Genomic DNA, 136276 nt, shown 5'->3' with positions numbered 1-136276 from the left:
GCTCCCCCACTCCCACCCACCCTAGAGAGCAAGGGAGGACCAACCATGCCTTCTAGAACCTAAGTCTCTCGAGTCGCATGGTTATTTCCATTTTTTACTGTCTTCTAGAAGCAAGTCATTTGGTACAGCCCAGACTGAAGGGGAGGATCATTAGGTTTCCTTTGAAGGGAGAGTTGAAGAATCTGTGGACCAGTTGGCTTTTTTTTAGTGGAGACTTTTTTAAAAAATTGAAGTATAGTTGATTTGCAGTGCTGTATTAATTTCTGTTGTATAGTAAAGTGATTCAGTTATACAGATATATATATATGCATACTTTTTCATATTCTTTTCCATTATGGTTTATTACAGGATACTGAATCTAGTTCCTTGTGCTATGCAGGAGGACTTTGTTGCTTATCTATTTCATAGGTAGTAGTTTGTATCTTGGAGAAGGAAATGGCAACCCACTCCAGTATTCTCGCCTGGAAAATCCCAGGGATGGCAGAGCCTGATGGGCTGCCGTCTATGGGGTCGCACAGAGTCGGACACGACTGAAGCAACTTAGCAGCAGTAACAGCAGCAGTTTGTATCTGCTAATCCCAAATTCCTCCTGTACTCCTCTCCCACCCCTTTGCCCCTTTAGTAACCTTAGGTTTGCTCTCTATGTCTGTGAGTCTCTTTCTGTTTCATAAATAAGTTCATGTCATATTTCAGATTCCACATGTAAGTGGGGCTTCCCAGGTGGCTTAGTGGTAAAGAATCTGCCTGCCAATGCAGGAGACTCAGGAGACACAGTTCGATCTCTTGGGTCAGGAAGATCTTCTGGAGGAGGAACCAGCAACCTACCCAGTATTCTCGCCTGGATACTATACAGAGGAGCCTGGAAGGCTACAGTCCACGGGGTGGCAAAGAGTCAGACACAACTGAGCACACACACACGTCAGAGATGTCATATGGTGTTTGTCTCTTTCTGATTTACTTCACTTTGTATGATAATCTTCAGGTCCATCAACCCTGAATATTCATTAGAAGGACCAGTGCTGAAGCTCAAGCTCCAACACTTTGGCCACCTGATGCAAAGAGCTGACTCATTAGGAAAGACGCTGATGCTGGGAAAGATTGAGGGCAGGAGGAGAAGGGGACAACAGAGGATGCGATGGTTGGATGGCATCACCGACTCAATGAACATGAGTTTGAGCAAGCTCCGGGAGGGGTGAAGGACAGGGAGGCCTGGCGTGCTGCAGTCCATGGGGTCACAAAGAGTCGGACATGACCGAGCAACTGAACGGCAACAACAACGTTGCTGCAAATGGCTTTCTTTCATCGTTTTTATGGCTGAGTGTATCCTATCATATACATGCACCACACCTTCTCTACCCGTTCATCTGTCAATGGACATTCACGTTGTCTCCATGTCTTGGCTGTTGTAAATAGTGCTGCTATGAACACTGGGGTGTGTGTATCTTTTTGAATTATAGTTTTGCTTACATATGTGCCAGGGAGTGTGGGAAATCTATTTATAGTGTTTTAAGGAGCCTTCGTAGCATTGACCGTAGTGGCTGTGCCGATGTACATTCCCACCGACAGCGTAGGCGGGGTCCCTTTTCTACGGACTGCTTTTAACCCACCACTGTAGTGATGCCACTTGAGCTGCTCAATCAAGCGCACACCTGAGGATCCACCCCTGATGCGTGAGTTAGGCCATTCTCCTTGTTGTTGTTGTTTTTTAGGGAGGGGGTGCTGCTCTGAGCCTTCCTTGCTGTGTGCAGCTTCTCTCTAGTTGCGGTGAATAGGGGCTATTCTTCGTTGGGGTGCATTGCTCACTGCGGTGGCTTCTCTTGTTGTAGAGCAGACTCCGGGTGCGGGGTCTTCCGTAGTTGAGGCGCACAGACTTAGTTGCCCTGCAGCATGTAGAATATTCCCAGACCAGGGATCCAGTCTGTGTCCCCTGCATTGGCAGGTGGATTCTTAACCACTGGACCATCAGGGAAGTCCTCAAGTTCTCCTTGTTGTTGAAGCCAGTTTGGGCTGGGTTTTATGATCCCAGCAAATCAAAGAGCCCTGGTTAGTACCTCTGGTGCCTCATGGGAAGAGCTTTCGTCTGCCTCGTCTCCTCCAGACCTGTCTTTTCTGACCGTGTCCTTCTTAAGTGCGGCGATAAGAGCTGGGCCCAGGCTCCAGGAGAAGTCCTTTATTCTGAAACAAAGTACATGCCGCAGTTCCATGGCCACTGGTGAAGATGGATGTGGGAAAACGCATTGCTCTGTTGACTCATGATCCTTCGGATTCATTTCTCCACCAGTGGCTCCTGCTAAAACATGCCTTTTCCATCCACAACCTGCCCTTAGATATTTGGCAACAGTTTCCGAGTCTTTCTGAGTCAGGCCCCTTTGGGAGGAGAGAGACAGAGGAGTCCGTCCCATGGAGACTGTCGGTTTCCAAGGGGAACAAGCTCTGTGTCCACCTTCACCCTGCCTTGCCATGTGAACGTGAGCAGGTGCCTGCATCTCTCTGGTTCTCAGTGTCCTCCCTTAAAAAAGGAGGTGAAGGTTACACCAACATGTCACAACCTGCTCCAGGATGTTCTTGGCTCCCTTCTGTCCAGAGGAGACATGAAATTTAAGAAGCAGCCTCACTCAGACAATCTGAGTCTTGTGCAGTCAGTGGTATCCTAGCAGAGATAAAGGCATACACTCTATGCCCTTTGCCATCTGCCATCTCATTTGATCCTCCCAGAAGCCAGTGAGGAGACAGGACCAGACAGACCTGCAGGACAGATATGGTCTCACCTCCAGGGCCTGGGATAAAATAGCCGCTGTGGGTTATTGAGTACTTTCTGCTGACTGTGTGCCAAGTACTTCATGTATGATCATTTTGTTTCACTCTCACGTCAACCCTGCTGGGTGGTTACTATTATTAGTCCCTTTTCCAGATAAGGACCCTGAAACTCAGAGGGGTGACGTAACTGTCAAAGGAAAAGGAAGCAAAAGGAAGCGGTGGAGCTGAGATTCAGAGGCGGCTCCAGCGTCTCGGAGGCTGCCTGTGTTTTCCATCACACAGCACTCCCTCTTGGTGTTGACAGGAGCACAAGGGTGGGAGTGGGGTGGGGCAGAACTCGGAATGCAGACTTGGGATGGCAAGAAACTCTGAACACTCACTAGTTCTTCACAGTGGAAACTGACACAACATGGCAAAGCAACTAGACTCCAATAAAAGTTAATAAAAAAATAAATAAATTAGCTATCAGTTCAGTGTAGTTCATTTCAGTTGCTCAGTCGTGTCCACCTCCTTGTGACCCGATGGACTGCAGCACGCCAGGCCTCCTCACCCATCAGCAACTCCTGGAGTCCACCCAAACCCATGTCCACTGAGTCAGCAATGCCATCCAATTATCCCGTCCTCTGTCGTCCCCTTCTCCCCCTGCCCCCAATCCCCACCCCTAGCATCAGGGTCTTTTCCAGTGAGTCAGCTGTTCCCATCAGGAGGCCAAAGTATTGGAACTTCAGCTTCAGCATCATTCCTTCCTGTGAATATTCAGGGTTGATTTCCTTTAGGATTTACGGGTTTGATCTCCTTGCAGCCCAAGGGACTCTTCAAGAGTCTTCTCCAACACCACAGTTCAAAAACATCAATTCCTCAGTGCTCAGCCTTCTCTATAGTCCAACTCTCACATCCATACATGACCACTGGAAAAACCACAACCCTGACTAGAGATATATTATACAGCATAAAGAATACAGCCAATAGTCTAAACTAACTTTACACAGCGTATAAGCTATACAAATTCGGAATCACTATGTTGTACACCTGGAACTAATATTAGACTGCAAATTGACTATACCTCACTAGAAAAAAGGGTTTCCCTTGTAGCTCAGTTGGTAAAGAATCTGCCTACAATGCAGGAGACCTGGGTTCGATTCCTGAGTTGGGAAGATCCCGTGGAGAAGGAAATGGCAACCCACTCCAGTATTCTTGCCTGGAGAATCCCATGGATGTAGCCTGCCAGGCTCCTCTGTCCATGGGGTCGCAAGAGTCAGACACGACTTAGCAACTAAACCACCAGCACCCCTAAAAAAGGGCTTCCCAGGTGGCACTAGTGATAAACAACCCGCCTGCCAATGCAGGAGACCTAAGGTATGTGGGTTCGATCCCTGGGTCGGGAAGATCCCCTGGAGAAGGAAATGGCAACCCACTTCAATATTCTTGTCTGAAGAATCCCATGGGATAGTGGAGCCTGGCAGGCTACAGTCCATGGGGTCGCAAGGAGTTGGATCTGACTGAAGCAACTTAGCACACACTGGGTATGTGCGCGTACACACACAAAAAAGTTAGGGGAAAAAAAAAGAAAACAACTCTATACACTTACTAGTTCTGTGGCCAGGGCAAAAATCTCCCATCTCACTGAGCCTCAGTTTCCTTTTCTTTAAAATGGGGCTAATGGTTCTCATCTGAATCGTGAGGACTTGGGAGGGGTGGGAGGGGGAAATATTCGTAGCAAGGGTGTGTAAGCGAGCATCTCTTTTGTACTTCAGAGCGGTCTAAATGAAGAGACTGTTGTTTTTCTTAATCCCGGAGCAGGGGCTGGGCCAGGAAGTAGGCAGGCCGATCAGGACGGGCCAAGTGTCCCAGAGTGGCTGTTTCCACGCTTGGCGTCCACCAAGTCCTCTGGAAAGAAAGAGACAGGGCAAGAGGCAAGGCCCAAGCCCTGGATTCTTATCTAGAACTTCCCTCCACCCCGGGCCCTCCAGGGGAAGAGCAACTCCAAACTGTCACCACCGAGTTCCAGGCATTCCAAAGGGCTCATCGGGGAGGAAGGCTGTCATCGCCGAGCCAGCAGCAGCCAGAGAGAGGCCTGGAAGGGCTGGCGGAAATCCAGGCCTCGCAGCCTCCGTCCTCGCCCTGCCCTGGTCTCACTGTCCTACCCGAGGCCCAGCCAGAGCCCGATCCTCCCAAGAGGAGCCACGGACCGCAGACCCCAGCGGTGATGGCCCGGCGCCCAACCCTCCCGAGCGGCAGCTTTAAGGGCGACTGGGATTTGGACTCAGGACGCCCAGCCTCTGTTGTGGCTCAGGCCTCTCCCCTCTCTGGACCTCAGTGTCCCCGCCGTGGACCAGGAGTGTCAGGGAAGGGCACCGCAGTCCTGGGGTGAAGTCGGAGCCCCTGCTACCCTGTCACAAAGTGCCCCTCCCATCCTTCTTCCCAGGCTGCCCGCAGGGTCACCGTCACAGTCCTCCAGCCCAGGGATTCCACTTGCATGCCATCTTTATGATTCTGTATCTCTGATGCTTCCTGAATTCTAGGTCTTTCTTGCTCCCAGTTAGGCTGAGAGGTCCTTCAGGCTGAGTATGGAGGCCTGCTCGCTTCTCTGCGTCCCTCAGAGCCCAGCCCAGCACAGAGTGAACCTCGCGCCTCTTCACTGATTGTGCTGCTGGGCCATCCTGGGGACCCCTGACAGACATTCAGTCCACTCCCAGGGCCTGTGGGAAAGAGTTCTGGCCACACAGATGGGGCAATCCTGCCTTCTGACTGCAGCTGCCCCCTGCTCAGACTGCGTGATTTTGTTCAGGGCCCTTCCCCTCTCCCAGAAGCATCCGTGGCTCTTTGAAACGTGCTCAGTGGAGACCAATGGCACCCCACTCCAGCACTCTTGCCTGGAGAATCCCATGGATGGAGGAGCCTGTTAGGCTGCAATCCATGGGGTCGCTAAGAGTCGGACACGACTGAGCGACTTCACTTTCACTTTTCACTTTCATGCACTGGAGAAGGAAATGGCAACCCACTCCAGTGTTCTTGCCTGGAGAATCCCAGGGATGGCGGAGCCTGGTGGGCTGCCGTCTATGGGGTCGCACAGAGTCGGACACAACTGAAGCGACTTAGCAGCAGCAGCAGTGGAGACCCAGGGAACATTGTGGCTCCAAGGAGAGTGAGCAGTGGGTATTCCTGGGTGGTGGGGTGAGGCCCAGGGCAGGAGCTGGTACTTCAGACCTCAACACCACCCTGCCCCCAGAGCTGCTCTGCCCTTCACTTTTAACTTGTATGCATTGGGCAAACCTGGCATTTGTGTTGTGTGTGTGTTTAAGGCTTTCCCAGGGCTTAACTCATTCACAATAAACTGCCATATTTAATACGTATACACTTTTGGATTTCTCTGATGGTCCAGTGGATAAGAAAGTGAAAGTGAAAATCGCTCAGTTGTGTCTGACTCTTTGTGACCCCATGGACTATACAGTCCATGGAATTCTCCAGGCCAGAACACTAGAGTGGAAAGACTTTCCCTTCTCCAGGGGAATCTTCCCAACCCAGGGATCGAGCCCAGGTCTCCCACATTGCAGGCAGATTATTTCCCAGTTGAGCCACAAGGGAAGTCCAAGAATACTGGAGTGGGTAGCCTATCCCTTCTCCAGCAGATCTTCCTGATCCAGGAATTGAATCAGGTCTTCTGCGTTGCAGGCAGAGTCTTTCCCAGCTGAGCTCTCAGGGAATCCGCCTGCCAGTGCAGGTTGGGTCCCTGGTCTGGGAAGACCCTGCGTGCTGTGGGGCAGCTAAGCCCATGTGCCACAAGTGTGGAGCCTGTGCTCTCGAGCCAGCGCTCTGCAACAAGAGAAGTCATCAAAATGGGAAGCTGGTGTACTGTAACAAAGACCCAGAGAAACCAAAAACAATTTTTTTAAAAAAGACTTAAAAAAAGAAAGTGTACGCTTTGATAAGTTTTGACATATATGTACACGCAGGAAACCATCTACAATCATGAGGGCGGAGGTATCCATCCCCCTCAAAACTTGCCCCGTGCCCCTTTCCAATTCCCCCCATTACCCAAGAACCACCAATCTGCTTTCTATCACCGCACACCAGTGGTCATTTTCGACATTTGTTTATGTAAATGGACTCACCCAGTACGGTCTCCTTTTTGTCTGGTTTCTTTCACTCAGCATAATTCCTCTCCATCTATGTAGGCACATGTAGCAGTGGCCCATTCCTTTTTAGTGCTGCCTGCTGTTCTGTTGTATTGGAGGCACCACAGTTGTTAACCCACTGACCTGTTGATGGGCATTTGGGTTTGTTTCCAGTTTTTAGGTATTACAAATGCATGTTCCTGCTATGAGTGTTCCAGTTCACATGATTTTATCTGAAAAAGTTGCACTATTAAAAGAAACAAAAAAGCTAGGGGATTTCCCTGGTGATCCAGTGGTTAAGAATCTGCCTTGCAATGCAGAGGATGCAAGTTAGACCCCTGGTCCAGAAACAAACATTTCACATGCTGTGGAGCAGCTAAGCCCACAGCACAACTACAGAGCCCCTGTGCCACAACCAGAGAGTCCCTGCCACAATGAAAGATCCACAGGATGCAGCAAAAATCCCTCATGCAGCAATTGAGACCTGATGCAGCCAAATACATAAATGAATGAATAAATAAATGTTTTAATAGGTATTGCTGTTGTTCAGTCGCTAAGTCATGTTTGATTCTTTGCAACCTCATGGACTGCAGCATGCCAAGCTTCCCTGTCCTTCCCCATCTCCCAGAGTTTGCTCATACTCGTGTCCTCTGAGTCCATGATTCCATCCGACCATCTCATCCTCTGTCGTCCCCTTCTGCTCCTGCCCTCACTTTCCCAGCATCAGGGTCTTTTCCAATGAGTCAGCTCTTCCCATCAGGTGGCCAAAGTATTGGAACTTCAGCTTTGGCATCATTCCTTCCAATGAATATTCAAGGTTGATCTCCTTACTGCCCAAGGGACTCTCAAGAGTCTTCTCCAGCACCACAATTCAAAAGCATCAATTCTTCGGTGCTCAGCCTTCTTTGTGGTCCAACTCTCACACCCGTACATGACTACTGGAAAAATGACAATTTTGACTATACTGACCTTTGTGTGTAAAGTAATGTCTCTGTTTTTTAATATTCGATCTAGGGTTGTCATAGCTTTTCTTCCAAGGATTAATCGTCTTTTAATTTCATGGCTGCAGTCACTATCCATAGTGATTTTCCACAGTGATTTTGGCACCCAAGAAAATAAAATCTACCACTGTTTCCCCTTTTCCCCCATCTATTTGCCATGAAGTGATGGGATGGGATGCCAAGATCTTAGTTTTTCAATGTTGAGTTTTAAGCTAGCTTTTGCACTCTCTTTTTCCACCCTCATCAAGAGGCTCTTTAGTTCGTCTTCACTTTCTGCCATTAGAGTGGTATCATCTGCATATCTGAGGTTACTAGTATTTCTCCTGGCAATCTTGATTCTAGCTTGTGATTCATCTAGCCCAGCACTTCACATGATGTAGTCTACATATAAGTTAAATAAGCAGGGTGACAGTATAAAGTCTTGACAAACTCTTCTCTCAATTTTGAGCCAGTTCATTGCTCCATGTCTGGTTCTAACTTTTGCTTCCTGGTCTGCATACAGGTTTCTCAAGAGGCAGGTAAAAATGTACACATGTGTACATATTTTTTTAAAAAGCTAGATAATGTGATTCCCCTAAAACTGAAGGCTCTTAAGGACCAGAAAGCCGTCATGGAGAGTCAAGGACTAAGGGAGCTGGTGTTTTGAGCTCCTACTCATGCCAAGAACCTGACCACATCTGCTCATTTAATGATAGCACATCTGGGAAGCAGGTGCCATTGTTATTTTACAGATGAAATAGCTGAGACATAGAGGCATGGATGCGGCTGGCTGACACACATATAGGCTGGGGCAGAGCCATGACTCAGTCCCAAGGTCTAGCTGCCTCTCGCCCGTGAAGAGAACCAGCACTGGTTCCTTCTTGCTTTGACTCATTGTGAGACTGGGGATGACGTTTGTATTGACTTTGTCATACTGGGCCCGCTGGGGATAACCACTCAAGCCTGGGAGGCACAGCGGGGAGCTGGGGCCAGAGCAGGGGCAGGAAGTGAGTCAGCCGCAGTCGTGAGGGCCACCGGGTCGGGGGCCTGGCAGAGGAAGACGGGAGGGAGCCCCTTGAGTGACCTCACACAGAGGTCACTAGGCTTTCCACACAGGTTCTCTCCTATAACTTTCACCGTAATTCTGAGACGCGAGAATGACCATCTCCAGCTTACAGATGGGAAAACTGAGGCTCAGGAGCGTCTATCAGTCAGGACTCTGTCAGCTTCCAGTAACAGAAAAGCCAGCTGAAAGTGGCTTAGGGGATTCCCTGGCAGTCCAGTGGTTAGGACTCCGTGCTTTCACTGCTGGGGCCCGGGTTCAATATCTGGTTGAGGAACTAAGATCCCATGCAAAAAAAAAAAAATGTGGCTTAAACCATAAATACATTGAGTTGATAAAACCTCCAAAGCTGTAGGTTCAGCAAGGGCCAGGTTTTATCCAGAGGCCCACGGGCCCTTAGGACCTGGGCTCTTCCGCTCATGGGGGGCGCCCCCAGCACACTCCCCCTCATTCACCATCAGCTGTGCATCTGTGCTCTCGCTTCAGTCGGGTCTGACTCTCTGTGACCTATGGACTGTAATCAGCCAGGCTCCTCTGTCCAAGGGGTTCTCCAGGCAAGAATACTGCAGTGGGTTGCCATGCCCTCCTCCAGGGGATCTTCCTGACCCAGGGATCGAACCCATGTCTCTTATGTCTCCGGCATTGCTGGTGGGTTCTTTACCACTAGCGCCACCTGGGAAACCCCTACCATCAGCCGGAATTGCCTAAAACCATCACTGGGTTAGGGACCAGACCTCACTTGTGGCCCAGACCCATCCGGCCCCACCTCCAGGGTGGGATCCCTCTGGAGACTGGATGCTGAGAAGGGGGTCTTGTTTGAGAGGAAGAAGGGGTCTGCCATGGGAGCAGGAGAGGCCTGCACAAGGTCATCTAGCTGGCCAAGGAGAAAATTGTGGCTCCTGTTACGGAAACCAGGAGTTTCCTTAGGCAGCCCTACTGCTCCATGAACACTGTGCCAGCTGTGTATCATCCCATCACGGTGAGGTGAGATGCTAATATTATACCCACTTTATAGAGGGAGACATGGAAGCTCAGAGAACAAGAAGTTTGTCTGAGATCACACCGCCAGAAAGTGATGGCCCTGGTACTTGAACTCTGTCTGGAATTCCAGCTTGTGCTTCCTCCAGCCCAGTGTTTCTCATGATGTACTCTGCATAGAAGTTAAATAAGCAGGGTGACGATATACAGCCTTGATGTACTCCTTTTCCTATTTGGAACAGTCTGTTGTTCCCTGTCCAGTTCTAACTGTTGCTTCCTGGCCTGCATATAGGTTTCTCAAAAGGCAGGTCAGGTGGTCTGGTATTTCCATCTCTTTCAGAATTTTCCACAGTTTCTTGTGATCCACAGAGTCAAAGGCTTTGGCATAGTCAATAAAGCAGAAATAGATGTTTTTCTGGAACTCTCTTGCTTTTTCCATGATCCAGCAGATGTTGGCAATTTGATCTCTGGTTCCTCTGCCTTTTCTAAAACCAGCTTGAACATCTGGAAGTTCACAGTTCATGTTCTGTTGAAGCCTGGCTTGGAGAATTGTAAGCATTACTTTACTAGAGTGTGAGATGAGTGCAATTGTGTGGTAGTTTGAGCATTCTTTGGCATTACCTTTCTTTGGGATTGGAATGAAAACTGATCTTTTCCAGTCCTGTGGCCACTGCTGAGTTTTCCAAATTTGCTGGCATATTGAGTGCAGCACTTTCACAGCATCATCTTTCAGGATTTGAAATAGGTCAACTGGAATTCCATCACCTCCACTAGCTTTGTTCGTAGTGATGCTTCCTAAGGCCCACTTGACCTCACATTCCAGGATGTCTGGCTCTAGATGAGTGATCACACCATCATGATTATCTGGGCCGTGGAGTTCTTTTTTGTACAGTTCTTCTGTGTATTCTTGCCACCTCTTCTTAATATCTTCTGCTTCTGTTAGGTCCATACCATTTCTGTCCTTTATTGAGCCCATCTTTGCATGAAATGTTCCCTTGGGATTTCTAATTTTCTTGAAGAGATCTCTAGTCTTTCCCATTCTATTGTTTTCCTCTATTTCTTTGCATTGATCACTGAGGAAGGCTTTCTTATCTCTCCTTGCTGTTCTTTGGAACACTGCATTCAGATGCTTATATTTTTCCTTTTCTCCTTTGCTTTTTGCTTCTCTTCTTTTCACAGCTATTTGTAAGGCCTCCTCAGACAGCCATTTTGCTTTTTTGCATTTCTTTTTCTTGGGGATGGTCTTGATTCCTGTCTCCTGTACAATGTCATGAACCTACATCCATAGTTCATCAGGCACGGTGTTTATCAGATCTAGTTCCTTAAATCTATTTTTCACTTCCACTGTATAGTCAAGTCATAAGGGATTTGATTTAGGTCATACCTGAATGGTCTAGTGGTTTTCCCTACTTTCTTCAATTTAAGTCTGAATTTGGCAATAAGGAATTCATGATCTGAGCCACAGTCAGCTCCTGGTCTTGTTTTTGCTGACTGTATAGAGCCTCTCCATCTTTGGCTGCAAAGAATAAAATCAATCTGATTTCGGTGTTGACCATCTGGTGATGTCCATGTGTAGAGTCTTCTCTTGGATTGTTGGAAGAGGGTGTTTGCTATGACCAGCATGTTCTCTTGGCAGAACTCTATTAGCCTTTGCCCTGCTTCATTCTGTACTCCAAGGCCAAATTTGCCTGTAACTCCAGGTGTTTCTTGACATCCTACTTTTGCATTCCAGTCCCCTATAATGAAAAGGACATCTTTTTTGGGTGTTAGTTCTAGAAGGTCTTGTAGGTCTTCATAGAACCATTCAACTTCAGCTTCTTCAGCGTTACTGAAGGCATAGACTTAGATTACCATGATATTGAATGGTTTGCCTTGGAAATGAACACAGATCATTCTGTCATTTTTGAGATTGCATCCAAGTACTGCATTTCAAACTCTTTTGTTGACTATGATGGCTACTCCATTTCTTCTAAGGGATTCCTGCCCACCTACTGGAAGCACAGGCTGGAATCAAGATTGCCGGGAGAAATGTCAATAACCTCAGATATGCAGATGACACCACCCTTAAGGCAGAAAGTGAAGACGAACTAAAGGGCTTCTTGATGAAAGTGAAAGAGGAGAGAGAAAAAGTTGGCTTAAAGCTCAACATTCAGAAAACTAAGATCATAGCATCCGGTCCCATCACTTCATGGCAAATAGATGGGGAAACAGTGGAAACAGTGGCCGACTTTATTTTTCTGGGCTCCAAAATCACTGCAGATGGTGATTGCGGACATGAAATTAAAAGACACTTACTCCTTGGAAGGAAAGTTATGACCAACCTAGACAGCATATTAAAAAGCAGAGATATTACTTTGTCAACAAAGGTCTGTCTAGTCAAGGCTATGGTTTTTCCAATGGTCATGTATGGATGTGAGAGTTGAACTATAAAGAAAGTTGAGCACCAAAGAACTGATGCTTTTGAACTGTGGTGTTGGAGAAGACGCTTGAGAGTCCCTTGGACAGCAAGGAGATCAGTCCTGGGTGTTCATTGGAAAGACTGATGTTGAAGCTGAAACTCCAATACTTTGACTAACTGATGCGAAGAGCTGACTGATTTGAAAAGACCATGATGCTGGGAAAGATTGAGGGAAGGAGGAGAAGGGGATGACAGAGGATGAGATGGTTGGATGGCATCACCGACTCAATGGACATGGGTTTGGGTGAACTCCTTGAGTTGGTGATGGACAGGGAGGCCTGGCGTGCTGTGGTTCATTGGGTTGCAGAGAGTCGGACATGACTGAGCAACTGAACTGAACTGAACTGGTATTCCAGGATCCTACCACACACAAAGATTAAGGGAAGGGCTTAGAGAAGGCCCAGGTGGGTGAATCAGAGGACACGTGGGGCAGCCCCCAGGCCAAATAGAGATGGCTGAGCAGTGACAGGTAAGGGTCAGCTGCTTGGGAAGTCCAGTAGCCAGGAATAGGTCTGAGGCCAGGCTGGCCGGCAAGCCCAGCCCAGCCTGTAACACAAGCCAAGGAGGCGACCCCAGCCACCCACCTTGCCTGCTTCTCAAGTTCCAAGTCTCTTGCCTGAGGGCCCTGATCCACGTTCCAGATGGAAAAACTGAGGCTGACCTTGCATAAAAGTCTGGTTTATCTGTTTCATTCACTGCCTCATCCTTTTGCCTAGAACAGTGCCTAGCCCGTTGTAGGCATTCAATAAATATTTTCAGAATGACTGACTTGTTGAATGAAGGTGGTTTTCTGGAGGCACTTAGAATTGCAACAGAAAGCTGACTATCAGAACCAAGTCTCGGGACGTCTCTCTGGTGGTTCAGTGGCTAGGACTCTGCTCCCAATGCGGGGGCCAGGGTTCAATCCCTGGTCTGGGAACTAGGTCCCACATGCCACCATTAAAAAATCCTGAAGGCCACAACCAAGATCTGGTGCAAGCAAATAAATAATTTTTTTTTTTTTTTTTTAAAAGAACAGCCTCTTCTTCAGCCCCTGACGTCACACACGGGAAGACTACTGGGGGTATCCCTCACAAGGCACGCAGCCTCTCACAGACACAACATTTAATACATCTCTCCCAAAGCGCACACACACACACCTTACTTTAGTTCCAAGGACAGACTCCCCTCAGCCTACTTATGCATAAACAGGGTGGTGGGAGGTAGAGAGGGTCACTGGCAGGACCCTTGTGTAAGGGCAAGGTCAGGAAAAGCAGCCTGAACATGACGTCACCCACCACCAACCCCGCCCATCTGGGCTGAACGCCTCCTCTTGTCTCCCCTTCTCTGAACACTCACTTTCTCAGGACTCCTGGCTACCTCAGCCCCAGGGGTGCAGGTCCTCTCAGTTCCAACACCCAACTGAGACTGGTGTCTAGGTTTCAATTTCAAATTCTTTGAGAGTGAATCTGACTCGCTAGCTGGGGTTGGAAGCCACTTCCAGCTCAGCGGCCACCGCCCAGGACCCATGATGGTGGGAGCAGACCCTGAAAATGCCAGTGCGCACGCCTTCTCTAACAGGAATGTGGGGGGTAGAGGAAGTGATGCCTTCACAGCCCCCATCCTTCAAGATATTCAAGAAGTCGAGTATCTCCTGTGATGACGCTCTTCTCACCCATACGGCACAGTGCTATCCCTTGTCCCTTGTTATTCAGTGCCTCGGTCACGTCTGACTCTGTGACCCATGGACTGCAGCACGCCAGGCTTCCTGTGTTTCACCGTCTCATGGAGCTTACTCAAACTCATGCCCATTGAGTTGGTGATGCGATCCAAACATCTCATCCACTGTCGTCCCTTTTTCTTCAGCCTTCAATCTTTCCGAGCATCAGGTCTTTTCCAATAAGTCGGCTCTTCCCATCAGGTGGCCAATGTATTGGAGCTTCAGCTTCAGCATCAGTCCTTCCAATGTATATTCAGGGTTGATTTCCTTTAGGATTGACTCATTGGATCTCCTTGCTGTCCAAAGGACTCACAAGAGTCTTCTCCAGCACCACATTTTGAAAGCATCAACTCTTCTGCAATCAGCCTTCTTTGTGGTCTGACTCTCACATCCATACATGACTACTGGAAAAACCATAGCTTTGATTATACTGACCTTTGTCAGTAAAGTGATGTCTCTGTTTTTTAATATGCTGTCTAGGTTTGTCATGGTTTTTCTTCCAAGGAAAATTATCTCTTAATTTCATGGCTACAATCACCATCCACAGTGATTTTGGAGCCCAAGAAAATAAAATCTATCACTGTTTCTACCTCTTCCCATCTATTTGCCATGAAGTGATGGGACCAGATGCCATGATCTTAGTTTTTCAATGTTGAGTTTTAAGCCAGCTTTTGCACTCTTCTCTTTCACCCTCATCAAGAGGCTCTTTAGTTCCTCTTCACTTTCTGCCATTGGAGTGGTGTCATCTGCATATCTGAGGCAGTTGATATTGCTCCTAGCAATCTTGATTCCAGCTTGTGATTCAACCAGCCCAGCATTTCACATGATGCACTCTGCATGTAAGTTAAATAAACAGGGTGACAATTTACAGCCTTGTTGTACTCCTTTCCCAATTTTGAATCAATCTGTTGTTTCATGTCTGGTTTGAACTGTTGCTTCTTGACCTGCATAAAGTTTCTCAGGAGGCAGATAAGGTGGTCTGGTATTCTCATCTCTTCAAAAATTTTCCAGTTTGTTGTGATCCACACTGTCAAATGCTTAGCATAATCAAGGAAGCAGAAGTAGATGTTTTCCCGGAATTCCTTTGCTTTTTCTATGATCCAATGGATGTTGGCAATTAGGTCTCTGTTTCCTCTGCCTTTTCTAAATCCAGCTTACACATCCTGAAGTTCTCAGTTCATATGCGGTTGAAGCCTAATTGAAGGATTTTGAGCATTACTTTGGTAGCATGTGAAATGAGCACAGTTGTACAGTAGTTTGAGCATTCTTTGGCATTGCCTTTCTTTGGGACTGGAATGAAAACTGACCTTTTCCAGTCCCGTGGCCACTGCTGAATTTTCCAAATTTGCTGGCATATTGACTGTGTAGCATTTTCACAGCATCATCTTTTAGGATTTGAAATAGCTCAGCTGCAATTCCATCACCTCCACTAGCTTTGTTCATAGTAATGTTTCTTAAGGCCCACTTGACTTTACATTCCAGGGTCTCTGGCTATTGGTGAGTGACCACACCATCGTGGTTATCTGGGTCATTAAGACCTTTTTTGTATAGTTCTTCTGGGCATTCTTGCCACCTCTTCATAATCCCTTCTGCTTCCATTAGGTCCTTGTTGTTTCTGTCCTGTATCGAGCCCATCTCTGCATGAAATGTTCCTTTGGTATCTCCAATTTTCTTGAAGATCTCTAGTCTTTCCCACTCTATTGCTTTCCTCTGTTTCTTTGCATTGTTCACTTAAGAAGGCTTTCTTATCTCTCCTTGCTATTCTCTGGAACTCTGCATTCAGTTGGGTATATCTTTCCCTTTCTCCTTTGCCTTTCACTTCTCTTCTTTTCTCAGCTATTTGTAAGACCTCTTCAGACAACCACTTTGCTTCCTGGTATTTCTTTTTCTTTGAGATGGTTTTGGCCGCTACCTCCTGTACAGTGTTATGATCTTCTATCCATAGTTCTTCAAGCACTCTGTCTACTAGATCTAATCCTTTAAATGCATTTGAGAGATGTATACCACCTCCACTGTATGATCATAAGGGATTTGATTTAGGTCATACCTAAATGGTCTAGTGGTTTTCCCTAGCTTCTTCAATTTAAGCCTGAATTTTTTGATAAGGAATTCATGATCTGAGCCCTAGTCGGCTCCCAGTCTAATTTTTGCTAACTGTGTAGAGTTTCTCCATCTTCGGCTGCAAAGAATTTAATCTGTCTTATTTCAGTATTGAAAATACTAATGTATTGAAAATAATCTGGTGATGTCCATGTGTAGTTATCTCCTGTGTTGTTGGAAGAGAATGTTTGGTGTGACCAGTGTGCTCTCTTGGCAAAATTCTCTTAGCTTTTTCCCTGCTTCATTTTGTATTCCAAGGCCAAACTCGCCTGTTATTCCAGTTTATCTCTTGACTTTCTGCTTTTGCATTCCTATCCCCTATGATGAAAAGGACATCTTTTTTTGGCGTTAATTCTGGAAGGTCTTATAGGTCTTCACAGAACCTTCAACTTCAGCTTCTTTGGCTTTAGTGTTTGGGGCATAGATTCAGATTACTGTGATGTTGAATGGTTTGCCTTGGAAACAAACCAAGATCATTCTGTCTTGAGATTACACCCAAGTACTGCATTTTGGATTCTTCTGTTGATTGTGGGGGAGTACTCCATTTCTTCTAAGCGATTCTTCCCCACAGTAGTAGATATAATGGCTGACCCAGGGATAAAACCCAGGTCTCCTGCATTGAGGCAGATTCTTTACCAACTGAGTCACTAGGGAAGCCCTAGATAAAATGGCCATCTGAATTAAATTCACCCACTCCTGTCCATTTTAGTTCACTAATTCCTAAAATGTCGATATTCACTCTCACCATCTCTTGCTTGATCGTGTCCAATTTACCTTGATTCATGGACCTAACATTCCAAGTTCCTATGCAATTGTTCTTTAGGGCATTGGACCATTGTCCCTTATTACTCATTACTGGTTGAGAGCTCTTAAGTAATCCCTTCTTCTGAACTCACCATTGCTCATATGCTCACATCTGTGGCTGCAGCACTTACGTAGTTTTAAGTTAAGGCAACAACCTGTTTCCTCGTTCTGCTTCTTTCTAAATAATTTTTACACCTTGTAGAGCCAAATCTCATGTAAGAGAGGATGTGATTGGTTCTCTTATCGTTAGCTTGCCAGTACTTCCCTTGCTGGCCAAAGCATTCATGCCAGCTTGCCTGTTGGTTGCTAGCCAACCTATAGATGGCTGTCCAAAGACCAGAGCCCCGCCCACTTCTGGACAGAGATGTTTGGGGTCATTTTTTAGCTTTGGCTTTTGCAAGTGTTTTCTCCTCTTATCCTGATTTTCCTGTGGGTCTGGGCCAGTTCCCCCACCAGAATTCTTAGCTCATTGTTTACAGAGGCTTATTCTTCTCCTTCCTAGTGTTTCTCCACCTTTTCCCTGCCGATTGTGTGTTTTGGACACAGCTCTGATCATTTCAACCAACAGTCACATGTATCGCTGTGAGCAAGTCTCTCACCTGCTTTGAACCTCAGTTTTTCTGCGTGTATGTTGGGGCTGCGTGTGTGTGTGTGTGCTCAGCTGCTCAGTCACGTCCTACCCCATGGGCTGTAGTCCACCAGGCTCCTCTGTCTGTGGAATTCTCCAAGCAAGAATATGGAGTGGGTTGCCATTTCCTCCTCCAGTGGATCTTCCCAACACAGGGATAGAACCCGCATCTCTTGCATCTCCTGCACTAGCAGCAGATTCTTTATCACTGAGCCAACTGGGAAGTCAGTGCTGGGGTCACTAATTCTCATCTCACAGGGTTACTGAGAAGATGAAAGGAGTCCATGTGGGCAAGCTCCACAGAACTGAATCCTAAACAAACTCAGTGTTGGTCTTTCCTTTTGGCATCAGCCCTTAGTTAAATTGATCAAAAGCTGGACCAGGAGTGAAAAGAGGCTTGAGTTCAAGCCTCAGCTGGGCATCTAATTTTCTGTGTTTGGGAAACTCCCTTCCCCTCTCTGGGATCAGTTTTCCTATCTGTATACTGCTTCACTGAAAGGCAACTCCCCTTACCTATCACCCATGGATCAGTGAAAGTCTACCACGTCCTCACACATGACCTTGGAGAAAGTTTTTACAAAGTGGGTGGGCTGTGTTCAACCTTTGGGTTACCAGTGGAGTGGAAAGGGCCTTTACGGGAGTGGAGAACTGAAGGCGATCAAGAATTCAGCAGGAGTAGGTTTTATGAAAGGAGGAAGTGAAGAGGCTGACTAGGAGAAATGGACCCCCTTCCCAAGAACCCCCATAGAGATTAGGAGGCGTGGTGGTCCTAAAACATTGTGCCCAAATGCTTTCTGCCCCTCCCATAAAAACAAGGGTTTTTGTACGCCTTCCCCTTGAACATGGATTTTGTGACTGACCAATAGAATATAGGAAATGACCCAAATCTTGAGACTGGAAGGTCACTTCCTATTTCCAGGAATACTTATTCTTGGAATCCAGCTGCCATACTGTGCACAGGGAACCTTAAGAGGCCACGTGTGAATGTTCTGCCAGACAGCCCCGGCTGACATACCAGCCAACAAACAGTATCAACTGCCAGACATGTGAGCGGAGGAAGCCTCTCAGTTCAGTTCAGTCCAGTTCAGTCGCTCAGACTCTTTGTGACCCCATGAATCGCAGCACGCCAGGCCTCCCTGTCCATCACCAACTCGCGGAGTTCACTCAGACTCACGTCCATCGAGTCAGTGATGCCATCCAGCCATCTCATCCTCTGTCGTCCCCTTCTCCTCCTGCCCCCAAAGTACTGGAGTTAACCTCTAGAACACTCCAATTCCACTATCTACACGTGATCTCAGCCAAAGGCCGAGAAGCATTCCATCCACCCTCTGATCGCAACCACGTGGAGAACCGTGAGACAGAACCCAGCCTAGCTAAGCACAGTTGACCCAGAGATCTGTGAGAAATAATAACAAATGATATTGTTTTAAGCGACGAAGTTTTTCGGTTGATTCATTTTACAGCAACAGTTTAACTGGAATAGGAGACTAGTTATGAATCCTTTCACAGTGGGATAGGATAGGAAAGCCCATTTTTCATGAGATCTTAAAGCACAGGGGTGGGGGATGCCCAGCAAGCTGTTAAACTTGAAGGTCGAAAGCAGTGACATCTGGAGGAACTTGGCATGAGATAGAAAGTTTCTGCTGTGACCTTTAGGAGTTGGCCAGAGACTCACCAGGTGAGTAAAAGTGTGACTTGGAAGTTTCTATCTTGAGCAACTGCCCTCAGTGATAGCAGGAGATGAGCAGGTTTGGGTGAGATGATGAGATCAGTTCTGGACACAATGTTGCATTTGCCAAGTGTCTTCTATAAATACAAGAGCCTGCCCATAGACTGACAAAAACAGAGGAAATCTTTCTGGAAGCTTCAGCTTAGAACCCCAGTCCTCATTCATCAATGCCCATGCTAATTCACTCATTCATTCATTTATTCATCCACTCATTCACTCATTTTGTAACCCATTCAGACAGAAAGGTATATTTAAGAACCCAGACTCTAGAGACTGCCTGGGTTCAAAGCCCAATTCTCCCTCTTCCTTCCCACATCCCCCATGGCCTTGGGCAAGTAACATAATCTCTTGGTACCTCAGCTTCCTTATCTCTAAACAGGAATGATAATAACAGTAGTTATATTATTATAAAGATTAAAAGAGCACATACTTGGAAACCCTGAGAATAGTACTTGGAACATAAATACATATTACATGTTAGCTATTAATAGTTCAACAGAATCTTTATGCTGGACCCCTTACTGCACTGAGGGTGCAGCTGAGAACTGGGCAGACACAAGCCCTGCCACAAGGCTTACACTTTTGTCTTTACCCCGCACCTGGGCCCTAGGCTTCCTCAAATTTTCTTTCATGTGTATTGTCCCATTTGATCCTCAGGAAGAGACTATTAAAAAGAAAAAACAGAAAGAGCCCATGAGGCTGGCATGATACTGACCTTCTCCCCATTTGACAGAGGTGGAAACTGAGGCCCAGAGAGGAGCATGGATGTCCTCTTTGCACAGTGCCTCTGTCTAGGCACAAATCGATGTGTCCCTTTAACAAAGGCACACTGGGGACTTCCCTGGCAGTCCAGTGGTTAGGACTCTGCCTTCCAATGTAGAGTGTGTGGGTTTGATCCCTGGTCAGGGAACTAGGATCCCACACGCAGTGGGGTGCAGCCAAATAGTTAAACAAACAAGCAAACATAAAAACAAAGACACTCCAACATGAGTGGGCCTTTCTCCTGTCAGGTAACCATGCTTCCTCTGTCCATAAATCCTTCAGCAAACGAAATCTCAACCATGATTAACTTGTGACCTCTGAGCAGGGATCTCCACAACCCTTTGAAGGCAGAGTTTCTGGAGGGACGAGGTCAGGACCCTGTGCTCACACTGCCCCTCTTCTTACTTGGTCTTCTAAGTGAACTGGGTGTTTTTCCGCTTGGTGGGACCACACCAAACCCCACCCAATCCATATTATCTTCATGGATGCCTGAAATTCTAGCGCTCATGATTCATTCTTTCAAGTTGAGCAATGGCTCCCAGAAACATCCTATAATATCCCCAAATCCCTCTGAAGCGGGTCACCAACACCTTATTGAGCTAAAAGCGGGCCTTGAAGACGATCGCCTTCCTCCTACAAATGAAGAAACTCTGGTCCAGAAGGAACTTGCCTGCAGAAGCGGTCAGTGGCAGAGCAGGAGTGGGAGACGGCCCTGTTTCCTCTAGGTCCATGGGTCTCCTGCTCATTTCAGTTCAGTTCAGTTCAGCCACTCAGTCGTGTCCGATTCTTTGCGACACCATGGACTGCAGCACACCAGGCCTCCCTGTCCGTCACCAACTCCCAGAGTCTACCCAAAATCATGTCCATTGAGTCGGTGATGCCATCCAACCATCTCATCTCCCTGCTCATCTCATCTCCCTGCTCGTGTACAGCCTGCAAAGAGCTTCCCCATCGGAGCTAACCTGATGGAGGCCATGCCTACGAGCAGACCGTCTTCCTTCGAGGTGCACGCGGGCTGCCTGAGGCTACACAACAATCACGCCCTCTTCTGATAACAGGGCCTGGTCGATCCTTTAGGGAATCAGCTCAAAGGTACTGTTCATTGGTCCTGGCCCAGGTCCCCCGAGTGGCCCTGGTTGCTGGCCTTTCCAAGGCCTTGTTCAGCTCCTCCTCCCATTCTTTCTGGGCAGACCCAGACCCTTCCAAGGCATTCCATTTGCTGTCATTTAGGGAAAGCCAAGTTGCTTTCTGTCGTGGTTTCTTAAGAACTCTAATTGACATACCCACTTTACAGGTAAGAGGGATGAGGTGTGGAGAGGAAATGTGAACGATAAGAGATAAGGCCAGGGGACTTCCCTGATGATCCAGTGGTAAAGAACTTGCCTGCTACTGCAGGAGATGTGGGTTCAATCCCTGGTTTGGGAAGATCCCCTGGGGAAGGAAATGGCAACCCATGCCTGTATTCTCGCCTGGGAAACCCCATGGACAGAGGAGCCTCGCAGGTTACGGTTCACAGGGTCACAAAAGTGTCAGACACAACTGAGTGACTAAAACAGCAGAAGCACCTCCCCTGTGCAGTCAACAACTACACACAACAGCCCTAGAGACAGATTGTTGTTGTTTCGTTGCTAAGTTGTGTCTGAGTCTTTTCTGCAACCCCATGGACTGTAGCCCTCCAGGCTCCTCTGTCCATGGAATTTTCCAGGCAAGAATACTGGAGTGGCTTGCCATTTCCTTCTCCAGGGGATTCTCCCCACCCAGGGATCAAAACCAAGTCTCCTACATTGGCAGGTGGATTCTTTATCACTGAGCCATTTGCCTTATATGGTATAAGGACTAAATGACATAAAGTCTTTGGCACTGTGCCCAACACTTGGTAAGTGCTCAATAAATAGTAGCTAAATATGACACCCTCATCACAGGCTCTGTCTGGAAGGTGTCTGGCAGTCTGTGGTGAAACTGCAAGTCTTAGGTGCCTCCCTTTCTCACCGCCCACTCCCAAACCTCCCAACCTTTCCTGGATGGCCTCCATGCCTGGTTTCTTCCTCCAGGGCCCTGCAGGCTTGGCTGGACTGTTGAGGAACAGGGTTCTGGCCTTGTCAAGCACACCGTGGCTTTCAGTTTGCCGAAGGCCCCAGATATACCAGGGCTCAGCTGTCATGTTGTTCCTGCTCCAAGGTTCAGAAGGTTCCAGCAGGGTGTTCTACCCTCCAGCCTCCTTCAGCCCCCAGGCAGATAGAAATCAGAACGCAGCATTTCTTCAGGGCCTACCTACAGCAGGCCCAGTAGCCTCCATAGCTGCCCAAGCCTCCTCACACCTCCTCCGCCCTCCCACGCAGCCAGAGACAGGCATGGCTGGACCCAGGGCCTTTGGGAGAGCCACGTGTGCCAGCCCAGCGCCTGCCAGCTCTCAGGCTGATCTCACAATGGCCCCTTTCACCAGGGAGAGGAGCTGGCTACCCTGGAGCCCCAGGGGTGATGTCCCAGCCCCAGAGGCAGGGAGGAGGAGGTCAGAAACTCAGGAAGGGGCGGCCGAGGCTGGGAGAGGGCAAGGTGCTCAGTCCCTGCCGCCGCCACCACCGCATGACAGCGAGGTGACCACCACACAGCCAACACCACAGAGATCAGACTCCCTGGGGCCCGGGTGTGGGGGAACAAATAAGTGTGGGAGCAGATGGAGGGAAGGAGTTAGTCATGGGGTTCTGGGGGAAGGGAGGCTGGGCCCTCAGCCCACACTCTGGCTGGCATCTCCAGGCCCATAGCAAAAGGGTGACGTGGTCTTGGTCCTTGAAACAGCCCTTCCCGTAACAATCCGGGCATTGCAGCCAGGCACCTTTTGCCCCTCCCCTTTGTCCCCATGCCTTCTGCCGCAGGACTCCAGGAGCTCTTAAAGGAACTTGCATCTTCCTACAAGTTTCTCTGTCCCTGTTCAGTTCAGTTCAGTTCAGTTCAGTCGCCTCTGACTCTTTGTGACCCCATGGACTACAGCGCACCAGGCCTCCCTGTCCATCACCAACTCCCGGAGTTTACTCAAACTCATGTCCATTGAGTTGGTGATGCCATCCAACCATCTCATCCTCTGTCGGCCCCTTCTCCTCCTACCTTCAAGCTTTCCCAGCATCAGAGTCTTTTCAAATGAGTCAGCTCTTCGCATCGGGTGGCCAAAGTATTGGCGTCTCAGCTTCAACATCAGTCCTTCCAATGAATATTCAGGACTGATTTCCTTTAGGATGGACTGGTTGAATCTCCTTGCAGTCCAAGGGACTCTCAAGAGTCTTCTCCAACACCACAGTTCAAAAGCATCAGTTCTTCAGCACTCTGTCCCTGTTACCTGCCCCCTTCTCTACTCCTAGTGCCTAAATTTAATCTAAGGCACTCAATCCCCAAATTAAAGCCTTCACTGGCTCCCCACTGCCCAAAGGACCATGACCTCAAAGTCTGGACTTTCGCCACCTTTTCCTTAATATCTCTAAATTCCTTTATTCCAGGGAAGCCATCCCTCCCTCACTCTGTCCATGCAATTTGGATGAGGCTCAGGGCTAGGGAAAGGCTGCTGTTGCTGCTGCTAAGTTGCTTCAGTCGTGTCCAACTCTATGTGACCCCATAGACGGAAGCCCACCAGGCTCCACCGTCCCTGGGATTCTCCAGCCAAGAACTCTGGAGTGGGTTGCCACAGGTGACCCCAACTTGGCCAATCAGAGTAGCTCAGCCCCGCCCCCAAACAGTGATTGGTTCAGGCGTAGTCAGGCGTAGACCCAAACCAGTCCAGGGAGAGTCAACTGCAGAACCTGTGTTTAACCACTGGGAGACATTGATTTTTTCCTTCCACTGGGCTGGAAATTGGGATGGGTTCAGTCTGGAGCTGCCTTCATTTGGAAAGGAACTGCTCCAGAAGGAAGGCAACACAGGGAGAAGCAGAAAGATGGGGACTAAGTCCTCGTGGCAGCATTTCAATCCCTAGCTACAGCTCTTTCCTGAAGCAGGGAAAAGGAAATTTTTATTTTTGGTGGGGGCAAATTTCCGTCTCATTTAAGCCTCTTGGGATTGTGTTTTCTGTGTCTTGCAACCCAGGAGTTCTGACCGATTCAGAGACCCTCCCTAGTCCAGTGGAGCACCGCAGCTGCCGTTTTGTCTGCCTTCGTCTGGGTATACCAAACTCGCTGCTCTCCCAAACACCCCATGTACCCGATGACTCTACTGGGCTCTCTGCCTGTGATGAACTCACTTTTCCCTTTTGCTTTTGCTCAGCTCTTAAAAGGTCCAGTTCAAATGCCCAGTTCCTCCATAGAGCCTCTGTCAGCTCCTCTGGGGGGAGAATTTGCTCTTTGCCCCTGGTCACTATAGAACCATTATTTGGCTGGATCACAGTGGTTTGTGTGTGAATCCATCTCCTCCACTAGATTATTGAGCTTCTTGAGGGCGACTGTGATTTTCTTTTCTTAGCATACAGTACCTGGTCTGGCATATCATAGGGGCTCAGAAATGCTTGTGAAATGATCTGAATTGCCATCAGACTGGATGGCTCCCAGCTTGGGGTTGGCATCATGGGGCTGAGCCCTGACTCTGGCACCACTACTAGGCAACTCTGCGGCCCGTTCCCACCTCTGTGTGGATGAGCTTTCCTCAGCTTAAAATGTCTGTCTCAGCCTGTCCTGGTGGTTCAGTGGTTAAGACGCTATGATCCCAATGCAGAGGATGTGGGTTTGATCCCTGGTCAGGGAACTAGATTCCGCATGCCATCAGTAAGAGCTCATCTGCTGTGACTAAGATCTAGCACAGTCAAATTAATAATAATAAAAAAATCTGTCTCCCCTCAATCTATAAATCCTGCTCATCCGTCAAGGAGCTCACATCTCTTAATATGTGAGATGAAGGCTGCTTTGAAATTGAACAGACTTGAGTCCGAGTCCTGGCTCTTCCACACGACACACGAGTTTATGGGGCGAGTCATAGAACTTCCCTGAGCCTCAGTTTCCTAAAGTGGCAAGTGCATAGGGTTTATTACATGCTGGGCATTGTTCTAGGTGCTTTACTGGTGCCAGCGTGCCTCATTCTTCCGTCCACCCTCTGGGGTGGACATACTCATATTATCCTTATAATAGATGAAGCAACAGAGGCCCAGAGAGGTTAGGTGCTGCCTGAAGCCATGACATGGAGGTGGTAGAACTGGGATTGGAACTCACACATCAGTCGCCAGAGCAGTCCTGCCCCTCGCAAAGTGAGGGCAAGACTAGCACGTTCTTTTCAAGGTTGTTGTGAAAGTTAACCTCCAAATAATGTGTGCCGAGGACTAGCAGAGCTGAGCACTGCTGTTACCTCTGGTGTGTTCTGAGCCTGGTAAAGTCCAGTCTTCCCAGAGAATCCTGGACCAGGCTGGAGGGAGTGGGGCTGTGGCTGGACTGGGACAGTGTCCACATGGCTTTGGCTGCATTTTAGGGCTCTCTCTGCTTGGCAGAAGGTTTCTGCTCATAATGCTCATTTGTCCAGACCGTAGGTCAATGGCTTCTGCATTCTCTGCATGCACTTCCCTGGGCACAGAAGGGGTGGAAGAGGACAGTATGGGCTCCAGCCAGGCTAGGGAAAGCTTCTGGGAATTGGGAGGTCTGGGGTGGCCAGAGGGCCTCGTTTCTAGAAACCCCAGCTCTGCCACTGCCTGGATATGAGAACTTGATCACTTAATCCCCTGGGGCCTCAGTTTCTTCATCTGTAAAGTGGGGACAGTCATGATACCTACTTGATCTGGTGGTGTGAAGATGAAAGATGGTGTGTTTTGCAGGATGTGTTGTGGGCACTCAGTGAAAGACAGTTGATTATCAGTGTCATTTTGCTTTTTGCTCAACCAGACTGTCTGGGTCTCTGTCCTGGCTCTACTGTTTCCTAGCAATGGGACCTTGAGCAAATTACTCAACTTCTCTGTGCTCAGCTCCTCATTTATGAATCGGGGACAGTGACAAGACACAATGAAACAACTCTGTGTCTGGCACATTAAGGATGCTCCATACCTTTCAGTGCTTGTTGTTATTATTCTCCAGCTGTAAGATCTTGGGCGACAACCAGTCCCTCCCCAAGTCTTGGCTTTCCCGTCTATTCAGTGAAGTTTAGACTTGGCTCTTGGGGCCATTTCCTAAGAGATTCCCGATTCCAGCCCCCACCACTGAAATCACTCCCTCTGGGAGAGAGGCCAGATATCCTTTCTCTGGGAGCCACTGTGTCCTCCTTCTTCTTGCTTCATTCCCTGCTGGGTCACCAAAACCTGACCTGGACCTGGCACATGATGGACCCTCAGTAAATGTTTACTGAATTTATGTGTGTGTGTGTGTTTTTAATGAAACAAACACCGATTTAGAGATTTTTATGTTCCAGGCACGCCTCTGAAGTCTTTACAGACAGATATAAATGCATTCACTCTTTGCGATCTTGGAGGGAGGGACTCTTTTTTTTTTAATTAATTTATGTATTTGGCTGCACCAGGTCTTAGCTGCAGCACAATGGTTCTTCAATCTTCGTTGTGGCATGTGGAATCTAGTTCCTTGACCAGGGAGCAAACCAGGGCCCCTTATCTCCATTTTTTTCACAAATGAAGCAACTGAGGCAGGGAGTCAGGATAGTGTACCCAAGATTTACACTCAGGCCCTCTGGCTCCAGATTCATCTTCAGACCTTCTCTGACCCTGCCCTGTCTGTTCAAGAACTGACATACACAGCGTACACACCCATCCACGGGCATCCGTTACACATCTCCTGGGATGGGATTCTCCCATCCTCAGGGTGAGAGGCGGGGACTGGCCACGAGATGCGCAGAACTGAGCAATGGGTCCAGCCTCTTGGGGACAGTCTGCCAACACCTGCCGCTCTGCCAAGTCCAAAAACGGCCTGGGAAAAGCTCACATCCTGCTGTTCTTCCGGAGCCCGAGGAGCTAACAGGAAAGGCTGAGAGGTCTGGCTGCGGTGCTGACTCGCTGGGAGGCGGGGCGAGCAGCCGGTAGGGAAGGGCGAGCAGCACATTAAATTCATCCTTCCTTTCTTGGGCACTCACTGGAATAAGGCTGGGCCAGGGAGCCAGAGGCCTGAATCCTCCAACCCAGAACCACAAGATGCTGGATTATAACCTGGCCATGACACCCCTCCAGGAAGATGAGGGTCTCTGCATGGCCAAACCCAGTATTGGCAGCCCTGGGCACTGCCCACTTGCTGACCACAGCCTGGAGGCCTAGAAAGGCCCAGGAAGGAAATAAGGAGAAACTTGAGGCCTGAAAGTGGGAGGAGGGGACGAGAGCAGAGAAATGCAATTGGAAGAAAGAAGCAATCTGTCTAGACTCTGAAAGCCCCTAGGATGGAAATGGTTGCTGGACTTTTAAGAAGAAGGATATTTAATACTCAAATTTTATCTTTTAGTGGTGCCTCCACCCACCATTACCACCAACCGTCCCACAAGATGGCCTTGTGGGATAAATTGTGAGGGTGTGAAGGGTAGGGCCTTGTTTCTGGCTGGGACTTGGGGGTATGCACAGCACAGGTGGGACACAAGAGATGTCTGGGGACTGAGAACTCAGTAAATGCAGCCCTGGGAGGCTGGTGAGTCAGGCTGGCTGTAACCTGCACATCTCCTGGGCTTCTTACAGGCAGTGCTGGAGGCTTGAGCCGTGTGGTAGAGTGCAAACTTCAGAGCTAGATTATGTGAGTCAAACACTCACTACATCTGTCATAGACTCCTTGAGCCTTGATTTCATCTGTAAAATGGGAATAATAAAGACTAATTTTTTTAGTACCTAGTATGTGCTCGACACTGATATCAGTATACCTTATACGGATTACGCCTCTTAAAATTCTTACTGCAACCCTATGAAGTACCTTCTATTTTCAGATGAGGAAACTGAGGCATAGGATGTTTAAGTTTATACAATAAGTAGCAGAGTTGCAAAAACCCAGGAGGTCTCAAATGACACGGGTCACATCTACCTACTAAGGGAGTTGTGAGTGTTCAATGAATTTACACATATAAATCTCACAGACCAGTGCCTGGCACACAGTTGCTGCTGCTCAGTCTCTCAGTCGTGTCCAACACTTGCGACCTCATGGACTGCAGCACGTCAGGCTTCACTGGCCTTCACTATCTCCTAGACTTTGCTCAAACTCAGGGCCATAGAGTCGGTGATGCCATCCAGCCATCTCATCCTCTGTCGTCCCCTTCTACTGCCTTCTATCTTTCCCAGCTTCAGGGTCTTTTCCAATGAGTCAGCTGTTCACAACACGTGGCCAAAGTATTGGAGTTTCAGCTTCAGCATCAGTCCTTGCAGTGAATATTCAGGGTGATTTCCTTTAGGATTGACTGGTTTGATCTCCTTGCAGTCTAAGGGACTCTCAGAGTCCTCTCCAACACCACAGTTTGAAGGTATCAGTTCTTTGGTGCTCAGCCTTTCTTATTGCCCAGCTCTCACATCCATACATGACTACTGGAAAAAACATAGCTTTGACTATACAGACCTTTGTAGGCAAAGTAATGTCTCTGCTTTTTAATATGCCATCTGGGTTTGTCATTGCTTTTCTTCCAAGGAGCAAGCATCTTTTAATTTCATGGCTGCAGTCACTGTCCACAGTGATTTTGGAGCCCAAGAAAATTAAGTCTGCCACTGTTTCCATTGTTTCCCCGTCTATTAGCCATGAAGTGTTGAAACCACATGCTATGATCTTTGTTCTTTGAATGTTGAGTTTCAAACAAGTTTTTTCACTCTCCTCTTTTACCTTCATCAAGAGGCTCTTTAATTCCTCTTTGCTTTCTGCCGTTAAAGTGGTATCATCTGTATATCTGAGGTTATTGATATTTCTCTCTGCAGTCTTGATTCCAACTTGTGATTCAACCAGCCTGGCATTTCCCATGATGTAGTCTGCATAGAAATTAAATAAGCAGGGTGACAATATGCAGCCTTGATGTACTTCTTTCCCATTTTGGAACCAGTCTGTTGTTCCATGTTTGGTTCTAACTGTTGCTTCTTCACCTGCATACAGATTTCTCAGGAGGCAGGTAAGGTGGCCTGGTATTTCCAGCTCTTTAAGAATTTTCCACAGTTTGTTGGGATCCAAACAGTCAAAAGCTTTTGAGAAGTCAATGAAGCAGAAGTAGATGTTTTTCTGGAATTTTCTATCTTTTTCTATGATCCAACAGATATTGGCAATTTGATCTCTCATTCCTCTGCCTTTTCTAAATCCAGCTTGTACATCTGGAAGTTCTCTGTTCAGATACTATTGAAGTCTAGCTTGAAGGATTTTGAGCATTACTTTCCTAGCATGTGAAATGCGTGCAATTGTGTGGTAGTTTGAACATTACTTGACATGGCCTTTCTCCCTCTTCCAACAACCTAAGAGATGACTCTACACATGGACATCACCAGATGGTCAATACTGAAATCAGATGGATTATGTCCTTTGAGCCAAAGATGGAGAAGCTCTATACAGTCAGCAAAGACAAGACGGGGAATGGACTGGCACATAGTAAGTGCTATGCACCATAAGTACTGGTGCATAATAAATTAAATATGAGCTTTTAAATATGCTGGCAACCCACTCTAGTACTCTTGCCTGGAGAATCCCATGGACTCGGGAGCCCGGTGGGCTACAGTCCATGGGGTCACTAAGAGTCAAACACGACTGAGCGATTTCACTTTCACTTTCACTTTCATGCATTGGGGAAGGAAATGGCAACCCATTCCAGTATTCTTGCCTGAAGAATCCCAGGGACAGAGGAGCCTGGTGGGCTGCCGTCTATGGGGTTGCACAGAGTCGGACACGACTGAAGCGACTTAGCAGCAGCAGCAGCTTGGTCATAGCTTTTCTTCCAAGGAGCAAGTGTCTTTTAATTTCATGGCTGCAGTCACCATCTCCAGTGATTTTGGAGCCCCCAAAAATAAAATCTCTCACTGTTTCCTGACCTATTTGCCATGAAGTGATGGGACTGGATGCCATGATCTTAGTTTTTTGAATGTTGAGTTTTAAGCCAGCTTTTTCACTCTCCTCTTTCACTTTCATCAAGAGGCTCTTAAGTTCTTCTTCACTTTCTGCCATAAGGGTGATGTCATCTGCATATCTGACATTATTGATATTTCTCCTGGTAATCTTGAGTCCAGCTTGTGCTTTATCTAGCCTGGCATTTTGCATGATGTACTCTGCATAGATGTTAAATAAGCAGAGTGACAATATGCAGCTTTGTTGTACTCCTTTCCCAATTTGGAACCAGTCTATTGTTCCATGTCCAGTTCTAACTGTTGCTTCTTGACCTGCATACAGATTTCTCAGGAGGCAGGTAAGGTGGTCTATTATTCCCAACTCTTTGAGAATTTTCCCCATTTTGTTGGATCCGCACAAAATGGATCACAAATGACTGGCTTTGGCATAGTTAATAAAGCAGAAGTAGATATTTTTCTGGAACTCTTGCTTTTTCGATGATCCAGCGGATGTTGGCAATTTGATCTCTGGTTCCTCTGCCTTTTATAAATCCAGCTTGAACATCTGGAAGTTCACGGTTCACACACTGTTGAAGCCTGGCTTGGAGAATTTTGAGCATTACTTTGCTAGTGTGTGAGACGAGTACAATTGTGCGGTAGTTTGAACATTCTTTGGCATTCCCTTTCTTTGGGATTGGAATGAAAACTGATCTTTTCCAGTCCTATGGCCACTGCTGGGTTTTCCAAATTGCTGGCATATTTTCCAAATATGCTTGCATATTGAGTGCAACACTTTCACAGCATCATCTTTCAGGATTTTAAATAGGTCAACTGGAATTCCATCACCTCCACTAGCTTTGTTCGTAGTGATGCTTCTTAAGGCCCACTTAACTTCTCATTCCAGGATGTCTGGCTCTAGGTGAGTGATCACACCATCGTGATTGTGTCATGAAGATCTTTTTTGTGTAGTTCTTCTATGTATTCTTGCCACCTCTTCTTGATACCTTCTGCTTCTGTTAGGTCCATACCATTTCTGATCCTTTATTGTGCTCATCTTTGCATGAAATGTTACATTGGTATCTTTGATTTTCTTGAAGAGATCTCTAGTCTTTCCCATTCTATTGCTTTCCTCTATTTCTTTGCATTTATTACTTATTACTGAGGAAGGCTTTCTTATCTCTCTGTGCTAATCTTTGTGTTTTTTTTTTTTAATTTTATTTTTAAACTTTACACTATGGTACTGGTTCTGCCATATATCGAAATGAATCCGCCACAGGCATACATGTGTTCCCCATCCTGAACCCTCCTCCTTCCCCATACCATCCTTCCGGGTCGTCCCAGTGCACCAGCCCCAAGCATCCAGTATCATGCATCGAATCTGGACTGGTGACTCGTTTCATATATGATATTATACATATTTCAATGCCATTCTCCCAAATCATCCCACCCTCTCCCTCTCCCACAGAGTCCAAAAGACTGTTCTATACATCAGTGTCTCTTTTGCTGTCTCGTATACAGGGTTATCATTACCATCTTTCTAAATTCCATATATATATACATGTATTGGTGTTTTTCTTTCTGGCTTACTTCACTCTGTATAATAGGCTCCAGTTTCATCCACCTCATTAGAATTGATTCATATGTATTCTTTTTAATGGCTGAGTAATACTCCATTGTGTATATGTACCACAGTTTTCTTATCCATTCATCTGCTGATGGACATCTAGGTTGCTCCCATGTCCTGGCTATTATAAACAGTACCGCGATGAACATTGGGGTACACGTGTCTCTTTCAATTCTGGTTTCCTCAGTGTGTATGCCCAGCAGTGGGATTGCTGGATCATAAGGCAGTTCTATTTCCAGTTTTTTAAGGAATCTCCACACTGTTCTCCATAGTGGCTGTACTAGTTTGCATTCCCACCAACAGTGTAAGAGGGTTCCCTTTTCTCCACACTCTCTCCAGCATTTATTACTTGTAGACTTTTGGATCACAGCCATTCTGACTGGCGTGAAATGGTACCTCATAGTGGTTTTGATTTGCATTTCTCTGATAATAAGTGATGTTGAGCATCTTTTCATGTATTTGTTAGCCATCTGTATGTCTTCTTTGGAGAAATGTCTATTTAGTTCTTTGGTCCATTTTTTGATTGGGTCATTTATTTTTCTGGAATTGAGCTGTAGGAGTTGCTTGTATATTTTTGAGATTAGTTGTTTGTCAGTTGCTTCATTTGCTATTATTTTCTCCCATTCTGAAGGCTGTCTTTTCACCTTGCTTATAGTTTCCTTTGTTGTGCAAAAGCTTTTAAGTTTAATTAGGTCCCATTTGTTTATTTTTGCTTTTATTTCCAATATTCTGGGAGGTGGGTCATAGAGGATCCTGCTGTGATGTATGTCGGAGAGTGTTTTGCCTATGTTCTCCTCTAGGAGTTTTATAGTTTCTGGTCTTATGTTTAGATATTTAATCCATTTTGAGTTTATTTTTGTGTATGGTGTTAGAAAGTGCTCTAGTTTCATTCTTTTACAAGTGGTTGACCAGTTTTCCCAGCACCACTTGTTAAAGAGATTGTCTTTAATCCATTGTATATTCTTGCCTCCTTTGTCAAAGATAAGGTGTCCATATGTGTGTGGATTAATCTCCGGGCTTTCTATTTTGTTCCATTGATCTATATTTCTGTCTTTGTGCCAGTACCATACTGTCTTGATGACTGTGGCTTTGTAGTAGAGCCTGAAGTCAGGCAGGTTGATTCCTCCAGTTCCATTCTTCTTTCTCAAGATAGCTTTGGCTATTCGAGGTTTTTTTGTATTTCCACACAAATTGTGAAATTATTTGTTCTAGCTCTGTGAAGAATACCGTTGGTAGCTTGATAGGGATTGCACTGAATCTATAAATTGCTTTGGGTAGTATACTCATTTTCACTATATTGAATCTTCCAATTCATGAACATGGTATATTTCTCCATCTATTAGTGTCCTCTTTGATTTCTTTCACCAGTGTTTTATAGTTTTCTATATATAGGTCTTTAGTTGTGCTAATCTTTGGAACTCTGCATTCAGTTGAGTATATCTTTCCTTTTCATTGCCTTTAGCTTCTCTTCTTTTCTCAGCTATTTGTAAGGCCTCCTCAGACAAGTATCTTGCCTCTTTGCATTTCTTTTTCTTGGGGATGGTCTTGATCACTGCCTCCTGTATAATGTCACGAACCATTTAGGTGTGACCTAAATCAAATACCTTATGATTATACAGTGGAGGTGATAAATAGATTCAAGGGATTAGATCTGGTAGACAGTGCCTGAAGAACTATGGATGGAGGTGCATAACATTGTACGGGAGGCAGTGACCAAAACCATCCCCAAGAAAAAGAAACACAAGAAGGCAAAGTGGTTGTCTAAACAGGCCTTAAAAATAGCTGAGAAACGAAGAGAAGTGAATGGCAAAGGAGAAAGGGAAAGATATACCCAACTGAATGCAGAGTTCCAGAGAACAACAAGGAGAGATAAGAAAGCCTTCTTAAGTGAACATTGCAAAGAAATAGAGGAAAGCAATAGAGTGGGAAAGACTAGAGATCTTCAAGAAAATTGGAGATACCAAGGGAACGTTTCATGCAAAGATGGGCTCGATAAAGGACAGGAACAACAAGGACCTAACAGAAGCAGACGAAATTATGAAGAGGTGGCAAGAATGCCCGGAAGAACTATACAAAAAAGGTCTTAATGACCCAGATAACCACAATGGTGTGGTCATTCACCTAGAACCAGATATCCTGGAGTGTAAAGTCAAGTGGACCTTAGGAAACATTAGAACAAAGTTAGTGGAGCTATTTAAAATCCTCAAAGATGATGCTGTTGAAGTGCTGCACTCAACTTGCTAGCAAATTTGGAAAACAGCAGTGGCCACAGGACTGGAAAAGGTCAGTTTTCATTCCAACCCCAAAGAAAAGCAATGCTAAAGAAAGTTGCTAAGACACTACCGTACAATTGCTCCCGTCTCCTATACTAGCAAGGTGATGCTCCAAATCCTTCAAGTTAAGCTTCAATAGCATGTGAACTGAGAACTTCCAGATGTGCAAGCTGGATTTAGAAAAGGCAGAGGAACCAGAGATCAAAGTACCAGCATCTGTTGGATCATAGAAAAAGCAAGGGAATTCCAGAGAAACATCTACTTTTGCTTTGTTGACTACTCAAATGCCTTTGATTGTTGGATCACAACAAACTGTGGAAAATTCTTAGAGAAATGGGAATACCAGACCACCCTGCCTGCCTCCTGAGAAACCTGTATGCAGGTCAAGAAGCAACAGTTCAAACCAGACATGGAACAACAGACTGGTTCAAAACTGGGAAAGGAGTACGTCAAGGCTGCATATTGTCACCTTGCTTATTTAACTTCTATGCAGAGTACATCATGTGAAATCCTGAGCTGGATGAATTGCAAGCTGGAATCAAGACTGCAGAGGAAATATCAATAACTTCAGATATGCAGATGGTACCACTCTAATGGCAGAAAGTGAAGAAGAATTAAAAAGCCTCTTGATGAGGGTGAAAGAGGAGAGTGAAAAAGCTGGCTCAAAACTCAACATTTAAAAAACGAACGTCATGGCATCTGGTCCAATCACTTTATGGCTAATAGACGGGAAAAAATGGAAACTGACAGATTTTTTTTCTTTGGCTCCCAAATCACTGTGGACGGTGACTGTCACCATGAAATTAAAGGGCGCTTGCTCCTTGGAAGGAAAGCTGTGAGCAACCTAGACAGCGTATTAAAAAGCAGAGACATCACTTTGCTGACAAAGGTCCATCTAGCCAAAGCTATGGTTTTTCCAATAGTCATGTACGCATGTGAGAGTTGAACTGTAAAGAAGGGTGAGTGCTTAAGAATTGATACTTTCAAATTGTGGTCTGGAGAAGACTCTTGAGAATCCGATGAACAGCAAGGAGATCCAACAAGTCAATCCTAAAGGAAATCAACCCGGAATATTAATTGGAAGGACTGATGCTGAAGCTGAAGCTTCAGTACTTTGGCCACCTGATGTGAAAAGCCAACTCAGTGGAAAAGACCCTGATACCAGCAGGTATTGAGGGCAAGAGGATAGGGGGTGACAGAGAATGAGGTGGTTGAATGGCATCGCTGACTTAATGGACATGAGTTTGGGCAAACTCTGGGAGATAGTGAAGGACAGAGAAGCCTGGCATGCTGCAGTCCATGGTGTCACAAAGACTTGGCCGTGACTTAGCGACTGAACAGCAAGTCTGATTGGGCAAGCTATGTCTTGTGCTCATTCGTGGGCCAATAACAGCACCAGAACAGTGCCAAGAGCTGCTAGTATTAGCCTTCACTGGCTCCACCCCCAGAGCTGAAACTGGAGCAAACATTCCCAGAATAGGGGGGGCTGGCCAGAGGAGGACTCTGTTGGGAAGGTATAAGGAGGGGTATGGAAGCAACTTTAAAGAACCGGTGACCCTTGTTAGCTGGAGGACAGGGGGAGCCCTGGGTTATACAATACTGTGTGCTCATCCAGTGTCCAGTGGTGTTGGATCCAGAGGAAGAAGAGGTTTATTTGGATTGAGGGTGGAGGTATGTTTTTGGAGGATCCCTGGAGGCTTTGCCTCTGAATTCTGAAATATGAGAAAGATTTCCTCAGCCGGGAATGTCTGCAAAGAGAGTCGGAGGGTATAGCATGAGCAAAGATCTGTCGATTTCGGGGAAGTTGGGACCCTGGGCAGAGTAGCCTGGGGGGAGGGAGGTGGAATGTGAGATGGGGCCTTAAGGGCACAGGGCTCCTCTCCACCCCCATCTCACCTCTGGGCTGAGAGGACCAGAATAACAGATAACATTACCAAGTGCTTGCTGTGCGTGTGTACTTTCTGGGCAATTAATCCTCACCACAGCTCTACGGAGAAGTACTGCTGCTGTCCCATTTTACAGCTGGGGAAAGTGAGACACAGATTAAGTAATTTGCCTAAGATCACACAACTGGCCAGGGCAGACCCGAGCTACAAATCCAAGCAGTCTGACCTCAAAGCCTGTGCTTTCAACATGCCCTTTGCCTTCCTTGCTTGTCCCCATCCCAGTAGGGGGTGAGCAGCACCGGGCAGGGAGAGAGAAGTTCCACCAGGCCTGGGCGTCGTTTTGTGAGTCACTGCAGCTGGTGGTTGCCGCAGCAGGGGCACCTGCATCTGGCAGACAAAGGCTCAGGAAGGTTTTGTCTCCAGTGGGCAGGGAGCCGGGCCCCCTCCTGCGGCATGGGAGACAGGGAGAAGGTGGGAGAGCCGACGTGGAGGGAGCTCCAGGGCCAGGAGATCTTCCTTCCTAGTACTTGAGTTCTTTGAGTCTCCGTTCTCTCCTTTGAAATAATAATAATTCTCATTATTCCAAATATCATGCTATTAGGAGGAGGCAAATGGAACTCGGTAAAGAATACAAAGCTGCTTTTTACCATGTCATTCAAAGGTTATTTGTTTTTCTTGCTAAAGCAGAAATCCTGGGTTGGAAATGTTAGCAGAGATTGCCTTTGCAGCTTCATTCTTTGTTCTGCTATTCTTTTTTTTTTTTTTTTAATCTTCTGTACAATGAACATATTTTACTTTTTAATGGACTCTCCCCCACAAAGAAGAACATTAAAATTCATTATTAAAGTTCTTCCACAGGATATATCTACATAAACCTGTGCAGATGTGTGTAGAATGGCTTTGGAAGGCAACCCAGGAAAATGACTGTGTGCAGCCTGGGGGAGGGGAAATGACAGCCTGGGGTGGGGGTGAGGGACTGCCCTTGAGCTGTAGGCTCTCTGGGACTGCTTGAATTATTATTTATTTATTTTAGCATTTGCTTGCATCACCTCTCAAAAACTTTTCTTTTTTTTTTCCTGGTCAAGAGGAAGAATCACACCCAATTCCCAAATCCTCACTGGGTCCCCTGGTGACCATACTTGGGATCCATCTCTGAGCTCCCCCTCCCCTTCTCTGTTCTGGCTTTTTAAGAGATGCCTTAGGGAGGGACCCCGGTGGGACTGGAAGACTGACTTGCCTTGTTTCCCAGCCAAGCGGCTGATTGCAATGAAGTGGGTGCCAGACATCTTGGAGGTGGGGCAGGGGCTGGGGAGTTCTTCCCCCACTCAGCGTGGACCTACTCACTGCATCCTCCACACCAAGGCCACATTTCTTTTCTTTTTAATTAATAAAATTAATTAATCTTTAACTGCGACGAGTCTTTATTGCTGTGCATGCTCAGGCTTTCTCTAGCTGCAGAGAGTGCGGGCTACTATTCATGGTGGTACGAGGGCTTCTTATTGTGGAGGCTTCTCGTTGTGGAGCACGGCTCTAGACCCTCGGGTTTCAGTAGTTGCAGCCCAATGGGCTTAGTTGCCCCACTGCATATGGGATCTTCCCAGATCAGGAGTTGAACCCGTGTGCCCTTCATTAGCAGGTGGATTCTTAACCACTGGACCACCAGGGGAATCCTGGCCACGTTTCTTAGGGCAGTATAAGGCCCTCCCTGCCCGGCCTTTCCTCTGTCCAGTTTCACCCTCTCCACCCTCTCATCTCAGACTGATGGCCAGGCGCCAAAAGAGCCTATCTTCTCTCACCCCAGGTCCACGCACAAGCTGTTCCCTCCACCTGAACAGTCCTTCTGCCCCGCTGCACAACTAATACCAACTGATTATGCAAACCTTACGTGGACCCTCCTCCAGGAAGCTCTCCTTGATCCATCCTGTTAAGGGCCCTCCTCTGGACCACCCTGGGATTCCCTAGTGCAGAATTCTAGCTGCGCCACTTTTGGCCTGGCTGTGTAACTCTGGTCTAATGACCTAACCTGTCTGTGCCTCAGTTTCCTCATGTGTAAAAGAGCACTTAGCTCAGACTTGTTGTAAAGATGATATGACTCAATGCAGATAAAATGTTCAAAATTGTGCCTGGTACATAGTAAACTCTGGATGACTCTCGTTCTTATCACATGATATTTGGAATGGCCTGTTTATCTGTCTCCCCCGCTAGACTGTTAAGAGCTTCCTGAACCCTGTGGCTGGGTCATGTCCTGATGGTCACTCAGGGTCTGGTACATATTAAGACAATCTTGAAAAATTCCTGTTAAATAAGTGAAATAATCTGTTCATATTAATAAACATTTCTTGGGCACTTGCAAAGCATGTACAATATGTAACACTCCTTATTAGACACTGGACTACTAGGTATCTTCTAAGCAATATTTCATTTAATCCTTATTACAAGGGTTTGAGTTAGGTACTTGCAGCATTCCCATTTCACAGATGGGTAAACTTTCAGTTTTTCATCATAGCGCATCACCTCCTGACATATTATACATTTATTTGTCTGTGAGAGAGCCTGCCTCCCCTGGCTGTTCTGTAAGCGTAGAGACTATTTTGTGTTACACTTTGCAGTGTTCACAGGGCCTAGGACAATGTCTTGCACAGAGCAAGTGGTCCTTTTTTATCTGTGTTAAACACCATTGCCTCTTGAGAAAACTCTGATGACTGTCCTCCACCCCAGACTAAGTTAGATGCCCTCATCTGTGCTTTCATAGCACCTGGAAATTATGTGCACTTCCCCTAACCCAGCAGTTATCAGGCTTTGCTGATATTTCTTCTTAAATCTGTGGTTTTCTTGGCCAATTGGCAGAATCTGGGAGGGCAGGACCTGTGGTTAATAATAATAATAAACAATGAACATTTGTTGAGTATTTAGCGTGGGACAGCTCTTTCCATGAGGTATCGATCCCTGTCAGTAGTATCTGTCCTCCTCAGTAGGAGCCTATGAGGTAGCATGTTGTCTCCATTTTACAGAGGAGGAAAACTGAGGCTCCTGGAGGTCAAGAGACTTGCTGCAGGTAAAGTGAGTAGCAAGTCACGTGCTAGCAGTGCCGGGCCCAGGCAACTGAATTTAGCATTGGGATCCTTAACCACTACACCTATTGCCTCTTTAGAAAAGACAACAGCTATTTATGCCACGAACTGAGTGGGGAGCACTTGAGAAACGTCTTCTGAATGCCTCTGACAAGCAGGAAACGAAAAGGTGTTCCCTGTTCCGGTTCTGCTGATTTCTGGTCCACCGGAGACAATAGGGGGCGGGGTGCCGAACCAGTCTGCGCAAAGGGAGGGACCACGTGGGGCTTTTTGGAAAGGGCGAAAGAGTGCCTCTTCCTTCTCACTCCCCAGCGCAGGTCCCAGAGGCTCAGAATCCCTGGAACGACCAGTGCTTAAGCCGGTACCGCTGTTGTTTCCTGGCTGGCCCAGCCCCTATGGCCAGACTTGGGGGTGGCCCCAGAGATGATGATCTGGGAGGCTGGAATGTCTTCCTGGCTATTAGGAAAAGGGAAACCAACCAACACATTAACAAGTCCTTCAAAAGAGAAATATCATAGAAAGAGTTCCATTGGTTCAGCCATTCCAAGAGAGAGGGAAAAAACCCCTGGATTGCAGTTAGGGATCTACCGTTTCCTGCCTCCGGGCCCCTATGATGTTTATTTTAATTTAAAGTAATTTCAAACCAACAGAAAAGTTGCAAGAATAATATGAAAGCTCATATTATTGATAAGCTTATTTATATGAGATATACAAATATATGTTACTTATATATGAGAAATATGTAAATCTTTGTCACCTAGATTCCACAAACTTTTTACATTATGCCACTTTTATGTTCTCTCTTCATAGATAGATAGATGATAGATATTAGATATAGGTCGATAAATAGATGGATATTAGATATAGATAGATGACAGAAGTTAGATAGAGATATGGATATACATCTAATTCTAGGGTATATACTATGGTTTCTGAACCATTTGAGAGTAGACTGCAGACATCACATTCCGTATCCCTTAATACTTTAGTACATATTTCCAAAAAATAAGGATATTCTCTTCCACAACCACAGTACGACCGTGAAATTCAGGAAACTTGGCATTGACGTGATTCTGTAATTACTGTGCATACCGCCATCCTGTCAGATGACGCAGTGACTCTTTATGGTATTCTCTTCTCTAGTATGAGCTCCGGGGCGAGGTTATGTGCTGCGTTTGGCTGCTGCATCGTTTTACTCCCCTCTAACCTGGAAAAGACCCCTGCCTTTCTTTGCATTTGTGACATTGAAATCTTGAAGAAGACAGAGCGTTTTACAGAATGTTGCTCGTTCAGGGTGTGTCCGATGTCTCCTCATGATTAGATTTGGGTCATACACTCTCGGCTGGAATCTTACAGAAGTGATGCTGTGCGCTTCTTCAGACATCACTTCAAGAACCCCCCAATGTCTGTCTGCTTGGAGAGGGTGCTCTTTTTATTTTTCCTAACTTGTTATTTTATACTGGAGTATAGCTGATTAACCGGAGAGGGCAATGGCACCCCACTCCAGTACTCTTGCCTGGAAAATCCCATGGGCGGAGGAGCCTGGTGGGCTGCCGTCCATGGGGTTGCACAGAGTCAGACACGACTGAAGCGACTTAGTAGTAGTAGTATAGCTGATTAACAGTGTTGTGGTAGTTTCGGGTGGAGGGAAGAGATTCAGCCATATATATACATGTATCCATTCTCCCCCAAACTCCTCTCCCACCCAGTCTGCCCCATAATATGGAGCAGAGTTCCCTGTGCTATGCAATAGGTCCTCATTGGTTATCCATTTTAAATAAAACAGTGTGTACGTGTCAATGAAGAGTGTGCTCATTTTGATCTCCGGGTTAAGGGGTGGTCTGGTTTCTCCACTGTATAAGTTGCAATCTCCCCTCCCTTTCTGGCGGGGTGGGGGATAGCAATCTGTTAGAGGGCACTTGAAGGTCAGGTAAATATCCTGTTCCTGCTGATTCTTGCAGTGTTTATTTCCGATCAGCAGGAAGAGGTGCCCAGTCCCCTTTTACCTTCTTTGTCCCAGTCAGCCCCCACACCGTGAAACTGGGATGAGGCCTCTCCTAGCATACTTCATCAGCGTTCTGTGGGGCTGGACATGTTTACCCCACCTGACCCTGTTATTTGAATCCAGGGACTCTGGTCCCTGCCTTAACAGGGTGGACTCAGCAGCTGAAGGGTATGGGCAGGTTCTGGGCAAGAAAGGACTCCTTTTAGAGTTTCACTTGAAAACAAAGAGGCAAACCAAGTTGGGGGAAAAAACAAGAGTTGGGCTCAGCCTTCAGAACCACGGCCATGTCTGAGATCAGCTCAGGAGGAATGGCTGTTGTCCTTCTGTTAGGGATTGTCCCCTGTGTGTATACAAATACTGGCAGTTCTGGTCCAAATACAGACAGCCCAATAGGAAGCACAGTGCTATTTGAGGAGATGAGTGGCTGTTTGATATGGGAAACAAACAGATCAACCAGCCAAGCCTCCAAGTATCACTAAGCCACCGACCACGGAGGGAGGAGGACTGAGCCTGTGGGATGCAGCTGGGAAAACACGGCCCCGCGGCTTGCAGGTCTCCTCTGGATGCTGAGACTTGGCACGGCTCAGAGCTGGGGGCCATGTTTATTCTTTTGAAGCGTGAAGGGTACTTCTCAGCTTTGAAAAAATACAGTTGCTGGCTTGTGTTTCAAATAGTTCAACGCCTCCTCTGCTACCCAGCTGTGATCTAAAAAACTGGGATTGTTCAGGCCTCAGAGTATGAAATAAATGAACTGTGACTGCCCAAGGATGAGAAAGAAGTGTCCTTATTCAAATCAACCTTTGTGGCTGGAAAAGATTGTCGATTTTTGGTCTGATGTTGCAGGGAAGCTGCTGGGGGCTGGAGACCACCCCCTGCGTTCTCCTGTGGCAGCAGATGGCTGCCTCTGCACCTTTAGACCATAGGAAATGGACACCTCATCTGAGTCGAGGCCACCACCTCTAGCGGTGAGAGCTACTTCTCTGTGCTGAAGGTCATAGCCATGGTCTTAGGTCAAGAGGCAAAGGGCGGAATAGGCGTCTGGGGGAAGATGGTTGAACGCAGGGTACTGCCCACATGATGGCTGTGGGTGATGGGAGGGGGTGGTGCAGTCTGGAGTCAGAATCGATTTGGGTTCAAATCCCACCTCTGTCCCTTGCTTACCAGCTATTTGACTTGGGCAACTGATTGAAGGTCTCTAAGCCTCAATTTCTTCCTCTGCAAAATGGGGTTCAATAATAACAGTGGACTTGGGTTGTAGGTATTGTATGAGACTATGTATACAGTGTACCCAATAATAAGAAGAGTGCTGATGGCGGTGGTCATTATTATTATTTCTGAACCTCCAGGCTATGTTTGGCTTGGCTAGGAGGTTGGAGCTGGGGTGGAGGTAGGAGTGGGGATGTGGGCCGAGGGAGCAGGTGCGTGGCCCTGAATTGAGGCCACCAGGCACAGAACGCCATCATCCTGATGGCCAACTCCACTAGCTCCTACCCTCATTAGCAGCCTCATTCTCAGCAACCTTGAACACCATTTTAAGGGACTGTGTATTATTGCATTGTGTAGATGAACTATGGGGGATTTTTGAACTATGTTTTATTTGAGGAATTTTTAACAGCTGCAGAATATTCCAGTGATTGGTTGGATCATGTTTTGACAGGGAAACAAAATGGTGTATTAGAATACAAACAGGGTTTGGAAATACAGATCTTCAACTGTTTAGTCAACATTTTTGAAGCATCAACTTTGGGCCAGGCCCTGTGCTGTACACTGGTCATATAAAGGTTAAGAAGACTGACAGGGACCTGCCCTCAAGATGCGTAGGGTCTAAAGGGGCTGATAAGCATACAAGCGGACCTGAGCTTAAACCCTGGCTGTGTGATCTTAGTCTCGTGTTTTCCTGAGCCACAGTTTCGTCAGATACAGAGGCTCAATGGAGAGTGTTATAGCCACAGTTTTTGGCCAACAAACATTAGTTCTCTTTTATATATATGCATATATATATGTGTGTGTGTGTGTGGTTTTATATATATACACATATATATATATGCATTAGTGGTTTTATATATACGCATATATATATAAACATGCATACATATATATCTGTATTATATATACATATATAGTATAAGTGAAGTCGCTCAGTCGTGTCCGACTCTTTGCGACCCCATGGATAGTAGCCAACCAGGCTCCTCCGTCCATGGGATTTTCCAGGCAAGAATACTGGAGTGGGTTGCCATTTCCTTTTCCAGGGGATCTTCCCAACCCAGGGTTCAAACCCTGGGTCTCCCACATTGTAGGCAGATGCTTTACTGTCTGAGCCACCATTAAGATGGGTACATATATAGTATATACATATCTAATTATAAAATATATTATACATAATTATTAATATATAATCTTTTTTTGCCCTTATGGGTAACCTGGCCATGGATAGCTTCCTAAAATAGCTTTTTCTTTTGGAGATGGACTATTTATCATAAGCTGATTTTTGCTATCTAGCTAAAGAAGGTGTTTTTTATTTTTTCTTTCTTTCTTTGTGTTTTTAGGCTGTGCTGGAGGCTTGTGGAATCTTACTTCCCGGACCAGGGATTGAACCAGGCCCTGGCAGTGAAAGCACCAAGTCCTAACCACTGAACCACCAGGGAATCCCCTAAAGAAGTTTTTCTAAATCCTCTGCTTGTCTCCAGTGTTCACCAGGCAGGAAATGGGCAGGAGCCACCGAACTGGCAGGAGGCCTCAGCAAGTAAGACCTTTTGTTCTCATCTGCCTATTTTGTGTTCCTCCAACACACCAAGGAAATTCTTGCCTCAGTGCCTTTGCACCGGCTGTTCTCTCTGCCTAAAGCACTAGATACTGCCTAGATATCACCTTCACTTTCTTCAGGTCTTTACCTAAATGTCATCTTATCAGAGAGGCTGTTCTTAACCACTGCCCCTCAACTCCTCTCTTCATCTCCTTTCTCCTATTTCTTCTTCTTCATAACTCTTATTACCTCCTAGCATAGGTATATTGGCTTAGGTATTGGCTTATTATCTTTCTTCCTAAATGGAATGGAATGTTTGTGAAAACCAGGATGTTGTCTGACCTGGGCCTGGAACAATGCCTGGCATATAGGAGGCCCTCAGTAAAAATTTGTGGCATAAGTAAATAAAGAGATCACATGGGACTACTCATAATACATACAGTATATACTAGTGTCTGGAAACAGTAAAAAGCTGTTCAAATGAAAGGGAGAATGAAAATAATTGGAAACTGAATATCGTGCCTTATTTGGGTGACAGGCCATTGAAGATCTTGGCTGGGGTGTATGTGAGTGGGGTTTGGGATTGGAGAGGCAGTATTTCTTCCTGGCCAAGCTGCAGTGAGAGGCTGATGGCCTCTATGGGGATCCAATCCAATTAAGGCCCTGGCTCCAAGTCAGCTCGGATTCCCTTGCTGGCTGCAGCAGCTTCCAAGCGACAAAATGAAACCTGTAACTTTCCCGAGATGAGACAGTCTCCAGGTGAGCAGGGCAGAGAGGGGCTGAGCATAGGGTTTCTGCTCCCAAGGGAGCAAATCTGCATTGCATGCACAGGGTTCTAATATTCTGTGTATGTGTGTGTGTGTCTCTGTGTGTGTGTCTGTATGTCTGTGTCTGTGTGTGTGTCTGTCTCTGTGTGTGTGTGTGTCTATATGTCTGTGTCTGTGTGTGTATCTGTCTAGGTGTGGCTCGTGTGTGTGTGTGTGTGTCTCTGTGTGTGTGTCTATACGTCTGTGTCTGTGTGTGTGTCTATCTATGTGTGTGTGTGTGTGTCTGTCTGTCTCTGTGTGTCTCATGTGTGTGTGTGTGTGTGTCTGTCTGTCTGTCTCTGAGTGTGTGTGTGTGTCTCTGTGTCTGTGTGTGTGTCTATATGTCTGTGTCTGTGTGTGTGTCTGTCTATGTTTGTGTGTCTGTATGTCTGTGCCTGTGTGTGTATCTGTCTATGTGTGTCTCGTATGTCTATATGTCTGTCTGTCTGTGTGTCTGTCTCTGTGTCTGTGTGTGTGTCTGTGTGTCTGTGTGTTTGTCTATATATCTGTGTCTGTGAGTGTGTCTGTCTCTGTGTGTCTCGTGTGTGTGTGTGTCTATATGTCTGTGTGTGTGCGTGTCTATGTGTGTGTGTGTGTCTGTCTGTCTCTGTGTGTCTCGTGTGTGTGTGTGTGTTCCAGGCAAAGTGGCTATTTACCATCCTCCAAACCCAGTGCTCACAGAGAAGCAGCTGGATGCGGTGGAAAGATGTCAGATGCAAAGCGAGGGTACACAAGTTCTGAGATCCACTCCCGCACAGCTGTGTGACAGGGCGAGAAACCAAGAAGGCAGGGAGGCTGAGACCTGCCCCGACTCACATAGCTCCCTACTACAGAGCTGGAAAGGTGGCTGTCCACAGGTTTAGGCTTCATTGCGCTCAGAATGCTCTTTCAACTTTGTTTTTCTTTTTTCAAAACATTTTTTTGGAGAGGTAATACATAGCTTAAGGACAAAATTTTAAATTTATGTAAAAAGAATCCATATTGTAGAAAACAAATGTACATCTCTCCCCCCCAGTGACCTGGTTCTTCTTTCTGGGGTTAAACACGTGTCCAGTTTCTTGTGTATCCTTCCAGAGAGAAATGCACTTGTGACATAGAGTTATGAAAAGATTATTATGGTGTGTGAATGTGATACGCAGGCATGCAGAAATGATGCACAGGCATTACATTAAAATTTAGACTAATATAGAGAAATCTAATATCACAGGTAGAGATTATGCTTCTTTATGTATCCAAGCATTTTCAAGGTTTTTTGGTGAACATATTATATGTGTGTGTGTGTGCTCAATTGCTCAGTTATGTCTGACTCTTTGGACCCCCTGGATTGTAGCCCGCCAGGCTCCTCTGTCCATGGGATTTTGCAGGCAAGAATATTGTGGAGTGGGTTCCCATTTCCTATTCCAGACTATCTTCCCAACCTAGGGATCAAACCACGTCTCTTGCATCTCCTGCCTGGGCAGGCAGATTCTTTACCGCTTTACCACCTGGGAAGCCTGGTGCATGTCTATGTGTCTCAGTCAGTTCAGTCGCTCAGTCGTGTCCAGCTCTTTGCCATCCATGGACTGCAGCACACCAGGCCTCCCTGTCCATCACCAACTCCCAGAGCTTGCTCAAACTCATGTCCATCAAGTTGGGGATGCCAGGTGATGCCATCCAATCATCTCATCCTCTGTCATCCCCTTCTTATTCTGCCTTCAGTCTTTCCCAGCCTCATGGTCTGGGTCTTTTTCAATGAGTTGGTTCCTTGCATCGAGTGGCACTGGAGTTTCAGCTTCATCATCAATCCTTCCAAAGTATATATGAATATACATATTCTAAGAATATATTCTAAGCATATATATATGCTAAGTTGCTTCAGTCGTGTCTGACTCTGTGACCCTATGTACTGCAGCCCACCAGGTTCCTCAGTCCTTGGGATTCTCCAGGCAAGAATATTGGAATGGATTGCCACGCCCTCCTCCAGGGAATCTTGCTGACCCAGGGTTTGAACCTGGGTTTCTTTTTCCTGCGTTGCAGACAGATTCTTTACTGCTGAGACACCAGGGAAGCCCAATTTCCCTTATAATGTGCCTTATATATAAATAACATGTATCTGCCATATATATGTATGTTTCTCAAAAATAATTTTGATAGCACTTCACATATTATTGAAGGATTTCCTATTCCCAGATATTTTTATGTTTTTGGTTGCAGGAATAACTGAGATGTTTACTTCTATTATAATTTCAAACTGGCAGGGTTTTGAATATAGGAAGGCACTGGTTTCTAAAAAAAATATTAACTTTATATCTTATCATTTCCATGAGATTGCTCTTACTATTTTGTTGTTGTTGTTGTTTCGGTCATGCCATGTGGCATGCGGGATCTTAGTCCCCAGACCAGGGATTGAACCCATGCCCCCTGCAATGGAAGCATGGCGTCTTAGCCACTGGACTGCCAGGGAAGTCCCAAGATTGCTTGTTGTTGCTTACGGATTTCCAGTTGTTTTTCTTTGGAACTAATGTAGCAGACAGTCAGCCCAGTAGATCCTGCTCCCATGGATGCTTTGTTAATAAACTCTTTTTGATGTGACTGATGACCTATCACGTCTGTGTAAACTTCCCCTTCTTTCCCTGACTCAACATAAGCCTCTGTTATAGACATTATACCCACACTTGACAGAAGAAATTGTGGCTTGGCAAGGTGAAATGATTTGCCTTAGCTGGTGAGTGGCAGACCCGGCATTTCAACTGAGGTCTGTTATGCAAAATCTTTTGATCTTAGCATGGCAAAATGAAGGAGAGAAGAGGTTAGAGAGGGGTTTGTGCAAAAGCAGCAGAAGACGACATTTTTTGAATGCCTAAGCTGTGCCAAAAACTTTATATACTATCGTTTTGAATGTTCATAAGATCTCTTGGAGGCCAGCATTATGAGCAGATGGTTGGCCAGGGCCTGGGCTCAAGGACAAAGAGATCTGGGTTTGATTATTAGCTTGGCTGCTTTCCAGCTGTGTGACCCTAGGCACATTGCTTAGCTTTTCTGAGCCTCAGTTTCTCTGCTGTATCCTTGTTACAAACAGTACCTGAATGGTCCTCCTCTCAAAGGTCTGTGTCCTGGAGCTTGTGGCCGAGAATACCTCAGTCCTTGGACCCACACACTGGAACTTTGTTTCTAGAGCCTAGAAAAGCGGAATTGACACGTGTCTCCAGCTCCTATGTTTGTTGAATGACTTTGCTTCCTCCAGGGGAGCCCATATCTACAGGGAGGTGGGAAGTTGGTGCTTCTGTGGACACAGCATTCAGGTTAAACTTTAGCCAAAATTATGGCTAAGTCACAATTAGCAGGGTTTTATAGGACCTAATTCATATTGTGGGGACACATCTGAAGTTCAAAGATGCATTGGGATTTTCCATAACTGAGTTGACTGACATCACTAGAGATTAGTTTGTTGTTGTTTAATCGCTCAGTTGTGTCCGACTGCTTTCGACCCCATAGACTGTAGCCCACCAGGCTCCTCTGTCCATGGGATTTCCCAGGCAAGAATACTGGAGTTGCCATTACCTACACAGGGGATCTTCCAGACTCAGGGACCAAACTCATGGTTCCTGACACGTCTCTGGCATTGCAGGTTGATTCTTTACTGCTGAGCCACTGGGGAAGCCCCCAGAGACTAATTAAGCACCTGTTACAGGTGGAATGAGAAAAACAACGATGTGAAACTCAGGAGATGGAGGTTAAAAGGCAATGGTTGAATTTTATTTATTCTTTCACTGAATCTCATCAAACTTGGGGCTTCTCAGGTGGTGCTAGTGGTAAAGAACCTGCCTGCCAATGCAAGAGACATAACAGTCTCAGGTTCAATACCTGGGTTGGGAAGATCCCCTGGAGGAGGGTGTCAAGATTATTATTATTTTATTATGTCCCAAGCACTGAGCTAGGTATAAGAAAGCATAAAGAATTATAGGTATACATGATTTTGTTGTACATCATTGTATTGTACTTTGTAGATATTGCATTTTCTTACAAATTAGAGGCTTTTGGCAACCTGGCATTGAGCAAGTCTATTGGCACTATTTCTCCAACACTGTTAATTTATTTAATATACTTATTTTAAAAATGTATTTAAAATCTTTAATGTATCAAGTACTCTGCTAAATCATTTGCATGCATTATCTCACTTAATCCTCACAATTACCCTGTGATATTAGTATTCTTATCACCCTTATCTTATACATAAAGAAACTGAGGCTTACAGACTAATTTGCTATTTTTCCCATTGTCAATTTAGTTAGCAAAGAATAAATATTTGAAACCCAGGTCTAGTGTACCAACAGCATTATTTTTATTTACTTAGTTACTTTATTTATTTATTTACTTTTGCTTGTTATTTTTGTCTATGCCATGGGATCTTAGTTCCCCAACCAGGGATCAAACCTGTGCCCTCAGCAGTGAAAGTGTGGCATCCTTCTGCCAGGGAGTTTCCTAACAGCATTATTTCTTTTTTGAATTTTTAATTTTTTTAAAACCTTTAATTTTGTATTGGGTTATAGCCAATTAGCAATGCCATGATGGTTTCAGGTGAACAGCAAAGGGACTCAGCCATGCATACACTTGTGACCATTCTCCCCCAACCTAGACAGCATATTCAAAAGCAGAGACATTACTTTGCCAACAAAGGTCCATCTAGTCAAGGCTATGGTTTTTCCAGTAGTCATGTATGGATGTGAGAGTTGGACTTTAAAGAAAGCTGAGTGCTAACTTCCCTAAAATGGGGAAGGAAATAATCACCCAAGTCCAAGAAACCCAGAGAGTCCCAAACAGGATAAACCCAAGGAGAAACACCCCAAGACACATATTAATCAAATTAACAAAGATCAAACACAAAGAACAAATATTAAAAGCAGCAAGGGAAAAACAACAAATAACACACAAGGGAATTCCCATAAGGATAACAGCTGATCTTTCAATAGAAACTCTTCAAGCCAGGAGGGAATGGCAAGACATACTTAAAATGATGAAAGAAAATAACCTACAGCCCAGATTATTGTACCCAGCAAGGATCTCATTCAAGTATGAAGGAGAAATCAAAAGCTTTTCAGACAAGCAAAAGCTGAGAGAATTCTGCACCACCAAACCAGCTCTCCAACAAATACTAAAGGATATTCTCTAGACAGGAAACACAAAAATGGTGTATAAACTCGAACCCAAAACAATAAAGTAAATGGCAACGGGATCATACTTATCAGTAATTACCTTAAACGTAAATGGGTTGAATGCCCCAACCAAAAGACAAAGACTGGCTGAATGGATACAAAAACAAGACCCCTACATATGTTGTCTACAAGAGACCCACCTCAAAACAGGGGACACATACAGACTGAAAGTGAAGGGCTGGAAAAAGATTTTCCATGCAAATTGGGACCAAAAGAAAGCAGGAGTCACAATACTCGTATCAGATAAATTAGACTTTAAAACAAAGCCTGTGAAAAGAGACAAAGAAGGTCACTACATAATGATCAAAGGATCAATCCAAGAAGAAGATATAACAATTATAAATATATATCCACCCAACATGGGAGCACCGCAGTATGTAAGACAAATGCTAACAAGTATGAAAGGAGAAATTAACAATAACACAATAATAGTGGGAGACTTTAATACCCCACTCACACCTATGGATAGATCAACTAAACAGAAAATTAACAAGGAAAAAAAAAAAACATGTATCTATAAAGTTCACTAAAGCAAAGTACAGTAAAATGAGGTATGGCAATAAAAGGCGTTAAATTTATCAAAAAAAAAATAATTTTCCACATATTGACAAAAAAAATAAAATAAAATAAAACCACATGGAGTTGGGAATAAAGTTAAGAATTTGAAAAAAAAAAAAAAAAGAAAGCTGAGTGCTGAAGAATTGATGCTTTTGAACTGTGGTTTTGGAGAAGACCCTTGAGAGTTCCTTGGACTGCAAGGAGATCCAACCAGTCCATCCTAAAGGAAATCAGTTCTGGGTGTTCATTGGAAGGACTGATGTTGAAGCTGAAACTCCAATACTTTGGTCACCTAATGCGAAGAGCTGACTCATTTGAAAAGACCCTGATGCTGGAAAAGATTGAAGGCGGGAGGAGAAGGGGACGATAGAGGATGAGATGGTTCGATGGCATCACAGACTCAATGGACATAGGTTTGGGTGGACTCCGGGAGTTGCTGATGGACAGGGAGGCGTGGCATGCTGTGGTTCATGGGGTTGCAAAGAGTCGGACACGACTGAGCAACTAAACTGAACTGAACTGATTCTCCCCCAAACTCCCCTCCCATCCAGTCTGCCACATAACATTGAGCAGGGTTCCACGTGCTATATAGTAGAACAGCATTATTTTAAAATTAAAGTATGTATATTATTTTTTTCAGGATAATGCTACTGCACACTTAATAGACTACGTACAGTGCAAACATAATTTTTATACGTACTGGGAAACCAAAAAGTTTGTGTGACTTGCTTTATTAAGATACTGGCTTTATGAGTTAGAGGTAGCTGCGGAGGAAATTGAAAGCTTAGGCTTTGCTGTGATTACTCCAGTATTACCACAGTGGGCAGGGAGACCAGGTCTACATGCTGAAGAAGCCTGACTCTATGGCACAACAGACCCTTTGGGCCTATCCTGCTCAATTCTCCCTGGACGACAAATACTCTCAAGATGAAATCACCATCAAGAAATGCTTCAAGGTACTCATGACCCAGCAACCTCGGCCTGTCCTCTGAGGATCTCTTAAAATCTCATATCCCTTATGCTGCCTGCTAGCCCCAGAAGACTTTCTGAAACCATGCTCTTCAATCTGTGAGCCTTGAAGTCTTGCTACAACTCTTGCTTCTTGAATCTGGTCTCATCCTTGCCTTTGATCATGCTTGTTGTGAGGCAATTATGGTAGCATCCTCTTTAAAGGGAAGATGTTTGAATCATCTTTTCATACTTTGAATCACTGCCAGGTTATTAAAATGATTTGAAAGAGAAAAAAAAAAAACCGATACTGGCTTTATTACGGTGGCCTGGAACTGAACTCACATCTCTAAGGCCTGCCTCTCATGTTTATTAGCACTTAGTATATGCCAGGCCGTGTGTTAATAAGCTTTACATTTATTTACCTGTTTAATCTCCATAACAACTCTATAAGATAGGTATTGTAATTATCATCATTTTATAAGAGGAAATTGGTATAGAGGGGACTACTTGCTCAAAATTGCAGAGCTAGGAAATAAGATATTTTGCTCAACTAAAGATGGATATAAGGTTCCTTTTACTCCTAGAATCTCACAGTATACCAAAGAAGAAGACATTGATATGAATAGTAATAATAGCTAACATTTATCAAATGTTTATAATTAACTGCTTTATATGGATTATCTCATTTAATCCTCAAAGTGACTTTATTAGTTAGGTTCTATTCTAGTCTCTTGTGATGAGGAGGCTTGCTTGAGTTAAGTAACTTGTCCAGATGGAGTTCAAAATCAGGCAGTTTGCTAGAGAAGCTCACTTTAGTACATGCAATACCACCTAACCTCCTTGATGGGTGATGTAGAATCCAGACCAACACATTGGTTCAAGGCAGCTCCTTGGAGCAGGGGAATATTTGAGCTGGGCCTTAAGGATAGGTAGGCACTTACCTATACCCACTAAGTATACAATGTGGTGAAAAGACAATTGTGGGTTGAAGTCTCAGCTCTGCCACCTTTCCAACTGAATGACTTGTGTTTCATCTCCTCTATTCCCTAGTTTCCTTAATTGTAAGTGTGGACAATGAAAATTATTCATCTGAAACACCATGAGGAATAAAGTTTTTTTATTTTTTAGAGTGCAGGCTCAGTAGTCGTGGCATGCACAGGCTTATTTGCCCCAGGTTATGTGGGATCTTCCAGATGTACAAGCTGGGAATAGAAAAGGAAGAGGAACCAGAGATCAAATTGCCAGACTCTTTTGGATCATAGAAAAAGCAAAGGGAGTTCCAGAAAATTATCTACTTCTGCTTCATCGACTACTCAAAGGCCTTTGACTATGTGGATCACAAAAACTCTGGAAAATTTTTAAAGAGATGGGAATACCAGGCCACCCTACCTGTCTCCTGAGAAACCTGTATGTGGGTCAAGAAGCAATAGTTAGAACCTTACATGGAACAACTGACTGGTTCCAAACTGAGAAAGGAGTATATCAAGGCTATACATCTTCACCCTCTTTATTTAACTTATATGCCGAGTACACCATGCAAAATGCTGGGCTGGATGATCACAAGCCGGAATCAAGAGATTGCTGGGAAAAATATCAACAACCTCAGATATGCAGATGATACCGCTGTAATGGTGGAAAGTTGAAGAGGAGCTAAAAAGCCTCTTGATGAAGGTGAAAGGAGAGTGAAAGACCTGGTTTAAAACTCAACATTCAAAAAACTAAGATCATGGGATCTGGGCCCATCATTTCAAGGCAAATAGAAGGGGAAAAAGTGGACGTGGTGACAGATTTTCTTTTCTTGGTCTCCAAAATCACTGCAGACAGTGACTGCAGCCATGAAATTAAAAGATGCTTAATCCTCGGAAGAAAAGCTATGACCAACCTTCTAGCATATTAGAAAGCAGAGGCATCACTTTGCCAACAAAGGTCTGTGTAGTCAAAGCTATGGTTTTTCCACTAGTCATGTACGGATGTGAGGGCTGGACCATCAAGAAGGCCGAGCACTGAAGAAATTATGCTTTCTAATTGTGGTACTGGAGAAGACTCTGGAAGAGTCCCTTGGACTGCAAGGAGATCCAATGAGTTAATTCTCAAGGAAATCAACCCTGAGTATTCATTGGCAGACTCTTGAGAGTCCCTTGGACTGCAAGGAGGTCCAACCAGTCCATTCTGAAGGAGATCAGCCGTGGGATTTCTTTGGAAGGAATGATGCTAAAGCTGAAACTCCAGTACTTTGGCCACCTCATGCGAAGACTTGACTCATTGGAAAAGACTGATGCTGGGAGGGATTGGGGGCAGGAGGAGAAGGGGACAACAGAGGATGAGATGGCTGGATGGCATCACCGACTCGATGGACGTGAGTCTGGGTGAACTCCGGGAGTTGGTGATGGACAGGGAGGCCTGGCATGCTGCAATTCATGGAGTCACAAAGAGTTGGACACGACTGAGCAACTGAACTGAACTGAACTGAACTGATTCATTGGTAGGACTGATGCTGAAGCCGAAGCTCCAAAACTTTGGCTACCTGATGCGAAGAGATGACTCATTGGAAGACCCTGATGCTGGAAAAGATTGAAGGCAAAAGAAGAGAACATCAGACGATAAGATGGTTAGATAGCAACATCAACTCAGTGGATATGAATTTGAACAAACTGTGGGAGACAGTGAAACATAGGGAAGCCTGTAGGCCATGGAGTCACAAAGAGTTGGACATGACTTAGGGATTAAACAACAATGTGTTCCCCAACCAGGGAGCCAACCCACATTCCCTTCATTGGAAGGCAGATTCTTAACCACTGGACTCCCAGGGAAGTCCCCATGAGGAATAAATGTGATTGGATATAAAAACACTCAGATATCTGGCATGCATCATGAGAGTTCAGTAGTTGAGATTAAGGACAGATGGGTTTAAGACCAACAGCTATTTCCTAAGCAGCACTTACCATGCACCAGGCACCCCTGCGTGCACTTAACATGGATTTACTTATCCACAATCCTATTAAAAGTCATAACTATTATTGGTTACTATTTTCAGACCCATTTTACAGAGGAGCAAAGTGAACACAGCCAAGTTAAATAAGGTATTCTGAGCTAGTAAACGACAGTGGCAGAACTGCAACCTGGGCAGTCTGCCCCAGAGTCCACGTGCTTAGTACTTCACTGCCTCAGTTGCAGACAGTGGGTTTGAGACAGTCAGCTAGAGCAGCACTACAGAGTCAGGACTGGGAAGAGGCAAGTGTGCCAGCAGTGGGGGCTTTCTGGAGGTGCCATCTTGCCCCTTGGAAAACCTGACTTCTCATTTAGCAGCAATCATAGACAAACACAAACCACCTGACCTCTCAGAAAGGCGCGAACAAGACCTTCCAAAGGGTACATCACGGGTACAGGAAACAGTAGCTTAAACAAGGCACGTACACCCGTTCCGTAAGTTCTTACTGTGTATTATGAATTGTTCTATGAGCTGGGAATATCAGCCATAACCAAAAATCAAACAAAAAGTTCTGCCCTCATGGAATTAATGTTTAGTGGCAGGAGAGAGACAATAAGCAAACAAACAAGTAAAATGTATTTCAGAGGGTGATACATGTTATGGAGAGAAATAAAGTGGAGAGTAGAATGAGGTTGGACCACTTGGAATGTTGAGTAGGATGGTATTGGGGGAGATTTCCCTGAGAAAGAGGTATGTGAGCAAAGACCTGAAGGAGGCAAGGGAATGGGAATTGCAGGAATCCTGGGGGAAGAATGTTCCTCTGGGGGAAGAATGTTCCATAGAAGGAGGAGAGCAAGTGCAAAGGCCCTGAGGCAAGAGGGCATTTGGCACATTCAAAGAATAGCAAGGAGGCAGATGTGCCTGGGATAGAGAGCAAAGGGGAGAGGAATAAGAGATGAGGTCAGAAGCGGGTGGGGGTGAAGGAGGGAGAACACATCTCTACCTGTCTTCAAGATCTGTGTGCGTGTTATAAAAACAAACGAATACAGAATGCAAAACATGCATGCATTTCAAAACTGGAATATGAGACTTAAATGCAATATGCTTGTGGACCCTGCCCCACATACACTTCCTGGTTCTCTCCCTTTCTACCTCTCCCTGGACTGGCTCTGCCCATCCATGCAAGCCACGTGGTGGTGGAAATTGGGAAATGTAGGTAGAAGTGACTGTGATCAGATTTCTAAGCACAGGCTCCGGGTCTCATCACTGCCTCAAGGTTCTGTGGGGGAGAATGTCAGCGGCTTCCTGTCAGTTAGGATCTGCCTCAATAAGGCCTAAAATCTCCTGCTCAGCTCATCCCTCCACGCCTTGGTCAGCTGCATGCCCTCGGCCGAGAGGCCAGTACAGGGCTGTCAGCAGACACTCACCACAGGTAATAGTGACTGATTCAAGCTGAATTTGATGACCATCAGGCAACCTTTTCACAAGAGGATGGCCTGGAAACATTCTTTGCCTCAGGGCCAGTCTGGGGTCATCTTGGAGGTCCCATTTGATTGTTTTGGACCTGGATCCGCTTTGAACTGGTTCACTATTTTGGTTCCTTTTCAGGCAGGTAGACACTGGAAGCAAACTTTGGTTCACTTTCCTGACTCCATGAAGAACTAACACTTAGGTTCCAGTTGGCACTTCAGTTTCTGTTTTATTGTTTTTTTGGTTTGGGTTCCCATCTCGGGGACAGCCTTCTGGCATTTTACTTCTTTTCAACAAATGGGCTGGTCTCGGGGAGTTGAGTGTGACGCCATCCTCGCCTGTAGGGGTGGACAGGGACAGGAGGCCTAGAGTGGCGATAGTAGCTATCACTGACTAAGCAGGACATGATGTAAGGAAGGCCCAGTAACAGCCCCACCCCCATCTAGAGAATGAAACTGAGGCTTAGGGAGTTGGGGCTTCCCAGGTGGCTCAGTGGTAAAATAATCTGCCTGCCAATGCAGATTCCATCCCTGTGTCGGGAAGATTTCCCTGGAGGAGGAAATGGCAACCCACTCCAGTATTCTTGCCTGGAGAATTCCACGGACAGAGGCTCCTGTACAGTTCATGGGGTCGCAAACTGAGTGACTGAGCAGGCAGGGATTTCAGGATCTTGCAGTTTAAGGGCTTAGTCTGACTCTAGATCATGTGCTTCTAACCCCTGGGGTAGGATGTTTCTTTAAAGAGTTCCTGCAAGAGAATTTGAGCAACAGGCTATGGACTGGGAGAGGGAGGAGCTGCCGGTTTCACTATATTTTCACACATACGTTCACTTTGTTAAAACATTCTGACATGTGCTATGCTCTGAGGATGTGGAGAGATAAACCTCGGTCTGATCCTCTCAGGACTCAGCCTTCAACTTAAGCTAGGAGGTGGGGAGGAGTAGCTGAGTCATGTTACGGAAAGTCGGAAAGTCAGAAGAGGGGACAAGTAACTGTTTCCAGAGGGGATGACACTTGCCCCAGGCATTCATCAGTCGCAAAACCAGACCGGTGCTTACCTCCTGCCTGACTCAAAGTATACAGCCACTGTCCTCAGGGACTTCAAATCCCAGTAGAGTTTTTCCAGTTTGAAGACCACCCGCATTCAAAAGGTCCCGGTGCTTGTTAAAATGGGAATTTCTCCCTTCCCCTCGGGAGGAGAAGCAGAGAATTGGGTAAAGCAGGTCTGGGTGTAGCACCCAGGTGATTCTGATATTTCAGGTTTGCCAGGTGGATGGGGAAAGGAAATCACTTCGGGGAAGAGGAACCCTATGAATGAATGGCTTGAGAGTCCTTCGTAGCCTCGGGCAAAGGCGTTCAGTTCAAGCAAGACCTTAGGCTCTCGGAGGAGAGGGATCACGGTCCGTGCTGTTTATTGCGGGGGGGTGGGGGGCAGGCACACTGTAGGGTCTCATAAATATGTGTTAATACGCTGGCTCCCAAGACAGAAGTGACGGGAGAGTCAAAAGGGAAAACGGAGAAGTCAGAGAGGAAGGATAAAACGGTGCTTCTAAGGGGATGAAAACTTTCTTCGAAGAGGCAGAAGGGAGCTCTGCCTAACTGAGGGTGTTGCGGGGAGGCGACTGCTGAGGGAAAGGGCGACGAGTCCTGGGGGGCTGCAGCAGAGGGGAGAGGGCGGGAGATGCCTTCTTGCTTCTCCAGGCCGGCCGAAGGCTGAGGTCACTTGGCACAGCGCCAGTAGCAGCTGCGAGGACGCGCGCGCACTTCGGCGGGAGGCGGTGTCAGGCGCTGGTTCCCGGGGGACTTTCCCCTCCGCCCCACCTAGGGAGGCGAGGCTCAGAGTCCCGCCCTCCGCTCGCCCAAGCCCTGGCTTCTCTTGGTCCCCACCGGCGCCACGCCCCTGAGCCGAGGTCAAGCCGCCTCAGCAGCCTCCAGGGGCCGGAGCCATCCTTCTGCCCCCAACCCCCCCACCCCAACTCAACACCCACTTGGCCGAGGCCACGCCCCCGAGCTCCGGCCGCCCACTTTTCCTCTGGAGAGTCGGGAGACTCCGGCCTTTGGCCCCGCCCCCAGCCGAGACCCCGCCTCGGTGCCCCGCCCCCGCGACTTGAAGGGGCCGGGGCTGCGGCCGCCTCAGTCGCGCGCGCGGGGCGTGGGGCGGTGCTGAGGAGACGAGCCTGAGGCGTGGAGGCTGAGGCAAGCTAGACGCCAGGACAGTCCAGGGAGCTGCAGCGCGGCGGGAGCCCGTAGCCAGAGCAGTCCCGGAGCAGAAACAAGCCCAGCCGAACCGGCCATGGCGTTGTCGATGCCGCTGAACGGGTTGAAGGAGGAGGACAAAGAGCCCATCATCGAGCTCTTCGTCAAGGTGAGCCCTCGCCGCCGTCCCGTCCTCCCAGAGCCGCCAACTGCCCCCGCCCTGCGCCCGCCTGGCCGCGGGGGGCGGCGTCCCCTGGGCGCTCCTCAGCCGCGGCGCCCCCACGCGGCGCAGGGCAAGCGGGCTGGAGCCGAGCTTTGCTCCCGCGCCCCCGGCCCATTGTCTTGGGCCCACCCGCGCCTTCCCGGCGCCGAGGCCGGTCGAGGGAGCCGGGGTGGGACCGGGACCCCAGAAAGCCAGCACTGAGGGGCGGGGAGGCGGGGCGGGCACCGTATCCAGCCGCGGGGACCCCGGTGGATGCCTCACATCGTCCCGCGTCCGGGTGGGGCGAGCTTCTCCCTCCAGCCCCGCCGCCACCCCGGGGCCCCGGAGGCCCCAGTTCCTGCGACCGCGGCGGGGGTGGGTCCTGTCACCCCCCTCTCCCCAAGCCGCCGCCGGGGCGCCCGACCCCACCCCACCGCAGCCCTCGGCTCTCGACCCAAGTCCACTCCCAGCCCGGGAGGCGAAGCCTCAGCCGTCGTGAGCTGATGGACTGAACTTCTTTGAACGCTTTCTGAAAGAGCGTGTCACTCCGGCTGTAGGAAACTGTAACTTTAATTTTCGATTCCGTCTGAAAAAATGTTTTAAAAAGAGTAGACATTCCTGGGCCTCCGGAAAAGACCGAGATTCCCAACTTGGGTTTTCCTGTCCGAGGTATTTTACCACCATCTGGTTTCTTGTTTCTCAAGCGCGAGTGTTTTGTATGATGCAACATTTTGGCTGCTCCCCTCGGTGTTGCTGCCTCGGGAAAGATTATGTGCCCTTTTGTTTTGAAAGAAAAACTGACGAGGAAAGAATTCGTAACTTGCTTGGGCTTTAAAGGGTTGATTTTTCCCCCCTTCTGGTCTCTTCAGTTTTTATATCCTGGAACTACCATGTTTGTTGACAAGTACTACCTCTAGCCCTTTACTTTTTTTCTTCAGTGTTTTTCGTTTTCGCAAAGGAGAAAGAGAAGTTATGAACATCTGGATCCAACGGCCTCTCTCAGAACTTCTTTAAAATCCTCCAGATTTTCTATCTTAGTCACTTACTTAAGCCAGCTCTCAGATTTAAGCTCTTAGTTGGAGAATTTAACAGATATCCGGAACAATTTTGTTCTTTATTTCCTGAGTTTTTATTTTAAAGTACAGAAGACATTTAGGTGTGTGTTTGAGACATGGAAGGAAGAAATGCTCTGCAAGTGATGGGAACAGTGTTTTGAGATTTTCAGTTATCAGTTTTAGAAGCAGTTGGATTCAGGGAACTGAAACAGCAGACAGGTATAGAACTCGCAGAGTATCTTCAAAGAGTCTCAGTTATGTGTAGTGGCAGATATAGTACTTTGAGATACAGAGAATGTAGGAAGAAATCTGAAATAAGAAAAAGGAAAAAAAAGAAAAAGGAAGAGGCCTGGAAGGCAGTATGGAGAAGGGATAGGGGTGGGTCAGAGAGAAGTATTCAAAAAATTTCACTGAGCCAGAAATAGGAAGGAATTTCCATAAATTCAAGAACAGTGTGTCTACTGAAAACCTAAAAAACATGTTACTTAAGCATATTACTTCAGAAGTATCATTAAATTTACAGTCAGATAAAGGTGCTATCAGTAGTGGCCTTTCAGCATTGTACTGGAGGTCTAGCCAATACAATAAGACAAGAAAAAGAAATAAAGGATGTGAATTACAGGCAAGGAGATCAATGCTTAATGCCCTATTACTATTAATTTAACTCTTCAGTTAGGAGAGAGATGTGGTGCCTTGTTTCCCAGACTTGAGTCACTTGTATACATCCCTTCTTAATTTTCTATATATTTCTTGAATTGGTATTATTTACTAAATCCAGCTCACTTTTTAAAAAGCATAAACACATTGCCCTAAGCAGTAATGCTTGTGAAACTGGATTAGGTGTGGTGGTTATATTTCTTACGTGCATAACTATCTAAATAAATGTTTGTGAGCCATTTAAAAGCATCCTGCTTCTCAACAGTTGTAAGTCTCCGTCACTGGGCTTGGTGGCAAAGAACCAGGTTCAAGTCATAGTTCTGTACTCACCGGCTAGTTTAACCTGGGCAGGTTATTTTCCCTCTCTGAGACTTGTTTTCCTCTTTATGAAGTAAGAGGTGAAATGTTTTCTGCTGCCCCATGATTCTGCATAGGCAAAACTTTGTACTGATATAAATCAGGATAGCTGTTTCAAAGGGGGAAAAGGGGACAGGTAAGTTGTGGTAAAGAGTATTCTTGATTACCAAAATCTATGTGTGGGAAATGCCAGTGGGGAAAATACCCTTGTAAATAAAATTATTTTGAAAGCAGCAAAGGGGTGGAGACTGTGGTTGTCCAGTGTGGTGTGTTAAACACCTGAGTTTGTAGCAGGAAACTGTTACCTACACCTAAAGGAAATGAGTATAAACATGCTGCCTGTTCAGGTAGCATTAAATTTTATGGAAATAGGCTAGGACCTTACGAGCTAGTGTGACTAGACTCACTGCTACATTTTTTCCCCCTTGTTTTTGGAGTTGTCTGTTCATGAGCCCAGTGAATTCTCATTGCCTGTATAACAGCAGTGCTCCATTTTTGTTTACCCCAGCATGTACAGGATGGGGGGGTGCCCTTCCAACAGTAAAAGAGGCCTACAAAGGCAGTCATTCTCAAGAGTTAGGATGCCCTCTTTTTCCTACTCTAAGGGGCTGGTATGGATTTTGATACACTAGCCCTACTTGGGGACCACTGATTAATAGGGTGAAGTTCAAGCCCTTTAGCAAGGTCATAAAGTCTCTTATCTGCTGCCAGGTTTCTAATCCAATTTGTCCACTTACTAATTGTGAGTCCCAGAGCACATTGCTTAAACCTCTCTATGGCTCATCTGCATAGGTGAGATATTAATAGACCAACCTCATGGGATTAAATTAGTTAATAGATACGGTGATAATAAGCTTAGAACAATGCCTAGTTCTAAGATACTAGAAGTAAATAAATAAGTAAATAAATGCTAGTAGTGTGTCATTTTGTATATACTTATTTGTGTATACATCTTCCCTACTTGAAAGGCAGTAAGTTTCTTGATGGTAAGGTCTGTGTATTGTTCTGAGTGGGTACCTAAGATGGTACCAAATAGTTGGAATGAGATTGTTTCCTTCTTTCTGAGCATTTTGGTGTTGATATATGTGTCTGACATGCTTTAGAATTGATGGCTACTTACTTTTTAGATCCTGATGGTCTGTGTCTCAAACCTCAGTCCTTCATTTGTTCAACTTTGCTTACCCTCCAGCCTCCAAAACTGTGTGGTTTTATCTATTTTCCTTTCCATTTTTGGTACTTCTAGTCTTTTCATGTATCTGCCATATATTTTCCACCAGTATTTCTTCTTTGTTACATTCAGAATTTGAAAACTCAGATTTCTGTATGGGGTAAAAGTAAATACTGTGTTGATCAACAAAATGAGAGAAGATGAGAAGAGTCTGAATCTTTGGATTTTTCCTTTGCTTCTATATGCCTAACTCCTGTTGATTTCCCTGCTGCCCTCTCACCCCTCCCCCTGCTAGAATCTTTGGTATGATGTGATGATGTTTCTGATCTTGGGGAGGAGGATTCCCTTTGCAGAGTTTACTTTAATTGGCTGGAATGTGAAGTTTTTGGTGTTGCCATTTTGAACTGGGACACTCACTATTGGCAGTCATTCCTAAATTGCTAGAATTGGAGTGGTGTAAAAAGTTAAACTGGTGCAGAGTGGCTTAACACACAAGAATAATTGTTTCTTTTGAGGTATTTGGCAGAATTTTTAATGTGCGTGAACCCTGACTGCTTGGAGCCAGACTGCATGGCTTGAATCTGGCTTCTAGAGGTGTGTCAGGGAAGTTTCTTAAGTTCTTAGTAGTACCTCAGTTTCTTGACCTCTAATATTGAGATGATGAGAACAGCACAATTTTATGGGGTTGCTGAGGGGATTAATTGGTGATCTATGTGTATTAATTAGGGTAATCTAAGCTTCTGTAATAAGTACTGTTATCTACCCCAAACAGTGGTTCAAACAAAATGGAAGTTAATTTCCTTTCTCACCTGGCAACCCAGGCAGGGTGTTCTCAGTGTTGACGGCTTTCCTCCTTAGAGTCATTTAGGGACCAATGCGCTTTTCAGCTTCTTTTCCCACCAGCCCCCATGGCATTGTCTTCTTCAGTTGGCAGAGCTAGTGACTGAGAAATTTGGTTGCAGCAGTTGGTGAAGAGTATGGAGGAGGCTCATCATAAGGGCACCAGGCTAGAACTTCTACCTGTCACTTCCTTTCCTTCTCCACTGGGGAGAACTATAATCACATGATTTCATCTAACTGCAAGGAATGCTGGGAAATATGATCCAGCTATATATCATCATATGTAAAGTATTAGGAATAGTGCTTGGCACACAGTAGAACAGTGGACACCTATTTTCATTCTTGATAATATATTCTTCTTCTTTTTTTGGCTGTGTTGTGTGGCTTCGTAGGATCTTATTTCCCACCAGGGATTAAACCCAGGCTGTCGGCAGTGAAAGTAGAGTCCTAACCACTGGATTTCCAGGGAATTCCCAATAGTGTATTATTCATAAGTACGAGCTTCTTTAATTGGATTCAGGATTTCGTAAATCCTTAAAATTACATCTAAAATTCTATATGAATCTCTTTTTCTGGGAATTAGGAACCATTGTTCTAAAAAGTAGATGGTGGCATTCTGATTGTTGAATATTAATTCGTATAAGAAAGATATAAAAGATAAGTTTGACCTAGATGATCCTTAAAGTCACTTACATCTGATTATCTGTGATTTAAAGCATTTATTGGAATGAAGTAAGTGCCTAAAACTGAGTTAGGTATTATGAGAAATATAAGAAATTATTAAGAATTTTCTATTTTTAGGTTTATAAATTTTATTGGAGAGAAAACAACAATACAGGGTAGTACGTGCTTAACGAGTCAACTGTGGTTCACATTAAGTTGGGCCAGGACAGATGGGTAAAGGCAGAGGAGTAAGCTTTGACTTGACTTTGAAAAAATAGCTATCATAACGGAATTGGGAATAGCCAAGAATGGGAATGTTAGGGGAGTGTGTGTGTGTTTTATAATTTTATTTATTTATTTCGGCTGTGCTAGATCTTCCTTGCTGTGAGGGCTTTTCTCTAGTTGCTGTGCTCGAACTTATTTCGGTGAAGGCTTCTCTTGTTGCAGAGCGCAGGTTCTAGGATATGCAGGCTTCAGTGGTTGCAACTCCCAGCCTCAAGAGCACAGGCTCAATACTCCTGGGATAGGGACTTAATTGCTCTGCATCATGTGGGAACACCCTTGGACCAACCCAAGTCTCCTGCATTGACAGGTGGATTCTTAACCACAGAGCCACCAGGGAAGCCCTGGGAATATTAGTTTTGACATCACTTGTAAACTCATTATGCAGGAAACAGTAGATAGATGATACTTTCAGAAGAAGGAACCAGCAGTGATTCAAACTCTTAGTGCCAGGGAGACCAGTTAGTTAAAAGTTGAGAATGAGACTTTCAAAACCTAAGTCTGAGTCTCATTGTTTTCCCAACACTTCTCTCCTTTTTGGATTGTTGTCTATTCATCAGCTTCTCAGCAGCATTTGGAAAGGTGCAAATGGATTACGGGCAGGCTCGCAGGGCAGGCTTTTTTTTAAACACAGACAAGTGAAATTAATTTTCTATAGGCAGTGATGCTGAGAACTTTGTTTTAACAATTGAACAAAAACTAACCCAACATCAAGACAGTGTTACCTTGGATGAATTGCTTTGACATTTACTTGAGATTTTCAGAGGGGAAAATTCAGGAGATAGAAATGAATGTAAAAATGTGAAGTTAATGGCAACACTATTTTGTTATGTTTTGTCTGAGCTGTTCCTGAAGACTTAACAGTGCTCCTCTTGGCAAAAGCCAAGGTGATAACTTTAAATGTAAAATTTCTGAGAGAAAGGGGCCCCAAATGGGTAACAGATGGGAGGATTCTGAGACAAGGTGACTGAATACATGAAAAGTCTAACATGAAGGAAGGAGATTGGTGGGAAGGATAAATTATGAGGTAGAGGTTAACACATATACACTACTATATATAAAGTAGATAACCAACAAGGATCTACTCTGTAGCACAGGGACCTATACTCAATATTATGTAATACCATAAAGAAAAAGAATCTGAGAGACTGTGTATAACTGAAGCGCTGTGCTGTACACGTGAAACACAACATTCTAAATCAACTATACATCAATTAAAAAAAGTCTAATGGTATGAATAATAATAGGAAAGAGCAATGTGGAAGACCTGGCTGTCACTAAAAGTTAGAGCTGGTTTGGAAGGGTGCTTACAGAGATGCCTGGAAGCCAGTTAAATGATGGTGAGCAAGACTTTCCCATTTCCTGTTTGATCAGCAGTGTGGAACCTCAGTGTTCTTATGTCTCCTGACTAGGAAATTAGTGAGTCCATAAAAGGGAAGTTTGTTAGCCAGGGTGAAGAGTGTGATTAAGGCAGATTTCAGTCAAGTAGGGGAGTGAGTTAAGATGGGTTTGTCCATTTATAGGTTCTTGTAGAAAATGGAAAGGGAGTTTCTGAAGCAAAGTAACATTAAGGTCATGAATGCAAACTGTCCAAGTTTGATTTAATAGAAATCTAAATTTAATTCAGAGATCAGTTTGTGAATTCTTTTGGAAGTTTTAATCCTTTTGTCTTTTTGGTAACTTGACTTTATCCCTCAGTACTCAGTACCAAGAAGTGGTATACAGAATATCAATTAGCCTTATTTGGTTTGTTGTTTTCCTTTATTTAAAACAGAAACCCAGGAAATTATATTAGTGTAAATTGATGAAAATAGCAACTTAATGTAGATAAATGAGACTATATTTTAAAGGTGTGCCAAAGATGGTCTAGGAGTATTTTATATTTTAATATCAATGTAAAGAAGTAGTAATATTAGAGTCAGAGTCAGGTATTGACCCTCAGAGCATATATTTTGTTTTATAGATTTTTTGTTGTTGCTGCTTTGCTTAGAGCTGAAATACATTATGATTCTGGGCAAGAGGTATAACAGTTTTCTTACTTTTTTTGTAATAAAATTATTACTTCCAACTTTACAGGTGAGATAATTTATTTTTATGGAAAGAATTTTTATGGAAAGTTTTCATTATAAGAGAATTATAAAAATGTCAATCATCTGTAATAATTTATTAAATTTTACCATCATGTAGCATAGCTGTTTATTTGTATGTGTGAGAGAAGGAAAAACAATCTGAATAAATATTAGAGACTACAAAAGCAATTAGCTGAAAGTTGAAGTACTTAAGAACTTTTAAGAATATGTGAGTTCTGTGTATGTTTTCCTTAGTTAACAACCTGTTGCTTTATTATGGAGGTAGAGACCAGGTGGTAGATTGCTAGTGTGAAAGTTCATTAAAAGCTAAGGACAACCCAATTAGTCTGTTGTGCTGTGTAGGAAAATGGAAGAGTGGTAGCTGTGGGACCAGACTACATACATAGACTGACTGAGAGAAAAGAAGACAGTTAGACTTAAATGAACTTTTGGCCTTGAATATACATATGCCCAAGACTTAACTGAAAAATTTGCAGAGGTATAAACTTATGAAGAGTGTGAAGTTTTGTATTATTTGATTTTCTAGGTTACAGAATATATTAGTTAACATGTGAAATGGAAGTCACACTCAGTCGTGTCCGACTCATTGTGACCCCATGGTCTATACAGTCCATGGAATTCTCCTGGCCAGAATACTGGGGTGGGTAGCCTTTCCCTTCGCCAAGGGATCTTCTCAACCCAGGGATCGAACCCAGGTCTCCCGCAGCGCAGGTGGATTCTTTACCAGCTGAGCCACAAGCAAAGCCCAAGAATACTGGAGTGGGTCGCCTATCCTGTCTCCAGCGGATCTTTCCGATCCAGGAGTTGAACTGGGATCTCATGCATTGCAGGTGGAATCTTTACCAACTGAGCTATGAGGGAAGTCGATATTAGTTAACATAGAGATCTAAAATTTTGATTTAGTGTTGAAGGCTTGTTGATCTTCATTAAATCAAGTAAAAACTAATGCTAGCCATCAATAACATAGACTTTACTGACATTTTTAATTATCAGCAGGACCCTTGATTGCAAAGGTATATAAAAAAAAATGACTCAGCATAAGTGGTATCTGTTTTAGTTTAAATATTGGCCCTAAATTTGAAAAATAATGTCATTTTTCTTCTGCTTCCTAGTGTATTCATCTGTGTGTATTATGCTTTTAAAAAAATGTTTCTTTCTAGTTATAAAACCAACAGTTATTTGCTGTAGACAATCTGGAAAACACAGAAAAGCATCATAAAATAAAATTACTTTTGTCCCCCTTTTCTTAAAATGACTGCTGTTGCTATTTTGTTATATGTTCTAATCTTATTCATAAACTTTCATTAATTATTGTGACAGTTTATGTATAATGTTTTAATGTTCTTCATGCAGAATGCTTGGAAGAATGAAAAGTGAAACCCAATCTAAATTGAGTTAAGTGAGTTGGTTTAAAGAAAATTAACTTTATTTAAGTTTTACCAGAGAAACTCATATTGAATTTGGATTTATTTTCCTAATGGCACTAAAAGAACGTTTACCCTGTTTGATCTTTGCAGGAAGAAGGGAAGCTTTTAAGTTGTGAAATCTGCCAACACCTATAATTGCTCTCAGTATAGATATTGTTTAAGTGGTTTGAAGGTAGGCCCTCCTCTGTGCTCTTTGGGATATCCGTTCTGAAAAGTCTTTTTTTTTTTTTTTAAGTATTTTCCTCCTCAAGTTCTATCTATTAATAGTAGGCTGAGGTTTGCCCATTTTATAGTTGGAGACATAAGATGCAGTCTTTGTCTAGGAACAGTCAAGCACAGTAAAGGGATCATAATAGAAGCAAACGTTGAATACTTTCCATGCACCAAGTGCTAGAAAGATAAAGGAATAAGAACAGTTTCCTTTGTTTTCAAGGAGCTTGCAAAACAGTTTAATGGACAGGGGGTGAGTAAATGAGCCATGTTTGATGATGACATTTTCCATATAATACAGTGACTTTTTGTCTCATGTGCTTTTAAAAATCCAGTTGAATTAAGGTCTAAAGACACAGTTTATGTGGCAACCTAAATGACAAAATTGACTTAAGAGATGAGTGAGATGTTTATGTTGTATTCTAACAGATGAAGGGTAGTTGGTATTACTGAATCTACCAGGTATTATATATTGCTAGTTTGAAGAAACTTTTATCCTTTTCTTCAATAATTGTGTTATATTCTGTAATTTTGCCTGAAATAAAACTGATACTTTAGTCATAAATTTTAAATGGATCCTACTTTCTCTAGCTGTTTATTGAATTAGATACAAACTCCATGATCTAGCATTTGTAGTCTTTCAGATCATGATCCCAACGTGTTTTCAGTCTTGTCCCCCCACTGCAGCTGCAGATATGTTATGTTCTAGCTGGATTGGTCCTCAGCATGCCCTGTACTTCTCTGCCTTCATGGAAGACTTTTGCTCTTGTTTCTTTCATCTGAAATATGCTAGCCTCTCCCCCTACCTCCAGTTTCTGCCTGCCAGAATAATATTTGTTATTTTTTCAATCAGTCATTTAACAAATACTGCAATACTGTTCTGCTGCTGCTAAGTCACTTCAGTTGTGTCCGACTCTGTGGGACCCCATAGACGGCAACCCACCAGGCTCCCCTGTCCCTGGGATTCTCCAGGCAAGAACACTGGAGTGGGTTGCCATTGCCTTTTCCAATGCATGAAAGTGAAAAGTGAAAGTGAAGTCCCTCAGTCGTGTCCAACTCTTCACGACCCCATGGACTGCAGCCTACCAGGCTCCTCCGTCCATGGGATTCTCCAGGCAAGAGTACTGGAGTGGGGTGCCATTGCCTTGGACTTGGATACACCAAAGAACATTATGGCATTCATATTCAGTTGAGGGAGGCATGTAGTAAATGTATGTCTACTGGTGATAAGTGCTGTGAAGAAAAATGAAGTGTAGGGAAAGGAGTGTGGAGAATGATAGGGGTGCTCTTTTTGATTTAACAGGACATTCTATTAAATCTTTAGCTCTGCAGAAAATAGCAAATACGGAGGCGAGGGCAAAAGCAGAGACTAAGTAGTGGCTGTCTATAATTCAGGCAAGAAATGATGGTGGCTTGGGCTAAGGTGAGAAGTAGTCTAATCTGGATATATTTCTAAGATGGAGATCACAGGATTTCCTGATGGATTGGATGTGGAATTTGAGAGAAGGAGAAGATGATACCGAGATTTTTTTTCTTAACAACTAGAATATTAGCCAGGATGGGAAATGCTTTGGGAAGGGCTAGTTCTGATGGAGAGATCAGGAGTTTTGTTTTTGATATGTTAAATTTAAATATTTTAAGACCTCATAGAACCTGTTGTCTAGTGAAAGAGGCTTCTGTTAAAGAAATACACAGATATGATATATAATTACATTAAGGACAAGAACAGGGTATCTAGAGAAAGAATGACAGGAAACCAATTTAGATGGAAGCTTAATGGGAGCTTCTCTGAGAAAACTACTTATAGGGTGAATAGTAATTAGGGGAAGAATGAGAGGAAGATCATTCCAGGCTGGAGGAATTAGCATATGTAAAGGCTGGAGATACTCAGTGGAGGTATTCAACACACTGAGGCTGTGTTTGGAATAGAGAGAACAAGACTGAGGTGCAGAGTGAGAAACAGGCCACATCATGGCAGTCCTTGTGTGTCATGTGAGTTTCATCCTTAGTAAAACGGCAGTGTCATGATTTAATCTGCATTCTAGGATGAGTAGTCTAGCCATTCTGTGGCAAGAGTGGAAACAGGGAACACTACTTGTAGGCTGTTGTGATGGACAAAGATGGTGGTAGTAGTGGCTTGAATTGGCTTGAATTAGGATGGTGATGGAGAGAAGAGAATGGATTTGAGATAAATTTTGGAAGTGGAGTACATAAGAAGATGCTGAAGAAGGAGTTCTGTGAGATGAGCGGGGCATCTTGGTAGAATCACTGGTTGATAGTAGTGCCTTTTATGAGAAGGAGAAGGAGCAGTGTTCAGGTTTTGACTTGTTGAGTTTGAGATGACCGAGATGTCAAGCGGACATTTCTAGTAGAAAGTTGGATGTACAGACCCAGTACTCGGAAAGAAGTCTCAGGAGGGTAGGGAAATTGTGTGTGTGTGTGTGTGTGTGTGTGTGTGTGTGTACATACTTTATGTGGTATTTAAAGTGTGTGAGATCATTCTGGAAATGAGTGAAAAATAGGAAAATGCTCAGGACCAAATTCCTGGGAGCTCGCAACACTGAGGGGTTGTGTAATAAAGAATCTGGAAAAGGGAAAGTAGGAGGAGTTGCAATCAAGCAACAGTGGAAAGAGGAAAACTATAAGAGCAAGGTACCAAGGAAACTGGAAATTTTTGAGGAGGGAGCGATTGGTTGTGTCAAGTAAAAGTTGAGTGTTCTATTTGCTTTATCAGCCTGAAAGTCATGGGTAACCATAGTAGTAACGGCTTTGGTGGAGAGGTGGTGGGGAAGCTATAACTGAGCTAGAAGAGTTTAGAGGAAGCGAGAGAGTGGGCTCAGTGAGTAAGTGAAGCCAAACTAACAAGAACCTTGGCTGTGTCAAAGAGACAAGTTGGTAGGTAGAAGGGGATACACGTCAAGGGAAGGGTTTTAAGTTCAGCTGTAAGAGCTATAATGTAGGAAGGAAAACTTACAACATCATCTTAGAAGTGAAAATAGTTCTCGTGAGAATCATGATAATTCACTGATTGGGATGCCTTTTTACTACAAGGAAGATCTGATTTGTAGATTTTAAAGAACAGATGCTTAATCTCACTGACTTAATTTTTCTGTTACATTTTCCAAATGCGTGAGATAGAAATGTAGAAGAGTATTTCATACTTAACTGAACTAATATAAATATTTATGAGGTGCTTTCTATGTGCCAGGCACCACTGTTCACTGCATTATGTCTATTAACTCGTTTGATTCTTCTTCAATAAAATATTTGCTGAAAGAACATACAGAAGCTTTTTTTTTTCCCTCTGTTCCCTTGAATAGAGTTGATTCCAGAGGAGACTGGGGGGAAAAGAAGAAATAAAAAATCACATTACTGGGGAAAAGCAGATGCCTATTAAATTCACAGAAATCTTCATATAGAGAAGCCAGAGAAATAGGCTGAGAGTATAGTGCACATCATGGGGCTCAATTCATATTTGCAGTTTTGATTTAGTACCTCAAAATTGTTACTTTAGATTGAAACGAACAGTTACCTTTTTTTCCTGGCAAAATAAAAAATTGCAGGGAGAGGCCTTGGCTGTGTTCTGGCCCTGAGTTTGTGGTTTAACAGCTGCTGGGATGAAGAGCTGCTGTCATTGTCCTGATGACTCAGCAGGGACCCCATGCTAGACTGTAGCGTTGCCTCTGTGTTACTTGTAAAAGTTCTTTCTATCCTGGGTAGTAGTTGAGATTCCAGACCCCAACGTCAGAGTCAGAAAGTGATTGTTGACTTGAAGTATCATTTGTATTCCCTCTGTGGGCACTGAAATAGTCTACTTCAGAGTTGAAGATCATTAGGATTAATATTTCAAGTAAGGTAATTGAAGTGTCATTTGGAAGAATTTGCTGCTACAGGGTAGTGGTTAAGAGCCTAAGGCTCTGAAGCCATGTAGACTGTTTTAATCTTAGTTCCGCCTTTCTTCTGCCTGAGTGTCTCCACTGCGTAACAGTGTTTACTTCTTGGGTTTTGTGAAAAGTAAAAGAGTTAATATAAGAAAAGCATTTAGTGTCTGACACAGTTAACAATGTTTGCTTATTATCCCATGGACCTTTGGGAATGCTGAGTTAAGCCTGCCTGTGGTTACTTTATATGTTTAACATATCTGGTTTCAACCACCAGGATGTTACTATGAGAAGCATCTGCCAAGCTGTCATAGGTGGGGAGTTTTCTATTCTTTATCAAAAGACCAGGTTTAGTACAAAAAAAGATTAGTTCTGAACTTATTCCTGAATTTAACTTCAGTGAACCATGATCCTGTTGACACTTATTAGGTAACCAAAGGACAGTCAGGTGGACTCTGCCATCTTAGAACATCTGCCTCAGCAGCTCTTTCTGGACTTGGAGCTAAAGCTGAGAATCCATTATTATCAAGAGTGTTTTTCTTATTTTTTTATTTCTTCTTTATCTTTCTTTTCTTTTTGTGACAGCATAAAAAAAATAGAGATAATCTAAAACATATAGGATCTAGTGGTTCTGTAGAAGTACGTTAAAATTATGGCTCTTGGTGTATATGTGTGTGTATACATATATATGTGTGTGTGTGTGTTGCTCAGTCATGTCCAACTCTTTGCGACCCCATGGACAGTAGCCTGCCAGGCTCCTCTGTCCATGGAATTCTCCAGGCAAGAATACTGGAGTGGGTTGCCATTTTCTTCTCCAGAGGATCTTCCAAACCGAGGGATCAAACCTCATGCATTGCAGGCAGATTCTTTACCATCTGAGCCCCCAGGGAATCCTATATATTATATATATATATATATATTTTTTTTTTTTTCCCATTTAGCTCCCTGTGGTACTAAATTTTGGAGAAGGAAATGGCAGCCCACTCCAGTGTTCTTGCCTGGAGAATCCCAGGGACGGGGGAGCCTGGTGGGCTGCCATCTATGGGGTTGCACAGAGTCAGACACGACTGAAGCGACTTTGCAGCACCTTAGCAGCAGCTACTAAATTTCACTGTTCCTTGATTTTTATGGTAAACTTTGGCATGAATATAATTGATACATGATGTAAGGATCATAAAGTGACTTTGAAATACTTATTTTATAATGTTATAAGCTTCTTGAAACTACTTGATTTATTCCTATGCAAGACAGAGTACACTGGTACATGAAAATGAACAGTAGGTTTTTGTTTTCCTAACAATAGTCATAAGATGATAGATCGCTTTGAGTGCTTGCTGCGGTTCATGCACAGTGTGCCAGGCCCTGTAACTGTGTTAGGGAATTTAATCTTCATATAAACTCAGAAATAAGAACTATCAATACTGTTTAACACAATGAGGTTTAGTTCATTTCTTGTGTATAGTAAGAAATGAACCATTACAGGGCTGGTAAGTAGCAGTACTGGAATTTGTACCAGGCTCTTTGTAATTCAGAGAGGCTGCCTCTTAACCACTAAGAGCTTTTTTATTTGTTTGTATTCTTTTTCTGTATTTGAAACTTGAATTTTTAACTAAGTTTTGTTTTCACTATTCACTATTTTCAGTCACCCTGAAATATAAAAAAGAAAGAATTCAGAGAATGTTTAAGAATATTTCTAAAACACTAACCCATGGACTTGGATGGTTTTTAAATGAGTTTGGTGCTTCCAGTTCTCTTGGTTAAATTTGAAGGAAGCTATAAATTTTCCATTATTTCATCTCTTTGCATTTTGGGGGCCTGGTTAATTACTATTTTTAAAAGTACTTGAAGGGTTTATTGATAATCTTGTTGAGGAACTTGAACATCACATATTTGATTTAAGGATTGTTTTCCAAGTTAAAAGTTTCAGACAGTCCCAAGTTTAACAAAAATCACATACTAAATTGTTAGTTTTCCTGTTTTGTTTTTTTTTTTTTTTGACCTCTCCCTTCAGAGGAGCCTGTACTAATCTTTTCATTGTTGATAGAAAAAAAGCAAGGAAGTTTCTTTTTGTGGCGAAAGGAAATGGCTGTTAGTCCAGGACTTTATCCATATTAGGTATAAACTAAATATAGATGTGTAATCCAGGAGTGAAGTCACATCTATAAAGTTTCTTAAGCAGAGCCAATGACATCAGTTAGTGCTTTTGGATCTGGGTTTTTTTTCTTTAAATTTTTGTTGTTGTTGGACTTTTGGTTCACTAAAAGGTTACCAAACTTATTAGTTCTATGATCTGCCTTCCATGTCCCTTGAATTTTTTAATAAGGAATCTTTCTTTAAGCAAACATAAATAAAAAAATTCTGCTTTGTCTGTAAGGAATAGTTGCTTATGCTTTTTTTTTTTTTTTTAATGGCTGCACTGCACAGCTTGCTGGACCTCTGTTCCCTGACCAAGGATTGAACCCTGGTAGTGAAAGCCCAAAATCCTAACCACTAGGTCACCAGGAAACTCCTGCTTATGCTTCTTTTTGAGGGGAGGTAATAAATATGTTAGTTTCTTTAGTTTCTTGACCCTATTGTTATTTTCCTATCTCTGTGTTTTTTTTTTTTAAACTTAGTTGCACCCTTAAGTCTTCTTTACACATATTTGTACTACACGGCTAGACTCGAGTCTTGTGTAAGAAATGTGTTTTACTTAGCATCTTCTTGGTTTAAGTCAGATCTCATTGTGGCCAAGTGGTAACAGGATTCTTCTGATTAGTTAGTTAGTACAAATACTGTAGCAGAACAGAATGAAGGAATAAATTTCCTGTTTCTGGCCAAAAGCACAAATGAGGACTTTTAAAAGACCCCCCAAAGAATTCTTATAAATGTAGCTTTTATGCTTCTTCTCAGAGCCCTTTGCAAGCATGCCGGCACATTCAGGCACTTAGCACTGTTCAGTGCAGCTGAAGAGAATGATCTACCTTATGGCATATCATCATTATAAATATTTTAAAATACAAACTAACTGTAAAAAATTTTATCTTAATGTGCCTCAGGGTTTTAGTTCATGAAACCAGTGCCCTCCAAGATTTAAGTTGAAATATCTTGTGAATCTGTTTCTGACTTGGTTACTCCCTCAGCGAAGCTAATCCTTTCCACTATCCGTCTGGAGCACTATGTGTATTTGCATATTCTGCCACTCATTGAGTCATTTTTCTTCATATCTTTGTTCCAGTTAGAATGTGAATTCCATGAGATCAGCGATCAAGGATTATTTTCTTCATCTTTTGTATCTCCTAACACAAATCTTGTTACATAGGAGATAACTCATTGATTCAGTAAATATCTATTAATGTTTTGGGACAAATTGGTATGTGTAGTCTGGGGATGGAAGCATATAAGAGAGTATTAAGCCTATTTCTGGTATTGTATTCTATATTACCTCATAGTAAAATACCAGAAATAAAAATAGTGTTCAGTTATTGAACTTGAGACTTGTAATTTGGGTTTTATGACTAAGCTGTTCACTAGATAGATAGCTGTTATTCTAAACTTAATAATAGATTGGTTTAGAGGGTGAGAATCTTCAAATTATATAACTGGAAGATCAGGTTTAAGTTGTTTTCATCTGTAAATCAGGTGTGGTTTCTTAGAAATGATGACCACTCTAGCTCAGATTTATGTTATGTACCCAAAGTAGACTTAGTCTTGAGTATTTGGGTCTAGACAGAAAGTTGAGACCTGAGATTTCAAAATCAGGTCCAGATAATTAAATTTTCATAATTGGAAGCAGTTTATTAGAAAACAGATATAAATGGAGCCAATAAAATTTCTTAGTGATAATGGGGGCAGTTTGCCAGAGAAGTGAAAAATATTTCAGGAGTAACTTATTTGACCAGAAAGAATGTATTGTATTTTTCAAATAAACTACCTGGAAGATAATGGGAAGATTTTGTTGTGTCTAAAAAAAAAAATATATATATATATAGAACTATTTTAAGTTCTATAGAACTGAGTTCTATAGTTCTTGTACTATAGTACAAGAAAGAACTATAGTACAAAAAGAACTATATTGTCTTTATAGTATTTAAGGAACCCATGCATTAAAATGGTAAGTAACTTTTCATACCTGCAATATGTTGTTGAATATATAGTTTTAAAAGAAAAACTTATTTTGTAATATATTTTAATGAAAAATTTAAACATAATCAGAATAAAATACCAGAGAAAGATTCGTTCATGTGTTCATTGTGTGCCAATATTGTATAGTAAAATATTCTTTAGCATTTTTGTGACTGCAGTTTTGCATTGCTCATTATCACTATTAATCCTCTGTTCCTAGTCATTTAGAGGTCCAAAATTTAGCTCTTAAACAATCCTGTAGTGTACTGAGCACTTGAAAAGGTGCTCAGCATCTCGAGTGATTAGAGAAATGCACATCAGAACTACAGTCAGGTATCACTTCACACTGGTCAGGATGGCTATCATCCAAAAGTCTCCAAATAATAAATGCTGGGCAGGGTGTAGGGAAAAAGGAGCCCTTGTACACTATTGGTGGGACTGTAAATTGGTATAGCCACTATGGAAAGCAGTATGGAGTTTCCTTAAAAAACTAAGAATTGATCTACCATATGATCCACCAATCCTACTCCTGGGCATATATCTGAAAAAGATGAAAACTCTAATTTGAAAAGATACATGTACCCCTAATAGCACTATTTACACTAGCCAAGACATGGAGGCAACCTAAATGTCCATTGACAGATAAATGGATAAAGAAGATGTGGTACATACATATAATGGAATATTCCTCAGCCATATAAAACAATGAAATAATGGCATTTTTAGCAACATGGATGGACCTAGAGATTATCATACTAAGTAAGTTAGAGAAAGACAAATATTCTATGTTATCACTTTATGTAAAATCTAAAAAAATAGAATCAATGAATCTATATATGAAGCAGAAACAGATTCATAGACATAGAAAACAAATTTATAGTTACCAAAGGGGAAAGGGAAGGGTGGAGTATGGAATAAACATATGTACACTACTGTATATAAAATAGTTAAGCAACAAAGATTTACTGTATAGCAAAGGGAACTATGGTCTTCCCTGGTGGTTCAGATCATAGAGAATCTACCTGCAATGCAGGAGACCTGGGTTTGATCCCTGGGTCAGGAAGATCCTCTGGAGAATGAAATGGCAACCTACTCCAGTATTCTTGCCTGGGGAATCTCATGGACAGAAGAGCCTGGTGGGCTACAGTCTGTGGGGTTGTAAGAGTTGACATGACTTCGTGACTAAAACTACCACCATCACAGGGAACGGTATTCAATATCTTGTAATAACTTGTAATAGAAAATAATCTGAAATATATATATACACACACACATAACTGAATTACTTTGCTGTGTACCTTGAAAAGTGAAAGTGAAAGTCAGTCACTTAGTTGTGTCCGACTCTTTGTGACCCCATGGACTGTAGCCTACCAGGCTCCTCTGTCCATGGAATTCTCCAGGCAAGAGTGCTGGAGTGGGTTGCTATTTCCTTCTCCAGGGGTGTGTATACCTTAAACTAATACAAAATTGTAAATCAACTGTATTTCAATTTTAAAAAAGGCAAAAATAAATAAATAGGTCAAGAAAAAAAATACCCCGTGCTGTAATGTGTATTTTTATAGCCAATTTTCTGTGCATAACCATATCATGTAATTGTTTTTAAAGACCCTCACCTATCTCATTTATCCTCTGAATTCTTCATTTTCCTTTATTTATGTAAAGGAAATTTACATAAATTTACATTTATGTCTGTTAGATTCTTTGTGCTCACTTGTGTCCAACTCTTTGCAACCCCATAGACTGTAGCCCACCAGGCTCCTCTGTCCATGGAATTTTCCAGGTAAGAATACTGGAGTGGGTTGCCATTTCCTACTCCAGGGTAGGTTCTTTACAAAGGAAGAAATTTTTGACTCTACTGCTGAATGCTTGATGGAATTTCTAGTTAAAATCGCTTGGTCTTGGAACATGTTGATAAAGAGAAATAGCTCTTACCTACTATAGTTAGATAGTTGCTGTAAGCACAGACGGGGGAGGGAGGAGTATTTTTTTTTTAACACTCAATTGTTTTCTTCCTCTCCTAGGATTCTTTCTGTATATTTTTAAACTACCTTTAGGGATTTTGACTTGCATTAGAATTTCACTCATACCTCTAACATATTTGTCTTCAGCTGATAAGCAAAGGAGCACTCTGACAGTTAGTGAATTTATCTTTGGTTAGAAGATGTTCAAAGAACAAGGCTTAGGCAGTGACAAAGTTTGAGTTACATTTTTTCTATGTGGCCAGAATGAGAATATCTAACTGTAAAGGGGATGTTTCTTTTTAAAAATAATATAATCATGCCTTAATATAATAAACATTAATTAATTTAAATGAAATTAACTCATTTAAATGTCAGACATTCAAATTCTGTATAGTTTTATCTGAAAATGCCTCGATTCACCTCCATTCCAAGATATTTTTTCCTGGATGTAAGGTTTGGGGGTGATTTTTGTTGTTTTTGTTGTTATTGTTGTTATTTCAGTATTTTAAAAATGTAATTCTGTGTTTTCTGGCCTCCATTATTTCTGATGAGAATTCAGATGTCATTCAAATCATTATTCCTTTGTTTGCAGTGTGTATGTGTGTGTGTGTTCTGGTTCCTTTTAGGATTTTCTTTTTTTTTCTTCACTTTCTAGCATTTTAATTATGATCTACCTAGGTATGGCTTTCTTTATGTTACTTCTACTTGATGTTAAACTTCTTGAATCTGTAAATTTGTCTTAATTTGGGCAAACTTTGGCTGTTATTTCTTGAAATTTTTTTGCCTCATTCTTTCCTCTACTTCTGAGATTCTAATTAAACATACAGACCTTTTGATATTTTCATGGGTCTTTGAGGTTCTCTTAGTTTTTTTTCACTTATTTTCTTCTGTTCTTCAGATTGAGTAGTTTCTTGCATCTGTCTTCACATTCATAGATTCTTTTCTCTCTATTCTACTGTTAAACCCATCTTGTGGTTTTTAAATTTTTTCAGATACTGTATTTTTTAGTTCTAGAATTTACTTTTTATTCTTTTTTTGTGGTCTCCTTTCTTTACTGAGAATTTTCTACCTTTCTTTATCATGAGCTTATTTTCCTTTGTCTTTGAACATAGTTATAATAACTGCTTCAAAAATTCTTGTCTAGGGACTTTGCTGGTAGTCCAGTGTCTAAGACTTCATGCTCCCAAAGCAGAGGGCCTGGGTGCGCTCTCTGATCAGAGAACTAGATCCTGCATGCTCCAGCTAAAGATTCCACATGCTGCAATGAAGATCAAAGATACCACATGCTACACCTAAGACTCGGTGCAGGCAAATAAATAATATTAAAGAAAAAAATCCTTGTCTGTAAAATACAGCATCTGGGTCAGTTTACCATGTGTCTCCTTGATTATTTTTTCTCTTGAGAACAGTTCATGTTTTCTCATGTTTTTATAGGGAATCATTTGGATTGTATTCTGTATATTGTGAATAATAAATTATAGAAAATTTGGATTTTGTTATATTCTTCAGAAGAGTATTTTTTTCTTCCTTTTTTTTTTTTTCCAGGCTGGTAGTTTACTCAGCTGAACTCAAATGTCTCTTGAAGTGAAGGCAGCTCATATTTCAATTCAGTTCTTTTAGCTGGCCTACTTGGAATCTGCCCTATGCATGTGTATGCCAGGGATCAGCCAGAGATCTACACAGAGTTTTGTGCAGATTTTAGGACTCCCTCCCACTAGTTCTCTTTTTTGTGATGTTCGACGTTATTTTCCATTGGTTATGGTTTCCCTGAATCGCTGAACTCTGTTCTTCAGTTCTTCAAGCCAGCAGGACTGTGAATTGTTCATTGGAATTTTAGCTGCCCTGCATAGCACAAGGTTAAAAGATAAAAATTGGAGAAACTTGTCCAGTGCATTTTCCTCCTGGGTATCAGCTCCCCTCCAGCATATGTTGCTTTTGTTCATTCTGCAGTGTAGTTCACTGCAAGTGGTCATTTCTGTCTCGGTGTTATCATTGTTATGGGTGCAGAGAGTTGATCTTAGGGAACTACAGTTCAGTTCAGTTCAGTTGCTCAGTTGTGTCCGACTCTTTGCAACCCCATGAACTGCAGCACGCCAGGCCTCCCTTTGCATCACCAACTCACGGAGTCCACCCAAACCCATGTCCATTGAGTCGGTGATGCCATCCAACCATCTCATCCTCTGTCGTCCCCTTCTCCTCCTGCCCTCCCTCAGTCTTTCCCAGCATCAGGGTCTTTTCAAATGAGTCAGCTCTTTGCATCAGGTGGCCAGAGTATTGGAGTTTCAGCTTCAGCATCAGTCCTTCCAATGAACATTATTGATCCCCTTTAGAATGGACTGGTTGGGTCTCCTTGCAGTCTAAGGGACTCTCAAAAATCTTCTCCAACACCACAGTTCAAAAGCATCAATTCTTTGGCGCTCAGCTTCCTTTAAAGTCCAACTCTCACATCCATAACATGACTACTGGAAAAACCATAGCCTCCACTAGATGGACCTTTGGTGACAAAGTAATGTCTCTGCTTTTTAATATGCCGTCTAGGTTGGTCATAACTTTCCTTCCAAGGAGTAAGCATCTTTTAATTTCATGGCTGCAGTCACCATCTGCAGTGATTTTGGAGCCCAGAAAAATAAAGTCAGCCGCTGTGTCCACTGTTTCCCATCTATTTGCCATGAAGTGATGGGACCAGATGCCATGATCTTAGTGTTCTGAATGTTGAGCTTTAAGCTAACTTTTGCACTCTCCTCTTTCACTTTCGTCGAGGCTTTTGAGTTCCTCTTCACTTTCTGCCATAAGGGTGGTGTCATCTGCATATCTGAGGTGATTGATATTTCTCCTGGCAATCTTGAGTCCAGCTTGTGCTTCCTCCAGCCCAGCGAACTACTGGGTCATACTAAATGCCTCAAATTGTTTTTTTAAAGCTAACTTTATAATTTAGGAATAGTTTTAGATTATAGAAAATTTGCGAAAATAGTGTAGAGTTCTAATTGGTTTTATTTGTTTTTAAAACTTACTTATCCTGTGTCACTGTCTGGGTCCTCCTGGCTGTGCACGGCCTTTCTGTAGTTGTGGGGCGGGGGCACTGCTGCCTTGTTGTGGAGCATGGGCTTCTCCTTGCAGGGACTTCTCTCGTTGTGGAGCATGGGCTCTAGGCAGCGAGGCTTCAGTAGCTGTGGCACAGGGGCTTAGCTGCCCCAGGGTCTGTGGAATCTTCTTGGACCATGGATCAAACCCATGTCCCCTGCAGTGGCCGGTGGATTCCTATCCACTGCACCACCAGGGAAGTCTAAAATTGATTTTAAATGAAAATATTTCTAAAATATGTTAATACTTCCTGGACTTCTTAAAATGCTGAATTTAACTATCAATTAATGTCAATATTCTGAATACAAATTCAAAAATGCAATGATGGCCTCAGAAATTGTTGAGCTATGTGGACTATTTTTGCCTTTCTGCTAAAGGGCCTCAGCTATCGTGCTTTTTGAATCTCCTGTGTTTGTGTGCATACCATGGCTGCGTGTGTGTTTGTGTGTGTGTTTTCTATTTCTTCCTTTACCAGCTGAACTCTATTGATGCAGCCCATTTCCTTTAATTTTCTATTGTAGTCTTTTGTGGCTTGGGTAAGCCAGATAAACAAACTCATTAAAGTTTGTTTGAAATAAGAGTAAATAATCTGAGTGTCAGTGTTGAGTTGATGCATCAGGTACATGACTTTTAGTACATGGTCTCGGTGACAGACATTAGTGTTTGCTGTTCACAGACTGATGATCTGGCCATGTGCTGTCTGGTATGATAGCCACTAGCCATATGTGGTTGTTAAGTGCTTGTTTGAATTGCGATGTACTCTAAGTATAAAATATACACCAGATTTCAAAGATTTAGTACAAAGAAAATAAGCTAACAACTCTGTTGATTACATGTTCAAATGATACTAATAATATTCTAGATATATTGGATAAAATAAAATATTATTTAAATTAACTTCACTTTTGTTTCTTTTTAAGTATGGCTACTAGAAAATTTTAAATAACGTTTCTGGATCCCACTGTCATGGTTGTGGTTCAGGTAGTTTAACTTACTTGATAGTAATGTCATGTGTAAGATGGTGGTTGTACCATACAGATCATGGGACTAAGCAGGTGCCATTCCAGGTTTTCTTTCTTATCTTGGTGTTAGAAACTGTAAAAGTGGTTAATAGCATGAACTTAAAGTTCAAACTTCAGTTCTGCCCCTCCTCAGTTATATGACCTATGGCAAGTTACTCAGTTTCTCTAAATCTCAGTTTCCTTATTTGAAATATGAAGAAAACAAATACCTAACTTCATATGGTTATTGTGAGGGTTAATGTATCAATAAAAAGCACTTTCCTATAGTGCATGTTGAATGATAAATTAACCACTAAATTAAACAGTAGCTGTTAACTTGTTTGTAGGCAGTTTTGGCAACATTTCCATTTATTATTGTTGATTCATATAAGGAATACTTTCAAGATTGATCCAGACAAGGAAAAGGGTTATACCTTTGGCTGTCTTTTTTTTCTTTCTTTCTTATCATTCAGTAGTTTTAGTTATATGAATTATAATTTGTTCTGAAGAGATAATAGACTTTGTTCCTCCTAATTTAGGCTTTGGGTGACTGACCGTGAACAGGGCTTGTTTTTTTCCATTATGGTTCTGTTGTTCTTAGATGGAAAGCCTGGTCATTGTATATCTGGCATTTAGTTTTAACAAATGATTCTGGCCAGACAGTTCAGATTTGATTTTAATCTTGATTAGAACTTTTGTTTTCATTTTCAGCATACATTTCAAATATGTAACGGAGAACAAAAGTAGTACTCAGTAGAATCTCAACTGTCATTAATTCCCTACATTAGTTCAGGTAGGTTTTGAGTTTGCATTCAGAATTTCTTTTGAGTTCTTCATAGTGCTTGAAAAAATGCTGTCATATTTAAACAGCTTAATCTTTTGACAGTGATGAGGAGCATGAATAAAATTATCATGTATAAACATGTGGAACATTTTCTTTAAAAATTTTTTTAAATCTTAAGAAGAAACAGTACAGAGATATATAAAGTTAATACCCCTGTTTCTACCTTTTCCCAAGTCTGTCCTGAGGTATAAACAATGCTAATTTTGGTTTGTAGTCTCCTACACCTGAGAAATACCTTCAAATCAAGATTATAGCTCTTGTGGTTAAGAGCTGTAAGTGGTTATCTCTTGAAGGGATTTCTCTTTCTGTCCTCCAGCAAAGAATAGGCAGGCACAGCCTCTCCTCCATCCATCTTGAGGCTTTTCTCTACCCAGTTGCTGAAACCCAGAAATCTAGAAGATACTTGATTTCTTCATTTCCCTCACTTCTCACATCCAAACCATCCACAGTTTAGGATTGTACCCTCCCCAGTTAAATTTGATGCATGCATTTCTTTCCACCTTCATTGCCTCCCTGTAATCCAAGCCACATTCCACTGGGACTATTGCAGTATATCTCTCAGCTTCCATTATTCATCAGCTTCATGCTCCCAACCTGTTTTCCACTTGATAGCAAGTGTTATTTATTGTCTTAAAATTGAAATTGGATTTTACCCTCATGTACCCCCACCTACCAAAACCCTTCAGTGGCATCCCATTACTCTTTTCCACACAGACACACTCCCAGCACACACACACTCCCTTCCCATCAACACATACTCCCCTCCTAACACACACGTGCTCATTCTATACACACACACCCCTCCCAACACACACACACTCCCCTCCCAACACACACCCGTCCCAACACACGCATGCTCATTCCATACACACACACACCCTCCCAACACACACCAGTCCCAACACACGCGTGCTCATTCCATACACACACCCTCCAAACACATGTGTGCTCATTTCATACACACACCCTCCAAACACACACCCCTCCCAACACACGTGTGCTCATTCCATACACACACACACCTTCCCAACACACACCTCTCCCAACACACGCATGCTCATTCCATACACACACACACCCCCCTCCCAACACACACCCCTCCCAACACAGCATGCTCATTCCATAAAGTTGTACCCCATTAACACACATCCCTCCCAACGCACACACACACATGCTCATTCCATAAAGTTGGAATATATTCTCTTCTTGGCACATACCTTGTTACCAAGCACCTACCACATGCTGGCAATATTTTAAGAGATTTTCATATATTAACTCATTTAATCTCATAACTATGAAATGGATATTATTCCCATTTCATATATAAGGAAACTGAGTTCCAGAGGTTTAAGTATGTGCCCAGTATTATACAGGTGTTAAGTAGGAGAACCCTTATGTCAAACCAGGTTCTCTGCTTTCAGAATCCTTGCTCTGATGTTAAATGATTTTTTTTTTTTAACATAGAGGGTGCATGATAAACATTTGTTCAATGAATATAAAATTGTTCCCTCTGCGAGTGTAAGTTTAAACTCTGTAGTTTGGTCTAGAAAGTCTTTCATGATCTGGCCCCCTCCAACACCACCTTCTCTAGTATTCATAGCAATGTAGTCACACTGGCTCTTTGTGGGGCTGGTTTCTTCTTATTCTTAAGGTCTAATCTTTTATGACCATCTTATCTAAAGTAGGTGCTCCTTGTCTTTTCTCTTAGTACTTTGTTTCCCTTTAGGTACTTATTGCAGTTTACAATTTTTAACTTGATGGGTTTATTCTGTTCTCTTCCACAGTCATAAAGTCAGCTGTTACCTTTCTCATTCACAGCTGTTTCTCCAGTGCCAATCACCAGCACTTGGGAGATAGTGAGTCCTCAGTAAATATGTCGGAGAAGGCAGTGGCACCCAACTCCAGTACTCTTGCCTGGAAAATCCCATGGACAGAGGAGCCTGGTACACTGCAGTCCATGGGGTCGCTAAGAGTCGGACATGACTGAGCGACTTCACTTTCACTTTTCACTTTCATGCATTGGAGAAGGAAATGGCAACCCACTCCAGTGTTCTTGCCTGGAGAATCCCAGGGACGGGGGAGCCTGGTGGGCTGCCATCTCTGGGATCTCACAGAGTCGGACACGACTGACTCGACTTAGCAGCAGCAGCAGTAAATATGTATTGAATGTTGAATAAATAAATATATCTGGGTCCTAGGCAAGAAGGTGTATATAAGATGTTTGTGAATGAGGAGAAAGCCCATAGCTTGAACTTCAGTGGCAGGTATTACACAGACTGCTGAAATCCTAGAACGAAGTCTAAATGGCAGCCTATGAAAATAGAATTAATTGTAAACAAACCAGAGCCCTGGTTATTATATCTCCTTTAACTTACCTTGTGAGTTTTCTTCTTTCATTCCGTACCACATTTACGTGTTTTTATTTTTCCTCCTTTTTTTTTTTTTTTTTTGCTGTGATGTGAGGCTTGCAGGATCTTCCCTGACCAGAAATTGAACCCATGCCCTGGGCAGTGAGTGTGGAGTCCTAACCACTGCACCACTAGGGAATTCCCTCATACTTCTAGTCTTAATTGGAGATAAATGGAAATGTTAGTTTGGATACTTATAATTGTAAATAACAGAAAACTTTGCCCCAGATTGTCTTAAACCACTAAGACAACATACCTAGTGAACGAAGTCTAGCAGGGAGGTTGCCTACTGTGTGATTTTCTTGTGTTGGTTGTAGCCTCAGCTTACTCTCAAGTTGGACACATCAGCCACAGGTTTCTCACTGAAGGATTTCCTCTCCTGGTATCTTTGTCTTAAGAGTGAGAAACTCTTCTGTGGGGACTGTTGACTAGAACTGGGTCACATGACTATACTGTCAGTCACTGGCAAGAGGATTGGAACTATCATGACTGGCTTAGAATCAGTCAGGATTTACCCCTAGAATTGGAGATTGGGCTATCATCCCCTGTGTCTCTTAGGGGAGGGAGGAATGGATTGCTGATCAAAATTTCAAGGTCAATCAGCAAAAAAAAAAAAAAAAGGGAGAATGTATCTTGGGCAAGCAACTGTCAGACTTTGCTTGTACTGGTTTCTGGTTTGTTAACTTTATCCCAAGGTGATTTGGAGACCTAATCAAATTTTTTGAAAAAACTTATTAAATCAGAAAGATTTGACTTGTTTTTCTATACTGATAATCCTTTTTTGTGACTCAAAAGCTTTCATTGTTAGCAACCAATAGAAAGCTATTAAATAGTAAGACATTTGCAGCAGATGAAGTCTGATAGATTAAAAAAAAGTATGGTGTGTTACTGAGTTTATAGTCTAGTTCAGAAGATACAGTGCAGAGATATGAATATTAAAGTAATGATACATAGTAGTGTTTTAAGAATCACAAGGCAAGTTACAATTAACTTTTAAAAAATGGTGTAGAGTTGCTAAGAGTTTGTAAGATGCAGAATCTTGGGCTTTACCCAGGATTTACTGAACAAGAATCTGCATTTTAATAAGATCTTCTTCCTGCATGCCAAAACTAAAAAGATCTCCATGTCCTAACAAAAAAAAAAAAAAAAAAAAGCTGCTGATTTGTGTTGAGATCAAGGTTTGAAAAGCTGGAATAGAAAGTTCTCTTGAGGGTGAGACTAGAGCTTGACCTGAAGGACAGATGCAGCCAGGGGCATTTCAGATGAAGGATAATATGATTTTCGTCATGAAAGGGTCCAAATTTATGTTGCCTATTGTACAGGATGAATGGAAGGGGATAATGGAATAGTAGTGTGAATCCTCATGAATATTGGTAGGGATTCACTCTAGGAAAGAAAGAAAACTTTTGCAAGACCTCATTTTTTAAAAAAATTATTTATTTATGGTTGCCCTGGGTCTTCATTGGAGAAGGAAATGGCAACCCACTCCAGTATCTTGCCTGGAGAATCCCCATGGACTTCAGCCACCAGTCCATGGAGTTGCAAAGAGCTGAACAGACTGAGCATGCATACACACACATACAGTTTTCTAGTGGAAAACCAGGTATTGGTTCTCATCCCTAAATCACAGCAGAATCTGTTTTTTTTTCCTTCTCTTGACAAGTCAAATCATTTAGTAGTGTAACATACTAATTAAAATGTGTAATTGTTCTTTTAAACCAGATACAGCCATCCTGCAGCATAAAGGATTTGATCTGTAAAGGATTCTAGGTCACCATCATTGTCTTTGACATTATATTTGGTCTTAAGATATAGACAGTGGTGGTAGTGAGCTTCTCTGGTGGCTCAGAAGGTATAGAGAATCCACCTGCAAAGCAGGAGACCTGGCTTCGATCCCTGGAGGAAGATCCCCTGGAGGAGGGCATGGCAATCCACTCCAGTATTCTTGCCTGGAGAATCCCCATGGACAGAGAAGCCTGGTGGGTGACAGTCCATGGGGTTGCAAAGAGTCAGACATGACTGAATGACTAAGCACAGCACACTAGTGGTTTAGTTGCTCCGTCTTGTCTGACTCTCTGGTCTTAAGATAAGCTTCTAGAAGCTTTAATGTACTATTTTGCACCAAAAGATACTTGCCTCTGCTTCTTAGATTGTGTGGAATAAGAATGAGTGTTTAGGCTTTAAGAGGCTTTAGGCTACTAGTTTGGTTTAAGTAACTTGGCTTTTGCCAGGTTTGAGGCAAGATAGCTTGGCATTCCTTTAAAGTATGAGAGGAGGCTGTTATTTATCAAATCCTACCCTAGCAAATCGTGACTAGATTGCTGGCTTACAAAGAGCAGAGTCCAAAAGCCATCATGAGGAATTCGAAGTTTAACTGTGGAGTAAACTTCTTTCCTGTCTTTTATTTTTTGGCATGTTTTCCCTCCATGTCAGTGTTTGCCAAAATATGTTCTGCCCACCAAATGCATGAGAATTAGAATTGTTTGAAGTGCTTGTTAAAAACTGAAGATTGCTGTACCCCACCACAGACATTCTGAATCAGTGTCTGGAGGTGAGACCTGGTATCTGTGTTTTAAACCCACTTCCTTACAGATTTATGTATCCTAAGGTTTTGAGAATCAGTTTCTATGTGGATTCCTTTTATTTTCAGGTCTTTTCCACATTCATCTATAATTTATGTTTCACTTAACTTTCATATGTTGAGGGCAGGAAGTTTTCTTTCTTTCTTTCTTTCTTTTTTGGCTGAATCACACAGCATGTGGGATCTTAGTTCCCTGACCAGGTATCAAACCTGTGCCACCCACAGTCCTGCAGTGCAAGCACAGAGTCCTAAACACTGGACCACCAGGGAATTTCCTAGGGTAGGAAGGTTTTGGGGGTTTCCCAGGTGGAGCTAGTGGTAAAGAATCCCCCTGCCAATGCAGGAGATATAAGAGACTCGGATTCGATCCCTGGGTTGAGACGATCCCCTGGAGTAGGGCAGGGCAACCCACTCCAGTATTCTTGCCTGGAGAATCCTATGGACAGAGGAGCCTGACAAGCTACAGTGCATAGGGTCAGAAAGAATTGGACGTGACCGAAGCGACTTAGCATGCATGCTGGAAGGTTTTTGATTGCTTGCTTTTTGTTGTTGTTGTTAAATGAAAGATTCATGTGCATGGTATGAATATCAAAAAGTATGAAAGGACATACAATGAACAGTTCACTCCTCATCTCCCTGTTTTAGTGCATTGTGCTGTTCTAAGCCCTTTAATATATTAATTCATTCATTTCTTCCAAACAATCCAGTTAGGTAGTTCATGTTACTGTTCCCATTTTATAGAAGACAGAAACAGGTCCAGAAAGGTTAAATCACTTTTGAAAATCACACAGCTGGGATATGCTGAAATTGTCTAGAAGTCTGACTCTTAACTCTTAACCACCATCCTCTGCTGTGCAAGAAGGATATAAGGGTTAACTAGATTAAAACATGTGAAGAGCTTCTTTTGGGAGAGTATAGAGTTCATCTTCAACATGGTAAATGTTTCACATGAACTCTTAACAGCCTACCCTGGAGTTTTGTCTAATCCTGGTATCTATTCCTCATGTAATTTCTTCTCAAACTAATCTGTTCTTCTCTAAATTGCACTGGCTCTCATCTGGAGAGTAGACTTCATGGATTGGTAATACTGAACAAGAAAAATGGTAGCAACTGAGGTCTTTTCAATGTCCTGTCATTGACTGGCTTTGTTTTATTTACATGAGCAGAGCTTGGGATGTGGTAATTCTTCCTTTACACATCCGTTGCCTTTATTTATGGAGTTATTTCTATGATGCTTCTTTCTCTTCCCCTAGTCATAGCACCCCTCACCCCCAGCCCCTTCAACTCAAAGAAATATGGAGAAACCAAGTTAAAACTTTCTTCCTAGGGTGTTTTAAAATCTGACTATTCTGAAAACTGATTAAACTGGGTTTTCTAAGTGAGCAGTTCCTTAACCTTGAATTAGTAAAACATTAAAAATATTTATGTCACTTGCCACTGACTTCTCTTCTGCAATGTAGTAGTTAATCTGGTTAGTTTCTGAATAAATACTAGTATTGGGCAATTCAAGAATTACAACAGAGGTGGGACGGGAGAGGGTGAGGAATAGAAAGTGTACAAGAAGAGCTCTTGATCGCAGATTAAACAACACTACCCTTTTTATAAGAGCAAAACCTAAATGAATGCTAAGACTCATTATTTGTCTGGAATTGGTGGTTGTTTCTGTCTGTGGTATTGTTCATGTTTTTGCTTTGATTATTTGGAGTAATCTAATTTTTAAGGAAATGTTTTCTATAATATGAAATCATAATTTAAAAACTATTTATGTATTCCAAATTAAAGTTTTGTCTAGTATGTAATCTTTGTCTACTTGTAATCTGTATATACATTTAAAACAGCTTTATTGAGATACTCAGATATTACTCAATTCACCCATTTAAAATGTACATTTCAGTGGTTTCTTGGAATACTCACAAAGTTATGCAACTATCAGCACAGTCTAATTTTAGAACATTTTTATCAGTTCAAAAAGAAATGACTACCCATTAGCAGTCCTTCTCAACTCCCTTTTCTTTCCATCCCCTCTCCTCTACCCTCAGCCCTAGGCAACTGCTAATCCGTCTCTTGGATTTGCCTATTTTGGATATTTCATATAAATGAAATAATGTGATCTTTTGTGACTAGCTGCTTTTTTTTCTTAAACTTTATTGCTACTTTTTAAATATTTTTATTTATTTGGCTGCACTGAGCCTTAGTTGGAGCACGTGGGATCTGGTTCCCTGACCAGGGATCGAACCTAGGCCGCCTTCATTGGGAATGCAGAGTCTTAGCCATTGGACCACCAAGGAAGTCCCTGGCCCCTTTTATTTTACATAATTATTCAAAGTTCATCCAAGTTATAGAATGTATCAGCACTTCATTTTATGTAGATATACTACCACCTTTTATCTATTTTTAATTTTTATACGTTTTATTGACATATAGTTGCTTTGCAGTGTTGTGTTAATTTCTGAAATACAGCCAAATGATTCAGTTATATAGTTTTCATTTTCTTTTCCACTTCCAAATGTTCATTTGTGTTGTGTTTTAGATTCCACATATAAGTGATGTCATATAGTATTTGTCTTTCTGACTTAACTTTGCTTATTAAGATAATTTCTAGGTTTATCCTTGTTGCTGCAAATGGCATTATTTCTTTTTTATGGCTTAGTAATAATGCATTGTATTAGTTTTGCTTTTTAAATTTAATACATCTGAAAAACTTGCACTTCTGGGAAGATGGAGTAGTGGATGGTGGTGGTGAGTTTCCTGAGTTTTTGCTTCATATATCCCAGACTTAGCGCTATAGAAACCAGCAACCTGGAAACACCAACAGCTGCAGACAAAACACCACCAACAGAAGGCTGCTGTCTCTAGCCAGAAAACCAGGAAAGGGACGGCCTAAACAAGACAGAAGACTTTCAGACAATAGCTGCTCTACTCCAAACACCACAGGAAAAACTATATGGTCCTATCCCCGACCCGTGCCAGCAAAGGCCAAATGGGTTAGCCCTGACTTCCACCCTCTGGTGGGGTGATAACATTTACCAGATCCTTTACTAATGGGCATGGGGTGGGGGGAGTCTCCAGTGTTTTGTTTTCTGGTTCCTCCTTATATCTTGAATTTCTTTGCTGAGGCTATTTTTATGTTTGTTTTTATGTTTTAAGCTGTTCATACTTGCTCATTGAAGCATCTTTATCATGGCAGCTTTAAAATCTTTGTCAGATAATTCTGACATTTCTGTCATCTTGATGTTGACATCTTTTGATTGCTTTTTTAAAAATTCAGTTTGATAAGGTTATTGGTATGACAAGTGATTTTCAGTTGAAACCTAAACATTTTCTTATTATGTTATGAAACTCTGGATCTTATTTAAACCTTTGGTTTAAACTTCTCTGACATGCAAATAAGGCTTCTCTGACACTTGTCTGGAAGGGGGAGGCAGAGAGGAAGGGTGGTGGGCAGGAGAAGCCGGGTGGAGATAGATGTCCAAGTAGAGACAGAAGTCCATGTGCCCCGCTTGGCTTCCTCTGATACCCAAGGTGGGAGGCTCCTCAGTATGCTGGGCCAGGATCAGAGTTCCAGCTCCCCAAGTGGTCTCTACTGACACCCCAGTTCGAAGTGGCCTCATTATAGCTGGTTGAGCTTGAAAGTCCTGGCTACTCTGTTCTAGGCCTCCTTTTCTGACACCCCTCACCTTACTTCCCTCCAACCAAGGAGAAGGGAGGGTTCCCATCACTGGCTGGCAGTGTTGAAGGCCCTGGCTCCCTCCTTGGCCTTCTCTGATGCCATCCTGGTTGGGACATTTACAGTCTCCAGAGGACTGATCATATTAGTTTGGGAATAAAATGTTATAAAAAGCTATGCAGTGTGATTGCATGTTTAAAAGTAGTATGTATGTAGAAAATAAAAATCTAGAAGAATGACTAGTGAATGGTTCAAGGGTAGGGGAGCCCTGACCTTCTGTAGTGTTTCAGTTTTTGTTTTAAAAGTAGTAAAGTTAAAAGACCTATACTCAGAAAACTATAAAACACTGATGAGAGAAATTAAAGGCAATGCAAACATAAAAATATACCATCCTCTTGCATAGAAAGAATTAATATTGTTAAATAATCAGCATTCAAAAAACTAAGATCATGGCATCTAGTTCCATCACTTCAAGACAAATAACAGGGGAAATAAATGAAAACAGTGATAGACTTTATTCTTGGACTCCAAAATCACTGCATTGACTGCAGCCATGGAATTAAAAGATGCTTGCTTCTTGGAAGAAGAGCTATGACAAACCTAGACAGTGTGTTAAAAAGCAGAGACATCACTTTGCTGACAAAGGTCCATGTATTCAAAGCTATGGTTTTTCCAGTAGTCATGTACAGATGTGAGAGGTGGACCATAAAGAAGGCTGAGAGACAAAGAATCGATGCTTTGGAACTGTGATGCTGGAAAAGACTTTTAAGAGTCCCTTGGACTGCAAGAAGATCAAACCAGTCAATCCTAAAGGAAATCAGCCCTGAATATTCATTGGAAGAACTGATGCTGAAGCTGAAGCTCCAATACTTTGGCCGCATGATACGAAGAGCTGACTCATTGAAAAAGACCCTGATGCTGGGAAAGATTAAAGGCAGGAGAAGGGGACGACAGCAGATGAGATGGTTGGATGGCATCACTGACTCAATGGACATGAGATTGGGCAAGCTCTGGGAGATGGTGAAGGACAGGGAAGCCTGGGGTGCTTCAGTCCATGGGTTCATAAAGAGTGGGACGTGACTAAGTGACTGAATGACAACCCAAGGCAATCTACAGATTCAGTGCAATCCCTATCAAAATACCAATGGCATTTCCCACAGAATTAGAACAAATAACTAAAAATTTTGTATGGAAATACAAAAGATCCTGAGTAGCCAAAACGATCTTGAGAAAGAACAAAGAGGGAGAAATCATGCTTCCTGACCTTAGACTGAACTACAGAAGCTATGGTGATCAAAACAGTGTGGTACTGGCACAGAGACAGATTCATAGATTTGTAATAAGCCCATTAACCCACCCACCTATTGGCAATTAATTTATGATGCAGGAGGCAAGAATATACAAAGGAGCAAAGATAGTCTCTTCAGTAAATGGTGTTGGGAAAACTGGAGCTACATGTAAAAGAATGAAATTAAAATATTCTCTAATACCATACACAAACTCAAAATGGATTAAAAACCTAAATGTAAGACCAGATACTATAAAATTTCTAGAGGAAAGCATAGATAAATGAGGTTTTAAAGTATACCTGTAGTGTGGTAGTGGTGGTTTAGTCACTAAGTCTTGTCTGACTCTTGAAAGCTCATGAACTGTAGCCCTCCTGGCTCCTCTGTCCATGGGATTTTCCAGGCATGAATACTGGAGTGGGTTGCCCTTTTCTTCTCCAGGAGATCCTTCCTGATGCAGTGATCAAACCTGTGTTTCATGTATTGCAGGCAGATTCTTTACTGCAGAGACACCAGGGAAGCCCAACTTTTAGCCTGGATTTTGTCTAAATTAGCTGCTAAATTCATGAAATGTATTAGATTAACCTAGATTAGATTAACCTATAAGTCATATAGAACATTCTTTGACATAAATTGCAGCAATGTTTGTTTGGATCTGCCTACTAAAGCAAAGAAACAAAAGCAAAAATAAATAAATGGGATCTAACGAAACTTAAAAGCTTTTGCACAGCAAAGGAAACCAACTACAAAATGAAAAGGCAGTCTACTGAATGAAAGAAGATATTTGCAAATGATAGACTGATAAGGGGTTAATATCCATTAATATCCAAAATATATAAACTGCTCATACAACTCAACATCAAAACAACCAGGTTAAAAAATGGCCTGAAGAACTGAATACACATTTTTCCAAAGAGGAAATGCAGATAGCCAACAGAACATAAAAAGATGCTCAACATCACTAATTATCAGGGAAATGTAAATGAAAACCACAATGAGATATCACCATATACTGGTCAGAAAAGAAATCATCAAAAAGAATGCAAATAGCAAATGTTGGCAAGAGTGTGGAGAAAAGGGAACCCTTAGACACTGTTGGTAAGAATGTAAATTGGTACAGCCACTGTGGAAAACAGTATAGAGGTTTCTTTAGAAACTAATAATAGGACTACCACGTGACCCAGGAATTCCCCTCCTAGGAATATATCTGAAAAAAACAAAAACACTGATTCAGAAAGGTACATACGCCCCAGTGTTCATAGCCGCATTATTTACAATTGCCAAGGTAAATAATATGGAAACAAGCTAAGAGCCCATCAACAGATGAATGGATAAAGAAGATGTGATATGTATGTGTGTGTGTATATATACACACACACATATATAAAACATACAAGGGAATACTACTTAGCCATAAAGAATGTAATTTTGCCTTTTGCAGCGACATGAATGAACTTGGGGAGGGGGCATTATGCTAAGTGAAATGAGTCAAACAGAAGACAAGTACTATATGATATCACTTACAAGTGGAATCTAAAAAATGCAACAAACCAGTGAATAAAAAGAAGCAGATTGACAGATTTAGAGCGCAAACTAGTGGCTACTAGTGAGGGGGACGGAAGGAGAAAGGGGCAGTAGAGGGGTAGGAGTAAAAAAGGGTAATTTTGGGATTATATGAAATTGTGTGTGAAACTTTGAAAATTTTAAAGCACTATAGAGTTTAAAGAATCTTTCATTTAATAAAAATATTGAAAATGTGTATGTTACTGTTAGAAGAAATAGAAAAAGCAAAACTTTGAAAAAATGCTGTATGAATGCTTTTTAAAATGCTGTATGTACCTTTTTAAATGCTATATGTTCATTTTTGTCATCAATACAAAACAGTGTAGAATAAGATACCATGATTCCCAGTTGTAGTATGCTTTTTGTATACTACATTGTACCATAATACCCTCCTCAGTTGGTTGGACCAACTATTCATTGTAGTTGATACTCAAAAGCTTGATTTAGATCCTTTAACTTTGTTGAAATGGAATTTTATTAGTACAACTTGGATTAAAAGAGAAAGTTTTGATTTATGACTACTGGAAATCTTGAGTTTTTCCACAGTTTCACTCTACTTTATGAAAATATCATCTGACTAGTAACTCCCAATTTTCTAGTGGTCTTATGACTTTGGAAAAACTTATTCATGGTACTATTTCTTATTTGAATTGTTTTGAGTTTTAGGAGAGTAGTTAATAAAAAGCCTTTTTCCGGATTTGTATTGGAGAGTGCACATACTATGTTTTTTTTTTAATTAATTATTTCACTGCACCGAGTCTTAGTGTGTCATATGAGATCTAGTTTCCTGACCAGGGATCAAACCCAGGCCCACTGCACTGGGACGCAGAGTCAGCCACTGGGCCACCAAGGAAGTCTCCTACATGCTATGTTTTTACTTGTGCATAAAGGAAAGTAGCTTGATGAGGAGTATGAGATGTGTAACAAGCTTTTGCTATACCTGAAAGAGAAGTAAATTGGTAAAACTGGTGGAAAATTATAGACAAAAGGGGTGAAGACACAGGGACATTTGTAGTCTGAGCAGGTTTTCATGAAGCGGTTCACGTGCCAGGATTCTCCTGTCCGTGCTCTAGGCTGCGCTGTGTAGGCCGCTGCAGGAAATTGAGGCACAGTTTCCTTGCCCTGTAGCAGTCATGGTGTACCTCCAACGTGTCTGCAGTTTAATGTGTTTCCAGGTGCTTAGATAAAACATCTTTATTACATCTTCTTTACCAATTTATTTATTTTCGCATTGCTGTCACAGAGACTTGGAAAATACAGTTAATTTTATAGATTAAATAAATGGAATAGGATGAAGATGATAAGCCATACTCATTCTTTGTCTATCAAACTACTGCTTTTCCAGTAAGTCTCAATTTGTTCTACTTTTTTCTTATATTTATACTTCTGCTGCTAAGGATATTAAAACCGGGAGGGGAAAAATGCAAAAAATAAAAGAAAATTGGGGCATATGAAGCTACAGGTTTGTATGAAATATGAAAATATTAATCATTAAGCTGTGTAGAAAGGTAGTATGTTACCTTTTTATCTGTGGTAAATTTAGTTGTATGTTATCCGTGTTCCATATGTTGTTTAGATGGTCAGCATCTTCTAAAAAGCAGATTTGGGTGCCGATTTATTATACATTTAACCTAGTGGGGTGACTTAGTACTGTAAACTGACTTGTGCTCTGAAGAAGAAATTACTGTCCTAACTTTTCCACATCAGTGTTTCTTCATGTGTCCAGCAGATGCCTCACTTTTTCTCCTTGAAAAGTGAGTTAGTCGCTCTGTCTTGTCTGACTCTTTGTGACCCCATGGACTGTAGCCCACCAAGCTCCTCTGTCCATGGAATTCTCCAGGCAAGAATATTGGAGTCGGTTGCCATTTCCTTCTCCAGGGGATCTTCCCAGTCTAGGGATGGAACCCAGTCTCCTGCATCACAGGCAGATTACCACCCGAGCCCCGAGGGAAGCCCCTCTTCAGGTTGTTTTTAATCACACCAAAGTTTAAGAACTAGACCTTCTTTAGGAAGTAAATTTTTGTACAAGTTAATAGTATTAGAAATGAATATAATTCATGCTGGCTACAATTTGATGTTTTGTTACTGATAAAGAATGATCAAAAATTCTTTTAATGAAACCAAGCATATCCTGTGCTATGTGATTAGGGTGGAGTTCTGAGATCCTCCTTATATGCCCATGTATTTTGTTGGTTGTATCAATATTATCTTTAATCAGGTAACTGCTTTTGTTTTAACTCCCCTCCATTTCCCTGTTGTATAGGAATTAATGACTTTACTAATGTAGCATTTTACTGAAATGGCTTCTGAAGTTTCTGAGAATTACTTTAGGAAAATAAACAGTACTTTTACCAACATCTTTGAGTGACTTGTTGAAAGGTAACTTCTGGCTCTATTCATAGACTTCATGGTCAAGAGGGCTGTGTTGGCTGCTGGTCAGTATCAGAGTGTTCTCTTCTACCCTGCAGGCTCTTTCTCTGATTTCCTGTTCCCTCCCTCCTTTATAAACTCAGGGACCTACATGATGGAGTTAAAGATTTGTCTCACTCTGATTTTTAGGAAAATTTTGTGTCATTGTTGAGCTCAGTGAAATCAATTGAGTAGGATTATAGATAACTTGGCTTCCCTGGTGGCTCAGATGGTTAAGCGTCTGCCTACAATGCAGGAGACCTGGGTTCAATCCCTGGATTGGGAAGATCTCCTGGAGAAGGAAATGGCAACCCACTCCAGTACTCTTGCCTGGAAAATCCCATGGACAGAGGAGCCTGGTAGGCTGCAGTCTATGGGGTCACAGAGAGTCAGATACAACTTTCACAGATAACTTATTCTAAAGATATCTTTTGTTATTTTCTTGTTCCCTGAAGGAATGTGTAAACAGGATACGGGATTTTTATAATGAATAATTTAAAAATTATTATTTTAAGTTGGCGATTTAAATATTGGGGGAGGTTGGTGATTATTTTACTCTTTGGAGGCAAGCACGTGTTTCCTTTTTTTGTGTGTTGCCCTGTAAAGAATACTGTCTCATAGAGTAAGAAGTAACTTACATTTCACAAAACCTGTGATAGTTTTTGCCCCAACACAAGGATATATGTTCCCCCTAGGGGTTGATTATACCTGTGCTATCCAATATGATAGCCATTAGCCACATGTGGCTGTTTAAATATAAATTAATTAGAAGTAAATAAAATTCAGTTCAGTTGAACCAACTACATTTTAAGTACTCACTGGCCACGTATCACAAATAACTACTGTTTGGGACAGTGGTGACTCAGGTAGTTTCTATCATTGCAGAAAGTGCTCTTGGACAATGCTGTATTAGGCTAGACATTTTTAAGAAGAGAAAGAGGTGAGAATTCTCTGGTGGTCCAGTGGTCAGGACTGTGCGCTTTCACTGCTGAGGCCCCAAGTTCAATCCCTGGTCAGGGAGAGCTAAGATCCTGCAAACCACGAAGCATGGCCAAATAAATAAGAGAGAAAGAGGCCAATGAAAGACCTGAGTTTCTTCCTTCCACAGAGCAACTTTCCCTGTCTCCTCGTACCCTTGATTAAAAATTCAGAAAAAGGTCTGTAGTTTTGTGTATCATCACTTTGACATTTTTTTTAATGTTCATTTCTGTTTCCCAGGCTGGCAGTGATGGTGAAAGCATAGGAAACTGCCCCTTTTCCCAGAGGCTCTTCATGATTCTTTGGCTCAAAGGAGTTGTGTTTAGTGTCACAACTGTTGACCTGAAAAGGTAAGATTTGGTTATAGTTGGGGATCAACTTGAGTACATACTTTACTGTTTTCAGTTTGATCCTCTCCCCATCTCTCACTTTGCTTGCTTATGTTCTCTAAAGAAATGTATTAAAGTTCAGCTGAATGATGGACACATTTAACTTGCGTGAGTATTATGGATAATTCACAGTGTCAGTATATTGCATGTGACCACTCTGTGTTTTTAAGAACTTATTGTATGTTTACTCTATATTTCAAGAGCAGCACCAGGAGCTATTTTAGTGTAGATGCAGTGACATCTTTGACTTTACAGGATGAGCATGGAACTATGAGGAACTTTCTAAGCAGATGACTTCTCATGTGTTAGGAAACACATGGCCTATGTATCTGGATTTTTAAAGCTAAGCATGGAATTTTAGGAGGCTGATTACTGCTGTGGTCTTTTTCATTTAACCTATGAGTAGTAGGGAGTAATAGGAGTTTTTTATAATATGATTTTGACCATATTTGGTTAAATACAATTATAGAATAAGAGCAGTTACCTTGCTCTATGGCCCTGTGATTGTTCTTGCTAGTTGAAGGATGTTTCTAATTTTCTCTCCATAGACCAAAGTGGAGAGGGCTGTGAAGAGCCCTGATAAGCAGTAAGCTTTTTTCCTCAAGAACTTCTGTTCTCCCCTAGCAAACAGATCCGAGGCAAAGAACATTCATACTTTTTTAAAAAAAAGGTTTAAGCCAAGGATTGAGAGCATTTATACCAATAGACAATTTAGGATGTGGCAGTGGAAATGTATTCCTCTTGACACAAATGCCACAACATGCTTTGCTGTTTATTTTTTAAGCATATCAATCATGAACAGTATCCAAGAAAAAATATTGACAGGCTGTCACTTGGTGGGTAGCAGAATTCATGTGCATTCTTCTTCTGGGCATCACAAGATGAGAATTATCTGATAGCTGTAATCCCATTCCCTGTTCTCTATTATCATTCTCTGGGACTGTAAAATTTTTTTTTGCTTCACTTAATTAGATTTTGAGGACTTAAAATTTCTTTATTGAAAATAAGTCATAAAGTCTTCTAGGAACCCCTTTGGTTACATATATGAACATAGAAGTAAGCCTTGGAAATTATAAGAATTAAAACTACAGGATCATTTGAAGAAAAACCTAGCTCATATTGGACAGGACTGTTGTAAGAATGAAATAATTTATACTTACCCTTCTATTACTGTTTTTTTCCTACACGCATTCACAAAGGGAGTTTCCCAATATAACTCCTAAAAATAGACCATGCCACCAAGCACACACCCTTAGTGTGTCTTAAAATACATGGATTCCTCCTATTCCATTTTTGGCTTGGAGCAAGTGAGTTTGACTGCCATGCTTTGAAAAAAGCCTTCTTTGAACAGCTCAATACAGTGCTTGATTGTGGTACATACCAGTAATAGCACAAAAAACGATGGGAATCTGGTTCAGAAAAGGAAGTGAACTTGTCACAGCCGTTTCTAACTCATCTGTTTCACTTTTCACTTACAAACTTTTTAAGACATTATTCCTGGAAATTGATTGATATTTGAGGGCTTGTATATGTTTAGGGCTTGTATATGTAAGGTACCCGACATGTAAAAAGTGACATGTGAGAAGTGGGATGAAAGATTCAGGGTTTCCTGATAGAAAATCTACTCCTCAAGATATATGTTTATTTCTTAGAGCTTTGTGTTAAATCAACAGAGAGCACTGAATATTGGAGCCTATATTCTTTAGCTTTCTTTAAAAATCTTAGGTCTACAGTATATATTAAAAAAAAAAAAAAAAAGCCTTCTTAAGATCAGTTAAAAATATACAGCTAGTACATGATAATGAGTCCCCTTCATTCCCAACCTTGGTCATCAAGTTCCCCTTCACAGAGATAATTGAACTTAGGTTCGGTGTTTATCATCCTTCCAGACCTTTTCTATGAGTTTCACCCTTATATGGGCTTCCCAGGTGACTCCGTGGTAAAGAATCTGCCTGCCAAGTAGGAGACATGGGTTTGATTCCTGGATCGGGAAGATCCCTGGAGAAGGAAATGGCAACCTATTCCAGTATTCTTGTCCGAGAAATTCCATGGACAGAGGAGCCTGGCGGGCTACAGTCCATGGGGATGCTAAACAGTTGGACACCACTGAGCAACAACACCACCCTTAATATGTAGTCTTAACTAAGATTTCAAAGAGAAGGTACCTCAAGAAAGTGAACATTGGCTCAAAAAAAAAAAGTCAATAGAATAAAGTTGTCACAGAAGAATAAAACATTATGTAGTAAAAAGTACCTTTTATAATTCTTAAAACTTTAAATGTGACTGTTTTTAGAAAGCTGTGGGGGAGAAAAGATTAGGTGCCCACAGTGGTTGTTTTCCTGCTTTTTCTGCTAATTGTCTAATTTCTTGGTGAAATGTACTGATCCCAGAACAAGCTGGTGGAGAGCAATAGAACTCTACTGAGAGCTTTTTCAAGCCCACTCTCTGCTCTGAAAAAATGATTGTTACATGCCATTCCATCCATAGGAACAAGCCAGTCTCTGGTTCTGGTGCTGTGTGACAGGTTCTCTCTGCAGCTCAGTTGGTGTTAATGCCCACGCTGGTGGTATCATACGCCCCTGTGAGGCTTGGAGCAGCCTCCCGCTGCTTGCCTGCCAGTGCTGCCTTAAGACTGTTGTGGGAGTAATTTCTAAACCTAATTTTCGGTTTATGCTGAAATCATATTATAGAACTTTTAGATTAAAAAAACGTTTGTAGGCTTTAGGAGGAATTTAAGTTTTTATCAACTGCCATTTGAACAAAAGCTTCAGGCGAATGTAAGTGAAAATAATAAAGTGTGGGGCACATTTCAAGATGTTACCACATCATCAAAAGGGGAGCAACCATGGCATAGTAGAAAATGTGAGGGGCAGAGGCCTGGATCTGTGCAGAGAGAGCCCTGTCCCTGGTTTCCCTGGGACCTCGGGCAAGCTATCTCATCTTCTTGGAGATCTGCTGATGCTAAGTCGCTTCAGTCGTGTCCAACTCTGTGCGACCCCATAGACCGCAGCCCACCAGGCTCCCCCGTCCCTGGGATTCTCCAGGCAAGAACACTGGAGTGGGTTGCCATTTCCTTCTCCAATGCATGAAAAAGTGAAAGTGAAGTCGCTCAGTCGTGTCTGAGTCTTAGCGACCCCATGGACTGCAGCCTACCAGGCTCCTCCGTCCATGGGATTTGCCAGGCAAGAGTACTGGAGTGGGTTGCCATTTCCTTCTCCAATGCATGAAAGTGAAAAGTGAAAGTGAAGTCGCTCAGTCGTGTCTGACTCATAGCGACCCCATGAACTGCAGCCCACCAGGCTCCTCCGCCCATGGGAATTTCCAGGCAAGAGTACTGGAGTGGGGTGCCACTGCCTTCTCCGTCTTGGAGGTCAGTTACCTCATTTTTAATCTCAGGAAGGAGGAAGGGTAAAGTAAACTGACAGTTCTTCAGTGTCCATTACATGTTAAATATCTTCACCATACTTATTAGAAACTACTCATATCAAACCATGTTCAAACCTTTCATTGAATAGAATTCATTATTTTATCACACTGGTATTATAGGGCCTTTCTGGCTAACAGGTTCATGGCAGTGATCAAGATCTTTATTTAAAGACTTCCACTATCTTCACTGCGCTCAGAAGTTCCTAAATCAGAGATCAGCATCATTAGAGCACAGATAAGCCTGAGAGGTAGGCTGGGGGAAGAGAAAGAAGAAAGCATGAGAACAGTAATGAGAGAGACAGTCACACTGAGACACTGACTTGGATATAGCTGAGTGTGGCCATGTAGTTGTTAGGGTAAATTCCTCTGGTTTGGGGAATTGAGAGTAGAAATGATAACTTTAAGAAATTCAGTTCAGTTCAGTTGCTCAGTCATGTCTGACTCTTTGCGACCCCATGAATCGCAGCATGCCAGGCCTCCCTGTCTATCACCAACTCCCAGAGTTCACTCAGACTCACGTCCATCGAGTCAGTGATGCCATCCAGCCATCTCATCCTCTGTCGTCCCTTCTCCTCCTGCCCCCAATCCCTCCCAGCATCAGAGTCTTTTCCAACGAGTCAACTCTTTGCATGAGGTGACCAAAGTACTGGAGTTTCAGCTTTAGCATCATTCCTTCCAAAGAAATCCCTAAAAGCAGTGTTATATTACCAGTGCATAAAATTCCTCCTCCATGATATTCTCAGAGAAAATAAGTAAATTGGAGAAAACCCCCTTAAAAGTCTGAGCAGTATTTGTTTTCATTTTCCATTCCTATCTTAAACATTGAAACTCTCATCCTTTGTGGTGTCACTAATTTCCTTCTGCTTTAGAAGTCTGGGCACCATTTGTAACATTGTGTGAGTCAGACCCACAGTAAGTTGCCATTATCATGGCGTAAAGTTTGGAAGATTACTATGATAGTTTAAACTTTAACAATTTTGAAGTAATTTAAAATGTTACAATGGAACTATGAAAATGATAGCTCTGTATATCTTAAAAGGACTTATAAACTCAGAACAAAATCTGATTTCCAAGTGTATTCTTGAGGTAATTTGCTTTCATTATCATGTCTCTGTGGTTCCACCCTTCTGAAAATAGTCTTTAGCAAGTTTGAGTTCCAGATATGTCTTTAGTAAACAGCAGCTTGAATAACATGTACAGAGAGACCAAGTGGAGTGGAACAGTCCAGCCTTTTAGAGAAATCATTCATTTCCTGCTGCTGGTCAGGCAGGAAAGTACAGACTCTGTCCTTTCCCTTTGTAAAGTTGACTTGGGCTACATGAAGCCCTTGTTAGAATGGTCCTACAGTTGAAGATACATGTCTCATGAATGTGTTCTGAATCACATGTATACTCTCGGTGTGTGTGTGTGAGAGAGAAACAGACAGACAGGGAGAATTTCATTGCCATGTGTCTTTATGTTCTTTTTCAAGATAATTTCAAAGATGGAAATCCTGTTGAGGCCACTAAGAGCTGGATTAGAAAATTGGATTGTAAATGAAAGGTTTTCTAAACCTGTTATCATGTGTGTGTGTGAGTGCTCAGTCACTTGAGTCATGTCCAACTCTTTTCAACCCCATGGACTGTAGCCCACCAGGCTCTCTCTATTCATGGGATTCTCCAGGCAGGAATAGTAGAGTGGGTTGCCGTTCCCTTCCCCAGGGGATCTTCTCCACCCAGGGATCGAACCTGTGTCTCCTGCATTGTAAGTGGTTCTTTACTGCTAAGCCACCGGGAAAGCCCTGTTATCAGTATACATTCTGCTTATAAACTATAAATCTGTTAAGAATTATAAAAGTTGTATTTGGTACCTTTTCATAGATGTTATTTTGTTTTAAAATGATTGCTCCACAAATGGACCTTAAAGTAGACAGGGATCAGCAGTATACCACATTTGATCACAATAAATAAAATCCTTTAACTGGTTGAACGCGGACACATAGGCAGATGCTTAGTAACTGGGATCTTGGTGTGTGTGGTTTGATGTCCACAACAATTCAGTCATTCAGTTAGTGACTTAGTATTAGTCAGAATATAGCAAATCTAGTGAAGAATAATTAATAGGAGTAAAGTGATCTGAACCAAAAGATTTGTGTTGTTACTTTTCTTTTTTTTTTTTTGCTTATTTGCCATATACTGTGTCTAGCATTGGAGAAGGCAATGGCACCCCACTCCAGTACTCTTGTCTGGCAAATCCCATGGATGAAGGAGCCTGGTAGGCTGCAGTCCATGGGGTCGCGAAGAGTCGGACACGACTGAGCGACTTCACTTTCACTTTTCACTTTCATGCATTGCAGAAGGAAATGGCAATCCACTCCAGTGTTCTTGCCTGGAGAATCCCAGGGACGGGGGAGCCTGGTGGGCTGCCGTGTATGGGGTCGCACAGAGTTGGACACGACTGAAGCGACGCAGCAGCAGCATGTCTAGCATTCTCTTGACTTGTGTGAATTAATTTTATGTCTGAAAAATCAACACCTTTAAAGTTTTAAAAGGAAACTCAATTAACAAATAAGTCTACATCCTTAGTATTTTTTTCTATTTAGTGAGTCAACTAGTTAGAGTTGGTTATTTTTAAGAACCATCTCCAGTCTCCTGTGGCTGTGCTATACTCATTTTTACCAAGCTGCTGGAACGGAGCCACCAGCTCGAGGACCTCCAATTGTTTGTGCTGAATTAAATTTTAATTGAAGTTAAGCCACTTAAGTTGCTTAAAGTATTAGCTTCTATAAGGTGCCTCCTTTTCATTCCGTCTTTCTCTTTCTGTTTCTTGTTTTACTTTTTTCTCTTTATATATTTCCTTTTCTTCATCTGGAAACAAAATAGGCAATAACAGAATAATTTTTTTTTCATCTAAATAGAAGACTACTATAAAAAAAGACTTACTCTGATGACTAACTGTGAAAATAAATAGCCTCCGAAACATTGGAGAATATTCATGCTCTCATATCAAGGCATGAATTCTGTGCACTTTACTTTCCTAGATATCCGTTGAGGGAAACATTTGAATGAATTTGAATGAATTGCTGAATACTTATTGAAGGCCTTTTATGAAATAAACCAAAGATGTCCTGAAAATTTTAGTCATCGCCTATTCAGTTGCATTGTTTTCACATTGCAGTCCCTGTTTCTGTGAAGCCTCTGTAAAAATGAGCCTTTGTCGGTCAGACAAAACACCTGAGACCTTAGAGGACCAAGTGAGGACTTGAAGTTGAAGAATCTTAGATTCTATCTGGTTGCTGACTTGATAATAGCTTCTAAATGAGTCACTTCAGTGCTTACAGCTTGTCTGTTTGAAATCTGCTGATCTGTTTAGAGGCATTAAAGTTTCTTCTCAAATCTACTTTCACTTGGAGCAAGGACCTAACATGATTGTCCTTCATCTCAACAGTTAATCTTGGAAAATAGTATCATCACCTTAAAAAAAAAAAATCTATATAGCCTTTCAGCAGAAACAAGAACAACTATTCACTAGTCGTGCATGGTTTCACTTTACTTACACACTTTTATGTTAATCAAATTTCTTAGTACCAGCTAATGCTAAATAACCATCAGACTCAAATAGAATTTTGAACCATCAGACTTAGAGTTTTAAAATTGTCACTTTCGTGAACACTTATATAAAGTTTAGTTCACTTTCATACCCATTATTTGATTTGATCTTTACAGACAAACCAAGTCTTATATCCATAATACAAATGAGGAAATCTAGACCCAGAGAAGTTGTGATTTATTTAGTCACATAGCTGGTGAATAGCAGAACTGTTCAATTTGGGACTTTAACCAGGTTCTTTTTATTTGGTTTTTTGGTTCTTTCTTCTTTACCATGCTAACTTTATCCTTCCTCTAACAAATATTTTTGTTTGGAAACCTTGAAAATTGTTATAATTTATTGTAGAAGCAATAACTGCTATCTATTTTGCCACCCTCCCTTATGGATTATTTTACAGCATTGATTTCTTTCTTCTCCTTTACCTAACTCTGCCCTGTTCATGAAAAAATGATTACCTTATACTTAAGCATTAATGGATGCTTCATTAGTCATAAGAATGTTAGTGGATATGTTTTATAACTTTGAAGTGAGAAAGGTGTCTTCCAGGTGACCACAATTTGTGTGTGACAGATTAAAGGATGTTCTTATTCATCACTGGCATTGATGGAAGATATGTGTATTTTCTTTCTCTTGTGTATTTTATACAGTTTTATTAGCCCTCCTTGCAGTGATGAGATACTGTTGTTCTTTCTTACCTTTGTGCTACTTTCTTAACTTTTTTAAGTGTTAGGAGTTGGAAATAAATATATAAACCCTAAATTGTTAGGATTTCCAGACTCTTGATTTTGTGCATGGTCTTTCTGAGTTGAGGAGGAAAAAAATTGTAAGTGGGAACAAATGGGATTCTGAGTGAGAATATGAGTGGGTGACTTGAAAACTAAGAAGACTACCATCTTGGACATGCTGGACCCTTTAGTGATCAAAGAACAGGTGGTTAAGATGATGAGTAAGAAGGAATAACAAAAAGAAATGAGTGGGAATTCCCTGGTGGTCCAGTGGTTAGGGCTGCCGTGTGCCCATGCCCAGGTTCAGTCCCTGGTCAGAGGAACTAATATTCTGCAAACCATGCAGTAGAGCCAAACATAAAAAGAAACCAGTGAAATGAAAAACAGAACAATTCTGATTTGGAGTTGAGTACTTATGTAAAAGTTACTGGAACCCTCTAGTCATACCTCACTATTCAACTGAATGTGCATCTGGAAGACTTGCTCACGTTCCATGTACTCTGATTATTTGGTGCTCAACTTTACCTTGTCCAACCAAAGAGTGCTCAGTAAAAGAATAAGAGTTGAAAATCAGATCAGATTTTGACTTTTAAAAGCTCTCTTTTGGAATTTAGGTTATTGCAGAAGTTGATAAATAGTCCTATTTTTCTTTGGCTTGGGAAGGAGATATGCTGTAGAACTTGAGTAGAGGGAGGCCCTGAGTTAGAACATTTGAGCTATTTGGATGATTACCAAGTCCTTGTATTTTTTATTGGAATATAACAGTAGATGAGGCACTCTCCAGACATAAACTGACAAAATATTTTACCTTCATGGTGCACTTGAAGATATCCTTTATTTTATTCAAATTGCGTGCATTTGTGGTAAGGAGGGAAGGAAGGTCTGTACTAGGGGAAAAGTTCTTGGAAGCAATGCGTTATTTTTTTTTAAGTTTTTAAAGTTCATCTTCTTAATTATAAGAGTTCTCAAACATATACAAAAATGAATCAACTTCCTCATAACTTCAGTTCTGTTATCAAGATTTTGCTTCCATTTGCTTTGTCCCTTTTTTTTTTTCTTCCCTGAAATATTTCAAAGTGCACCCCAGGAATACTGTCATTTCACCTCTACTTATTTCACTGTATATCTCCAAACAGTAATGACATTTCCTTACCTTACCAAAGCACTTTTCCCCTAGTACAGACCTTCCTTCCCTCCTTACCATAACGCCATTAGACTGTCTAGTTCCCAGTGTATAATCAGTTTCCCTGTTGTTTAGTCACTCAGTCGTGTCCGACTCTTTTGCAGTGCCATGGACTGTAGCCCCCATTCACCTCTGTCAATAGAATTTTCCAGGCAAGAATACTGGAGTGGGTTGTCATTTCCTTCCCCAACAGATCTTGCTTGAGACCCAGGGACCGAACCCGCAGCTCCTGCCGTGTCTCCTGCATTGCAGGTGGATTCTTTACCGATAAGCCACTGGAAAGGTTCCCCTCCCCCCACCCCCACCCCAGTTTCCTTAGTTGTCTCCAAAATATTTTCTCTTTCACTGGTTTGTTCAAATTAGGATTCAAACAAATTAAACTCGTATTTGGTTGTTATGTGTCATAAATTTTTCTTAATCTACAACAATCCCTTCTAACTCCCACTTGTGGCTTTTTGTCCTTCTGCCATTGACTGGTGAAAATCCAGTTAGTTGAACTGTAGATTGCCTCAAATTCTAGATTTGACTGACTGCTTCCTTGTGATATCACTTAACTTTGTCCTGTAACTCCTCATGTTTCCTATAAATAAACTTTTTGGTCCCAGGACCCCTTTATTCTTTTAAATTATTGAGGACCTCAAAGAGCTTTCAGTTAATATTGATTTTACTGTATTAGAAATTAAAATGAGGAATAAAATTTTAAAATTTCTATTTAAAATTAGAAATTTAAAATAATTATTTACTAATTCATTTAAGTAGAACAATCATGAATTCATTGTCATCTCAGTTATTCTCCAAAACAAAATTAGTGAGAAGACTGGCATTGTTTTATATTTTTGTACATATCTAATGACCGCCTTAATAGAAGACAGATTCTTGTATCTGTTTCTGTATTTGTTACTTTGTGATATCTCCAAGTAACCTATGGAAAACCCCACTGTACAACACGAGAGTGAAAAAGGTACGTGATGTCTTTGTATTATTTGAGTGGTTCTGACCTCATGGACTATCTGATGAAAAAGTGAAAGTGAAAGTTGCTCAGTCGTGTCCAACTCTTTGCGACCCTATGGGCTACACAGTCCATGGAATTCTCCAGGCCAGAACACTGAAGTGGGCAGCCGCTCCCTTTTCCAGGGGACCCTGGGTTCCCTAAGGAATTCCCTGGCGGCTCAGATGGTAAAGTGTCTGCCTACAATGCGGGAGACCTGGGTTCGAACCCTGGGTCAGGAATATCCTCTGGAGAAGGAAATGGCACCCCACTCCAGTACTCTTGCCTGGAAAATCCCATGGACGGAGGAGCTTGGTTAAGCTACAGTATGTGCAGTCGCAAAGAGTTGAACATGGCTGAGCGACTTCACCTTACCTGGTTCCCTAGATTGCAGATTGAGAGACAGCTGCCCTAGGAGGCTTGATTTGGTAAGAATGGTTGTTAGGTGGTGATGTATGCTTCATGTTTTATCCTTAGGATGCATACCATATCTGGTCATGTTATTGATTCTAGGATTCATTGGGCTTAGGTGAGGCATTTTGCTTTTTAATAGGGCAGCAGTGGCACCCCACTCCACTACTCTTGCCTGGAAAATCCCATGGGTGGAGGAGCCTGGTGGGCTACAGTCCATGGGGTCGCAAAGAGTCGGACATGACTGAGCGACTTCACTTTCAGTTTTCACTTTCATGCATTGGAGAAGGAAATGGCAACCCACTCCGGTGTTCTTGCCTGGAGAATCCCAGGGACGGGGGAGCCTGGTGGCTGCCATCTATGGGGTCGCACAGAGTTGGACACGACTGAAGCGACTTAGCAGCAGCAGCATACCAGTTTTACCGTTCTTATTAGTGTTCTGTGTATTTTCAGTTTTTCCTAATTAACAGGAAAATGTCTTCATTATTTAATTTTGAATTTCTTGTATAATTGCATTTACGGACATTTTTCCATGTGTTCACTTATCTGTTGCTTACCAATTTATTTTGACCTATACCTATTAGAATTTTTTAATTTGGACAAAGTCCTTCTTAATTACTGTCACATTTTGTCCATTCTGTGTTGCCTTTTATCTTTGTTTGTGCTGTCTTTTATATATTAAAGTATTTTGATACTAGTCAAATCTTGTGATTTTTTTCCCATCAAGTCTGGACTTGGAAAATGGAAAGGAAATAACACCTGAATTTATGGAACACCTGAAATGTTATGGAAAAGGACTGTGGGAATCAGCTACTCCTCTCCCTTATTTAAAAAATAAAAGGCCTTGAGAAGTAGAAAAGTTATAGTTTGTCCAACTTTACACAGTGAGTTGGTGCCAGGGTTTAGACTAGAGACTGACTTTCCCAAGTCTTCTTCCCCTCATTCTATCTCCATTTCTAATAAATACCTCAGTTAAATTTGGAACATGAGTGAAGAACTTTGTAATTAAAATCAAAGATTTAAAATGTTCTTATCATAAATTACATGCTTTGTGGAGGTTTGCCTCTTACTAGAATACTGTTGCGGCTGTTATACTTAGTGGAAAAAGTATATTTTTTCTTATTCATTTTTATATACTTTAAAATTTAGAATCACTCTGAGAATGTAAAGTCTTGTTGCCTTCTTTAGTTAGAGTTAAAAATGACCTGATTTTGACCACTGTTTTGCCTAACAGGAAGCCTGCAGACCTGCAGAACTTGGCTCCGGGGACCCACCCACCATTTATAACTTTCAACAATGAGGTCAAAACGGATGTAAATAAGATTGAAGAATTTCTTGAAGAAGTCTTATGCCCCCCCAAGTGAGTATCCAAGAAAATATGCCTGGAAATATTGCCGTCTTTTTAAAGCTTTGTTTTGTCTGGCCCTTAGAGACATTTCTCTTGATTGTACTTAAGTTAAATTGTCCCTGAATTAAGTTGGAATGACTAGGACTTCTCTTCATTCATTTTAAAGCTACACAGATGTCAGAACTGGCTGCTGGCTAGGCCCGTAAGCCATACTAAGAGAGGTAGGAATCGGATTAAGCTGGTGAATACCTGGTGAAAGTAGGTTTGGGATATGTGAGATAGGTCAGGAAAGACTGATTATTTGAGGTCCCAAAACGAGAGTGAAGTTTAAGGATAAGAAGACATGGGGAAAGACATACTCACGTTGAACCCAGCCAGAATGTCTAAGCAGGAGTGAGGTACAGGTTGCTGGGAGATTTCCTATCAGGTTATTTTAAAGGTAATTTTCTGAAGCTACTACCCAAGGGCATTAACTTTTTAGACTGTGTCCCTGGGATTCCGTTTTTATATATATATTTCTTAGAGGTGTTCTAGATCCCCTGGTCCTGCATATTAGCTCGCGTGGTTAATGATTTTAAAGTACTCAACTGTTGCCTATAATGTGAGATGTAGTTGAGAAATAAATGTACTCTAATGATGGTTACCTAAATTGCAACTATGCAGGTTTGCATCATAGTATAATCTTGGCATAGATTCAAAGCTTCATTGATTTCTTTTAGGCTTTTCCAGTTTGATTATCCTGAAAACCAGGTTTCTTTTTTTTTGGGCCCAAGCCTTTTCTTGTTAGTTGTCTTTACTCTCCACACATACAGTTAAATTTCCTTGGAATGGGATTATTGAGTTAGAGAGTTCTAAAATAATAGTTACTCAGTATTCCTTCCTTCATTCATTGGTTTATTCTTCAAACAGTTACTGGGCAACAAAGCTCTATGGATACAATATGAGATAGTTCCTGCTCTCCAGAGGTGCAGTTGAATATGGACAGATAGTGGTGCTATGGGAAGGTGAGTGGAATCAGGAAAGGCTTTAGAGAAAGAGATAACATTTGAATTAAGCTATAATTGAAAAAAAAAAAGATTGGCATTCAGCAGGTGAATGAGAAGATGACAGACATTCCAAGCAGAAAAATAATTTTGAATAAACTTTCTTTGGAGGACCTAAGGATGTGGCTGGGTTGAAGATGGTAGGCAGGAAAGCTGCCAGGAGGTATGTGAGTAATGAGACCCTGTCTGCAACTAGTTCATCTTCAATTGGGAACAGAATTGCCCTCTATTCAGCAGTCTTATACTAAGCTTAAAATTTCACTTTCTTAATCCTGTGTTCTAATGTTTGTCCTCTGCCTTCCTGTCTTTCTGAGAACCTCAAACTTCTTTTATCTCTACTTTCCAAGAGTTCTAACCTACCTTCCATCCCTAGTAAAGTTTCTGTAGACAAATATCTATAAAACTGTGTTTGACTTTTCCTCCAGACCATGTATATAGTTACAATACTGATAAACTGAAACTCAGATCTTTATAAAATAAAAACGGAAGCTTTATATACATCAGTAATGAACTATTGTGGACATTCATTCAACTTAGTGGAAATAACTTTTGAGAGAACATAGAACCTGCCAGATCTCTTTTTATTTTTTTTGTATATGTGTATCTTACCCTTTTCATTTTTAAAGTCTGTCAGCTGTGAGGAAAGTTCCATATTCACTAGTTTATCCTCAGACGCTAATGAAAGTAGTCTTTCTCTCATAACTGTAGATTATTGTATCAACATTAAATTATAAATAGAGAAACAGTTTGAATGACATTCATTTTCTGGGAGGGAAATTGTATGTTGTTTCAAATCATAGTCTGAAATGTTTATGGTGTAAATCCTTCCAAGGATATTTACATTTTTGAAGTCAGTATTTGATAACATTATATACCATTTCAGTAAAATGGGGGCATTTTTACATATTCTCTCCTAACCTTCTTCTTCAACAATATCAGCAATAACAACAACAACAAATTTCATTATTCTTATTTTTTCTAAGAGGGAATAAATATTAATAATATTAAAGTTATTAATAAATAATGTTAGCTCCATAATAAATATTAATGGAGCTAATATTAAAGTATTCTAATTTTTTGGCATCTAGGACTAAGACATTATAGCATTTTTAATTTGATTGGAACTTTGAAAATAAACATTTTCACTTTTTTTTTTTGGCCACATTGTGTGGCTTGTGGGATTTTAATTCCCCAACCAGGGATTGAATCTAGGTGCTCAGCAGTGACAGCAGAGTCCTAAGCACTGGACCACCAGGGAATTTCTTCACTTTGTTTTTCATATATAGAAAATTTAGCTTCATTTCATTTGGGCATATTTAAAAAGATACTCTAACCAGAGATGATCTTTTCATCTAAATAATTTAAAAATTGGGAAATCTTTCTGTTATTAAGGGTTCATAATCTGCTAAATTCTCTCTGTGGTTAGTTTTCCTTGTTTTTATGTTGATGTTTCTGATGGCTCAGATGGTTAAAGAATCTGCCTGCAATGCGGGAGACCTGGATTCAACCCCTGGGTAGGGAAGATCACCTGGAGCAGGGAATGGCAACCCACTCCAGTATTCTTGCCTGGAGAATTCCATGGACAGAGGAGACTGACAGGCTGAAGTCCATGGGATTGCAAAACTGATTGACTAACAACTTTGACTTTATATTCTGAAGAGAGTTTCTAAATAAAGTTAAAAATTTTACTTTAAATAGAAGGGAGTATTTTTGATGTTACTAATGCCTCTGCTGTTATTAACTAACATTCAAGTGCTAATAGTGTGCCATGCACTGTGCATTGCGGAGTATTTTGTGGAGTATCTCAATCCTCTCCAAGACTTTAGGGAAAAACTGAAGATGAATAATCAAAATAATTCGTGCAAGGTTTCACAGTTAATGGTGGCAGAGTTGGCATGTGCATGCTGTGTGCTAAGTCGCTTCAGTTGTGTCTGACTTTGTGTGACCCCATGAACTGTAGCCTGCCAGTCTCCTTTGAACATGGGAATTCTCCAGGCAGGAATACTGGAGTGGGTTGCCATGCCCTCCTCCGGGGGATCTTCCCGACCCAGGGATTGGACGTGCTTTTCTTATGTCTCCTGCATTGATAGGCGGGTTCTTTACCACCAGCGCCACCTGGGCAGAGTTGGCATACTTCCTTTCAAAGCTAGATCTATATGCCTTCAAAAACCTGTTTCCTCTCCTATTTTTCATTTGGTTGAGTTTGACTTTTGTTAAAGGTAAAATGTGAGTCTTTAATTGGAATTGTGCTTTAGTGAGTACAAAATTGAAGGCTAGCTCAAGTTTAGAGGAAGGGCAGAATAGAAAGCGAAGGGAGTTTGTTTTACTGTGATGGCCAAGTGGGACTGAAAGTGGTTGTCCAGCTTAATTTAGTGAACCCTGTTTAAAAAGTAGGGGAGGTTTAACTTCTGATGAGTTTTTGTTTATATGCATGGGAGCAGCATGTTTCGGAGAAGGCAATGGCACCCCACTCCAGTACTCTTGCCTGGACTATCCCATGGATGGAGGAGCTTGGTGGGCTGCACTCCATGGGGTCGCTAAGAGTCGGACATGACTGAGCGACTTTACTTTCACTTTTCACTTTCATGCATTGGAGAAGGAAATGGCAACCCACTCCAGTGTTCTTGCCTGGAGAATGCCAGGGATGGGAGAGCCTGGTGGGCTGCCGTCTATGGGGTTGCACAGAGTTGGACACGACTGAAGCGACGCAGCAGCAGCAGCAGCATGTTTGGATTGAGAGTACTTTGCCCTTAGTGGGTTCTGTAACCCATAATGTGAAATGCTGATGAAACAGCATATTTTCTGTCACACAGACTTGCTTCTAGAGGATGAGAGAGAGAGAAGGAAGTGTTTCTGGGATCATCACATGCATTCTTTTCCCTTTCCTCTGTTCTAGGGCAGTCAGGGATCAGCCTTTTCTCTAGGATGAGGTCTTCAGGTCCTTAGCTGATCCTATTTACACTGATTGTAAGCCTGCTTGTTTCCAGGTAGGAGGAGGAGAAAAAAGGCAGAAGAGTTGTGTAAGCTGGTGAACTAGAATCCAGCATTTCTAATAACATGTTTTTGGCATTTGATGAAACTGAGAACAGAGGGGGTTTTATGTGAACATTTCTGATTTAATCGTGACAAATACAAGCTATTCTAGAGTTGTTTAGAATTTAGAGACTAATGAAAAGCTAAAATCAAGGAGTTTTTGCTAGTCTAGGTAACTATAGGTTTTAATGGAGAAACTGTCTTCTCTTCTGGGGTGTTTTTTTTCAGTTTCCCCCTTGCTTGAAAGAAGGAACTACTTTGCCACCCCCTACCCCGACCCCCACCAAAAGCTTTTTAAAAACTTTGAAATTTGGATTTTTAACTGAAGCAGGCTTGTATACTTGGCCCACTTACTGTGATAAAAGGAGAGGAGGATAGAGGAAGCTAGATAATTTTGGAGAAAAGTTCTATAAACTGTTGTTAAGCCTTTTTTCTTTCTTTCTTTCTTTTTTTAAGAGAAATAACAATGAAACTTGAATTTACAGGAGTAATTTAATAGACTTGTATAACCACACTTTATTCTCATATTAACACAAGAAAGGAGAAAATGTCTGAGATTTTTCTTAAAGGATGGAAATACTCTTAGCTAGTCTGCCATAAATACTAGTCAGTGATGTGATATAGGATGTAATAAAGGACTGATCTTAAAGTCTCAATGCCCTGGATGTGCATGTCTGTTCTGTGGTTGACACATAGCCTTTTATTAATCATTTACTTTTGTTTTATTAAATGTTAAAGTAAATGTTCATAATAGTTGAAAAGTATTGCTTAGTCAAGCAGTTTGCCAATACTACTACTAATGAATTATTAAAATCCAGTGTTTGGGGGAAATGCAAAAAAGTTGACAACTGATTTTGGGCCTAATGGTTTAGTATTTGATTTATCTTTTTGAACTTGATCTGTAATAATACAAAAACAACAGCACTGGACTTGGGGACAGGAGATGTGAGTTTGATGATACTTTTAATTAGTCCAGTGATTTGAGGGTAACTATGTAAGTTTTCCGAAATATAATTTCCTTTCAGCAAAATGAGAGATTGAGGTTGAGTAGTCTCGGTGTACTCGGTGTACACTCGCGGTGTGCCTATAGTATTATATGCATTAAATTAATACTACAAATTTAATGGTTTGTCTTGGAGAAGAATAGGGCATGTTTAACCTGTTTTAGAGAACAGTAGTGTTTTGTTTTTTTTAAAGAGTTGTAATAGTATATGTTTCCATGTAATAAAGGATATGCTGATTGCAAGTCCTACATTTTTACCTGCTCATTAAAATAGGTCTCTGGTAAGTATGATTCTGTGTGTTCGTCTTTATAACCCTAGTACAACTTCTGACACATAGTAGGTACCTAATTATTAGAATAAATAAATATATGCATAAAATGAATATATAAATAATCTATAATTCAAATCTACTTCCCTATAAGTTACTTTGAGAATTATGAAGTTTACTTCATTAGAAAAAGTAGGTGCTCTTAAATATTGGTTGGGGAAAAGAAGAGTAAATTTGGAAACTTGGCTAGAGGAAGACATAGGTGTACTGAAGAGGCGCTTTTGTTCCTTGCACTATATTTTCTTTGGAATGAGTCAATGAAGGTACTGTATTAAAAGTGGTGGAACTATTTAAACTACAGGCTGGTTATTTTCATAGTCAAGGGAAATCCAGGGATGTTGAAGCTGGAATTAACTGTTTCAGCTCAGGCAGAGGGGAATAAAAAAAAGAGAGAGAGATGATAAAGTTTTCTGTAGTTAACAGGAAAAAAAACATGTTATATATGTATATTTATATATAAACACACATATCACACACATATATAATATACATTACATACACTCAGGTGAAATTTATTTACTGTAATCATTCACTGAAAAGCTCATTATGTAGGTAATTTAACTTCTAATTATAAAGAACCTTTCAAGCTTAAAAATAGATATTAAAAAGGAAATAACTTGAGCATATAGATATTCAATAGATATTTTATATTCTCCTTCCCAGTATAGTACTATGTCTAATTTAGAAGATATCTTTTCTTGAATTTAAAATGGTAAACATAAAAAATATGACTATAAAAACTAGCCTGAAACTACAACTTGCAACTGGACTAAATTTTTTTCCTAAAAATTTTTTGTTTTCAATTTAAAGACAAGTGGTAAGAAAGCATCTTAAAATGTATGAATAAATCTGAATAACTAGTTCAATGTAAGATTTTTTTTCTGTAGTTTTACTGCCCCAGTCCATTTTCCAGGGAAGTGTTGCAGGGCTTTTAAGAATAGAACAGTCTTTCCTAAAGTGGTGCTCAGAGTCTGAATTTCTCTAGTTCTGATGAGTTGCTGCAAACTCTACTGAAGGGAAAAGTAAAGAATTGGGCTTTTTCATGCATATTTTCCAATTTAAGGAAGAAATAAAAATTAAGTATATGTATTTGAAATTTAAGTATATAAAATACACATGTGTGTGTCTTTTTAAAAAAGTTGTTGTGTCATGAAATGTCTCTTCTCAAAGTAGAAAGACTTTGTAATAACACAACAGAGCACTTGTTAGAAAAATTCTTATGTCTTATTTTTCTGTTGCTCAGTGTTACCCTTATAGTATTTCGTATATGGGAAGTTTTGGAAAATCCTGAATGTAGGGCTAAAGTGAATGATCGGCCTCCTGCTGTTTCTGTCCTTGACCTAAATTTGGCCAGTCTAGATTCTTTTCCTACTGCCAGGGTTCTGTGGCACTGTTGTACACGGCTGGCTCAGTGCATGGCATACCAAAGATGTCTGTTTGGCATTCCTATCTGAGAAAGCTCTGCAGTTGAAATGTGGCTAGTGCAACTGAGGAAATGAGTTTTAACTTTATTATGATTAATTTAGATTCCTATTTGGATAGCCACAAGTCACTAATGGCTACCATATTGGACAATTCAGATATATAATATTTCTGTCAGCACAGAATGTTCTCTTGGACAGCTCTGCTCTAGAGTTCTCTTACTAAGACGCCCATTGACTTGGCACCACTCTCTGAACAAGTAGACTGTTTTCCCAGAATTTTAATTTATAAAATGGAGATGGGGTGCGGATGCCCTTTGGATGCCAAGAATATTAATACGTGAACAAAAGCACTGTGCAGAACTTTGTTTCCTAAGGAAAAGTATATCTTAAAAGTACTGTGGAAAACTGGTGATGGCATTTCTTAGGGTAATAACTGTTAAAAGATGTCCAGTAACTGCTAGCACAATGGTTTGATTGAGAGGATTTATGCTAATATATCTTTGGAGGCTGTATAATCCATTATTACATTTTTCATTTAGGTACTTAAAGCTTTCACCAAAACACCCAGAATCAAATACTGCTGGAATGGACATCTTTGCCAAATTCTCTGCATATATCAAGAATTCCAGGCCAGAGGCTAATGAAGGTAAAAAAAAAAAAAAAACAAGTGGTTGAATTAGCAATGTAGAACCAGTCCCTCCTACCTACACCCCAAAAAACCTCCAAAACAAAACAAAACAAAAACAGGAACAAAGATCAGAAAACCCTATTATGACAGTGATTATAAATGATTACTTTGGAGGCCCATTCCTTAAAGTATTAAAAACTAGCTTTCAGAGTTGATCAGAGATTTGATGATAAACCAGAGTAAGTCCTTAAATTGTTCTTTTTCTGTTTCTTTTTGATTAACTGTGCCTAGCATAAAGTGGGTGTGTGATTAAATATTTATTGAATGGATTTGTTCTTATATTCTTCTGAGAAGTTACCATGAAGGGAGCTATACAGAAAATTACAGTGTCTCAGAAACAATGGATTGGGTGGTTGTAGTGGTTGGAATAGATTGATATAGCTTAATTTAAACTATTGTTGGGTGCCAGGAACCTAAAGTCAGCCTGGGTGGATTTTTGTGCTAATTACCCTTATGGTTAATTGGAGTTTTTGGAGTTGCTCTAAGAGAGCATTTGGACACACCAGCCTTGCAAAGGTCTCTGTATGCTAAAACTAAGGTTTTCACTTCAAGTCCTATTTTCCTGGTGAGAATGGTTTGTGTAGTGCAGATGCTACCTCCTTCTTTTATTTATTAAAGGACACTGTCTTATCATTTCATTTAGCAAACTTACATATAGTAAAAGGAAAGTCTCTTTAAAAGAGGTCCCATTGAATGAACCTTGTCCTAACAACACCGTTCAGTCACTTCGCCTTTTCTTTGGGATGTTAAGCATTGTTCTTTCTGCCAAAAACTATATAGAGAGAGCATTAGTGTTTAATTAAAAGTAACAGTAATTACCAAAGCGCCAATTCCTAAAGACACTATATATAATCCATCATAATTTTAGACTGGTAGCTTCGGTGGGGTTCTTTGGGTGGAGTTTATGGCCCCAAATGAGCAAGAATACCAAAGGGAAAAAATATCAGTGCCAGTTGAGCAAGAATAAACATCTTTTAAAAAGTTGACACATTTGCCGATTTCCTTCTGTTATTTCGGTGGGTAGATTGCCAAGCTATTCAGGCTTTTAAAAATTACTATTAAATTTTTAAATTGCAGCATTTCACAATTTAGTATTGAATTTCAGTGGTTTCTGGAATGATATTCACTGCATGAAATCGTGTTTCTATAGGGAAAGGAAAAACTTTAGTGCTCAGGCCTGTCTTACATCTATTAAATGTGTTTGAGTAGCTGCCGTAGCTAGGGAGCAATTTTCCTTAGTAATTGTCTTTTTTTTTTTTTTTGACTAATGGTTCTGCATGAGTCTTTTATACACTCAGTAAACAGTTCACTGGGGCCCCTCCTATCCAGAGACAGTATCTCTCCTGTTCTACCTTCCTTCCTGCAGGTGACTGTTCTCTGTACACCCAGATGTTCTTGCTGAACATCTTCTATGAACTTGTTCTATGAACTCTCTTAAAGTCATAATGTTTTTATTTCTCAGTGTGGCTCTTGGAAACTAGAGGGTGGTTGAAATTTCTTTTGATGCTTGGTAAAGAGGAGAGGGAAATAAAATGTGTCTGCTTTAAAAAAAAAATTGCTTTGAGGGCTGAGAATGGGGGAGGAGACTAGGGGAGAAAGTGACTCACTTAAGTATAACTTTGTATTCTATTTTTTCCTATCAATTTGTTCCTGTCTTAAGTAGCCACCTACATTTACTGTCCTTTGAATGCTGTAACCAATAAGAACAAACAACATAGTGGATTATACCACGCATAACTTAGAAGGCTTTTTATATTAAATTACCTATTGGTAAATAAGAATTCCAGTTGCCAAGCAACTTCCCCCCACACTGCCATGAGACTTTAGAAAACAGTATTCCAAATCACTTTGGAGCTTACTGGGTCTCCCTTGTGTATGTTTGTTGCAGGTCTTTTATCTGTCTGTTTAGTACAATTAAATACCTTAAATAAGCCTTAATGATCTACCTCCTTATTCCTCCAAATAATAAACAGCCTACATACACATTGATAGATTTTTTATTTTACATGGTAAATTAAAGTAGGCAAGTCTTTGATTGGTTTTTAAAACCTATTAAATATTTCACAAAATTCAGTGTGTTTGGACAGTTTTAAGGCCTTTTAGGACCTACTTCTATCTATGTAAGGGATTAGATGTTTGGATACTTTAGCAGTTGGGCTAGTGAAACAGAAGGGCCAATGCTTATATCAGGGTACAGAGTAAATAAAAAAGATTTAGAGAATAAAATAAAGGAAACATAGATAGATAAAACATATAATTCTTTAGTAACATGTAAAGGTGACCGAGAGTAACTGTGTTTTCTTTTGAAACATTAAAGGAGAAATTAATGGGTAATTACTTTTATGGGATGGGTTAGGTATGACCTGTCCCAGATCTCACACTTTTTTTTTCCAATTCTGTGATGTCCTTAATTTATATAATTTATTAAGCTCCCAAATGTAACCCATAGATAATTTGTTAGTCTGTTGATGTTTATAATATTCTTAAGAGGTCAGTGAATTTAGCAATGATGAATCTGCCATTATATCCTCAGAGGCATATTCCATAATGTCTCAATTCCCATTTTTAAATGGAGGCAAGGAATCTTTAGGTTCTGATTAGTTCCTTTTTATTCAAAGTTTATTCTCCCTCCCTGTTTACCTCCTCTCTTGTGCTGCCTGCCCTCCGCCAAAAAGTGTGTGAAATAGAGGATGATCATCACTGTAGCAGTGAAACTGTATTGGGTATTTAATCGTTTTTAAGTACCTAATACCTCTCTCTGTTTTCTGCCAACATGTTACCAGATCTTTAAAAATTGCTTGTGTAAGATTACCTCTTTATTAAAACTAGCAGTAGCTTTAAAATAGTTTTATTGATGTAAATGCACATAATTTTTTTATTCACTATAAATTATATTCTTTCTCTGTAACAGAAATTGTCTTGTTATAGTTAATGCCTTCTGCCTTGTTCTTACTCATTCAAATTACACAATTCATAGAGTAATTCATGCTTATTGAAGAAGTTAAAATAGTACAGAAATTAATAAAACTTCAGTGTCCTTTTTGAGTCAATCATATAACCTGTTCCCCAACAGTTAGGATGTCTCCTTCTTTTTTCTGTGCACACATATTGTACTTAAATGTGTATTTGTGTATGTATGTGTGTGTGTGTACACACACAGCAGTTGTCTTTATCATGTATTATATGGTAGAAATACTTCCATTTCAAAGTGTAGATCTCCCTCACTTTAAGAAATGCTGCTTAATATTCCATAATATGGATATTTTTGGTTAACTATTTCACTACTGACATTTAGAGTGCCTCAAGTTTTTTCATTATGACAAACTGTGCTGCCTCTGATGTCCTTGTGCTAGATTTCAAATAGGTCAAAAGATTTTGTTCTCCAAAGACTATACCAGTTTATCATCCCACCGTGAAGGTATTCATATCCCCACACTTCTGATCCTGGTGTGTTTGTGTGTTTGTGAGAGTGTTTGTTAATATTTTTATTTTTCACAATTAAATTTAAAAATGACTTGTATAGCCTCTGTTGTACTTCATAATTTTTTTTTGAGAACTTTTGAAATACCTTCTTAGAGATACAGCATTAATACAGTAGGGGTATTAGAGAATAATAGTGCTTGTTATTAGTTACAAAAGACAAGGAGCTTAAAAAAGGAGTTACTTTCTTTTTTTTAATATAAATTTATTGATTTTAATTGGAGGCTAATCACTTTACAATATTGTATTGGTGTTGCCGTACAGCAACATGAAAGGAGCTACTTTCTATTACTTTACAATATTGTATTGTTTCGCCATACAGCAGCACGAAAGGAATTACTTTCTGATGGCCTGCTACTGCCTCCTAGTGGTTACCCTTGAGATTTTCATCTTAACCAACTTCAAATTCCTCTGTGATGGTTTGTCTTCAAAACTTTATTATGTTTATTAAATGATGTTCTTTAGTTCTTGTTACCTCATTTTTTAGTTCTCGTTACCTCATTTTTCATTTTTATCCATTCCTTATATTGTTACATAAAAATTGTATCAAACTAATTCATCCTTCTTTGTTTTCTTTAATACACCCTTTATTCCAGCATTCTTAACTATGAAAAATCACTAACACTGGCCGAGTACAGCAAGTCGACTTCATTGCAGGTATTTTGCTAAGTCCAAAATTACAGGGCAGCAATTGTAATGTTCTGTTAGCCTCTGAATTTTAGTGCCTTACAGCTACAAATGTAAACACTGTACATTAGAGACCTTGTAAATTTAGGATATTTTATTTTTCTTTTGGATACTTTTGAGAATTAATTCAGGAAAAGGATTTATTTAGAGCAGATCAGAGATCGTAAACTTGCTTAGACTGGTCATGCCACTCAAGTGCCGTTTGAGACATTATTTCAGTGTTTGAATTCCTTATTATCTTTCCTTGTAGGCCACTATCCTGTTCATTGTAATCTGATCAAAGAACAAGTCCTTGTATCTAATGTGTATTTATTCTGTATTCACTGCTTTTGACAGAAGCATATTGAATCTTCAAAAGTGAAAGCAAGCACTTCCAAGTATTTTATTTTTGCCTCAAGATCTGACACTTATATTTACAGCCCTGGAGCCATATAAGGGCTTCCCTGATAGCTAAGTTGGTAAAGAATCTGCTTGCTATGCAGGAGACCCTGGTTCGATTCCTGGGTCAGGAAGATCCTCTGGATCCATATACTTGCTAACTAGTCAGCTTTTTCTTACTGCCTCCTCTATGAGCCTCTGAAATTTACAGTTCACTTTATAATATTCAGGGAGTTGTAACAAGTCAAATTCCAAGATGTCAGATGTCTCCTTTCTTTGATGTTGAGAAAGGGCAAATTCTCTTCTCCTTTATCTCAGTATCTATAAGATAGGATAATATCTACTTTATGTCCTGTGGCTGCTCTGAGAATCAGTTCTCTTAACATATGTTCATCAAGTTTTTCAACTGAACAATAAGAAAGTAATGATTGTTTTTTATTTATGAATTTTAAATGGTAAAGGCAAAACAGACATTTTCAAATAAACAGAAACCAAACATTCATGTTAGCAGGCTCATACTAAATGAAATACTGCTAAAAGTAGCTTTTCAGGCAGAAGGAAAATGATTTCAAATGAATACCCAGAGATGTAGGAAGGAAGAGAAACCAAAAAGTAGTACAAATATATTACAAAATATAAATGAATACTGTCTGTATAGAACAGTAGTAACTTCTGAGATTTAAAATATATGTCAAATTAATAGAAAAACCAATAGTAGCATGTGAGTGAAGTGAAGTCACTCAGTTGTGTCTGACTCTTTGCGAGCCCATGGACTGTATAGTCCATGGAATTCTCCAGGCCAGAATATTGGGGTGGGTAGCCTTTTCCTTCTCCAGGGGATCTTCCCAACCTAGGGATTGAACCCAAGTATCCTGTATTGCAGGTGGATTCTTTACCAGCTGAGCCACAAGGGAAGCCCAGGTGAGACAGGAAGGCAGTTAAATACAGTTAGAGTGTTCTAGGGCTCTTGTATTATCCTGAAAATGGTAAAAGTTATAATTAAGCTTTAGTAAGTCAAGGAAACATTCTAGCCAAAAAAATGTGTAATACATGAGTGAGGGAGAAATGAATAATAATATATATATTTTAATTAATCCAAAAGAAGGCAAAAAAGTAGAAGAGAACAAGAATAGGCAAATAGAAAACAAATGTATGATGGCAGTTCTAAACCAAAGTTTGTTTAGATGTAAATGATTCAGATACTCCCAAGTAGAAAACAAAATTTGCTAACAGGATTAAAAATAGTTGTTTTTGTACAAGAAGAAATACTCCCCCTTCACACACATTTGAAATACACACAGATAGATAGACAGATCATCAGACCCAGAAAAGTTGAATGTAACAGTGTAAATACTAACCAAAAGAAAGATGGTAAAGCTATATAGACGTTGCACAAAGTAGACTTTGAGGAAAGAAGCATTGCTAGAGATAATGAAACATGTTTCAGAATGATTTAAAAAGATCAATCTACCAAGAAAATAAAATAACTCTAGATTTATATTTATAAATAAATTCACTACCCTGGCCTGGAGAAGTCCATGGACTGTATAGTCCATGGGATCACAGAGTCGGACATGACTGAGCGACTTTCCCTTTCACCCTCAAAATATATAAACCAGATTGACAGAGCTAAAAGAGAAATAAACTAATCCACAATCTTGGTGGGAGATCTTAACTGACTCCTTTAGTAACTGTTAGAATCTGCCAAAAAGAAAAATTAAGTGAGAATATAGAAGAATTGAATAAGACAGTAAACAAGTTTAATCTCACTGATGTTATAAATTTAATCTCACAGTGCCCCCAAACTGCAGAATATACCCTTGTGTTTCAAATGCACATGAAACACAGAATTGACTGTAAAGCTGATGTGTGTGTGTGTGCTTAGTCACCCAGTCGTGTCTGACTCTTTGCAACGCCGTGGACTATATAGCCTGCCAGGCTCCTCTGTCTATGGGGATTCTCCAGGTGAGAATACTGGAGTGGGTTGCCATGCCCTTCTCGAGGGGATCTTCCCAACCCAGGAATTGAACCCAGGTCTCCCACACTGCAGACAGATTCTTTACTATCTGAGCCACTCAGTTCAGTTCAGTTCAGTTCAGTTCAGTTGTGTCTGAGTCTTTGCAACCCCATGAACTGCAGCATGCAGGCCTCCCTATCCATCACCAACTCCTGGAGTTTACTCAAACTCTTGTCCATTGAGTTGGTGATGCCATCCAACCATCTCATCCTCTGTTGCCCCCTTCTTCTCCCACCTCAATCTTTCCCAGCATCAAGGTCTTTTCCAGTGAGTTAGTTCTTCACATCAGGTGGCCAACGTATTGGAGTTTCAGCTTCAGCATCAGTCCTTCCAATGAACACTCAGGACTGATTTCCTTTAGGATGGACAGGTTGGATCTCCTTGCTGTCCAAGGGAGTCTCAAGAGTCTTCTCCAACACTGCAGTTCAAAAGCATCAATTCTTTGGTGCTCAGCTTTCTTTACAGTCCAACTCTCACATCCATACCTGACTACTGAAAAACCGTAGCTTTGACTCGATGGACCTTTGTTGGCAAAGTAATGTCTCTGCTTTTTAATATGCTGTCTAGGTTGGTCGTAACTTTTCTGCCAAGGAGCAACATCTTAATTTCATGGCTGCAGTCACCATCTGCAGTGATTTTGGAGCCCCGAAAAATAGTCTGTCACTGTTTTCATTGTTTCCCTATCTATTTGCCATGAAGTGATCGAACCAGATGCCGTGATCTTAGTTTTCTGAATGTTGAGCTTTAAGCCAACTTTTTCACTCTCTTTCACTTTAATCAAGAGGCTCTTTAGTTCTTCTTCGCTTTCTGCCATAAGGGTGGTGTCATCTGCATATTTAAGGTTATTGATATTTCTCCCAGCAAACTTGATTCCGTCTTGTGCTTTATCCAGCATTTCTCATGATATACTCTGCATATAAGTTAAATAAACAGGGTGACAATATACAGCCTTGACTTACTCCTTTCCCGATTTGAAACCAGTCTGTTGTTCCTTGTCCAGTTCTAACTGTTCCTTCCTGACCTGTATACAGATCTCTCAAGAGGCAGGTCAGGTGGTCTGGTATTCTGAGCCTCTAGGGAAACCCATAAAGCTGAACCATAAAGCAAATCTGAAAAATTTTCCGAAAGAAATTGACATCATATCAACCACAAAGAAAATAAGCTAGATATTGGTAGCAAAAGTACAGCTAGAAAATTTCTACATGTTTGAAAAATAAGCAGTGTCTTTCTGAATAACCCATGGGTTGAAGAATAACATGATGAAAATATACCACGTCTAAACTTATATGCTATCATTTGGGCTTCCCAGGTGGTGCTAGTGGTAAAGAATCCACCTGCCAGTGCAGGAGACACAAGAGATGCAGTTTCAATTCCTGGGTTGGGAAGATCCCCTGGAGTAGGAAGTAACCACCCATTCTAGTATTCTTGTCTGGAAAATTCTATGGACAGAGGAGCCTGGCAGGCTACAGTGTGTGGGGCCATAAAGAGTCTGACAAAACTGAGTGTACACACATACACACACAAAGCTTCTTTAGAGGAAAATTTATGGCTCTAAATCCGTATATTAGAAAAAAAGAGCTAAAAATTGGTAACCTTAAAGTATCCACCTCAGGGATTTAGTTAGATCAGCAAATTAAACCCAAGAAAGTAGAAGGAATGAGATACTCAAAGAATAGAATTTTATGAAATAGAAGAAAACTAGGAGAGGATTAGCAAAGCTAAAAGTTCTTTGAAAAGTATAATAAGAAAATTGATAAATTCTTCACAGGAAAAATCAAGTAAAAGAAGGTAATAACCATTATTAGCAATGAAAGGGAATTACTACAGATCTTACATTTAAATGATTTGGGGAGGATATTATGAAAATGTTTATGTTTATAAATTTGAAAACACTTGCATAAATTTACAGAGAGTACCATGTAAGAAAATTATTACAAGAAGTGATTCAAGATGTGAATTCTCTTATATCTATAATTAAAAACCATCTCACAAAGATGGCTTCACTGATGAACTCTTCTAAGTATTTGGGGAAGATGTAACATCAGTCTTGCATATACTCTTCCAGGAAACAGAAAAGAGGAAATACGTCTGAGCTTGCTTTTTAAGGTCAAACGATAGAAAAACATCAAAAGGAAGGAGTCTTTCAGGCCAGTCTCTCTCAAACAGTCATAAAAGGCTAAAACAAAATATGCCAGATCCAGCAATATGATAAATGATCATATATATAGTCAAGTTGAGTTTAATTCAGGAATGGAAGATTGGACATTCAAAAAAATCTATTCAAATTGTCACAATAATAGAATACAGGAGAAAAACTATGATATTATTTCAATTGATGCAGAAAAAGTACTTGATAAAATTTAATACTATTAAAATGTTTATTAAAAAAAATTATATATAGCAAGGAATTTCCCTAATCTGACAGAGAATCCACAGAAAAGTCATACTTAATAGAGGAATAGTGAAAGATTTCCTCTTCAAACCAAAACTAGAACACAGTGCTACTGTCACCACTTCTATTAGCATTGTATTGGTGGTTTTGACCAGCATAATAGGCAAGAAAAAGTAATGCATTATATGAGACTTGTGAAAGAAGGGATAAATTTGTCATTATTCTTAATATAATCAAAAATGTAGAAAATCCAAAGTAATCTACAGACACACCCTAAGAATTAAAAAAAAGTGAATTATCAGAGTGATTGCATATGAGGCTATTATAAAAATGAGTTTTATTTGTGCCTGCTAGCAAGAAGCATTAGAAAATGTGATAAAAATATTTATACAATAAAAAATATCAGATATTTAGGAATAAACTTAACAAAAATGGACAAGACTTCTGCATAGAAAACAGAAGCAATCTCTTTTAATTTCGTAAAATTGAATAAAATTTTAAAAAATGATATTCATAGATTGGGACACTCAAAATTATAAAGATGCCAGTTCTCAAATTGAAGTTGTGTTGAATCTATAGATCATTCAGAAGTTCAACAGTTTGTGTGTGTATCTATGTGTGCTTACACACATGTAAATTAACACGCTAATTCTACAGTTTATGAGGGAAATGTAAGGAGCCAGGAATAGTCAAGATGATCTTGAAGAAAGATGTGTTTGAAAACTTATACTGCCTGATATCAGGATGTGTTGTAAAGGTACAGTAGCTAAAACAGTGTGGTATTAACAGAAGGATAGACAAATAGAACAAAAAACAGAATGCAGAGTCAAAAAACATCCCTCTATACACAATCAATTCTAAGTGGATTAGAGATATAAATATACTTGGTAAAATATCTTCCAGAAGATAATGGAGAATAGCTTCATAATTTGCCTTTAGATAACCAAGGCAAACCATTCAATATCACAGTAATCCAAATCTATGCCTCAACCAGTAATGCTGAAGAAACTGAAGGTGAGCGGTTCTGTGAGGACCTTCTAGAACTAACACCAAAAAAAGATGTCGTTTTCATCATAGGGGACTAGAATGCAAAAGTTGGAAGTCAAGAGATTTCTGGAGTAACAGGCAAGTTTGGCCTTGGAATACAAAATGAAGCAGGGCAAAGGCTAACAGAGTTTTGCGAACAGAACGCACTAGTCATAGCAAGTGCCCTCTTCCAACAACACAAGAGACGACTCTACACATGCACATCACCAGATGGTCAATACCGAAATCAGATTGATTATATTCTTTGTAGCTGGAGATGGAGAAGTCTATACAGTCAGGAAAAACAAGACCAGAAGCTGATTGTGGCTCAGATCATGAACTCCTTAATGCCAAATTGAGACTTAAATTGAAGAAAGTTGGGGAAACCACTAGTGGTTTTCAGGTATGACCTAAATCAAATCCGTTATGATTGATTATACAGTTCAGTTCAGTCGCTCAGTCGTGTCTGACTCTTTGCGACCCCATGAATTGCAGCACGCCAGGCCTCCCTGTCCATCACCAGCTCCCGAAGTTCACTCAAACTCACGTCCATTGAGTTGGTGATGCCATCCAGCCGTCTCATCCTCTGTCGTCCCCTTCTCCTCCTGCCCCCAATCCCTCCCAGCATCAGAGTCTTTTCCAGTGAGTCAACTCTTTGCATGAGGTGGCCAAAGTACTGGAGTTTCAGCTTTAGCATCATTCCTGCCAAAGAACACCCAGGACTGATCTCCTTTAGAATGGAGTGGTTGGATCTCCTTGCAATCCAAGGGACTCTCAAGAGTCTTCTCCAACACCACAGTTCAAAGTGACAAATAGATTCAAGGAATTAGATCTGATAGAGTGCCTGAAGAGCTATGGACAGAGGTTCATGACATTGTACAGGAGGCAGTGATCAAGGCCATCTACAAGAAAAGGAAATGCAAAAAGGCAAAATGGTTGTCTGAGGAGGCCTTACATATAGCTGAGAAAAGAAGAGAAGAGAAAGGCAAAGGAAAAAAGGAAAGATATACCCATTTGAATGCAAAGTTCCAAAGAATAACAAGAAGAGGGATAAGGTCTTCCTCAGTGATCAATGCAAAGAAATAGAGAAAACAACAGAATGGGAAAGACTAGAGATCTCTTCAAGAAAATTTAGAGATACTAAAGGAATATTTCATGCAAAGTTGAGCACAATAAAGGACAAATAGTATGGACCTAACAGAAGCAGAAGATATTAAGAAAAGGTGGCAAGAATACACAGAAATATCGTAATGACCCAGATAACCATGATGATCACTCACCTAGAGCCAGACATCTTGGAATGTGAAGTCAAGTGGGCCTTAGGAAGCATCACTACAAATAAAGCTAGTGGAGGTGATGGAATTCCAGTTGAGCTATTTCAAATCTTAAAAGATGATGCTGTGAAAGTGCTGCACTCAGTATGCCAGCAAATTTGGAAAACTCAGCAGTGGCCACAGGACTGGAAAAGGTCAGTTTTCATTCCAATCCTAAGGAAAGGTAATGCCAAAGAATGCTCAAACTACTGCACAATTGCACTCATCTCACACTCTAGCAAAGTAACGCTCAAAATTCTCCAAGCCAGGCTTCAACAGTATGTGAACTACGAACTTCCAGATATTCAAGCTGGATTTAGAAAAAGCAAAGGAGCCAGAGATCAAATTGCCATCATCCATTGGATCATCGAAAAAGCAAGAGAATTCCAGAAAAACATCTACTTCTGCTTTATTGACTATGCCAAAGCCTTTGACTGTGGATCACAACAAACTGTTGAAAATTCCCAAGAGATGGGAATACCAGAGCACCTTACCTGCCTCCTGAGAAATCTGTATGCAGGTCAAGAAGCAACAGTTAGAACTGGACATGGAACAATGGACTGGTTCCAAATCGGGAAAGGAGTACATCATGGATGTATATTGTCACCCTACTTATTTAACTTATTTGCAGAGTACATCATGCAAAATGCCAGGCTAGATGAAGCACAAGCTGGAATCAAGATTGCCAGGAGAAATATCAATAACCTCAGATGTGCAGATGACACTACCTTATGGCAGAAAGCAAAGAGGAATTGAACAGCCTCTTGATGAAAGTGAAAGAGGAGAGTGAAAAAGTTGGCTTAAAGCTCAGCATTCAGAAAACTAAGATCATGGCATCTGGTCCCATCACTTCATGGCAAATGGATGGGGAAACAATGAAAATAGTGACAGACTTTTTTATTTTGGGGGGCTCAAAAATCACTGCAGATGGTGACTGCAGCCATGAAATTAAAAGACGCTCCTTGGCAGAAAAGTTAGGAGCAACCTAGACATCATATTAAAAAGCAGAGACATTACTTTGCCCACAAAGGTCTGTCTAGTTAAAGCTATGGTTTTTCCAGTAGTCATGTATGGATGTGAGAGTTAGACCATAAAGAAAGCTGAGTGCCAAGGAATTGATGCATCTGAACCATGGGGTTGGAGAAGACTCTTGAGAGTCCCTTGGACTGCAGGGAGATCCAATCAGTCCATCCTAAAGAAAATCAGTCCTGAATATTCATTGGAAGGACTGATGCTGAAGCTGAAACTCCAATACTTTGGCCACCTGATGCGAAGAACTGACTCATTGGAAAAGACCATGATGCCGGGAAAGACTGAAGCCAGAAGGAGAAGGGGCTGACAGAGGATAAGATGATTGGATGGCATCACCAACTCGATGGACGTGAGTTTGAGTAAAGTCTGGGAGTTGGTGATGGACAGAGAGGCCTGGTGTGCTGCAGCCCATCGGGTTGTAAAGAGAGACACGACTGAGCAGCTGAACTGAACAGAAGGTTTCTTAAACTGAACACAAAGTACTGATCATAAAAGAAAAAAATAAATGGGACTACATTAGGTTTAGTGATTTATGTTCATCAGAAGTCATCATTAAGCAAGTGAAAAGCAAGAAGGAATGTGTAATACATGGAAGCACAAAGAATTTGCATCTGCAGTATATAAAAAAACTGCAAGTCAGTACAACAGATAGTCCAAGAGAAAACTGAGCAAACAGCACTTTACAAAAAGCAGATATCCAAAGAGGCAATAAAGAGGAAAAGATTAAAACCAAATCTGTCATCCTCAAAAAGGGTTAAAATTAAAGAGACTATACCAAATGTTGAAGTTGTGAAGTCACTGGAACGTCCATACCTGCTGCTTGCTGTGCTGAACTTGGAAAACTGATCAATTTCTACTAAAATTGGATGCACGCATACCCTATAACCTACACCTCCACTTAAAAAAAGCTGAAGGGACCTCCCTGGTGGTCCAGGGGCTAAGACTCCACACTCCCACTGAAGGGATCACCATGAGAGTCTTTTGTTGATCAGCTTCTCTACACCACTTTCATTTTCCCAGGTATAAACTCAGAGAGTGGGGACCTTTTATGTTTTATTCAGTAGTGAATTTAATGACGCTTAGAACAAAACTTGGCATATACTAGGGCTTCAGTTTGTGTTTTGTTGAATACTTCTGTCCTTTTTCCATATTCAGCTTGGTTTCCAAGCTCAGAAGGTTTTTATCTCTTATGTACTTCTAAAACCCTTTTTATACCTACAGCCATCTACCTAAGACCACCATCTATTGTCTGGACTGCTTTGAAGGGATCAAGGGATGAGTTGGGGGGAGCAGTCTGGAGCAAGTGTTGTGTTTGGACATTTATGTTGCTGGTGAAATATCTAGTATATAGTATGTAAAGCTTTCCCTTTTTCTGTAATGGATCCAACTTTATTCAAACTTACAAGTAATACAGAGTGTCACCTTATGATTTTAACTTTCTTTTATGGCAAGTACATGTACTGTACTCATCATTGTGAACTCATCTATTCTGGGGGTGGGAGATACAGGTGGGTTGAGAAGATAAAAGGTAAAAAAAAAATTTTTTTAAAAAGGGATAAGCAAGGGTCTGTCTTTGTTACTTCATACCCATTCTAATGGTGTTCCCATCCCCTCTTTGCTAAGGGTCACCGACCTTGACTTTCTAAATATGCAGAGGGGCTGCATGCTACTGTTCTCTGAATTATAATAATTTTAGCATCTTAATGTATTTTGCGGGCTTCCTTGCTGGCTCAGCGGTAAAGAATCCACCTGCCAGTGCAGGAGATGCAGGTTTGACCCCTGGGTCAGGGAGATCCTCTGTAGAAGGAAATGGTAACCCACTCCATTAGTAATGGAGTAAATCCCATGGTAAATCCCATGGACAGAAGAGCCTGGTGGGCTACAGTCTACAGGGTTGCAAAGAGTCACATCCGACTTAGTGAATAGACAGCAACAAACTCTATTTTGCTGAAAGTGAAATCGCTCAGTTGTATCCGACTCTTTGAGACCCCATAGACAGTAGCCTACCAGGCTCCTCCGTCCATGGGATTTTCCAGGCAAGAGTGCTGGAGTGGGTTGCCATTTCCTTCTCCAAAGGATCTTCCCGACCCAGGGATCAAACCTGGGTATCCCGCATTGCAGGCAGACGCTTTACCATCTGAGCCACCAGGGAAACCTGAAGAGGGCTCCAGTTCAGTATTGTAAATTGAACTCTCATCTGCCCTCTGTTTTTCATATTATTATAAGATAGTGCTATTTTTGGCTTCTTGTATATATTAAGGCAGTGCAGAAACTTCAGGCTTCTCTACTTGAATTGGTGTTTCTTAACACATTTCATGGATATAAATCCAAATATTTTTATAGGAGCAGGATTTAAAATTGAGGGCAAGAATCTCTGTCTCAGCAAGACTTTCTTCTCTATATTTGAAATAATAGGTTTGTCTTTTCTCATCCATTTTTTTTTGTTTGTTTTGTTTTCCAGTTTAGACATCAATTGTGTTGGGCCATGATGCGTTTGTATATGGGGCATTTAGTTATTAACAAATGTTTATAGATGACATTATCTGAAATTATCATACTTGTTTTTATATTTATCTGTAGTTTTACTTGTAAATTTGTCTCATCTCTCCCCCGCAAGTGAATAAATAAGCTCCGGGAGAGTAGGAACCTTGTCTGTTTTGTACCCCAGTGTCAGCGAGACCAGTTACTGACTGAAGGAGTAACACTTTTTGAAGTCTTACTTCAAAGTAAGACTTTGGGGATTGGGTGGTTTTCCTTCTTATAGCATTTCCATCTTTCTTTCAGCTTTGGAGCGAGGTCTCGTGAAAACACTGCAGAAACTAGATGAATATCTGAATTCTCCCCTCCCTGATGAAATTGATGAGAATAGTATGGAGGACATTAAGTTTTCCACACGTAAATTTCTGGATGGCAATGAAATGACACTAGCTGACTGCAACCTGCTGCCCAAGCTGCACATTGTCAAGGTAGGCCTGCAGGATGTGGGTCACGTTGCTCTTAAACCTGATACCTTTTTACAAAGACAGGACTCCCCCTGTGTGTAAAACTTGACTGGTATTCTGACACTCACTATTTAGAACCTCCAAACAGTGTAACTTAATGTTGTCTAGGCAATAGGTGAAACACCCTAAGGTGTATTAAATGGAAAATTGTGTATTAAAATCAATGCCTATGAGAAATGGAAAAAATTTTTTTCTGTGACTGCATAAAAATTCAAGGTAACTTTAAAGTGCTTGCTACACTTACATACAGCATCAAACTTTGTTCTTTGATCACCTGGCTTTTTCTTTTCAAGGCAGAAAATATTTACTGAGCATTTATTGTGTGACTACATTTACTGGGTTTCCCAGGTAACACTAGTGGGGAGACATAAGAGACATGGGTTCGATCCCTGAGTTGGGAAGATCCCCTGGAGGAGGGCACAGCAACCCACTCCAGTATTCTTGCCTGGAGAATCCTATGGACAGAGGAGCCTGGTGGGCTGTGGTCCATAGGGTCACAAAGAGTCGGACTCGACTGAGCGGCTAACACAAGTGACAGTGTGTGAAACACTGTGCTGTGCACTAAAGATCAAGGTCAAGAAAAACAGGTCTCGACTAGTGTGTGTGTTTGCAGCGATATCTTTTCAATCCATCTCTCAGAATAATGGAAATAAAAACAAGAATAAACAAATGGGACCTACCTAAACTCAAAAACTTTTGCACAGCAAAGGAAACAAACAAAATGAAGAGACAACCCACAGATTGGGAGAAAATATTTGCAAACGATGTGACTGACAGGAGATTAGTCTCCAAAATTTACAAACATCTCATGATTTTTAACAACATCAAAACAACCCAATCAAAAAATGGACCGAAGACCTAAACTATTGTGTATGTTTTAAAGTATTTATCCAGTGATTGCACTTGACTGTTTCTCTTGTTGGTAAAGGCAGGCGTTTGCAGTCACCACCACACTTCTGAATTTCTGGTGTGGTTTGCGGTCCTTATCATTATTTTAAATGTCTATGAAGGGGACAGACTTCAAGTAGAGGCAGTTTTGAGAGGTTCACGGAATTAATTTGCCCTAAAATCAGATACATGTCTGGTTTATAAGACATGGCATATAAACATTAACTTTTGATCTCTTTGTATTTTAGGTGGTGGCAAAAAAATACCGCAACTTCGATATTCCAAAAGGAATGACTGGCATCTGGAGATACCTAACTAATGCCTACAGTAGGGATGAGTTCACCAACACCTGCCCCAGTGATAAGGAGGTTGAAATAGCATACAGTGATGTAGCCAAGAGACTTACCAAATAAAAGAGCACTTATGAGAGAAGCGTCTTCACATCTTCCCCTGACTAAGAACATACTTTGCCTAACAGACTGCTCCTCTTCCTAGAAAGTAGAAACTTTATTTGGCATGAACATGCAGTTATTCCAGATTAGGATAAAGGATAGACAAGGTATAGTAGCTCTCTCGAAATATATATACTCCTAAGCAGTATTATTTTAAAATTCATTTACCCTGCCTATATCCCCTAGCCTGTATCCTCCTCTCCTCCAATTTGGAGACACTCCATCACAAACTTTCACTTTAACGGTAGTTTAAAGGTAGTTTGCCATCTCTCTGGAGCCTTCATCCCTGGAGTCCATTCACTGTGTATCGATGACAGAGCTTTTGAGGTGTACTGTTCAACTGTTAAAATAGTAACCGTAAAAAAAATTTAAAAAATAGTAACCGTGACCCCTTCAGTCAGGCCCAAACTGGTGCATAATGCATGGTACAAGGAATATTTATGTATTTTTGGAATTTTATAATATTTAGTAAGAGTATATGAAAGGATTGCTACTGTATCAAAGTATTCTATTTCAGTTTAGTCTATCCTGGATATGTACTAAAGGATGTTACCACCCGAGAAGAGTGCTTTCTACCAAAAGTCAGTGCAGATTTTGTTATTTTACTTTGTACATGGATTTTTACTTTTGCCTAAAAGCATTTTTCTTTCATACTAATGATACTATCTGACACTACTTAGAAGCTGAAAGTTCAGAGGGAAGGATGGTATTTTCAAGATCTTCTCAAGCATATTATGAATATAAGAGAAACCAATGGGCACCTGATACGCTCAGTCTAAATATGTTACTGGTTATATGTATTCTGTCCAGTGCCATTCATTTGGAACATTATTGCTCTCTTCCTATATTGTAAAAGTGCTCTTTTTTAAGGTAAGCATCAGCCTTGCTGTCTGTAGATCTTCTGAGCAACACTATGTACACTGATATTTGGTTCATTTAGCTCTAGCAGTGCAATGATTAGTAATGTAAAAGTTAGCCTAAGGAAGATAGCATGGATTTGTCAACATATCAAGTAGAGTTTTGTTTATAAAGCATATTTGATAATCTAAAGAGTGCAGTATAAATCCTATATTAAAAATAAGATTAAACAGGTTATTATTCCATCCCATTTACTGTTAGACTTCAGGCAAGGTATGGTTCACTCCTTTTGGACTAAATTATAGTTGTGATGGTGACTTCATATTTACTGCAGTTTTGCCTAATCTCAATCATTGCATTTCCTTCAATTAAATTTTTCTGAAGCTACATTGAGGAATAGCACTCTGCATGTTTGTTTCTTAAACTGAAGTCCTAAACCAGGAATTTTTTGTGTGTAACAAGGGAGGATAAACTTGATGAAAATAAAAGTTTGCTAGGTATTTATTCACTTAAAAAAGAAAAAAATGACTTTCTGTGTACTACTCCAAAGACTGGTTGTGACTATAGTAATGTTTTTGGTCATTTTTATACCTAACTTGTTTAAGAAGTGCTATTTCTCATAGGCTGTTTTTGGAAATTTTAAGTATATTTCTTTAAAATAGCAATGTTTTTTTCCTATGATATGCTAACATTTAGTAAACACTGGCTTTATGGAAGGCAGCCTGATTTTTTATAAGCATTGTGCATTTATATAAATCTATCGGTAATTAGCTTGGTGTAGAAAGATAAGAAAAACTCCATATTGTATCCATTTGGCTCAGGGAGATTTCTTTGCTTTACCTTTTTTAGAACTCCTTATTGCTGAACAAAGTTAGGGTACCCACCATTTTGTAATTAAGTATTGGATGATGACTTATCTTGTTCCAGGAAGAAGCACTATCAGGTTATATATTGAGAAATTCTGTGGCAGCAGCTTCCGTGGGTGAATTGCATCACTTGTGCACCAATACACAGACAGCCGTCTTCACTTTTCACTTACTTTTACCATAGGACCAACTTGGCGTCAGGTGATACTGAATCTTGCCTCATAGCTTAAAGCATAATTCAGGCGAAGCAGGGCGTCTGTTTCAAGTGAATGGTGGACTAAGTGATGCAGAGTAGAGGGCTAATGCGGAAAGAGCTACAGTCCTCAAAACAGGGATGAAGAACACATTCTGAAATTCAGTTGTGAAGAGTTTGCCACTTTGGATATTTATTCTCTTCTTTTTAAAAAATGTACCCCATGATTACACTTGGCTGTCTCTCTAGATATCCAAGGAAGGGGGAGGGTCTATCTGTTATAATTTTGATGAAGGCAGAGTTGTGTTTCTGTAGAAAGACAGATCTTATTACTTTATCAGGAAAGTTAGATGAGATTGAGATTGGCAAATGGACAAAAGCTAGTAAAAAAAGATGACCCTAGAACATACCTTTTTAACCCCATCTTACATTTGTGGAAAAATCATAGCTTACAGTCTTGGGAAATTTGGGACATGAAAAGTTTTCATGGTAGTTCATGTAGTGTATGGGTTGATGTAATAGAAATAGTCTGATATTATTTCTACAACTACTGAATCATTCTCCCCTTCATTTAAACCCCTTTTGTTTCACTTAAACAAGATAAGAGTCTGAATGGAAGATCTTATAGTTTCCAAGGGATTCTGAGAAATTTTTGTGTTCAACATTTGGAAGGCTGTCTACTATTTCAGTTGATATAACTTCTCCCTTTAAAAAAAAATATAGATGTGGATTTTCTGTATAGTTCTGTTATTTCCTTTTACCAAGATTGTTGACTTTTGTGATAAAATTCATACAAGATTTTATTTCTTGGTAACTTTGGCTTATACAACTATCTTTAAACCCTTGAGCAATCTGTATACAATGAAGAGGTTTCTGACATTTATTCTTACACTCATTTGTTTGACTTTAGAATTTAGGCACATTTACTTCTGTTGTTTTGAATCTCTTTAGAGCTGCGTGTAGATAGCTTTTATTTCTGTGCATTTAAAATAATCCATTTAGAAAATATCTACATGGTAAAAATGAGAAGAAATAGAAATGTATTTTTTCATGAACATTTTGATACACATTTCATCAAATTTATTGATTAACCAATTTCTTACACTGGTTATAATCAGTATTTGATTCAGAGAGAGAGAAACATTCATTATTATACTGTATCATCATTTTTATCCCATCCTTTACAAATTACCAAGGTTGGGGCTTTCAAAATTATACTTTTATTATGGAAAAAAATTTCAACTCCCCCAAATCATAAACTTGAACAGAATTGAAGCATTTTTTTTAATTACTTGAAAATGAAAGCTTATTGTAGAATGCTTGTATTTTCTTTTCTCTCTCTGGAACCAGTATATTGCTGGCAGCTATTGTATTAAAAAATAAAATATATTTTCACTATCATAAAAGGTTCTTTTTTCCCCCTCTCATGAAAATAAATAACAATTTGGGGTAAAAGTGTTTATTTGAGACTATCTTTTGTTTTTCTTGAGGGGGCAGTTCAGTACATTTAATAGATTAAAGGGGAAAACCATACGATCATCTCAGTAGGTACATAAAATAACTTACAAAAACTTTCACGGTACCCATTCTTAGCAAAACGGGATCAAAGGTTAACTTTTTTTTAACCCAATAAAGACATCTGCCAAAAACCTACAGCAAATTTCATAAATAAATGTGAAACAAGCC

General features: G+C 41.5%; 2 protein-coding genes and 1 long non-coding RNA gene across 3 annotated transcripts; 2 read left to right on the top strand and 1 right to left on the bottom strand.

Moving 5' to 3' along the window:
- Positions 1-19785: 19785 nt before the first annotated feature.
- LOC133233144 (uncharacterized) lies at positions 19786-23750 on the bottom strand. The gene is made up of 2 exons (XR_009731625.1): positions 22086-23750; positions 19786-19975 (listed from the first exon to the last, which is right to left on the bottom strand). It is a non-coding gene; the product is annotated as an uncharacterized LOC133233144 (long non-coding RNA).
- An 18119-nt stretch (positions 23751-41869) lies between these two features.
- LOC133256409 (H/ACA ribonucleoprotein complex subunit 3-like) lies at positions 41870-51249 on the top strand. The gene is made up of 2 exons (XM_061431248.1): positions 41870-41932; positions 50978-51249. The coding sequence occupies exons 1-2, from the start codon at positions 41870-41872 to the stop codon at positions 51158-51160; spliced, it is 246 nt and encodes an 81-aa protein (XP_061287232.1). The 3' UTR covers positions 51161-51249.
- Positions 51250-57578: 6329 nt separating this feature from the next.
- CLIC4 (chloride intracellular channel 4) lies at positions 57579-136052 on the top strand. The gene is made up of 6 exons (XM_061393103.1): positions 57579-57882; positions 96669-96778; positions 108373-108498; positions 115858-115964; positions 131116-131297; positions 132470-136052. Exons 1-6 carry the CDS (start codon positions 57811-57813, stop codon positions 132632-132634), a joined length of 762 nt encoding a protein of 253 aa, XP_061249087.1. The 5' UTR covers positions 57579-57810; the 3' UTR covers positions 132635-136052.
- Positions 136053-136276: the final 224 nt, after the last annotated feature.

Source organism: Bos javanicus, chromosome 2 (assembly GCF_032452875.1).
Source record: "Bos javanicus breed banteng chromosome 2, ARS-OSU_banteng_1.0, whole genome shotgun sequence".
Classification (NCBI taxonomy): domain Eukaryota; kingdom Metazoa; phylum Chordata; class Mammalia; order Artiodactyla; family Bovidae; genus Bos; species Bos javanicus.
Note: the sequence above shows the minus strand (reverse complement) of the source record. Positions and strands in the feature narration are given on the sequence as shown.

Bases quoted from the DNA above. Each gene is read 5' to 3' on its own strand.
- CLIC4 (XM_061393103.1), top strand. From the start codon at position 57,811: ATGGCGTTGTCGATGCCGCTGAACGGGTTGAAGGAGGAGGACAAAGAG. The intron at 57,883-96,668 runs GTGAGCCCTCGC...TCTGTTTCCCAG, and splicing joins TCATCGAGCTCTTCGTCAAG to GCTGGCAGTGATGGTGAAAG. The intron at 108,499-115,857 runs GTGAGTATCCAA...TTTTTCATTTAG, and splicing joins GAAGTCTTATGCCCCCCCAA to GTACTTAAAGCTTTCACCAA.
- LOC133256409 (XM_061431248.1), top strand. From the start codon at position 41,870: ATGGTCTTAGGTCAAGAGGCAAAGGGCGGAATAGGCGTCTGGGGGAAG. The intron at 41,933-50,977 runs GTACTGCCCACA...TGATTACTCCAG, and splicing joins GGAAGATGGTTGAACGCAGG to TATTACCACAGTGGGCAGGG.